Below are 144,179 nucleotides of genomic sequence, written 5' to 3' on the forward strand. Positions count from 1 at the left end.
AACTACTAAACGAGAGCCGGAAGATCGAAGCAATGGAGAGGAAACCTGGGGAACACCTTGGAGTGTAACACACCATCTCTCTACACCCCATACCCAATTTGTAGGCCTAATGCAGCGTAGTTTCCAACAACTACTAAACGAGAGCCGGAAGATCGAAGCAATGGAGAGGAAACCTGGGGAACACCTTGGAGTGTAACACACCATCTCTCTACACCCCATACCCAATTTGTAGGCCTAATGCAGCGTAGTTTCCAACAACTACTAAACGAGAGCCGGAAGATCGAAGCTCAGGAAAGGCAACCTGGGGAACACCTTGGAGTGTAACAAACCCTCTCTCTACACCACGGAAGGGCTGATTCTTAGGAAGGAAGGCTGTCGGAAAGAAGCAGGGCGCGTCCGAGGGTGATTATATTCTTATTAGGTATATACTTGGGTACAGCCGGGACCAGCTGCTTGGAAAGAATCACCAAACCAGGGATTCAAGCTTGAGGAGGCTAATTTGCATATTCCAGGTGCCTTCTGGGAAAAGCGAAGAGTCTCCCTAAGCTAGAAGATCGTTGGGTACAGCCGGGACCAGCTGCTTGGAAAGAATCACCAAAATTTTTGCCTGTAGGACATTAATGCAAGAAAGCTTGGCTGAGTAGATTACACAAGAAGGAAAACACACAGCAAGTCAGCAGGATCTAGGAGCAACATGGCAGATGTGACAACCTACATGGTGAGCTGCAGCATGTGCTACATGTTCACAGATCGACCAGAAGAAGAATCAAATTTCACCTGTCAGAAGTGTAGACTAGTGGCCCTTTTAGAAGAAAAGGTGCGGGGTCTGGAAGAAAGAATAGCAACTTTGAAACTCATCAAAGAGAATGAAGACTTTCTAGACAGAACAGAAGCATCTCTACTGGTCACAGAAGGTGAAAAAAGTGTCAGAGAACCTCCAAAAGCAGATGAGTGGAAGCATGTGACCAAAAGAAGCAAGAAGACCACGGAGAAATCACGAACCACACAACTGAAGAACCGATATCAAATCTTTGTAGAGGATGAAGATGGCACACCTAAGGATGAAGCAATACCAGCAAGCAAAAAAGAAAAGGGCACACAGCAACAAGTGACAGCAAAAAGTACAGCCAAGAAGCAACGAAGAGTGGTGGTGGTGGGAGACTCACTACTGAGAGGCACAGAAGCAGCCATCTGCAGACCGGACATAACTGCAAGAGAAGTATGCTGCCTTCCAGGTGCGATGATCAAGGATGTGACCGATAGGATACCAAAGCTCTTCAACTCCAAGGACGTCCACCCATTTCTTCTGATACATGTTGGCACCAATGACACGGCAAGGAAGGACCTACCGACAATCTGCAAAGACTTTGAAGAGTTGGGGAAGAAAGTAAAGGAACTGGATGCACAGGTAGTTTTTTCTTCTATCCTTCCAGTAGACGGGCATGGCACCAGGAGATGGAACAGGATCCTTGATGCAAACAACTGGCTAAGACGATGGTGCAGACAACAAGGATTCGGATTCCTGGACCACGGTGTGAATTACTTGTACGATGGACTCCTCGCCAGAGACGGACTACACCTCAACAAACCTGGGAAACACACATTCGCCAGAAGACTCGCTACACTCATCAGGAGGGCGTTAAACTAGAAGAAGAGGGGACGGGAAGAAAAACATTAGACTTGAACAAAGAAGATCCAGGAAAACATACTCAGAAGGGAGGTAAGAACATTTCTAAAACAATCCACAGCGAGGAGATTGGAACAAAACAAAATCCTCTAAACTGCATGCTCGCAAACGCCAGAATCCTGACAAACAAGATGGAAGAACTAGAAGCAGAAATATCTACAGGTAACTTTGACATAGTGGGAATAACCGAGACATGGTTAGATGAAAGCTATGACTGGGCAGTTAACTTACAGGGTTACAGTCTGTTTAGAAAGGATCGTAAAAATCGGAGAGGAGGAGGGGTTTGTCTCTATGTAAAGTCTTGTCTAAAGTCCACTTTAAGGGAGGATATTAGCGAAGGAAATGAGGATGTCGAGTCCATATGGGTCGAAATTCATGGAGGGAAAAATGGTAACAAAATTCTCATTGGGGTCTGTTACAAACCCCCAAATATAACAGAAACCATGGAAAGTCTACTTCTAAAGCAGATAGATGAAGCTGCAACCCATAATGAGGTCCTGGTTATGGGGGACTTTAACTACCCGGATATTAACTGGGAAACAGAAACCTGTGAAACCCATAAAGGCAACAGGTTTCTGCTAATAACCAAGAAAAATTATCTTTCACAATTGGTGCAGAATCCAACCAGAGGAGCAGCACTTTTAGACCTAATACTATCTAATAGACCTGACAGAATAACAAATCTGCAGGTGGTCGGGCATCTAGGAAATAGCGACCACAATATTGTACAGACCTGTCTTTCACTAGGGGGACTTGTCAGGGAGTCACAAAAACACTGAACTTTAGGAAGGCAAAGTTTGACCAGCTTAGAGATGCCCTTAATCTGGTAGACTGGGACAATATCCTCAGAAATAAGAATACAGATAATAAATGGGAAATGTTTAAGAACATCCTAAATAGGCAGTGTAAGCGGTTTATACCTTGTGGGAATAAAAGGACTAGAAATAGGAAAAACCCAATGTGGCTAAACAAAGAAGTAAGACAGGCAATTAACAGTAAAAAGAAAGCATTTGCACTACTAAGGCAGGATGGCACAATTGAAGCTCTAAAAAACTATAGGGAGAAAAATACTTTATCTAAAAAACTAATTAAAGCTGCCAAAAAGGAAACAGAGAAGCACATTGCTAAGGAGAGTAAAACTAATCCCAAACTGTTCTTCAACTATATCAATAGTAAAAGAATAAAAACTGAAAATGTAGGCCCCTTAAAAAATAGTGAGGAAAGAATGGTTGTAGATGACGAGGAAAAAGCTTACATATTAAACACCTTCTTCTCCACGGTATTCACGGTAGAAAATGAAATGCTAGGTGAAATCCCAAGAAACAATGAAAACCCTATATTAAGGGTCACCAATCTAACCCAAAAAGAGGTGCGAAACCGGCTAAATAAGATTAAAATAGATAAATCTCCGGGTCCGGATGGCATACACCCACGAGTACTAAGAGAACTAAGTAATGTAATAGATAAACCATTATTTCTTATTTTTAGGGACTCTATAGCGACAGGGTCTGTTCCGCAGGATTGGCGCATAGCAAATGTGGTGCCAATATTCAAAAAGGGCTCTAAAAGTGAACATGGAAATTATAGGCCAGTAAGTCTAACCTCTATTGTTGGTAAAATATTTGAAGGGTTTCTGAGGGATGTTATTCTGGATTATCTCAATGAGAATAACTGTGTAACTCCATATCAGCATGGGTTTATGAGAAATCGCTCCTGTCAAACCAATCTAATCAGTTTTTATGAAGAGGTAAGCTATAGGCTGGACCACGGTGAGTCATTGGACGTGGTATATCTCGATTTTTCCAAAGCGTTTGATACCGTGCCGCACAAGAGGTTGGTACACAAAATGAGAATGCTTGGTCTGGGGGAAAATGTGTGTAAATGGGTTAGTAACTGGCTTAGTGATAGAAAGCAGAGGGTGGTTATAAATGGTATAGTCTCTAACTGGGTCGCTGTGACCAGTGGGGTACCGCAGGGGTCAGTATTGGGACCTGTTCTCTTCAACATATTCATTAATGATCTGGTAGAAGGTTTACACAGTAAAATATCGATATTTGCAGATGATACAAAACTATGTAAAGCAGTTAATACAAGAGAAGATAGTATTCTGCTACAGATGGATCTGGATAAGTTGGAAACTTGGGCTGAAAGGTGGCAGATGAGGTTTAACAATGATAAATGTAAGGTTATACACATGGGAAGAAGGAATCAATGTCACCATTACACACTGAATGGGAAACCACTGGGTAAATCTGACAGGGAGAAGGACTTGGGGATCCTAGTTAATGATAAACTTACCTGGAGCAGCCAGTGCCAGGCAGCAGCTGCCAAGGCAAACAAGATCATGGGGTGCATTAAAAGAGGTCTGGATACACATGATGAGAGCATTATACTGCCTCTGTACAAATCCCTAGTTAGACCACACATGGAGTACTGTGTCCAGTTTTGGGCACCGGTGCTCAGGAAGGATATAATGGAACTAGAGAGAGTACAAAGGAGGGCAACAAAATTAATAAAGGGGATGGGAGAACTACAATACCCAGATAGATTAGTGAAATTAGGATTATTTAGTCTAGAAAAAAGACGACTGAGGGGCGATCTAATAACCATGTATAAGTATATAAGGGGACAATACAAATATCTCGCTGAGGATCTGTTTATACCAAGGAAGGTGACGGGCACAAGGGGGCATTCTTTGCGTCTGGAGGAGAGAAGGTTTTTCCACCAACATTGAAGAAGATTCTTTACTGTTAGGGCAGTGAGAATCTGGAATTGCTTGCCTGAGGAGGTGGTGATGACGAACTCAGTCGAGGGGTTCAAGAGAGGCCTGGATGTCTTCCTGGAGCAGAACAATATTGTATCATACAATTATTAGGTTCTGTAGAAGGACGTAGATCTGGGGATTTATTATGATGAAATATAGGCTGAACTGGATGGACAAATGTCTTTTTTCGGCCTTACTAACTATGTTACTATGTTACTATGTTACTCACCCTCGGACACGCCCTGCTTCTTTATTTGTAATGAATGTTTATTTGCAATGTGGTTTTGACTTACTCTATTTTTTTGGTAAATAATGATTTTATTATTTTCATTGTTTTGCATCTTCTTGGCAATAATATAAAGAAGACGCGACAGGACAACACTCGGTGGATGCCATATCTGTGTTTAAAATTGAAAAAACCTTTCAGTTAACTACTTGCAGGAGAAAGTTATTGTAGCTGGTGGCCATTTTTAGTACTGTACCAGATTTTTGTTGTATGTGTTTGTTTTTAATGTTAAAATGTCTGCATTTGATATCTCTCCAGTATTTTCTTTTTTATAAGCAAAATACTTATTTTTATATTTTCTGATGTTGGTTCAAGGGGTACACGGGCAGCAGTGGTGTGGTCAGTGGAGGCCTAGTGGAAGGAGTGACCGCAGACAGGCATCGAAGGCCTAAAATAATAACACATGGCTGTAGGCAATTTTAAATTGGTTCCAGGGGTACACGGGCAGCAGTGGTGTGGTCAGTGGAGGCCTAGTGGAAGGAGTCACCGCAGACAGGCATCGAAGGCCTAAAATAATAACACATGGCTGTAGGCAATTTTAAATTGGTTACAGGGGTACACGGGCAGCAGTGGTGTGGTCAGTGGAGGCCTAGTGGAAGGAGTGACCGCAGACAGGCATCGAAGGCCTAAAATAATAACACATGGCTGTAGGCAATTTTAAATTGGTTCCAGGGGTACACGGGCAGCAGTGGTGTGGTCAGTGGAGGCCTAGTGGAAGGAGTGACTGCAGACAGGCATCGAAGGCCTAAAATAATAACACATGGCTGTAGGCAATTTTAAATTGGTTCCAGGGGTACACGGGCAGCAGTGGTGTGGTCAGTGGAGGCCTAGTGGAAGGAGTGACCGCAGACAGGCATCGAAGGCCTAAAATAATAACACATGGCTGTAGGCAATTTTAAATTGGTTCCAGGGGTACACGGGCAGCAGTGGTGTGGTCAGTGGAGGCCTAGTGGAAGGAGTGACCGCAGACAGGCATCGAAGGCCTAAAATAATAACACATGGCTGTAGGCAATTTTAAATTGGTTCCAGAGGTACACGGGCAGCAGTGGTGTGGTCAGTGGAGGCCTAGTGGAAGGAGTCACCGCAGACAGGCATCGAAGGCCTAAAATAATAACACATGGCTGTAGGCAATTTTAAATTGGTTACAGGGGTACACGGGCAGCAGTGGTGTGGTCAGTGGAGGTCTAGTGGAAGGAGTGACCGCAGACAGGCATCGAAGGCCTAAAATAATAACACATGGCTGTAGGCAATTTTAAATTGGTTCCAGGGGTACACGGGCAGCAGTGGTGTGGTCAGTGGAGGCCTAGTGGAAGGAGTGACCGCAGACAGGCATCGAAGGCCTAAAATAATAACACATGGCTGTAGGCAATTTTAAATTGGTTCCAGGGGTACACGGGCAGCAGTGGTGTGGTCAGTGGAGGCCTAGTGGAAGGAGTGACCGCAGACAGGCATCGAAGGCCTAAAATAATAACACATGGCTGTAGGCAATTTTAAATTGGTTACAGGGGTACACGGGCAGCAGTGGTGTGGTTAGTGGAGGCCTAGTGGAAGGAGTGACCGCAGACAGGCATCGAAGGCCTAAAATAATAACACATGGCTGTAGGCAATTTTAAATTGGTTCCAGGGGTACACGGGCAGCAGTGGTGTGGTCAGTGGAGGCCTAGTGGAAGGAGTCACCGCAGACAGGCATCGAAGGCCTAAAATAATAACACATGGCTGTAGGCAATTTTAAATTGGTTCCAGGGGTACACAGGCAGCAGTGGTGTGGTCAGTGGAGGCCTAGTGGAAGGAGTCACCGCAGACAGGCATCGAAGGCCTAAAATAATAACACATGGCTGTAGGCAATTTTAAATTGGTTCCAGGGGTACACGGGCAGCAGTGGTGTGGTCAGTGGAGGCCTAGTGGAAGGAGTGACCGCAGACAGGCATCGAAGGCCTAAAATAATAACACATGGCTGTAGGCAATTTTAAATTGGTTACAGGGGTACACGGGCAGCAGTGGTGTGGTCAGTGGAGGCCTAGTGGAAGGAGTGACCGCAGACAGGCATCGAAGGCCTAAAATAATAACACATGGCTGTAGGCAATTTTAAATTGGTTCCAGGGGTACACGGGCAGCAGTGGTGTGGTCAGTGGAGGCCTAGTGGAAGGAGTGACCGCAGACAGGCATCGAAGGCCTAAAATAATAACACATGGCTGTAGGCAATTTTAAATTGGTTACAGGGGTACACGGGCAGCAGTGGTGTGGTCAGTGGAGGCCTAGTGGAAGGAGTGACCGCAGACAGGCATCGAAGGCCTAAAATAATAACACATGGCTGTAGGCAATTTTAAATTGGTTACAGGGGTACACGGGCAGCAGTGGTGTGGTCAGTGGAGGCCTAGTGGAAGGAGTGACCGCAGACAGGCATCGAAGGCCTAAAATAATAACACATGGCTGTAGGCAATTTTAAATTGGTTCCAGGGGTACACGGGCAGCAGTGGTGTGGTCAGTGGAGGCCTAGTGGAAGGAGTGACCGCAGACAGGCATCGAAGGCCTAAAATAATAACACATGGCTGTAGGCAATTTTAAATTGGTTACAGGGGTACACGGGCAGCAGTGGTGTGGTCAGTGGAGGCCTAGTGGAAGGAGTGACCGCAGACAGGCATCGAAGGCCTAAAATAATAACACATGGCTGTAGGCAATTTTAAATTGGTTCCAGGGGTACACGGGCAGCAGTGGTGTGGTCAGTGGAGGCCTAGTGGAAGGAGTGACCGCAGACAGGCATCGAAGGCCTAAAATAATAACACATGGCTGTAGGCAATTTTAAATTGGTTACAGGGGTACACGGGCAGCAGTGGTGTGGTCAGTGGAGGCCTAGTGGAAGGAGTGACCGCAGACAGGCATCGAAGGCCTAAAATAATAACACATGGCTGTAGGCAATTTTAAATTGGTTACAGGGGTACACGGGCAGCAGTGGTGTGGTCAGTGGAGGCCTAGTGGAAGGAGTGACCGCAGACAGGCATCGAAGGCCTAAAATAATAACACATGGCTGTAGGCAATTTTAAATTGGTTCCAGGGGTACACAGGCAGCAGTGGTGTGGTCAGTGGAGGCCTAGTGGAAGGAGTGACCGCAGACAGGCATCAAAGGCCTAAAATAATAACACATGGCTGTAGGCAATTTTAAATTGGTTACAGGGGTACACGGGCAGCAGTGGTGTGGTCAGTGGAGGCCTAGTGGAAGGAGTGACCACAGACAGGCATCGAAGGCCTAACATAACAAAAATGTCAATACAATGGTATTGTCAGTGGCAGGCATTGAAGGATGTCAGCGCATAGACTAAACATTGGTGGAGCTGTGAGATAATTTTGCAAGTGGTAGAGCACTGTTTGAGCTGGGGTGGGGGGAAACTGTCTTGTGGCCGGCGGTACAGGCCCAGGGCCCCTCATATTACAACGGTGTGTCTGACGTTGGGTGCGCACCACCACCGCCAGAGACACTTTATTGTACTAGGAGGGACCCAGTGGCAGTGCCGTCGACCAAAAGCGGGCTCACCCACCTCTTCAGACAAACTGCACTCTCACGGGTGCTGTCGCCAAGTGTCGATACCACGGCCCCGTGTGGGGAGTTTGGCCATTTAGTGAGGTGTAAACATGTCGTATGCTGGACAATCAGGTGCAGAAAATTACGAGATTGGAAAAGGCATTCAGAATAGTCCACAGGCAAGACCTTTTCATAGGAAAGCTAGGTGTCAGCCGGGCAAGGTGGGGCAAAAGATTTCGAAATCCAGTTGTGGTTCATTTTAATGAAGGTTAGATCATCTACATTTTGGGTAGCCAGACGAGTCCTTTTTTCTGTTAGTATTGAACCTGCAGCACTGAATACTTTTTCTGATAGGACACTAGCTGCCGGGCAAGCAAGCTCCTGCAATGCATATTCTGCCAATTCTGGCCAGGTGTCTAATTTTGATGCCCAGTAATCAAATGGGAATGACGGTTGAGGGAGAACATCGATAAGGGATGAAAAATAGTTTGTAACCATACTGGACAAATGTTGTCTCCTGTCACTTTGAATTGATGCTGCAGTACCTGTCCTGTCTGCGGTCATAGCAAAATCACTCCACAACCTGGTCAGAAAACCCCTCTGGCCAACGCCACTTCTGATTTCTGCCCCTCTAACTCCTCTGGTCTGCTGGCCCCTGCAGCTCGTGTGAGAACGATCACGGGCGCTGTGTGCAGGGAATGCCAGAAGCAAACGGTCAACAAGAGTTGATTGTTTGGTTGCTAATATTAGTTCCAAGTTCTCATGTGGCATTATATTTTGCAATTTGCCTTTATAGCGAGGATCAAGGAGGCAGGCCAACCAGTAATCGTCATCATTCATCATTTTAGTTATGCGTGTGTCCCTTTTGAGGATACGTAAGGCATAATCCGCCATGTGGGCCAAAGTTCCAGTTCTCAAATCTGCGGTTGTGCTTGGTTGAGGGGCAGTTTCAGGCAAATCCACGTCACTTGTGTCCCTCAAAAAACCAGAACCCGGCCTTGCCGCGCCACCAATTTCCAGTGGCCCCGGAAAAGCTTCCTCATTAAAAATATAATCATCCCCATCATCGTCCTCGTCCTCCTCCTCCTCTTCGCCCGCTACCTCGTCCTGTACACTGCCCTGGCCAGACAATGGCTGACTGTCATCAAGGCTTTCCTCTTCCTCAGCTGCAGACGCCTGATCCTTTATGTGCGTCAAACTTTGCATCAGCAGACGCATTAGGGGGATGCTCATGCTTATTATGGCGTTGTCTGCACTAACCAGCCGTGTGCATTCCTCAAAACACTGAAGGACTTGGCACATGTCTTGAATCTTCGACCACTGCACACCTGACAACTCCATGTCTGCCATCCTACTGCCTGCCCGTGTATGTGTATCCTCCCACAAAAACATAACAGCCCGCCTCTGTTCACACAGTCTCTGAAGCATGTGCAGTGTTGAGTTCCACCTTGTTGCAACGTCTATGATTAGGCGATGCTGGGGTAGGTTCAAAGAACGCTGATAGGTCTGCATACGGCTGGAGTGTACGGGCGAACGGCGGATATGTGAGCAAAGTCCACGCACTTTGAGGAGCAGGTCGGATAACCCCGGATAACTTTTCAGGAAGCACTGCACCACCAGGTTTAAGGTGTGAGCCAGGCAAGGAATGTGTTTCAGTTGGGAAAGGGAGATGGCAGCCATGAAATTCCTTCCGTTATCACTCACTACCTTGCCTGCCTCAAGATCTACAGTGCCCAGCCACGACTGCGTTTCTTTCTGCAAGAACTCGGACAGAACTTCCGCGGTGTGTCTGTTGTCGCCCAAACACTTCATAGCCAATACAGCCTGCTGACGTTTGCCAGTAGCTGCCCCATAATGGGAGACCTGGTGTGCAACAGTGGCAGCTGCGGATGGAGTGGTTGTGCGACTGCGGTCTGTGGACGAGCTCTCGCTTCTGCAGGAGGACGAAGAGGAGGAGGAGGGGGTGCGAACGGCTACAGCCAATTGTTTCCTAGACCGTGGGCTAGGCAGAACTGTCCCAAACTTGCTGTCCCCTGTGGACCCTGCATCCACCACATTTACCCAGTGTGCCGTGATGGACACGTAACGTCCCTGGCCATGCCTACTGGTCCATGCATCTGTTGTCAGGTGCACCTTTGTGCTCACAGATTGCCTGAGTGCATGGACGATGCGCTCTTTAACATGCTGGTGGAGGGCTGGGATGGCTTTTCTGGAAAAAAAGTGTCGACTGGGTAGCTCGTAGCGTGGTACAGCGTAGTCCATCAGGGCTTTGAAAGCTTCGCTTTCAACTAACCGGTAGGGCATCATCTCTAACGAGATTAGTCTAGCTATGTGTGCGTTCAAACCTGTGTACGCGGATGCAAGGCTAAGTACTTCCTTTTTCTAACCATAGTCTCATGTAGGGTGAGCTGGACTGGAGAGCTGGAGATCGTGGAACTAGCGGGGGTGCCGGTGGACATGGCAGACTGAGAGACGGTGGGAGATGGTATTGTTGCCACCGTTGCCCTAGATGCAGTGTTTCCTACTACGAAACTGGTGATTCCCTGACCCTGACTGCTTTGGCCTGGCAAAGAAACCTGCACAGATACTGCAGGTGGTGCGGAAAATGGTGGCCCTACACTGCCGGAAGGGATGTTGCGTTGCTGACTAGCTTCATTGGCCGAGGGTGCTACAACCTTAAGGGACGTTTGGTAGTTAGTCCAGGCTTGCAAATGCATGGTGGTTAAATGTCTATGCATGCAACTTGTATTGAGACTTTTCAGATTCTGTCCTCTGCTTAGGGTAGTTGAACATTTTTGACAGATGACTTTGCGCTGATCAATTGGATGTTGTTTAAAAAAATGCCAGACTGCACTCTTTCTAGCATCGGATACCTTTTTAGGCATTGCAGACTGAGCTTTAACCGGATGGCCACGCTGTCCTCCAACAGGTTTTGGCTTTGCCACGCGTTTTGGGCAAGATACGGGCCCGGCAGATGGAACCTGTTGCGATGTTGATGCCTGCTGCGGCCCCTCCTCCTCCGCTTCAGAACTGCTGCCGGCTGCACCCTGTTCCCCCAATGGCTGCCAATCGGGGTCAAGAACTGGGTCATCTATTACCTCTTCTTGTAGCTCGTGTGCAACTTCGTCTGTGTCACCGTGTCGGTCGGTGGTATAGCGTTCGTGATGGGGCAACATAGTCTCATCAGGGTCTGATTCTTGATCAGCACCCTGTGAGGGCAATGTTGTGGTCTGAGTCAAAGGACCAGCATAGTAGTCTGGCTGTGGCTGTGCATCAGTGCACTCCATGTCAGATTCAACTTGTAATGGGCATGGACTGTTAACTGTTTCACTTTCTAAGCCAGGGACGGTATGTGTAAAGAGCTCCATGGAGTAACCCGTTGTGTCGCCTGCTGCATTCTTCTCTGTTGTTGTTTTTGCTGAAGAGGACAAGGAAGCAACTTGTCCCTGACCGTGAACATCCACTAACGACGCGCTGCTTTGACATTTACCAGTTTCACGAGAGGAGGCAAAAGAGCTAGAGGCTGAGTCAGCAAGATAAGCCAAAACTTGCTCTTGCTGCTCCGGCTTTAAAAGCGGTTTTCCTACTCCCAGAAAAGGGAGCGTTCGAGGCCTTGTGTAGCCAGACGACGAACCTGGCTCCACAGCTCCAGACTTAGGTGCAATATTTTTTTTCCCACGACCAGCTGATGCTCCACCACTACCACTACCCTCATTACCAGCTGACAATGAACGCCCCCGGCCACGACCTCTTCCACCATACTTCCTCATTGTTTTAAAAACGTAAACAAACTAACGGTATTTGTTGCTGTCACACAAATTACACGGTGAGCTATAACTTCAGTATGATTTAGCTACCCCTTTACAGGTGAGTGAGACCACAACGAAAATCAGGCACAATGTTACACACTCTGTTGTTGGTGGCAACAAATGAGAGAGATGCCACACACGCAGGACTGTCACTGAAGCACAAATGTAAATATTAATCTCCCACTGATTTGATTTTTTTTTTTTTTAAGGGAGACTTTAGGAAAAAAAAATAATAGAATAAAATGATTTTTTCAGGAAGAATTTAGAAACCAAATAAAATAAAATGATTTTTTCAGGGAGAATTTAGAAAACAAATAAAACAAAAAAAGGCTTTCTATGGCCCACTGAGTGAGAGATGACGCACACAGGAGTCAGGAGTGGCACACAAGCCCAGAGGCCAATATTTATCTCCCACTGATTGATGTAGTGATTTTTTCAGGTAGATTTTGGAACCCAAATCAAGCTAAAAAAAATAATAGGCTTTCTATGGCCCACAATTGGAGAGAGAGAGAGATGGCACACCCAGGAGTCAAGACTGGCACACAAGCAGAAAGGGCAATATTAATCTCCCACTGATTTGTTTTTTTTTTTTTTTTTCAGGGAGACTTTAGGAAAAAAAAAAAAAGAATAAAATGATTTTTTGAGGAAGAATTTAGAAACCAAATAAAATAAAATGATTTTTTCAGGGAGAATTTAGAAAACAAATAAAACAAAAAAAGGCTTTCTATGGCCCACTGAGTGAGAGATGACGCACACAGGAGTCAGGAGTGGCACACAAGCCCAGAGGCCAATATTTATCTCCCACTGATTGATGTAGTGATTTTTTCAGGTAGATTTTGGAACCCAAATCAAGCTAAAAAAAATAATAGGCTTTCTATGGCCCACAATTGGAGAGAGAGAGAGAGATGGCACACCCAGGAGTCAAGACTGGCACACAAGCAGAAAGGGCAATATTAATCTCCCACTGATTTGTTTTTGTTTGTTTTTTTCAGGGAGACTTTAGGAAAAAAAAAAAAGAATAAAATGATTTTTTGAGGAAGAATTTAGAAACCAAATAAAATAAAATGATTTTTCCAGGGAGAATTTAGAAAACAAATAAAACAAAAGGCTTTCTATGGCCCACTGAGTGAGAGATGACGCACACAGGAGTCAGGAGTGGCACACAAGCCCAGAGGCCAATATTTATCTCCCACTTTTTTTTTTTGTTCCAGGGAAAATTTATAAACCCAATAAAAAAAATAATAAATAGGCTTTCTATGGCCCACTATCTGAGAGACAGAGAGAGATGGCACGCTTAGGACTGGCACACAAGCCCAAAGGCCAATATTAATCTCCCTTTTTTTTTTAAGGGAGAATTTATAAAACCAAAAAACAATAAATAAATAGGCTTTCTATGGCCCACTATTTGTGAGAGAGATGGCACGCTCAGGACTGGCACACAAGCCCAGAGGCCAATATTAATCTCCCACTTTTTTTTTTTTTTCCAGGGAAAATTTATAAACCCATTAAAAAAATAAAAAAATAAATAGGCTTTCTATGGCCCACTATCTGAGAGAGAGAGATGGCACGCTTAGGACTGGCACACAAGCCCAAAGGCCAATATTAATCTCCCTTTTTTTTTAAGGGAGAATTTATAAAACCAAAAAAAAAAAAATAAATAGGCTTTCTATGGCCCACTATTTGTGAGAGAGATGGCACGCTCAGGACTGGCACACAAGCCCAGAGGCCAATATTAATCTCCCACTTTTTTTATTTTTTCCAGGGAAAATTTATAAACCCATTAAAAAAAAAAATAAATAAATAGGCTTTCTATGGCCCACTATCTGAGAGAGAGAGATGGCACGCTTAGGACTGGCACACAAGCCCAAAGGCCAATATTAATCTCCCACTGATTGATTTATTGATTTTTTCAGGTAGAATTTAGAACCTAAATAAAGCAAAAAAAAAAAAAAAATGGGCTTTCTATGGCCCACTGAGTGAGTGATGATGCACACAGGAGTCAGGAGTGGCACACAAGCCCTGAGGCCAATATTTTTCTCCCACTGATTGATGTAGTGATTTTTTCAGGTAGATTTTAGAACCAAAATCAAGCAAAAAAATAAATAGGCTTTCTATGGCCCACTGAGTGAGTGATGATGCACACAGGAGTCAAGAGTGGCACACAAGCCCTGAGGCCAATATTTTTCTCCCACTGATCAGGTATGGCAGGCAGCAATAAGGAGTGGACTGATGCACAAATTAAATAAAAAGTGTGTACAAACCAAAAAGATAGCTGTGCAGAAAGGAAGGAACAAGAGGAGTTGTGCTTTGAAAAAAGCAGTTGGTTTGCACAGCGGCGTACACACAGCAATGCAGCTATCAGGGAGCCTTCTAGGGCAGCCCAATGAGCTACAGCGCTGAGGGAAAAAAAAAAAATGTAGCTTCCACTGTCCCTGCACACCGAAGGTGGTGTTGGGCAGTGGAAATCGCTACAGCACAAGCGGTTTGGTGGTTAATGGACCCTGCCTAACGCTATCCCTGCTTCTGACGAAGCGGCAGCAACCTCTCCCTAAGCTCAGATCAGCAGCAGTAACATGGCGGTCGGCGGGAACACCCCTTTATAGCCCCTGTGACGCCGCAGACAGCAAGCCAATCACTGCAATGCCCTTCTCTAAGATGGTGGGGACCAGGACCTATGTCATCACGCTGCCCACACTCTGCGTTTACCTTCATTGGCTGAGAAATGGCGCTTTTCGCGTCATTGAAACGCGACTTTGGCGCGAAAGTCGCGTACCGCATGGCCGACCCCGCACAGGGGTCGGATCGGGTTTCATGAAACCCGACTTTGCCAAAAGTCGGCGACTTTTGAAAATGAACGACCCGTTTCGCTCAACCCTAGTTGCCACCAACAACAGAGTGTGTAACATTGTGCCTGATTTTCGTTGTGGTCTCACTCACCTGTAAAGGGGTAGCTAAATCATACTGAAGTTATAGCTCACCGTGTAAGTTGTGTGACAGCAACAAATACCGTTAGTTTGGTTACGTTTTTAAAACAATGAGGAAGTCTGGTGGAAGAGGTCGTGGCCGGGGGCGTTCATTGTCAGCTGGTAATGAGGGTAGTGGTAGTGGTGGAGCATCAGCTGGTCGTGGGAAAAAAAATATTGCACCTAAGTCTGGAGCTGTGGAGCCAGGTTCGTCGTCTGGCTACACAAGGCCTCGAACGCTCCCTTTTCTGGGAGTAGGAAAACCGCTTTTAAAGCCGGAGCAGCAAGAGCAAGTTTTGGCTTATCTTGCTGACTCAGCCTCTAGCTCTTTTGCCTCCTCTCGTGAAACTGGTAAATGTCAAAGCAGCGCGTCGTTAGTGGATGTTCACGGTCAGGGACAAGTCGCTTCCTTGTCCTCTTCAGCAAAAACAACAACAGAGAAGAATGCAGCAGGCGACACAACGGGTTACTCCATGGAGCTCTTTACACATACCGTCCCTGGCTTAGAAAGTGAAGCAGTTAACAGTCCATGCCCATTACAAGTTGAATCTGACATGGAGTGCACTGATGCACAGCCACAGCCAGACTACTATGCTGGTCCTTTGACTCAGACCACAACATTGCCCTTGCAGGGTAATGATCAAGAATCAGACCCTGATGAGACTATGTTGCCCCATCACGAACGCTATACCACCGACCGACACGGTGACACAGACGAAGTTGCACACAAGCTACAAGAAGAGGTAATAGATGACCCAGTTCTTGACCCTGATTGGCAGCCATTGGGGGAACAGGGTGCAGGCGGCAGCAGTTCTGAAGCGGAGGAGGAGGGGCCGCAGCAGGCATCAACATCGCAACAGGTTCCATCTGCCGGGCCCGTATCTTGCCCAAAACGCGTGGCAAAGCCAAAACCTGTTGGAGGACAGCGTGGCCATCCGGTTAAAGCTCACTCTGCAATGCCTGAAAAGGTATCCGATGCTAGAAAGAGTGCAGTCTGGCATTTTTTTAAACAACATCCAATTGATCAGCGCAAAGTCATCTGTCAAAAATGTTCAACTACCTTAAGCAGAGGACAGAATCTGAAAAGTCTCAATACAAGTTGCATGCATAGACATTTAACCACCATGCATTTGCAAGCCTGGACTAACTACCAAACGTCCCTTAAGGTTGTAGCACCCTCGGCCAATGAAGCTAGTCAGCAACGCAACATCCCTTCCGGCAGTGTAGGGCCACCATTTTCCGCACCACCTGCAGTATCTGTGCAGGTTTCTTTGCCATGCCAAAGCAGTCAGGGTCAGGGAATCACCAGTTTCGTAGTAGGAAACACTGCATCTAGGGCACTGGCGGCAACAATACCATCTCCCACCGTCTCTCAGTCTGCCATGTCCACCGGCACCCCCGCTAGTTCCACGATCTCCAGCTCTCCAGTCCAGCTCACCCTACATGAGACTATGGTTAGAAAAAGGAAGTACTTAGCCTCGCATCCGCGTACACAGGGTTTGAACGCCCACATAGCTAGACTAATCTCGTTAGAGATGATGCCCTACCGGTTAGTTGAAAGCGAAGCTTTCAAAGCCCTGATGGACTACGCTGTACCACGCTACGAGCTACCCAGTCGACACTTTTTTTCCAGAAAAGCCATCCCAGCCCTCCACGAGCATGTTAAAGAGCGCATCGTCCATGCACTCAGGCAATCTGTGAGCACAAAGGTGCACCTGACAACAGATGCATGGACCAGTAGGCATGGCCAGGGACGTTACGTGTCCATCACGGCACACTGGGTGAATGTTGTGGATGCAGGGTCCACAGGGGACAGCAAGTTTGGGACAGTTCTGCCTAGCCCACGGTCTAGGAAACAGTTGGCTGTAGCCGTTCGCACCCCCTCCTCCTCCTCTTCGTCCTCCTGCAGAAGCGAGAGCTCGTCCACAGACCGCAGTCACACAACCACTCCATCCGCAGCTGCCACTGTTGCACACCAGGTCTCCCATTATGGGGCAGCTACTGGCAAACGTCAGCAGGCTGTATTGGCTATGAAGTGTTTGGGCGACAACAGACACACCGCGGAAGTTCTGTCCGAGTTCTTGCAGAAAGAAACGCAGTCGTGGCTGGGCACTGTAGATCTTGAGGCAGGCAAGGTAGTGAGTGATAACGGAAGGAATTTCATGGCTGCCATCTCCCTTTCCCAACTGAAACACATCCCTTGCCTGGCTCACACCTTAAACCTGGTGGTGCAGTGCTTCCTGAAAAGTTATCTGGGGTTATCCGACCTGCTCCTCAAAGTGCGTGGACTTTGCTCACATATCCGCCGTTCGCCCGTACACTCCAGCCGTATGCAGACCTATCAGCGTTCTTTGAACCTTCCCCAGCATCGCCTAATCATAGACGTTGCAACAAGGTGGAAATCAACACTGCACATGCTTCAGAGACTGTGCGAACAGTGGCGGGCTGTTATGTTTTTGTGGGAGGATACACATACACGGGCAGGCAGTAGGATGGCAGACATGGAGTTGTCAGGTGTGCAGTGGTCGAAGATTCAAGACATGTGTCAAGTCCTTCAGTGTTTTGAGGAATGCACACGGCTGGTTAGTGCAGACAACGCCATAATAAGCATGAGCATCCCCCTAATGCGTCTGCTGATGCAAAGTTTGACGCACATAAAGGATCAGGCGTCTGCAGCTGAGGAAGAGGAAAGCCTTGATGACAGTCAGCCATTGTCTGGCCAGGGCAGTGTACAGGACGAGTTAGCGGGCGAAGAGGAGGACGAGGACGAGGAGGATGATGGGGATGATTATATTTTTAATGAGGAAGCTTTTCCGGGGCCACTGGAAATTGGTGGCGCGGCAAGGCTGGGTTCTGGTTTTTGGAGGGACACAAGTGACGTGGATTTGCCTGAAACTGCCCCTCAACCAAGCACAACCGCAGATTTGAGAACTGGAACTTTGGCCCACATGGCGGATTATGCCTTACGTATCCTCAAAAGGGACACACGCATAACTAAAATGATGAACGATGACGATTACTGGTTGGCCTGCCTCCTTGATCCTCGCTATAAAGGCAAATTGCAAAATATAATGCCACATGAGAACTTGGAACTAATATTAGCAACCAAACAATCAACTCTTGTTGACCGTTTGCTTCTGGCATTCCCTGCACACAGCGCCCGTGATCGTTCTCACACAAGCTGCAGGGGCCAGCAGACCAGAGGAGTTAGAGGGGCAGAAATCAGAAGTGGCGTTGGCCAGAGGGGTTTTCTGACCAGGTTGTGGAGTGATTTTGCTATGACCGCAGACAGGACAGGTACTGCAGTATCAATTCAAAGTGACAGGAGACAACATTTGTCCAGTATGGTTACAAACTATTTTTCATCCCTTATCGATGTTCTCCCTCAACCGTCATTCCCATTTGATTACTGGGCATCAAAATTAGACACCTGGCCAGAATTGGCAGAATATGCATTGCAGGAGCTTGCTTGCCCGGCAGCTAGTGTACTATCAGAAAGAGTATTCAGTGCTGCAGGTTCAATACTAACAGAAAAAAGGACTCGTCTGGCTACCCAAAATGTAGATGATCTAACCTTCATTAAAATGAACCACAACTGGATTTCGAAATCTTTTGCCCCACCTTGCCCGGCTGACACCTAGCTTTCCTATGAAAAGGTCTTGCCTGTGGACTATTCTGAATGCCTTTTCCAATCTCGTAATTTTCTGCACCTGATTGTCCAGCATACGACATGTTTACACCTCACTAAATGGCCAAACTCCCCACACGGGGCCGTGGTATCGACACTTGGCGACAGCACCCGTGAGAGTGCTGTTTGTCTGAAGAGGTGGGTGTGCCCGCTTTTGGTCGACGGCACTGCCACTGGGTCCCTCCTAGTACAATAAAGTGTCTCTGGCGGTGGTGGTGCGCACCCAACGTCAGACACACCGTTGTAATATGAGGGGCCCTGGGCCTGTACCGCCGGCCACAAAACAGTTCCCCCCCCCCAGCTCAAACAGTGCTCTACCACTTGCAAAATTATCTCACAGCTCCACCAATGTTTAGTCTATGCGCTGACATCCTTCAATGCCTGCCACTGACAATACCATTGTATTGACATATTTGTTATGTTAGGCCTTCGAAGCCTGTCTGTGGTCACTCCTTCCACTATGCCTCCACTGACCACACCACTGCTGCCCGTGTACCCCTGGAACCAATTTAAAATTGCCTACAGCCAGCCCAATTTTTTTATTTTAGGCCTTCGATGCCTGTCTGCGGTCACTACTTCCACTAGGCCTCCACTGACCACACCACTGCTGCCCGTGTACCCCTGGAACCAATTTAAAATTGCCTACAGCCATGTGTTATTATTTTAGGCCTTCGATGCCTGTCTGCGGTCACTCCTTACAATATGCCTCCACTGACCACACCACTGCTGCCCGTGTACCCCTGGAACCAATTTAAAATTGCCTACAGCCATGTGTTATTATTTTAGGCCTTCGATGCCTGTCTGCGGTCACTCCTTCCACTATGCCTCCACTGACCACACCACTGCTGCCCGTGTACCCCTAGAACCTATTTATAATTGCATAGAGCATCCTTTTTTTAATAGCAGGCGTACAAAGTCTGTCTGCGGTTCACTATTGAACTTGTCCTCCACTGCCCAGAGCACTGCAGCTTGTGTACCCCTGTAACTTTTTTCTGCTGCAGTGAGCCACATTTTTGGTTTGAGTCCTACTACCTGTGTCTGTCTGCGCCACTCAATTCAGCTGTGTTCCTTTGAAAAAAGCTGAGCGTCAATAGTCTTGTTTTCAGCCTCTAGGAATTTTAAAACTGCATTGGGTGTACAACTTTGGTAGGGCCTACTAACGGTGTCTGCCTCCCCAAGGTGTTCCCCAGGTTTCCTCTCCATTGCTTCAATCTTCATGCTCTCGTTTAGTAGTTGTTGGAAACTACGCTGCATTAGGCCTACAAATTGGGTATGGGGTGTAGAGAGATGGTGTGTTCCACTCCAAGGTGTTCTCCAGGTTGCCTTTCCTGAGCTTCGATCTTCTGGCTCTCGTTTAGTAGTTGTTGGAAACTACACTGCATTAGGCCTACAAATTGGGTATGGGGTGTAGAGAGATCGTGTGTTCCACTCCAAGGTGTTCTCCAGGTTGCCTTTCCTGAGCTTCGATCTTCTGGCTCTCGTTTAGTAGTTGTTGGAAACTACACTGCATTAGGCCTACAAATTGGGTATGGGGTGTAGAGAGATCGTGTGTTCCACTCCAAGGTGTTCTCCAGGTTGCCTTTCCTGAGCTTCGATCTTCTGGCTCTCGTTTAGTAGTTGTTGGAAACTACACTGCATTAGGCCTAAAAATTGGGTATGGGGTGTAGAGAGATGGTGTGTTCCACTCCAAGGTGTTCCCCAGGTTTCCTCTCCATTGCTTCGATCTTCATGCTCTCGTTTAGTAGTTGTTGGAAACTACGCTGCATTGGGCCTACAAATTGGGTATGGGGTGTAGAGAGATGGTGTGTTACACTCCAAGGTGTTCTCCAGGTTGCCTTTCCTGAGCTTCTATCTTCAGGCTCTCATTAAATTGTGGTTAAATGGAACAACTGCATTTGGCGTACTAGTTGGTTTGTGGCCTACTATCGGTGTCTGCCACTCCTTGCTGTTCTCCTCCACTGAACAAAGCTGTGCCGCCTGTTTACTACTGTTGCCAATTTTGAACTGCATTTCGACTACTTACTGATTTGGGCCTACTCTCTGTGTCAGCCTCTCATTCCAGTTGTCCTCCACTGCAATGCCCCCTGGTTAGTCCTGTGTTACCAATTTTGAACTGCATTTAGCCAACTTTATTCTTTGGGCCTATATCTGTGTTTCCTCCTCATCCTGCCCATTGCCCAGCCAGTGATAGATGAGTCTGCTGGTACATTGACCCATAACGCAAAATTCCCCGTGCACGCTACACAGCAAGATTGTGACCCTGCTGAAAGTCAGGTTCCTCTTCCCGCATACCATACCACCTTACACGGGGACAAAGAGGAAGGTGCAGATGAAAGTGCAGGTTCCTTCATCAGGTGGGGGGAGGAATACTAGTTGGCGACGTCACTGGCACAGGGCCTCTCATAGTACGCAAAAGTGTTGCTGCCGGTGGGAGGCGCCCCCGCCGTGCAAACACACCGCTGTACTTTGAGGGGCCCTGTGCCAGTGCCAATGCCAACGAGTGGGCCCCCCCTGCTTGCTCAGGATCACAGCACTTGCAAAGTTTAATTACTTACCTCTCCCTGCTCCACTGCCGTGACGTGGTCCAGATTTACTGGGCCCACTAATTACTTGAACCAGCCCTACCCCCCACAACTTTAGCCAAATGACCCCCAATTTCAAATGCCTTCCAATTATTATAAGGTAAATTACGATTGAGAAGCTTCTTTAACAAGAATGGATGTTTTTGCCATTAAAATGGGCAGTGTAGGTGTTTTCCTGGCCTCCACTCACTGCCGACTATGCTCCCCCATTGACTTGCATTGGGTTTCGTGTTTCGGGCGAGACCCGACTTTTCGCGATAATCGGCCGATTCCACTCGACTCGACTTCTAAGATAGTCGGGTTTCGCGAAACACGGCTCGACTCTAAAAAGGTCAAGGTCGCTCAACCCTACTTGAAACGTTTAGGAGCTGATGTATATTGCCTTCAAGAGTGTGGTATTCTTGATGCTCCTAACGATAATGACTGGCCTTATGGACGGCACGTCTGGTCGGGGTCTAGCATTAATAAAAATGATGGGGTGGGAATATTTGTGGGTAATAAAGAAATTGTAATAGATATTTATACGGTGGTGGAGGTGGGACGATGTTTAATTGTGTTTTTGAGTTACAGGGGGTGGCGGGTAAGAATTATTAATTTATATTGCCCTACAGGAAAGGAGGAGCGGCTTGCTCTACTTGAAAAATTATGTTTTTTTCTTCCAGGAGAATTTCCCTCTATTTTTGTTGATGATGTTAATTGTGTCACAGAAGGTAATTGTGATATAACGGGAAATAAACTGTCCCATTTAATTTCTGACTTTTCTTTTTTAGACGCAGCAATTGTTAAGTTTGGCATTCCACCACCGCCAACGTATCATGCTGACCGTGGTGAGATCGAATCAAGAATTGATTTGATGTTATTTTCTAAAAATATGGTGTGTTCAGATTTTTCTCAACATAAGGTTCCTTTTTCGGATCACGAATGTTTAAGGGGTGTGTTTAGTGCAAATGGTGACCTAGCATATGGGGGTGGGTTATGGAAGTTGAATGTAAGATTGCTAGAGGATGTGGAAGTAATGAGTGAATTTAAAATAAAGTATAGGAGGTGGTGTATGCGTAAGAAGGACTTTGAATGTGTGGTTGATTGGTGGAATTGGGTGAAAGTACGTTTTAAAATTTTTTTTTCAAAAAATGGGGCTATAGAAAAGCTGCCAGATATCGAAAAAGGTTTAATGACCTTAACAGGCAAATTGATTGGCTGAGAAAGTGTGTTGCAAGTGGTGTGGACTTATCTGATCAGCTTACGGATGCTAAGAATGAGTTAAAGTGTGTGATTGATGAGAAAGGAAAAGAAATTATTTTCCATACCAAAATTGAGCATTTTGAGGAAAATGAAAAGTGTACAAGGTTTTTTTTAAAAAAGATGAGTGGTAGGAAGACTGATATGTCTGTGATTGTGGATGAGAGTGGAACTACTTGTACAGGAGAGGATGTGCTGAAAGAAGTGAAAAAGTTTTATAGTAAGTTGTATGATGAGAAATGGATTGACTTCGGGCTTGTGTTTGAAGTGCTAAGAAATGTGGAGAAGAAACTCGATTCTGAGGAGCGTGACATTTTGTGTGAAGAAGTGATTATGGATGAGGTAAAGAATGTGGTATGTAGTGCAAAAAAGAACAAAACTCCTGGGAAGGATGGAATACCAGTAGAATTATATGTGAAAGCATGGGAAATTTTGGGTGCAGATTTGACTGAAGTATGTAAGTATATGTGGGAGCATGGTAGATTATGTAAATCAATGAAGGAAGGTGTGGTTGTTCTTGTGTATAAAAAAGGTGAAAAGAAGCGTTTAGAGAATTGGAGGCCCATAACTTTGCTTAACTCAGATTATAAAGTCTACAGTAAGTTACTGGCAAACCGTATGCGTGTTGTGGTTGGAAGTGTAGTGGATGATGATCAAGTATGTGCTGTGCCTGGGAGAAGTATGAGTGATAACTTGTTATTGTTGAGGGATATGATTGGGGATTGTATGGGTAGAAAGGAGAAATGTATGGTTTTAGCCATTTATTTTGAGAATGCTTTTGATAAAGTTTCACACGTGTTTTTGTTTAAAGTTCTAGATAAGATGGGATTTCCTAGGGAATTTGTGAATAGCGTAAGGTCGTTGTATGATTGTGTGTCTAGTGAGTTTCTAGTTAATGGTTGGTTGTGTGAGAAAGTAAAGATCATGTCAGGTGTTAGGCAGGGATGCCCAATGTCCCCTATATTGTTTATATGTGTAATTGAACCGTTGTTATGTTTGATAAGACATGAAAAAGTGATGAGAGGATTGTTAGTGCCTGGGAGTGGGGGTAAGCAAGTGAAAGTGTTAGGGCATATGGATGACGTCGTGGTTGTGAGTGAGAGTACTGCTTCTTAAAGTAGAGTTAAGTTGCTTTTGGATTTTTTCTGTGGTGCGTCTGGTTTTAGGGTAAATTGGAATAAATGCAGCTTTAAATGCTTTGGGGATAATAGTATTTGTATGGATGGTGTAAAATGTGAAGAGGGAGCGATTAAGATTTTGGGTGTTTTATTTAATGATGACTTAAAAGGGAAGGAGAGTTGGGAGGAGTGTGGTATGCAGGTCGAGCGAAAATTGAATTTCTGGCGTATGAGAGATTTGACTCTGCGTGGTAAAGTATTAATTATAAAGGCTGTGATTCTCCCCATTCTGCTTTATGTGGCGATGGTTTTTCCTTCTTCTTACAGGAAAATTAAAAGAGTGGAGAAGTTGGTTTTTACTTTTCTGTGGAGTAGCAAGATGGAGAAGTTGAAAAGGGGAGCCTTTATAAGGCTTGTCAGCATGGTGGTTTGGCCTTCCCAAATATTGAGATTTTTTTAGGTCTCAATTATATTAAAGCGGTTGTTGTTTTGTTGGGTAAAGGGAATAAAGGGGCATATATGGCAAAATATTCTGCTGGTTGGATGCTGTATGGTTTATGTTGGAGGAAGAGAGACGCGAGTGTCCCAGTGGCTTTTAAGTGCCCGATTTGGTATGAGGTGATTGAGAAGTTTGTGAGGAAGCATGATTTGTTGAGTGTGCCGATGAATGAGTTTAGGGAAACTAGGAAGGTGGCAAAAAGAATCAACGTAAATGAGGTTGAGTGTGATATAGTTGGGCTGAGAGGGAATGAGGTGTCTGATGCTTGGAAAAAGTTAGATACGTACAGGATGTCAAACAAGCAGAAGGATGTGGTATGGTTGTGTTTGCATAATATTTTACCTGTGAGAGATGTGCAGAAGAGAAGAGAGTTGATTAGAACTGATGTGTGTCCAAGAGTGGGATGCGGTGGTTGTGAGACTGTGAGGCATGTTATGTGGAATTGCGACTTTGCTTACAGAGTATGGAAGTGTGTGGGTGGATTGTGTAAAAGTTTGGCTTGTGTGAATTTCATTGATTGGCATGTGGCGATGTTTGGTATCGGTGCTTGTAGCCGGGCAAAGGATAGGGTGTTGTGGTTAATTATGGTGTGCGTGATGGAGAGCTTGTGGGATGTAAGGAATCTTGGTTTGTTTAGGAGGAAATCTTTATCTGTGAATGAGTGTGTCAGATTAATTCTTTCTAGGTTGTACCTAATATACAAGTTGGACAGCAGAGGCGGTGGTTGTACAGATGCCGAGGGTATTTGGAAGTTTAAGAAGTGGCATTACCTTATCAAATATCAGTAAGGGCTTGTTGTGTAACTAATTTTCTGAATTTATGCAGAATGTTAACTGTGTATATTTTTGTTACATTTTTGCTGAATAAATTGAACCATGATGATGATGTTTTACTTAGCAAACTTTTGAGTGGTATCATACTGTTTGCTATAAAACTAACCTGAATGGTTTAAAAAACAAAAAAAAACTGTTCTTATCAGTTTAATATCTGATATGTCCCCTATTTGGGGACCATATATTAAATGGATTTTTAGAACAGGGAGCTGGAAATGGAGCTTGCTCTGTCCACTCCACGCATTGACCCGTTATTGCAGTATCTCCGGGAACAGTGCACTCCTTCTCTGATCCAGTTTCCAAAAACAGATTGAATTGAATTGAAATCAGCCCAGCAAGTTGTCATTTAACCCTTTACGAGACTTCTTTTCAGGGTCAAAGGAGCACATTTCAGATGGCAAATGTAGCATTTTGCTCAATTTCACTGGACCTTTTGCAACATTTCCTGTGCCTTGCCTGCCTTGCTTTCACCTATGCATGTCCAGCATTGGATTGCATCCAATATGCAATCGATCAATCAATCAATCAATTAATCAATCAATCAGTCTTTGCTGGTTGCAACTGGTGTGTTAAGATGTAGGCCCGAATGAGGCCTTTGTAACAGTGTTGCTAATATATTGTGCCATCTACAAAATTAGGCCCCTGCTGTCAGTATTAAGTGTTTAAATTGAAGTATCCTATGAGTAGTTCGGCCATACATACTACATTTGTGACCGCATGCACGAATTCCTTTGTAAAACATTGGCTCCCTCTTGTGGACCACTGACTTTTAATTATGTGGTGTATGATATGTATTTAAATAAAAAAGGAAAAATGGGATCTGTGCTGATCTTGAATATGCCAGTCTTGTCTATCTTGTCTTGTACTGTGTGAGTAGTATTCTAATGCTTTTGACCAATCAGGTGCGCTGCCTGCAGTAGATAGAATCTGTGCACGGAACCTTCACCTGCTGTCACAATGGGGCCTTTAGACATTGACTCCGGAACTCTCATGTGTCACAATGGGCTCTGGGCCTATCTATCTAAGGCAGTGTAAAATGGCGCCGTCTTCAGTCTGCTGCTGGAGCAGCAGCAGACCACATGGTAGGGGGGGTCTGTGCCCAGCTTCAGGAGAGCTGGGAAGACAACTGCTCGCCTGTTTGGTTTTTGAATTACACTCTCGCTCTGCCTGTTTCTTGAATAAGCCTCCTTACCTTGACAAGCCAGCTGGTATGTCACTCTCCATCAGGAGAAACTTTACCCCTTAGACCCCAGTCCAGAGCCTCTCACCTAGCCAAATCAGTTCTCTTGCTTCGCACTGATGAGGGCCAAGAGCCCCAAACACCGTGTTGCGAATTGAGATACTGATTTGGCTTTAATCCTAAGTCATATTGCACGACTCGATAATGAGTTGATTGTGACTGGTAGGATCGCTACTTACAACAGGTGCCGCAATAGAGTTGAAGTCCTCTTTTTCTCACAAGAGGCAATTTGCATATTTGCACTAATAGTTGCACTCTTTAGCGCAAAAGGGATGGAGGGTGTGTTCAAATAGGCGTAGTTATGCAGATTAGGTGGAGTTATGCAGATTTTTAAAAAAACACGTTGGGCCCAGCTTGAACACACCCCTACACCCCCCCCCACACACACACACCCACACACACCAGAACTGCCATTTGAGAAGGCATCCAGAGTTTGGAAAAAATGTCTTCCCCTGGGCAATCTTTTGCGCTCTCTCCACAATGGGTGTTGGTTGTAGGCCTTTGTGCGTCCGGAGTGGCAAACCCTTTCAGGCTATCACTTCTCAGCCTTTTGGCTGAGATCAAGTGTAGTGACCATATAGTTGCTGCCTTGGTCTTGACTGGAAGGTGCCTGGGGTACCCGGCTCCTTGGTCTGGGGGGATTGTCTCACTTATGGTAGGACTTCACCACCCTGCTGCTATTAGGGAGTTGGATTAGTCCCCAGGCAATGAGTTGCGATCCCCTGGCGAAAGGCCGAGCCCGTGTGGACGGTAAGCCTTAGCCTAAACTGCTGCGATGCCATGCGAGTGGCAATTTTCATATGGCGCTGTCCAGATAAGGAACTCGATTAAGGTCGAGGTTCCAGAAATCCTTGTCGGGTACGACAACCCTCGGGAGTTTTATGTGCAGATTCTGAGGAATCTACTGGGTGTTAAGGAGAGTGACGTCTACTGCCTGCAGGAGAAGGGGCACAACTCGTATGTCCTAACGCTGGCAACCAAGATTGCCTGCCAAAACTTCTATGAATGAGTCAAGGGCGAGCGTTTAAGCAAGCTGTTGGATGGAGTGGTCTTCACGGCTCTGTATGGCGAACTTGACGTACCCCTCATAGTGCATATGTTCAACCCTCATGTGTCCCGAGAGGATATTGAGCTGTACCTGAACAGATACTGTACGTCTGTAAGGTACACGGGGAACGTCAAAGGGAGAAGCGGATTCTGGAACGGGAAACGGCGCTTTATGGTACACTTTAGAGCTGACCTTGGGGGTGTAGAAGGCCTTATGCACCCCCCTCCACAGTGGTGCTGGGGAGAGACCACGGCTATCTGTTTTACAACGGACAGCCGCTCAGATGCCGAAAGTGTGGCGACCTTGGTCACTTGCAAAGTGACTGTAAAAATGAGCGGATGAGTTAGTGCCACAACTGTGGTAAATGGGGTCATGCCTCAAAGGACTGCAAAAACGAAAAGACCTGCAGTAGTTGCGGACGGGCTGATCACCTGTTCAGCAATTGTCCAATGAGGACAAGGTCTCATGGTGGCTACGGGGCGTCTGCGGCTAGTTCCGCAGGGGTCCCTGCTGATGGAAGCAGGGCAAGCTCAGTGGTCACCGGTGTGAGCTTTGCGGACATCACTGCGGGTCAAATGCGGTCTGACTCAGTTGAAGCTCGGACAGTGCCCAAGTCTAATGGCTCGGCTCCCACAGCCGTAGTGGTACCCGTGCCTACTCCTGCAGGTGTCCAGGTTCCGCCTGGCGGGGAGGGGGCACTTCCTCAGAGGAGATCTGAGAAAGATCAAAAAAAAGAGGCGTGTATCCAGAGCGGTTGGTGCCATTTCTGATGTCCATCCAGAGGTCCCTGCTGATGACCATGCTGACGGTGGATCGGATGTCTGCCCTGAAACCTGTCCAGAGGCCCAACCAGATGCCAATCCAGAGGGATGTCCTGATGTTTGTCCAGAGGATGGAGGCCATGAGTCAACTGGTGATCCTGGTGCCGGACCTGCTCGTCACCCTGTTCTTGGGGATACATCTGTCGGAGGCTCTGATGGGGTTATGGACATTCCACTAGCTGCAGTGCCTGGAAAGGACCCTGCGGACCAGATGGATCTCAGTGTCTGTGGTAAGTGGAGCCGTGAGGAGACTCGGGAGGAGGAGGGCCCACCTGAGACATCCCGTAGATTTTTTTCTGGCTGTTGCTCCACCTCTCCTCAGCCCAGAAGGGACGAACGTAATAGAGGAATACACGGACTCCGAGGATACTGCCAGTTTACTGACTGTGTCTTCTTTATCACCTGCCGTATCACAGATTATTGAGTCTGATGCAGAGTGCCAAGAATTATTAAAAAAGACTTAACATGGCAGACATCCACATTGCCTCACTGAATGTGAGAAGCTTAAAGAGCCCCACTAGGAGGGCTGCTTTGTTTACATGGCTAATGACTGAGTTTTGAGGTCTTTTTCCTGCAGGAGTGTGGTATTGATCATGGACTTTCATATCCCAACCTAATTAAAGACTGGTCAGCAGGACCCTCTGTCTGGTCAGGGTCAAATGAAAATAAAGCTGCTGGGGTTGGGATTTTATTCAAAGGTCAAAATGTAAATATTTTATCTGTCACTGAAATCATTCCAGGCCGTGCCTTATTAGCCCACGTTGTTTTAAATGGTTTTACCTGTCGTTTAATGAATATTTATGCATCCCCCGAGAAAAATGAACGTGCCTCCCTTTTTAATGACATATCTTTGTTTTTAACAGGTCAATCTCCAATAATAGTGGGAGGGGATTTTAATTGTGTCATGTTGGGAGAGGGGCGGAGTGGTGGTGATGGTGCTGGAAGAACAGACAAAACATCTAGTCTGTTAAAACACCTAGTGACAGATCTTAAATTATTAGATGCATGGAGGAAGTCCCACCCTTCTGACCCAGGATATACGTGGAAGGGTAGAGGGCTGTCTTCTCGCATTGATTTTATTTTTTGTTCTAATTATGTTTTTAAATCCAGTTACGCAGGGCTGATGGAAAACATCTTTTCTGATCATGTATTGCTACATACCAACCTGCAGGTTCCTGGGGATGCAAATGTAGGTAAAGGTATGTGGAAACTTAATACTCTCCTTTTAGAAGACGAGTTGGTAAGGGCAGACTTTATAGCCAAATATAAATCCTGGAGGGGGCGGAAACAACCAAAACAGAGTATGCTGGGGTGGTGGGAGTGTGTTAAAACCCGCATTAAAGAGTTTTTTTTATCAAAGTTGGCAAAAGAAAGGCACGGGAAACAAGAAAATGTTTTAGAGATTTTGGCACCAGCTCTGCATCCATTAATAGAGTAATTTTAATCACGGGAATTTTTAGTGCGGGTTCTGGTTTTAAGCTAAATATTAATAAATGTGACTTTTTATAATGGGCCAATGGGAATCAGACCTCCCCCGGGTCCCAACATAATCAGTTGGAATTAAGATTCTGGGCATCTTGTTCAATCAGGCAAATGATGGTAAGGAAAACTGGGACCTGGTACTCAATAAATTGCACCAAAAAATTTCCCTGTGGCAAATCCGCAAATTATCAATGGAGGGTAAGATCCTGGTGATCAAGATGGTATTGCTTCCCATCATTTTGTATGCCACCATGGTCTTCCCTCCAAACTCCTTTTACCTAAAAAAGCTTATGAAACCCATGTTTTACTTTCTTTGGGGGTCCAATATGGAGAAATTAAGGAGGGAGGTGGTTTGTAAAAGTAAAAAGAATGGTGGTAAGGCGTTTCCCAACCTAAAACTGTTCATTTTTATAAAGTTTTTTGTATTTTGCTATAAAAATTTGTACAATGTTGGGGCTTTCTCGTGTTTCCTGAGGTATGCAACAGGATTCACTTTCAGGAACTCTCCTTTTCTTCTATCACCTCCCGAACAATACAGGGTCCTGGAAAGCACCATTTCTGAGTATGATTTAGCTCATGTTGACCGTCAGTTTCTTCTTGACCAGCGTAAACTGACAATTATTTGTAAGGGTCATGAAGTGATGCAGGATGTGTCCAACTTTTCCATTTCCAAAAGTAGGCTAGTATGGAATAATGTTGCCTGTCCAGCTCTTAGTAAATCCCAAAAGGATCTGGCTTGGCAGGTAGTTCATCAATGCCTCCCAACAAGGGCCTTCCAGCACCATAGGGGTTTGGTTGCCAGTGCCAGATGCCCTAGAGACAGGTGTGCGCCAGACGAGTCAGTCTTCCACTTATTTTGGGAGTGTTCCTATGCTCAGGAGCTCTGGCAAATAGTGGGTACCCTATTAAAGTGGATATGTGGGATACAATCCCTAACCTGTGACACAATTATTTATGGTATCATTAACTGCCCTACCATGAAACAAGCACGAGTGGCATGGCTAATGATCAATTGTTTTAAAGAATCCCTATGGAAAGTGCAAAATATATTTCTGTTTAAGCGTGATTTTATTTCTGTAAATAACTGCATTGGGTTGGCACTATGTGAGATGTATATATACTACCTGCGAGATTGTAAAAAAATGGGAGTTAAAGAAGCAAAACAGTTATGGTGTTTACATATGTAAATTATATGCATATTAGTTGTTTTTATTTGTGTTCTTAATTGTACTTTTAATCAGATTTTGTTTTAAGCCATGGTTTATTCAAGTGTGAATTTTTATTGTACTTGGATTATTTTAACAATGGTTTTAAAATCTGAAAGTATTGTAAATGGGTCTTAGCAAGAAAAGAGAACACAGTTTTATATGCATATGTATTGTACTGTTTTTATGTGTGTTTTTTTTTACCCTGTTTTAAAATCAGATTTGTATTTGTTTTTATGTCATATTTTACTCAAGTCTTTGATTTGTTTGAAATTTATGATGTATGTCTGATTTTAATAAAGCTAATTTGAAAAGTGATCTGTTCTTATCAGTTTAATATCTGATACGTCCCCTATTTGGGGACCATATATTAAATGGATTTTTAGAACAGGGAGCTGGAAATGGAGCTTGAGATACTGATTTGGCTTTAATCCTAAATCATATTGCACGACTCGTTAATGAGTTGATTGTGACTGGTAGGATCGCTACTTACAACAAGTGCCGCAATAGAGTTGAAGTCCTCTTTTTCCTCACAAGAGGCAATTTGCATATTTGCACTAATAGTTGCACTCTTTAGCGCAAAGGGGATGGAGGGTGTGTTCAAATGGGCGGAGTTATGCAGATTAGGCGGAGTTATGCAGATTTAAAAAAAACGCGTTGGGGCCAGCTTGAACACACCCCCACACCCCCACACACACCAGAACTGCCATTTGAGAAGGCATCCAGAGTTTGGAAAAAAATGTCTTCCCCTGGGCAATCTTTTGGGCTCTCTCCACAGTGGGTCTTGGTTGTAGGCCATGGTGCGTCCGGAGTGGCAAACCATTTCAGGCCATCGCTTCTCGGCCTTTTGGCTGCGATCTTGTGTCGCGGTCAGGGGGTGCGAGTGATTCCTGGCAGCGTGCTGCTGATTTGCTACTGCGGTCTTTGTACCGGCAGAGAAGATTGAAGAGAGAAGATGTTCATCAAGAATACCATTCGTGTGGTCGTGGAAAGAAGTGCCAGAAATAATGTGGTTTTCGTGGTTCGTGACCTGCTGGAGGAAAAGGCTGGAGCTCACCGGACTGACATTTTCAGCGTTAACGAGTTCCGGAATCAAGGTATATATGATGTTACCTTTGTGAGTGAGCCGTGTTGCTTAACTATCTTTGAGTGGCTCAGAAGTCATGATGGTGATCCATGCCTGGAGGGAGTGCGGGTGGAGCCTTTGTTTGGGCTAATGGAGAAAGTGGTGACTGTTACGGTGTATAACCCTTACACTGAAGTAAGTCTGCTGGAGCAGTTCCTGGCTCGTTATTGCGAGTATGTGAAGGGTGGAGAGAAGCAAAAAAATTGCTTGGGGATCTTTAACTGTAAATACGTGTTTCGTGTGAAACTGAGGAGGGACCCAAGTTGTTTGGGAGGCTTCGCCCATCCCCCGGCGAACTTTTCAGTAGCAGGGCAAAGGGGCTTCCTGACATATGCAGGGCAGCCTCTATACTGTAGGAAGTGTTTTCAGTTTGGGCACCTACAGAGTACCTGTGAGAAAAGTATGGTTTGCCGCAATTGTAAACAGGAGGGCCATATGGCGGCTCAGTGTCTAATGCCACGTGAGTGTGACCAGTGTGGAGACATAGGGCACCTGTATAGGGACTGTCCATATGCTGGGCCGAGGAGGCCAACCAGAGAGGAGGAGAGGCGGGAGGAGGAAGGAAAAAAGCGTGAGGAGCGGAGGCAGGAGGAGGAGAAAAAGAGAGAGGAGGAGGTGAAGAAACGGGAAGAGGAGAGGAGGCGGGAGGAAAGCAAGTCTTCTGCGCAGGAGAGCGCTGAGATAATTCCGCCCTCTATGGTTGAGATACGGCGGGATAGAAGGCAGGAGGACAAGGAGGCTGAAAGGAGGAAGGAGGAGCTGGAGGACAAATTATTTTGGAGAGCCGCAAAGCAGGAAGAGCGTGCTATGACTAATAAAAGTAAGAAAAAAAAGGATGTTCCAGTTACTAATACAGAGGAGTTGGGTGCGCTGATGGATTTTGATATTTCTGGGGCGGAGGAGATGGTTGATCCTGTGATTCCGGAATCTGACCCAAGAAATATAGGTGCTTTTTCCTCACAAGAGGAGCCTGGAGGTCGAAAGTGTCCCAGGGAGGGTGGTGGGGAAAATTTTGACTTTGAGGTTCCAGAAGCAGGAGTGCCCCAGAGAAAGGTTGGGCGGAAGAAGTCACGTGTGGAGGAGTGTATGGAGGTCAGCGGCTCTGAAAGCTGCTCGGCGCAGATGGTGGAGGAGGACAGTGGCGACACTGCTTAGCTATGTGCTTTTTTTTTCAGTAGCTAAGCGTTTTTGTACATAGCTTTTGCCGTTAAAATGTGTTTTGTACATTGCAGTTGCTTTAAAATGTGTTTTTGTTTTTTTGTTTTTTTTTCTCATATAAGTTGTTTAATGTCCTTTTTGTAGGTTGTTTGCTTTAGTGTTTTTGTTTCTGTGTATATTATGGGGTTTATAATTATATCACAAAATGTGAGGGTCTTTAAAAATAGGTTGCGGCGGGCGGCTATTTTGGATTTTTTTGCAACACAAAATGCAGGAATTTTTTGTTTGCAGGAGTGTGGGATTGTGGATGATGTGAAGGGGAGTGAATGGCCTCATGGTGCGTCTGTGTGGTCAGGGAGTGCTTGTAATAAAAATGATGGTGTGGGTTTTTTAGTGAAGGGAAATGATGTGAGTTTGTGTGACTATATGGTGATTGAGGTTGGAAGGTGTGTGTTGGCTAATTTTGAGTTTAGAAATGTTCGTTTTTGTGTTATCAATGTATATGCGCCTGTGGAAAAACAGGAGCGTAAGGGTTTGTTTGAAAAAATTAAATTTTTTGTTCCTGGGAGAGTGCCTGTAGTGATAGTGGGTGATATGAACTGTGATGTGGGAAGTGTGAATGTGGATGTGGCAGGGAAAGTGTTAATGGATATGGTGAGTGATTTTGGTTTAAGGGATATGCAGTGTGCATGCAAGATAGCACCGTTGTTAAATACGTTTTTTTCTGATAGTGGGAGGGTGGCGTCTAGGTTAGATTATTGTTTTGTGTCTAAAAATATGATTCTTGTTAGTTATGCACAGGAGAGTGTGGTTTTTTCGGATCATGTGTGTATGAAGTGTGAATTGGATTTGCATGTTAATGAGGTGGCTGGGAAAGGTGTGTGGAAGCTGAATGTGAGTTTGCTGGAAGGAGGGGGTGTGAGAGAGGAGTATAAAAGAATTTATGCAGATTGGTGTGGATGCAGGAGTGATATCAGAAGCGTGTGTGAATGGTGGGATTGGGTTAAATGGAAAACCAAGAGTTTTTTTAAAAAGCTCAGGTACAAGTGTGCGGCTGCAAAGAGGAAAAGGTTTGTTTTTTTTAAATGCAAGATTGAGCGTGTTGTATAAGTTGAGGGCCGGAGGGATGGATGTGAGTGAAGATTTAGTGAAAGTGAAAAAAGAAGTGGATGATTTTTTGTTAGAAAGAGGGAGGAGTATTGTGTATAGGGCCAAGATAGAGAATTTGGAGAAGAATGAGAAGTGTTCGCGTTTTTTCTTTAAAAAAGTTTTTGGGAAAAGACAGAGTATGAGTGTTTTGAATGGGATGGATGGAAATGAAGTGAGTGGTGTGGACTTGTGTGAGGAAGTGGCAAAGTTTTATGATGACTTGTATGCTGTGAAATGGAGGGATGAAGGTTTGGAGAGTGAGGTGCTGAGTGGTTTGGAAAATAGTTTGAATAAGATAGAAAGGGAAAGTTTGATGGGCGATGTGACAGATGAAGAAGTATGGAAGGTGGTGTGTAGTATGGCGTTGAATAAAACGCCGGGGGAGGATGGTTTACCGGTGGAATTTTATCGTGTGATGTGGGATGTGATTGGGAAGGATTTTGTGGATGTATGTAAGTATATGTGGGCGAATGCAGAGGTGGCAAATGGTATGCGTGCAGGGGTGGTTGTGTTATTGCCAAAAAAGGGTGATTTGAAAAATCTTAAAAACTGGAGGCCGATCACATTGTTGAATTGTGATTATAAGATTTATGCGAAGCTTTTGGCCAACAGGATGCGTGGCGTGGTTGGGAGTGTGGTGGGTGAGGAGCAATGTTGTGCGGTGCCTGGAAGACGAATACATGGAAGTTTGTGTATGTTGAGAGATTGTTTATGGGACTGCATGAGTCGTAAGAAGGGGGTGTATGTGTTGAGTTTGGATTTTGAGAAGGCGTATGATAGGTTGGCACATGGTTTTTTGTTTAGTGTGTTGGTGAGGATGGGATTTCCTTCTGAGTTTGTTGAGAGAGTGAGAAGTTTGTATAAGAATATTTATAGTTGTGTGTTGTTGAATGGAAATGTGGGGAGGAGAGTAAATGTGTTTTCGGGTGTTCGGCAGGGGTGCCCTTTGTCCCCTATCGTATTTATTTGTGCAATTGAGCCATTGTTATGTCTGTTGAGAAAAGATAAGGTGATTCAGGGTGTGCAAGTACCGGGGGGTGGGGGGAGAGAGTGGAAGATGAGTGGTTATATGGATGATGTGTGTGTGTTGTGTGATTCAGAGTGTTCGGTACGGCGTGTGAAGTTGTCGGTTTCTATTTTTTGTGGAGCTTCTGCTTTTAAAGTGAATTGGGAGAAGAGTGAGTGTAAGAATTTTGGGGGGAGGAGTCTGAGCGATGATGTTGGAGTGAATGTGGTGAGTGGACCGATAAAGGTTTTTGGCGTGAAATTTTCGGAGAAACTGGATGGAGAGGAAAGCTGGGTGGATGTGAGAGAGAGAGTGGAGCGTAAGTTAAATTTTTGGAATTTGAGGGATCTTACGTTTTTTGGTAAAATTTTAGTTATTAAGAGTGTTGTGTTACCTATTTTTTTGTATGTTGCGATGGTTTTTCCACCAAGCTACATGTGTGTTAGAAGATTAAATAGGGTTTTGTTTGTCTTTTTTTGGGGTTCATGTATGGAGCGTGCTAGGAGAGAAATTGTTATGAAGAGTTTGGATAAGGGGGGACTGGGTTTCCCAAATTTGAATGTATTTTTTGGCGTGAATATTATGGTGTTTGTATTAGGTGTGATTAGGATGGATGGGAAGTATGCATGTATGTGCAGGTTTTTGTTTGGAAATTTCTTGTTTCATTTGAAATGGCGTGAAAGAGATCTTAGGAGCCCAGTGGCTTTTGAGGTTCCTGTGTGGTATGTGTGGGTTTACAAATTTTTAGTGAAGTATGAACTTTGTGATGTGGATGTGAGATTGTTAGAAAAGAAGAAAGCTGTATATAAGATGATTGAGTGTAGAGAGATGGAATGTGACATTGGACGAGTTTACAGGCTGTCCTTACCAGATCTTAAAGTGGTAAGAGGGGATGATGTGCAGAAAGTATGGAAGAAGGTACGTATGAATGGTATGACAAACAGGCAGAGTGAGATTGTATGGCAGTCATTGCATGGGGTGTTACCGGTGAGGGAGTTTCAGAAAAATCGGGGTTTAGTGAGGAGTGAGAAGTGTCCGAGGAGTGGATGTGGTGGAAGTGAGAGCGTGGTGCATTTGTTTTGGAATTGTCAGTATGCTAGAAGTGTGATTGCAGGGTTGGGTCGTTTGTGTAAGGAGCTGTGTGAGGTGAATCTGTTGTCTTTTGAGCTTTTTATGTTTGGATTGGGTATGTGTGGGGAAAAGGAGAGAGTATTGTGGTTAATGATGGCATGTATAAAAGAGGTTTTGTGGGATGTGAGGAATATATATGTGTTTAAAAGGAAGGAGATTGAAGTTAAAAATTGTATAAGGATTATTTTGGGAAAATTGTATTTTTGTTTTGTGTGTGATCAGAGGAGGAGAGGGGAGGTGGATGCAGAGGGAATTTGGAAAACCAAAAAATGGAAACATTTTGTTAATGTATCTTGAGTTTTTTTGTGTTGTTAATAAATATATTTTGTTGTGTTTTCCAGTGATGATGGGAATGGCGGTTACATTGTGTATGTGGCTTGCTGTTTTGGGAGATGAGTTCCATAAAGTTGTGGAGTCTTGACTGTGGAACTTCCCATCTGAGGGAAAAAAAAAAAAAAAAAAAAAAAACCAGGAGGTTCTTTGAGTGCTGTCCCTCGGCCTTCTGGCATCGCCACTCCGGTGGCTTAAGCCAGATGCTGCTATAGGGGGATAGTGAGGAAAAAACGAGAAGGCGATCCTTGAGGCGTGACTATGGGAGTCAAGCTGAAATTCGCTGGGACCGGGAACCCCCGGGTCAAGAATGGATTCCGAATTGAGGTCGCTGAAGAAAAGAAGGGACACTACTCCCTGTCCTACCTGGTGAATGCCATCTTCTATGATGCCCTGAAGGTAAAAAAGACGGATATAGTTTGCCTGCAAGAATTTAGAAAAGATGGAAGGTACGTGCTGGTTCTTTCTACTATGGCTGCTTGCCAAAACCTCTTCAGAACCTTGACTGGCTTTAAAGAGAGCACCCTTTTAGATGGACTTATTTTCACCATTCTTTATTCTAAGGGGGATGTCCCAGTGGTTGTGTTCATGCACAATCCTTTTTGCTCCCACGATAGTATTACAGCTTTCCTGAGGAGGCATTGTATCTTTGTGCAGTTTTCTCACAGGATCAATAACGAGGAGGGCTTGTGGATGGGAAAATACAAGTACTTTGTCATGTTTGCGGTGGACCCCCAGGGACCAGGGGGTATTCACTATCCGCCTATGAACTTTTCAATTGGAAGAGATACTGGCTTTTTGTATTTTCCTGATGCTCCTTTCTTCTGTAGAAGGTGTAGTACTTATGGCCACATCCAAGAGTCCTGCAGTAATCAGCCAACCTGCAGGAGGTGTAATGAGACCGGTCACATGGCGAGAGACTGCAAGAACCAGGTAAAGTGTGATGCTTGTGGTGAGGATGGACATGTCCTTCGGGAGTGTCGGGCCAGAATCACACCTAGGTCCTTTGCACAAGTGACCGCGGTCAGGCCTGCTACTCCAACTGTTGTTGCTGAAACTCCAGTGAGCCCCCTAGCAGATATCGGGGAGGCAGTCGCTTACAGTGAGGAAGAAGACGACTCGGAGGTTGAGGACATACTTGAGGACGCCCAGGTCCAGCCTCGTGGGTCAGCGGGTTTTGGCATGGAAATTTCGGAAGTGGAGTCACCTCTCCCTCTCCTGTCTGGTGTCCGTGGAGAGGGGGAAATAGATTTGTCTAAGTCCCCAGCCTTAAATTGGACTGAAACTGCCTCGGAGGAACCTGAAGGTGGTGGCCAAGGAGACTTGTCTGCTGCCAGGTCCTCTGATGAGGATGAACCTTGTGTTTCCAGGAAGAAGCCTAGGACTGAGTGTCCCTCTGTTGCTCCTGTGTGTGATAGCCCGGTGGGTTCTCGGGTTTACCCGACAGATGTCTTTTCTCCTGAAGAGGTGACTTTTGGCATCCCGCCAAGTGCCAATAACTTTGACGTGCTTGATATGGGCTGAACATTGTTTTTTTTCTTTTCGTAGGTTTTGAGGGATTCCACTTTTATGCCGCATCATTTTGGTTGGGACATTGTGTCCCTTAATGTTAGGCAAATTAGATCTGTCACCCGTAGAACCACTGTTCTGGACTATCTTAAGAGTCTGAGTGCAGATGTCTACTGCCTACAAGAATGCGGGATTTTTGAATCTCCAGGGGATAAAGACTGGCCATATGGCCAGCATGTCTGGTCGGGATCAAGTTCTAATAAAAATGATGGGGTGGGAATTTTAGTTGGTAACAAAAATATTACCATTGATAGTTATACGGTTGTGGAGGTGGGTCGGTGTATTATTGTTTTTTTAAGTTACAGGGGGTGGAAGGTTAGAATTATTAATTTATACTGTTCTACAAAGAAAGAAGAGCGACTTGCTCTTCTTGAGAAATTGAGTTTTTTTTCTTCCAGGGAAAATACCTACTGTTTTCATTGGTGATTTCAATTGTGCCACAGAAGGAAATGTGGACATTACAGGGAAAAAGTTATCCCAACTAATCTTTGATTTTTCTTTCTCAGATGCTGCAATTTTTGGGTATGGCACTCCACCACCGCCAACATATTATGCTGACCGAGGTAATATTACATCTAGAATAGATAGGATGTTGTTTTCTAAAAATATGTTTTGTTCAGGTTTTGCTCAACATAGGGTTCCTTTTTCTGATCATGAATGCCTGCGTGGAGTGTTAAGTGCGAATGGGGACATAGTGTATGGGGGAGGGGTGTGGAAGTTGAATTTGAGGTTGTTGGAGGATGAAGAGGTGATGAATGAGTTGGAGAGAAGGTATGCAAGTTGGAGGTGGCGTAAGCGTGATTTTGATAGTGTGCTTGAGTGGTGGGATTGGGTGAAGTTGCAGATGAAAAATTTCTTTAAAAAATGGGGCTACAGGAAAGCTGCCAGATATCGTAATAGATTTAATGATTTAAGCAGAAAGATTGACTGGTTGTGTGGGTGTGTTGCAAGTGGGATGGATATGTCTGATCAGCTTGTGGTTGCAAGGAATGAGTTAAAATGTCTTATAGACGAAAAAGGTAAAGAAATTATTTACCTTACCAAAATAGAGCATTTAGAAAAAAACGAAAAGTGCACGAGGTTTTTTTTCAAAAAAATGAATGGAAGGAAGTTGGATTTCAGTGAAATAGTTGGCGAAGACGGATCTTGTGTAACTGGGAAGAATGTTTTAAAAGGTGTGAATGAGTTTTATAGTAAGTTGTATGATGAGAAATGGATTGATTCTGGGCTTGTGTCACATGTATTGAATGGTGTGGATAAGAGACTTGGCTCAGATGAGTGTGATATTTTATGTGATGATGTTATCCTGGATGAGGTGAAGAAAGTGGTTAGGAGTGCTAAAAAGAATAAGACGCCTGGGAATGATGGGCTGCCTGTGGAACTGTATGTGAAAGCTTGGGAGTTTTTGGGTGGTGATTTGACTGAGGTTTGTAGGTATATGTGGATGAATGGTGTTTTGTGTAAGTCTATGAAAGAAGGTGTAGTGGTACTTGTTTTTAAGAAGGGTGAGAGAAAGCATCTGGAAAATTGGAGACCCATAATGTTGCTTAATGCTGATTATAAGGTCTATAGCAAGTTGTTAGCAAATCGTATGCGTGAGGTGATTGGGTGTGTGGTGGAGGATGACCAAGTGTGTGCTGTGCCTGGTAGGAGTATGAGTGATAATATACTGTTGTTAAGGGATATGCTTGGTGACTGTAAAGTAAGAAAGCAGAAGTGCATGGTTCTAGCGATTGATTTTGAAAAGGCATTCGATAGAGTTTCTCATGTGTTCTTGTTTAAAGTTTTGGAGAATTTTGGGTTTCCTAGGGTTTTTCTGAATGCTGTTAGGTCTTTGTATGATTGTGTGTCAAGTGAGTTCTTAGTGAATGGCTGGCTAAGTGAGAAGGTGTTGATTAAGTCAGGTGTTAGACACGGGTGTCCTATGTCCCCTGTCTTATTTGTATGTGATTGAGCCTTTGTTGTGTTTAGTGAGACGTGAGAAAATGATGAGAGGACTGTTAGTGCCTGGGAGTGGTGGTAAGCAAAAGAAGGTGTTAGGCTATATGGATGATGTGGTGATTGTGAGTGAAAGTATGGCATCAATGAGTAGGGTGAGGCTGCTTCTGGATTTTTTCTGTGGTGCGTCTGGGTTTAGGGTCAATTGGAATAAGTGTAGTTTCAAGTGTTTTGGGGATGATAGTATTCGCATGGATGGAGTTAAGTATGAAGAGGGTGCAATTAAGATTTTAGGGGTATTCTTCAATGATGACCTGAAAGGGAATGAGAGTTGGGAGGAGTGTGGCATGCGTGTTGAGTGAAAGCTGAATTTTTGGAGGATGAGAGAGCTTTCTTTGCGTGGCAAAGTTTTAATTATCAAAGCTGTGGTTTTGCCTATTCTGCTTTTTGTGGCTACAATTTTTCCATCTCCTTATAGGAAAGTTAAGAGAGTAGAGAAACTTATTTTTACTTTTTTCTGGTGTAGTAAGATGAAGAAGCTGAAGAGGGATAGCCTTTATAAGGCTTGCCAGCATGGTGGGTTGGCTTTTCCTAATATTGAGATTTTTTTAGGACTCCATTATATTAAGACAGTTGTGGTTCTGTTAAGTAAAGGTAATAAGTGTGCGTGTATGGCAAGTTATTCTGCTGGTTGGATGTTGTATGGTTTATTTTGGAGGAAGAGGGATGCAAGAGTGCCTGTTTCTTTTAAGTGTCCAGTGTGGTATGAAGTGATTGAGAAGTTTGTTAGGAAGCATGATTTGTTGAGTGTGCCGATGAATGAGTTTAGAATGGTTAGGAGTGTGTACAGGAAAATCTATGCAACTGAGGTCGAGTGTGATATAGTTGGCTTAAGAGGGAATGAGGTTGCAGATGCATGGAGGATGGTGGACACGTTTGGGATGTCAAACAAGCAGAAGGATGTAGTATGGATGGCGTTTCATAATATCCTTCCAGTGAGAGATGTACAAAAGAGGAGAGATTTGATCAGATCAGATGTGTGTCCAAGAGATGGATTTGGTGGATGTGAGACGGTTATGCATGTGATGTGGAACTGTGGGTTTGCGTATAATGTGTGGAAGTGTGTGGGAGGATTGTGTAAGAGTTTGGCTGGAGTGACTTTTGTGGATTGGTGTGTGGCTATGTTTGGGATTGGTGCTTGTGGACGGGAGAAACAGAGAGTGTTATGGTTAATTATGGCTTGTGTCTTAGAGAGTTTGTGGGATGTGAGGAATCTTTATGTGTTTAAAAGGAAAGTAATTACTGTAAATGAATGTGTTAAGATTATTCTTTCTAGGTTGTTCTTAGTATATAAGTTAGATTGTAGAGGCGGTGGTGGAACAGATGCCGAGGGAATATGGAAGTTAAAAAAGTGGCGTTATATTGTGAAATATCAGTGATTTTTTTGGAGTCTTGTATCTTATGAGTGTAATAAGATTATATTTCTTCTGCTAAATAAGGTTCCTTTATGATTAAAAAATATGGGCCATGATGATGAGAAGTTTTTAGCAAGTAAGTATTGGAAATTCTTACAGATTGCTTTATAACTAAACTGAATGGTTTAAAAAAAAAAATCTGTTCTTATCAGTTTAATATCTGATACGTTCCCTATTTGGGGACCATATATTAAATGGATTTTTAGAACAGGGAGCTGGAAATGGAGCTTGCTCTGTCCACTCCACGCATTGACCCGTTATTGCAGTATCTCCGGGAACAGTGCACTCCTTCTCTGATCCGGTTTCCAAAAACAGATTGAATTTAATTAAAATCAGCACAGCAAGCTGTCATTTAACCCTTTATGAGACTTCTTTTCAGGGTCAAAGAAGCACGTTTCAGATGGCAAATGTAGCAATTTGCTCAATTTCACTGGACCATTTGCAACATTTCCTGTGCCTTGCCTGCCTTGCTTTCACCTATGCATGTTCAGCATTGGATTGCATCCAATATGCAATCAATCAATCAATCTTTGCTGGTTGCAACAGGTGTGTTAAGATGTAGGCCCGAATGAGGCCTTTGTAACAGTGTTGCTAATATATTGTGCCATCTACAAAATTAGGCCCCTGCTGTCTGTCAGTATTAAGTGTTTAAATTGAAGTATCCTATGAGTAGTTTGGCCATACATACTACATTTGTGACCACATGCACAAATTCCTTTGGAAAATATTGGCTCCCTCTTGTGGAGCACTGACTTTTAATTATGTGGTGTATGATATGTATTTAAATAAAAAAGGAAAAATGGGGTCTGTGATGATATTGAATATGCTAGTCTTGTCTATCTTGTCTTGTACTGTGCGAGTAGTATTCTAATGCTTTTGACCAATCAGGTGCGCTGCCTGCAGTAGATAGAATCTGTGCACGGAATTTTCACCTTCTGTCACAATGGGGTCTTTAGCCACTGACTCCGGAACTCTCATATGTCACAATGGGCTCTGGACCTATCTAAGGCAGTGTAAAATGGCGCCGTCTTCAGTCTGCTGCTGTAGCAGCAGCAGACCACATGGTAGGGGGGGTCTGTGCCCAGCTTCAGGGGAGCTGGGAAGACAACTGCTAGCCTGTCTGGTTTTTGAATTACACTCTCGCTCTGCCTGTTTCTTGAATAGGCCTCCTTACCTTGACAAGTCAGCTGGTATGTCACTCTCCATCAGGAGAAACGTTACCCCTTAGACCCCAGTCCAGTGCCTCTCACCTAGCCAAATCAGTTCTCTTGCTTCGCACTGACGAGGGCCAAGAGCCCCAAACACCGTGTCTGCGAATTGAGATACTGATTTGGCTTTAATCCTAAGTCATATTGCACGACTCGTTAATGAGTTGATTGTGACTTGTAGGATTGCTACTTACAACAGGTGCTTGCTGCTATAGAGTTGAAGTCCTCTTTTTCTCACAAGAGGCAATTTGCATTAATAGTTGCACTCTTTAGCGCAAAAGGGATGGAGGGTGTGTTCAAATAGGCGGAGTTATGCAGATTAGGCGGAGTTATGCAGAATAAAAAACGCATTGGGCCCAGCTTGAACACACCCCCACACACCCCCCACACACCCCCACACACATCAGAACTGCCATTTGATAAGGCATCCAGAGTTTAGAAAAAAAATGTCTTCCCCTGGGCAATCTTTTGGGCTCTCTCCACAGTGGGTCTTGGTTGTAGGCCATGGTGCGTCCGGAGTGGCAAACCATTTCAGGCCATCGCTTCTCGGCCTTTTGGCACGATCTGTAGTGGGTCTGTCGGATGGCTGTCTGAGCGTTGACTCTTGGCCTTGTGGCATCGCCGTTTTACGGCTTAAGCCACATGCTGCTTTAGGGAGTTGACCAGAGGACACGACCAGCGATCATGGGATGTTTACGTTACGCAGGGCCCGGTGAGGCTCGTGTGAAATTTGGAATCCAAATCGATGTGGAGGAAGGAAAAGAAGAAATCGTCAATCTCAGCTTTGTGGTGTGGAAGGTCCTGTTTGAAGTTCTCAACGTGAGGAAGGAGGAGATTCTGTGCCTGCAGCAGTTCAAGCGCAAGTATAATCTTGTTTTGACTTCAATGGCGGCATGTAATAATTTGTATGAATCCCTGAAAAGGAATCTGGAGCATTCATATCTGGATGGGCTGACTTTTGTCATTTTGTATGCTGCTAAGGAGATACCTCTGACAGTTTTCATGTACAATCCCCATGTACAGCTGGAATTGATTTACGCCTTTTTAAGAAGGCATTGTTACATCTGTAAAGCTGGCGTTAAAGTTATGAATGAGGAGGATATATGGTCGGGAAAATACCGGCTAATGATCACGTTTCGTGAGAGCCCTGATGAGCCAGGGGGTATCCACTATCCTCCTTTAAATTTTTCAATTGGTCGGGAGAGAGGTTATCTTTTCTTCCCTAATGCACCAATATTTTGCCGGCATTGCAGGAGGTACGGGCATACACAAGAAGCCTGTAAAATAGATGTTATCTGCAGGAAATGCAATGAGGAGGGTCATCTCTCCTCTGATTGTAAAAACACCATTGTCTGCAACCTCTGTGAAGAGAAGCACTCTTTCAGAGACTGTAAGTCATGCCCAGGTTCCTATGAAGCTGCAGCAGGGAGGAGGAGAGCACAGTCTCCGGCTCGAGCAGGTACATCAGCGTCTGCGCCACTGTCCACTGTGGCCTTCCTGGATGAAGAGGAGGCACAGGTTTGTTTTCCTGAACAGGTTCGTGTAAACGAACGAGGAAATATGGAGTTGGCTCAGACGACAGCAATACTGAGACTGTAACTGGGGAAGAAGGTATGGAGGTATCCCTGGTGGGGGATTTTGATCCTGAAATGCGTTGCAGGGGGAAGAGGAGATTGATTTGTCAAAAACACCAGGTGTGGATTGGGGTGCGGAGGTGTCAGACTCTGAGATGGAGGGAGGTCAGGGGGACTTTGACTTTCAGCGGAAAGACAGTAGCTCTGATGAGGAGGGAGGTTCTTCTAAGAAGAAAAAAAAAGTGGAGCCATCCTTTTCTCCATTGAGTGACTCCAGTATGAGTCCAGCTCGGGTGTACCCTACTGCATCTGTTCCCCAAGGTGACTCTTTTTTAGGGGAAGGTGCGATTCTCGACTTCTGCACATCAAGCGCCCTGCCTCCAGAAGGGTTAGGATAATGCATAAGTGGTTATGTTGTCGCACTTTGGGTCCCCAAATTGACAAATGGTGTCTCTACATTCTCTCCGCATATTGTCACTGAATGTAAGGCAGATTAAGTCTGTGCCTAGGAGAGTGGCAATATTGGACTACCTGAGCAATCTGAATGTGGATGTGTATTGCATTCAGGAATGTGGGATTCCTGATCCCTTAAGTGACAACGTTTGGCCTTTGGGTCAGAGTGTGTGGTCTGGGTCGGTAGCTAATAAAAATTCTGGGGTGGGGGTTTTGGTGAATGATAGAGGGGTTAAGGTGGAGAGTTACACCGTGGTGGAAGCAGGAAGGTGTGTAATATGTGAGCTCAATTGTAAGGGTTGGAGGGTGAGGGTGGTTAACATGTATGCACCGGTAGATAAGGGGGAGAGGCTGGAGATTTTTGAGAAATTGTTATTTTTTATCTGGGAAAATGCCAGTAATTTTTGTTGGAGATTTTAAATTGTGTGACGGAGGGGGATAAGATGGATATTACAGGTAAAAGACTCAAGAGTCTTGTATCAGATTTTTCTTTTCAGGATGCTGCGGAGGTTATCCTTGGTAAGCCTCCTCCTGCGACCTATAAGGCTGACAGGGGAGGTATAGAGTCTAGAATAGACCGTATTTTTTTCTCTCCAAATATTGTTTATAGGGATTTCCAGCAGGAAGATGTCCCTTTTTCTGATCATGTGTATTTGAGAGCACGGTTGGAAGGTAAGTGTGATTTTGTGTATGGTGGAGGTGTGTGGAAGCTTAATGTGCGTTTGTTAGAGGATAAAAGAATTATGCGTGACTTTAAAAGGATGTATGTAAGGTGGAGGAATAAAAAAAGTGATTTCGTGAATGTGCTTGAGTGGTGGGATTGGTTGAAGTGTAAGATTGGTATTTTCTTTAAAAAGTGGGGTAGGCGGAATGCTGCTATGAATAGGGCAAAATTTAATGAGCTAAGTGTCAGATTGGAGTGGTTACGAAAGTTGAGGATAATTGGAGTGGATGTTGATGATTTGATGTGTCAGGTGAAAGATGAAATTAAGAAATTTATTGAAGTAAAAGGTAAAGAAATAATTTTTCATTCTAAAATTGAACATTTGGAAAAAAATGAGAAATGTACAAGGTTTTTTTTCAAAAAAGTGCTTGGTAAGAAAATGGATATGCATGAGGTGGTGAATGGTGAAGGTGTGTGTGTAAGTGGTAAAGATGTGATGGATGAGGTTGTGCTGTTCTATAAGGAGTTGTATGGGGAAAAATGGTTTGATGATCAGATGCTGAAGGATGTGTTGGGGTGTTTAAATGGCCGATTGGGAGAGGATGAGTGTGGAATATTGGATGATGAAATTGTTTTGGATGAAGTTAAAAAAGTGGTTATGTCTGCTAGTAAGAATAAAACTCCGGGAAAAGATGGTTTGCCTGTGGAATTGTATGTGAAAGAATGGGATACGATTGGGGTTGACTTAGTGGAAGTGTGTCAGTATATGTTTAGGGAGAATGTGTTGAGTGATTCAATGAGAGAAGGAGTGGTGGTTCTGGTCTATAAGAAAGGTGATAGGAAGGATCTGGGCAATTGGAGGCCTATCACGCTTTTAAACGCTGATTACAAGGTTTTTAGTAAGTTGTTGGCTAATCGAATGAGGGAAGTGATTGGTGGTGTGGTGGATGAAGATCAAGTGTGTTCGGTGCCAGGGAGAAGTATGACTGAGAATTTGGTTTTGCTGCGTGATGTGATTGGACATTGTATGAGTCGTAAACAGAAATGTCTGGTTTTGTCAGTTGATTTTGAGAAAGCCTTTGACCGTGTGTCACATAGTTTTATGTTTCATGTTTTGGCTAAGATGGGTTATTCGAGGAATTTTGTGAGCTGTGTTAGGAGTTTGTATAGTAATGTGACGAGTGAATTTTTGGTGAATGGGTGTTTGAGTGATAAAGTGAGGATTAAGTCTGGAGTACGTCAGAGGTGCCCTATGTCCCCTATTTTGTTTATTCGCGTGATTGAGGTGTTGATGTGTATGGTTAGGAAGGATAAGGTTATGAGAGGTGTGTTGATTCCTGGGAGTGGTGGGAAGGATGTTAGGATTTTGGGTTATATGGATGATGTGGTGATAGTGAATGAGAGTATGGCTGCAATGAGTAGGGCAAGGTTGATATTAAGTCTGTTTTGTAGTGTGTCAGCTTTTAAGGTTAATTGGGCTAAGAGTTCTTTTAAATGTTTTGGTGATAGGAATGTTAGGATGGATGGTGTGAAATGTGAGGATGGTCCAATGAAGGTGCTTGGGATTAAGTTCAATGATGACTTGAAGGGAAATGAAAGTTGGGATGAGTGTGGGGAGAGAGTGGTGCGTAAATTGAATTTTTGGAGGTTAATTAAGAGAATTGACTTTAACTGGGAAGGTCTTGATTATTAAGGCGGTTATTTTACCTATTTTGTTATTTGTTGGGAATGTGTATCCTACTGTGTTTGTGAAAATGAGGAAAACTGAGAAATTGATTTTTAATTTTCTTTGGGGAAGTCGCATGGAGAAATTGAAGCGGGAGTCTGTGTATAAGTTATGTGTGAATGGTGGCCTGAATTTTTTGAGTGTTGAGTTCTTTTTGGGGATTAGTTATGTGAAAATGTTTGTAGTATGTTTGGGGAAAGGTAATACCTACTACTGTATCCTCACCCATCCCTTGTAGATTGTGAGCCCTCGCGGGCAGGGTCCTCTCTCCTCCTGTACCAGTTGTGACTTGTATTTTTCAAGATTATTGTACTTGTTTTATTATGTATACCCCTCCTCACATGTAAAGCGCCATGGAATAAATGGCGCTATAATAATAAATAATAATAATAATAATAATAATAATAATAATAAGTGCGCTTATATGATGAAGTATTCAGCCGGATGGATGTTGTATGGTTTGAAGTGGGTGAAAAGGGACGCAAGTGTGCCAGTTGCTTTTAAGTGTCCGATGTGGTATGCCTGTGTGGAGAAATTTGTTAGAAAGTATGATTTGTTGTCTGTTAGTATGAATGATTTTAGACAAAAAGGAAAAGTTGTTAGGATGGTGCGTGAGATTGCATGTGATATTAATGGATTGAGAGGTTTAGAGTAGTGTTGAGCATTCCGATACCGCAAGTATCGGGTATCGGCCGATGCTTGCGGTATCGGAATTCCGATACCGAGTTCCGATACTTTTGTTGTATCGGGAATCGGTATCGGATCCGTATTAATGGGTAAAATAAAGAATTAAAATAAAAAATATTGATATGCTCACCTCTCTGGAGGCCCCTGGACATCACTGCTGGTAACCGGCAGCCTTCTTTGTTTAAAATGAGCGCGTTTAGGGACTTCCATGACGTCACAGCTTCTGATTGGTCGCGTGCCGCTCATGTGACCGCCACGCGACCAATCAGAAGCCGCGATGTCATTCTCAGGTCCTAAACGCGCTCATTTTAAGCAAAGAAGGCTGCCGGTTACCAGCGGTGATGTCCAGGGGCCCCGGGGAGGTGAGCATATCAATATTTTTTATTTTAATTCTTTATTTTACACATTAATATAGATCCCAGGGCCTGAAGGAGAGTTTCCTCTCCTTCAGACCCTGGGAACCATCAGGATACCTTCCGATACTTAGTGTCCCATTGACTTGTATTGGTATCGGGTATCGGTATCGGCGATATTCGATACTTTTCGGGTATCGGCCGATACTATCCGATACTTTCAAGTATCAGACGGTATCGCTCAACACTAGTGAAGAGGTGCCTGAGATGTGGAAGAAATTAAGTATACAAGGTGTGACGAATAGACAGAGAGATATTGTTTGGATGATGTGGCATGATATTTTGCCTGTTAGGGATGTGCAAAAGAGGAGGGATTTAATTAAATCCGAGGTATGTCCGAGGGATGGATGTGGTGCGAGAGAGCATGTTAGACATCTGGTTTGGGACTGTGATTTTGCGTATGCTGTATGGAAAGGTATAGGTGGTCTTTGTAAGGAATTGGCTGGTGTATCGTATCTTAATTGGAAGCTTGCTATGTTTGGAATGGGTGCATGTAGTAGGGTGAAGGATACGATTTTATGGCTGTTGGTTGTATGTGTAATTGAAAGTATATGGGATGCGAGGAATTTGTTAGTTTTCAAGAGGAAGAAGATGTCTGTTAATGAATGTTTGAGTTTGATTCTGTCACGTATGTATGTGATTTACCTGTGGGACCAGAAACGAGGAAGTGTTATTGATGCTGAAGGAGTCTGGAAATTCAAGAAGTGGAGATTTCTTGTGAAGTTTAATTAGTGCCTTTTTGGTGTATTTGTGTTTTTATTTTGAATATATACCATTATATGATGAAGGCTGAGTATCATTTGAAGCTTCTTTTTAAGCTGATTTGATTGAGCATTGTGCTCTGCCTATCTGATTTGGTATAAAAAAAAAAAAATCTGTTCTTATCAGTTTAATATCTGATACGTCCCCTATTTGGGGACCATTTATTAAATGGATTTTTAGAACAGGGAGCTGGAAATGGAGCTTGCTCTGTCCACTCCACGCATTGACCCGTTATTGCAGTATCTCCGGGAACAGTGCACTCCTTCTCTGATCCGGATTCCAAAAACAGATTGAATTGAATCAATCAATCTTTGCTGGCTGCAACAGTTGTGTTAAGATGTAGGCCCGAATGATTCCTTTGTAACAGTGTTGCTAATATATTGTGCCATCTACAAAATTAGGCCCCTGCTGTCAGTATGAAGTGTTTAAATTGAAGTATCCTACGAGTAGTTTGGCCATACATACTACATTTGTGACCACATGCACAAATTCCTTTGTAAAACATTGGCTCCCTCTTGTGGACCACTGACTTTTAATTATGTGGTGTATGATATGTATTTAAATAAAAAAGGAAAAATGGGGTCTGTGATGATCTTGAATATGCTAGTCTTGTCTATCTTGTCTTGTACTGTGTGAGTAGTATTCTAATGCTTTTGACCAATCAGGTGCGCTGCCTGCAGTAGACAGAATCTGTGCACGGAACCTTCACCTGCTGTCACAATGGGGCCTTTAGCCATTGACTCCGGAACTCTCACGTGTTACAATGGGCTCTGGGCCTATCTAAGGCAGAGTAAAATGGCGCCGTCTTCAGTCTGCTGCTGTGGCAGCAGCAGACCACATGGTAGGGGGGGGGGGTCTGTGCCCAGCTTCAGGAGAGCTGGGAAGACAACTGCTCGCCTGTCTGGTTTTTGAATTACACTCTCGCTCTGCCTGTTTCTTGAATAAGCCTCCTTACCTTGACAAGTCAGCTGGTATGTCACTCTCCATCAGGAGAAACGTTACCCCTTAGACCACAGTCCAGTGCCTCTCACCTAGCCAAATCAGTTCTCTTGCTTCGCACTGATGAGGGCCAAGAGCCCCAAACACCGTGTCTGCGAATTGAGATACTGATTTGGCTTTAATCCTAAGTCATATTGCACGACTCGTTAATGAGTTGATTGTGGCTTGTAGGATCGCTACTAACAACAGGTGCTGCTATAGAGTTGAAGTCCTCTTTTTTCACAAGAGGCAATTTGCATATTTGCACTAATAGTTGCACTCTTTAGCGCAAAAGGGATGGAGGGTGTGTTCAAATAGGCGGAGTTATGCAGATTAGGCGGAGTTATGCAGATTTTAAAAAACGCGTTGGGCCCAGCTTGAACACACCCCTACACACCCCCCACACACACCAGAACTGCCATTTGAGAAGGCATCCAGAGTTTAGAAAAAAATGTCTTCCCCTGGGCAATCTTTTCGGCTCTCTCCACAGTGGGTCTTGGTTGTAGGCCATGGTGCGTCCGGAGTGGCAAACCATTTCAGGCCATCGCTTCTCGGCCTTTTGGCTATGATCAAGTGCTTTTTGCAGGAGATTGTGGTTAAAAGGCACTCTGGTACCCCTCTCCTTGGCCTGGCAGGATCGTCCACTTAGGTGGACTTAACCTGCTTGTTGCTATTAGGGAGAGGGCTTAGTCCCAGGGTAACGAGTTGCAATCCCCCAGCTTCCAGGTGTTTTCTGTGCAGAACACTGGGAGCGCAGATTGCAAGCGACTGCAATTTGCAACCTTGTTGCGTTTTTCCATGGAGGTTGACCCTAACCTAGTGCCTCTTTATGCGAGGCTAAAAAACTCTATCCGGGTTCACTTCACTGCGCGTGGCTCGGATATGAGGAAATTAGGATACGTAGTCCAGGACGTGCTCAGGAACCTTCTTGGCGTGCAGAGGAACGAAATTTTGTCCATCCAGGACTTTCCCAGAAGAGGTGACTATGACATCACTTTCACCGGAGAAGGTATTTTCAGAGATGTTGTGGAAAAGATTAAAAAAGTTGAAAATAGCCCTGTTTTGAAAGGGATACAAATCGCTGAGCACGTCCTGGATGAGGTAAGATTAGTTATTGTTAAAAGTATTTTCACCTTTTGTTTCGGCTCCAGAAATCATGTCATTTCTAGCAATTTATTTTAAAAGTGTGAAATGTATTGGGAAAGTACTTAAAGGGACACTGTCACCTGAATTTGGAGGGAACAATCTTCAGCCATGGAGGCGGGGTTTTAGGGTTTTTGATTCACCCTTTCCTTACCCGCTGGCTGCATGCTGGCTGCAATATTGGATTGAAGTTCATTCTCTGTCCTCCGTAGTACATGCCTGCACAAGGAAATCTTGCCTTGCGCAGGCATGTACTATGGAGGACAGAGAATGAACTTCAATCCAATATTGCAGCCAGCATGCAGCCAGCGGGTAAGGTAAGGGTGAATCAAAAACCCAAAAACCCCGCCTCCATGGCTGAAGATTGTTCCCTCAAAATCCAGGTGAGTGACCCTTTAACGAATTTAACATATGGACATCTAAGTGGAAATTTCTTGTGAAGTGTATAAGAGATCCAAACACACCAGGTGGTATACGGCTTCCCCTTGCCCGTTTTAAAATTGGACAAAGAAATGGGGATTTTTTCTTCTCTGGGATGCCGGCATTTTGTAGGAATTGTGGGCGATATGGTCATTCAAAAGAAAACTGTAATGCATAATGTAGAAATTGTGCCAGTGAAGGGCATGAGACAAGAGAATGCCCTAAGGAAAAGAAATGTAGTTTTTGCCAGACTCCAGGTCATTTTTGTTTTTCTTGCCCTCACAGATTCCGGGAAGATGAGCAAAAGGGAAAGTCCAAGACGTCCGAACAAGGAACAAAAGATCAGACCACCCCTCAGGAGGAGGAACAACATCCTGGAGCCTCTGGAGACAATAAGGGCGTACCAAATAGTGAGATGTCTCCAGAGTCAATGACAGGTGACACGCCACTTCCCAAAACCTGGTTGCAGGACCAGAGGGAGTCTAAAAGGAGGGCCAAGATGGAGCAGAAGGGCATTTCTGGTAAAACCAAAAGGGACCGGCAGGGAGTCGGTGCCGGGGCCCATGCCCAGTCTGAGTCTCCTAGGCTGAGGGCGCTGAGTGGATAAAGGTGGGTTCTAAGAAAAAGAAAAAGGGTGGTTCGGAGGAGGCAGCGGAAGAACAGATTTCTTCTGAAAAGGAGGTGGACACTGGACCCTCAGGGGTTTCGGTCTCTGCTGTGACAGGTGGGGACCAGAATCTTGCTACCTCTGAAGAGTCGGAGGTTCTGCCTTGTGCGCAACCTCCTCCTTTAGAACAACCTTCTACAGGTCAAACGGGGGCGGCGGAACCCCTCGGGGACCCACCTGATGAGGATTTAAATGGACAGCCAATGGAGACCCAGCGGGTTCTGCCTGGCAACCCTCTTCCGAGCTATGCCAATGTAGCGTCGGGTTTATATAAAAGTGGTAATCTTTCCTCCTCCACGGACTCTCTCATAACGGTGCCATCGGAAGAGGAGGGGGGCGCAAGCCCAGTGGTCTGATCAGGTTCATCGGACAGGTAAACCCGTTGCTCTTAGTAACCTAAGTAAAACTCCTTTTTTTTTTCCTAATGATGGCTGAGCTTAAAGGTATTTCCCTCAATGTGAGAGGCATAAAATCAAATGTGAGGAGAACTGCTCTTTTTAATTTTCTCACCTGTTTTACGGCATCTGTGTTTTTTTGCAAGAATGTAATCTCTCACATGAAATATCATATCAAAAATATAAAGATGAATGGAGGTGTGGGCCATCTGTCTGGTCCAGATCTAATGCTGCAGGATCAGCGGGTGTCGCCATACTTTTTAAAGGGAACGTTTTAATTGATTTTATTCAGGAAATTATACCAGGTCGTATTTTATTAGTGAAAGCTTTTATTGATGGTATTAGATGGCAGTTTTTGAAATTTTTATGGGTCCCCAGAGAAAAATGAAAGAGCCGAAATGCTTGATCTTTTACCACTATTTATTAATAACTCTGAACCTTTTATTTTACCAGGGGATTTTAATTGTGTTTTAAAGGGTGAAAACAGGCAGACCAGCTCTGTAAGCAGAAATTATGATAAAACCTCAGGTATGCTACATGATATAGTCCAAGACGCTAAATTGATAGATATATATAAAAAATGTAATAGAAGCGGCCCAGAGGACGCCGGTTTCACTTGGAGTAATGCTAATTGTAGCTCTAGGATTGATTTTATTTTTGGTTCAGATAAAATAATACCTGTCAAATGTGAAGTTTTAACTAATATATTTTCAGACCATAAGCTTTTATCTTTTACCATAAAAGTAAATGATAACAAAAAATGTGGTAAGAAAAGCTGGAAAATGAATGTATCCCTTTTAACTGATCCGCAGATTTTATCAGATTTCATTGAGTTTTATAGGAAATGTAGTAAAAGGAAGAATCCAAATGTGACTATAAGTGTATGGTGGGATAAAATGAAAGTAAAAATAAAAGATTTTTTTATTAAAAAGAGTATATGTAAAGCCAAAGAAAAATATGAGGATTATAGGATTTTAAACACTCGCCTACAAACGTTATTTAAACTCAGAGACAATGGGATAGATGTACAACTCGATATTGTAAACCTAAAAAAAGAGATTTCAAAATGGCTAGAACAAAAAGGAAAAGAGATAATTTTTCGTTCCAGAGTACAACATATAGAAGAAAATGAAAAGTGTTCTAGATATTTCTTCAGGAAACATAAAAAAGAAAAAGTGATAATTGACCACATAGATGGGGAGAATAATATAAAAAATATGCTGGGTAAAGTTGAAAGTTTTTTCTCTAATCTTTTTAACGAAAAAAATATAGATAATAAATTAATGGAAGATTCACTACGAGAAATAACAGTTGGTTTAGATCCCGCATCCCAAGAGTTTTTATCCCAAGTTTTAACAGAACAAGAAACTTTAAAAACTATTAAAAGTTTTAAAAATGGAAAGGTTCCTGGCCCTGATGGTATCCCAATAGAATTTTATGTATGTTTTTATGATGTTTTAAAAGATGATTTGTTTTATTTGTTTACCAAGGTTTTTAATAATAAGGTTTTATTGAATTCTTGGAAACAAAGTGAAGTCTCCCTTCTATATAAAAAAAAGGTGATAAATCAAAATTAGAAAACTGGAGACCAATCACACTTTTAAATTGTGACTATAAAATAATGGATAAATTATGTGCAAATCGTCTAAAAGAAGTCATCAGCAAAGTTGTCCATTCTAATCAAGTGTGTGGGGTGCCGGGCGCAGTATATGGGACAATCTGAATTTAATAAAAGACTGTATTGAGGATGTGAAAGATAGAAAGGGGAAAATAGCGATCTTATCTATTGATTTTGAAAAAGCTTTTGACCGTGTATCACATTCTTATCTCTTTAAAGTACTAGAGAAAATAGGCATACCAGAAGGGTTTTTACTATCTCTTAAAGCTTTTTATAAGGATTGTACAAGTAAGATTTTAGTTAACAGTTTTAAGACACAAGACGTATTCTTACGGTCAGGGGTGAAACAGGGATGTCCTCTGTCCCCCCTGCTTTTTATCTGTGCGCTGGAACCAATAAGAAAATAGAAGAATTAAAAAATAGTAAGAAATTAATTAAAGAAATACGTAAAAGTGAGGAAATATGTTATGTTGACAGATATGATGATGATGTTTCTAAATCTACCTGGAAAAAGATTAATGATTCTTACCTTTCTAATGAACAGAGAGATCTGGCTTGGAGCTGCACGCACTGCTGTCTTCCTTGCCGGGCATTCTAATACAGGAGAGGATTTGTGAGGTCAGCCATCTGCCCAAGAGCTGGATGCCAGGAAGAGGAAACAGTAGAACATCTTTTTTGGACATGTAATTTTGCAAAGGATCTTTGGAGAAGATTGTTCCCCCTACTGAGAAGAGTGGCAGACCTCACGGACTTAACATATAAAACGGTGTTGTACGGACTTATGGAATGCCCCACAATGGATCAGTGCACAATGGCTTGGAGGACAGTGAACTGCGCCAAGTCATCTCTCTGGAAAGCGCAAAATATTGCTATTTTTAAACAAGATGTTTTATCATTGAATGATGTTTTAGACTTATGTTTATGTGAAATGTACACTTATTATTTAATCGACAAAAAAAAGAATGTACATATTTCCAAAAAATGGTTTGTCGACCAACGGAACTTAATTATTTAAGGAAATCTTGGTAAAAATTTCTTTAGTTTATATGGTTTGATATTTGTTGTTTTTTGCTTGTAATTTGTTAAAAGTTTTTAATAAACGGTTTTATCCCCTTGTAAGGGATAGCCAAATAAAAAAAAAAATGCCTTGGTCTGGTCGCTTCTCGGCCTTTTGTCTAAGATCAAGTGTAGTATCTTTGGAAAAGGTGGCCTGCTCCCACCACCCTAGTACATTGATACATTAATACACACTGGGTTGTGCACTTGATAGTACGCCAGGTGGCTCATATAGCCATCTGGTGGAAACCATGCCCCCCCAGGATCGAAGTCATTGGGCTCAGTAAGCGTGCGGGCTTATGGTGCAATGTGCCCCAGGAGTGGTCACCCTGGTGGGAGTCTGAGCTTGCCTGGAGTGAGATCCCAGGTAAGTCTTAGACTCCGTGGCACGCCGTACCTAGCCTTTCATACTTTCTTTAGCAACCCCTCCTATTCCTGGCCTTCTGGCCAGAATGGGAAATTTTTATAAACCCGGTCGAAGGTCCGGTCAGCTTTGGGCTGAGAAACCAACATGAAACAGGCTCCTAGGTACACCAGAGTGGCAGTCTGGTTGGATGCTGGGAGCACGACACTGGCTCTCCCCCGGCTTCGGCTAGGGAGAGCATCGAAGATCCCTGACCCTCGCTGTGGCCTTCTGGCTCGGAGGGACGGGGATGGTTTATTAGGGACCCTCTCCTCCGGGAAGGGTCCACATGAATCCTCGCCTTGTGCTGTTTTTGTGTGACTTCGGTCACAGTTTTCAGAGCCTTGGAAAGATGCTTCAAATAAAAAAATGGCTTGGTCTGGTCATATGGCTGTGCTGTAAGGAGTGGAGGAAGGAGAAGGCGATCTTAAAGAAGATGGGAGTGGTAGTCCACTTCGCAGGGACCGGTGACGCCCGAATCCATAATGGATTTCACACTGATGTCGCGCAGGAGAAGAGGATGCATTTCTCGCTGGGATATCTGGTAAATATGATCCTTTATGACACGCTGAAGGTGAAGAAGGAAGACATTGTCTGCCTGCAGGAGTTCAGGAAGGATGGACGGCATGTACTGATTTTCTCATCAGCTGGAGCCTGCCAGAATTTATACAGAGCACTGAGAGACCATGCTGAGAATGCTCTACTCACAGGACTGACATTTACTGTCCTTTATTCTAGAGGGGACATACCCCTAGTAGTATTCATGCACAATCCCTTTGTGTACCTGGAGGAAATAGTGAAATTCCTAAAAAGACATTGCTCCTATGTCCAGTACGCCCACAGAGTCATCAGCATGGAGTCTGGGCTCTGGACTGGGAAGCATAAGTTCTTTGTCCGTTTTGGTGTGGACCCTCAGGGCCCTGGGGGGATCCATTATCCCCCTCTTCTCTATTGGGAGGGATAGTGGGTACTTGTTTTTCCCTGAAGCCCCCTTCTACTGCAGGAGATGCAATGAGTATGGACACATTGTGGATAACTGCCCCACTGCAATGCTCTGCAGAAAGTGTAACCTACCTGGACATTATGCTAAAGACTGCCCCAACCCCATAGTGTGTAATGGCTGTGGGGAGGCAGGACATATGTACAGGGATTGTGGGGCAAACAGTGCTGCTGGAGCCAGGCTGTATGCCCAGGTAGCGTCTGCCAGCCCTACATTCTCTGGTGGCAATGCTCTGCAGGAACGCCGACCTCATGGCATTATTACTGAGAGGAAAATCTCCCCCGCAGCTGCAGGTAATCAGCTTCCCTCAGGTAATCAGCAGCCAGCTGTGTGTGACTCACCCAGAGCTCCAGACACTGAGGGGAGAGCGGGGGGCGTGGCTACAGAGGCTGAGGAATCTGTGACTGCACAGAAGGTGTCAAAGGGGGCGGAGCTAGAAACGGAGCTCAGCTCCCAGCTCCCAGGACATCTCTCTGCCTGTGGGGAGGGAGACATGGAGGTGTCACTGAATAAAACACCTCACTGGGACACAATGCAGACAGAGGAGGAGGAGGAGGATGGCAGTGACAGTGAGTGTGAAGTGAAGGAGCAGGGGGACTTCACAGCAGCAGTGAGGCCAGCACATGAAGCCAGTGGCCAAGCTGTGAAGAAGCCCCGCCTGGCATACCATTATGCAGATGAGAACAGTGCAAGTCCCATCAGTGACAGGGAGTACCCTGACATCAGCTTCTCCCCTGACATGGCTTTTTTAGAGGGGGTTCCTTCTCCCAGCTGTTACCAATCCGCCTGCCTGCCTCCAGAAGGACAAGGCTGACACAGAAGTGGTGGGTATGTAAAAACTTACATAAAAAAGTGCTGATATGGCTGCCAAAGCTGCACTTAATGTCGTATCCCTGAATGTGAGGCAGATAAAATCTAAAGGACGCAGGTCTACTGTGCTGAAATATCTGAAAAATCTGGGAGCCGACATTTACTGCCTGCAGGAGTGCGGATTATCGGAAGTTCCGAATGATCAGGACTGGCCTCATGGACAGCACATATGGTCTGGGTCACATGTAAATAAAAATGATGGTGTGGGGATCCTGCTGGGGAACAAGCAGTACTGTATGGACAGTTATACAGTGGTGGAGGTGGGGCGGTGTATTATAGCTGTAATTAGGTATAGGGGGCTGCGGGTCAGAGTGGTGAATGTATATAGTCCTACTGCAAAGGAAGAGCGTCTTGTTCTGTTAGAGAAATTAGCTTTATTTTTGCCAGGAAAGATTCCTACAATTTTTGTTGGTGACTTTAATTGTGTCACAGATGATAGCGGTGATGTAACCGGGAAAAAATTATCTCATTTAATTTCTGATTTTTCTTTTTTAGATGCCGCAATGGTAAGTTCAGACAATCCACCACCTACGTATAAGGCAGACAGAGGGGGATTGAGTCAAGAATTGACAGGATGTTTTTTTCCAAAAATCTGGAATGTGTTAAGTTTGAACAAGGTTCGGTCCCCTTTTTCAGACCACGAGTACTTGAGGGGTCTGTTCCAAGAGAAGGGGAGGTTTGTGCATGGCAGGGGAGTATGGAAGCTGAATGTGAGGCTGCTGGAGGATGAAAGAGTGATGAGTGATTTTAAGAAGAAGTATGAAAGATGGGGGTACTGTAAAAATAGGTTTGCATGCGTGTTGGAATGGCGGGATTGGGTAAAGCAGGAAATTAAAAAATTCTTCAGAAAATGGGGCTATAAAAAAGCTGCCATGTATAGAAATAAGTTCAAAGATTTAAATATGCGGATTAAATGGCTGAGAAAATGCAGTATGTCTGGAATTGATGTGAATGACCTATTAGTGGAAGCAAAAAATGAGCTAAAATGTCTGATTGAGAGAAAGGGCAAAGAAATTATGTACAGGACAAAAATAGAACATCTGGAAAAAAATGAAAAATGTACCAGATATTTCTTCAAAAAAATGAATGGGAAAAAAACGGACATGGATGAGTTATTGGATGAGAATGATGAGAGTGTAACTGGGGAGGGTGTGATGAAGAAGGTAAAGGGTTTCTATGGCAGATTATATGACGAAAAATGGATTGACTCTGGATTGATGCCTGAACTGTTAGACGGTATGGAGAAAAAGTTAGATAAGGATGAATGTGAGGACCTGTGTGATGATGTGATTCTGGATGAGGTAATTAAGGTGGTGTTTAGTGCTCAGAAAAATAAAACACCAGGGAAAGATGGATTACCAATAGAATTGTATGTGAAAGCGTGGGAGTGCATGGGTGCGGATCTGACAGAAGTATGTAAGTATATGTGGGAGAATGGAGAACTGTGTGAATCAATGAAGGAAGGGGTGGTTGTGCTCATCTATAAAAAAGGGGTAAGGAAAAAATTGGGGAATTGGAGGCCAATTACACTACTATATTCGGACTATAAATTGTATAGTAAAATAATAGCGAATCGTATGCGTGAAGTAATTGGTAAAGTTGTGGAAGATGACCAAGTATGTGCTGTGCCTGGGAGATGTATAAATGACAACTTGATGTTGTTGAGAGATATACTGGGTGACTGCAAAGATAGGAAGCAGAAGTGTATGGTGTTGGCCTTGGATTTTGAGAAAGCTTTCGAGAGAGTGTCGCATGTGTTTATGTTTGAAGTGTTGGAAAAAATGGGTTTCCCCAAAAAAATTCTTAGATGGTGTGAGATGTCTGTATGAGGAGGTGTCGAGTGAAATTTTAGTGAATGGATGGTTGAGTGATAAATTCCTGATCAGGTCACGAGTCAGACAGGGGTGCCCTATGTCCCCTGTATTGTTTATCAGCATAATTGAACCATTGTTATGTATGATTAGAAGAGAAAAACTCATAAGAGGAATGTTAATACCTGGAAGTAAAGGAATGAATGCCAAGGTACTGGGATATATGGATGATGTGGTGATTGTGAGTGAGAGTATTGAGTCAATGAGTAGAGTGAAATTATTATTGGATTATTTCTGTGGTGCGTCTGCTTTTAGGGTAAATTGGGATAAATGTTGTTTTAAATGTTTTGGCGATAGTAGAATTAGGATGGACGGTGTGACATGTATGGAAGGACCAATAAAGGTGCTGGGTTGTATGGTTTAATGAGGATCTAAGGGGTACAGAAAGCTGGGATGAGTGTGGCTTAAGAATAGAGAAAAAGTTGAATTTTTGTCGTATGCGTGACCTGACATTGAATGGGAAGGTACTCATAATTAAGGCAGTAATACTGCCCATTTTACTGTATGTGGCTGGAGTTTTTCCATCTCCATACAAAAAATAAAAAGAGTACAAAAATTAATATTTACATTCTTTTGGGGTAGTAAAATAGAAAAATTAAAAAGAGAACACCTATATAAAACATGTGAGAATGGTGGTATGGATTTTCCAGAATTTGTTTTGAACCTCAATTATATTAAAACAGTGGTAGTCTTAATGGAAAAAAGAAACAAAGGGGCGTATATGGTACGATATATGGCTAGATGGATGTTGTATGGGTTATGTTGGGTGAAAAGAGATGGAAGCGTGCCTGTCGCCTTTAACCCCTTTCTGACATCGGACGTACTATCCCGTCCATGTGGGGTGGGCCCCTATGACCATGGACGGGATAGTACGTCCAGCGAGATCGGCGGCGCTCACGGGGGGAGCGTCGCCGATCGCGGCCGGGTGTCAGCTGCCTATCGCAGCTGACATCCGGCACTATGTGCCAGGAGCGGTCACGGACCGCCCCCGGCACATTAACCCCTGGCACACCGCGATCAAAGATGATCGCGATGTGCCGGCGGTGCAGGGAAGCACCGCGCAGGGAGGGGGCTCCCTGCGGGCTTCCCTGAGCCCCCCGCAGCAACGCGATGTGATCGCGTTGCTGCGAGGTTCTTACCTCCCTCCCTCCCTGCTCGAGCCCCGGATCCAAGATGGCCGCGGATCCGGGTCCTGCAGGGAGGGAGGTGGCTTCACAGAGCCTGCTCAGAGCAGGCACTGTGAAGGCTGCAGCGCTGCATGTCAGATCAGTGATCTGACAGAGTGCTGTGCAAACTGTCAGATCACTGATCTGTGATGTCCCCCCCTGGGACAATGTAAAAAAGTAAAAAAAAAAATTTTCAAATGTGTAAAAAAAAATAAAAAAAAATATTCCAAAATAATGAAAAAAAATATATATATTATTCCCATAAATACATTTCTTTATCTAAATAAAAAAAACAAAACAATAAAAGTACACATATTTAGTATCGCCGCGTCCGTAACAGCCTGACCTATAAAACTGGCCCACTAGTTAACCCCTTCAGTAAACACCGTAAGAAAAAAAAAAAAAAACGAGGCAAAAAACAACGCTTTATTACCATACCGCCGAATAAAAAGTGGAATAACACGCGATCAAAAAGACAGATATAAATAACCATGGTACCGCTGAAAACGTCATCTTGTCCCGCAAAAAATGAGCCGCCATACAGCATTATCAGCAAAAAAATTAAAAAGTTATAGTCCTGAGAATAAAGCGATGCAAAAATAATTATTTTTTCTATAAAATAGTTTTTATCGTATAAAAGCGCCAAAACATAAAAAAATGATATAAATGAGGTGTCGCTGTAATCGTACTGACCCGAAGAATAAAACTGCTTTATCAATTTTACCAAACGCGGAACGGTATAAACGCCTCCCCCAAAAGAAATTCATGAATAGCTGGTTTTTGGTAATTCTGCCTCACAAAAATCGGAATAAAAAGCGATCAAAAAATGTCACATGCCCGAAAATGTTACCAATAAAAACGTCAACTCGTCCCGCAAAAAACGAGACCTCACATGACTCTGTGGACCAAAATATAGAAAAATTATAGCTCTCAAAATATGGTAACGCAAAAAATATTTTTTGCAATAAAAAGCGTCTTTCAGTGTGTGACGGCTGCCAATCATAAAAATCCGCTAAAAAACCCGCTATAAAAGAAAATCAAACCCCCCTTCATCACCCCCTTAGTTAGGGAAAAATTTAAAAAATGTATTTATTTCCATTTTCCCATTAGGGCTAGGGTTAGAGTTAGGGCTAGGGTTAGGGCTAGGGTTAGGGCTAGGGTTAGGGCTAGGGTTAGGGTTAGGGTTAGGGCTAGGGTTAGGGCTAGGGTTAGGGTTAGGGCTAGCGTTAGGGTTAGGGTTAGGGCTAGGGTTAGGGTTAGGGTTGGGGCTACAGTTTGGGTTGGGGCTAAAGTTACAGTTGGGGTTTAGATTACATTTACGGTTGGGAATAGGGTTGGGATTAGGGTTAGGGGTGTGTCTGGGTTAGAGGTGTGGTTAGGGTTACTGTTGGGATTAGGGTTAGGGATGTGTTTGGATTAAGGTTTCAGTTATAATTGTGGGGTTTCCACTGTTTAGGCACATCAGGGGCTCTCCAAACGCGACATGGCGTCCGATCTCAATTCCAGCCAATTCTGCGTTAAAAAAGTAAAACAGTGCTTCTTCCCTTCCGAGCTCTCCCGTGTGCCCAAACAGGGGTTTACCCCAACATATGGGGTATCAGCGTACTCAGGACAAATAGGACAACAACTTTTGGGGTCCAATTTCTCCTGTTACCCTTGGGAAAATACAAAACTCGGGGCTAAAACATATTTTATGTGCGAAAAAAAAGGATTTTTTATTTTCACGGCTCTGCGTTATAAACTGTAGTGAAACACTTGGAGGTTCAAAGTTCTCACAACACATCTAGATTAGTTCCCTGGGGGGTCTAGTTTCCAATATGGGGTCACTTGTGGGGGGTTTCTACTGTTTAGGTACATTAGGGGTTCTGCAAACGCAATGTGACGTCTGCAGACCATTCCATCTAAGTCTGCATTCCAAATGGGGCTCCTTCCCTTCCGAGCCCTCCCATGCGCTCAAACGGTGGTTTCCCCCAACATACGGGGTATCAGCGTACTCAGGACAAATTGGACAACAACTTTTGGGGTCGAATTTCTCCTCTTACCCTCGGGAAAATACAAAACTGGGGGCTAAAAAATAATTTTGGGGGGAAAGATTTTTTTTTTTAATTTTCACGGCTCTGCGTTACAAACTGTAGTGAAACACTTGGGGGTTCAAAGCTATCACAACACATCTAGATGAGTTCCTTAGGGGGTCTAGTTTCCAAAATGGTGTCACTTGTGGGAGGTTTCTACTGTTTAGGTACATTAGGGGCTCTGCAAATGCAATGTGACACCTGCAGACCATTCCATCTAAGTCCTCATTCCAAATGGAGCTCCTTCCCTTCCGAGCCCTCCCATGCGCCCAAACAGTGGTTCCCCCCCACATATGGGGTATCAGCGCACTCAGGACAAATTGGACAACAAATTGTGGGGTCGAATTTCTCCTGTTACCCTCGGGAAAATACAAAACTGGGGGCTAAAAAATAATTTTTGTGGGAAAAAATTTTTGTTTTATTTTTACGGCTCTCCATTATAAACTTCTGTGAAGCCCTTGGTGAGTCAAAGCGCTCAGCACACATCTAGATAAGTTCCTAAGGGGGTCTACTTTCCAAAATGGTGTCACTGGTGGGGGGTTTCTACTGTTTAGGTACATTAGGGGCTCTGCAAACGCAATGTGACACCTGCAGACCATTCCATCTAAGTCTGCATTCAAATGGCACTCCTTCCCTTCTGAGCCCTCCCATGTGCCCAAACAGTGGTTCCCCCCACATATGGTGTATCATCGCACTCAGGACAAATTGGGCAACAAATTTTGGGGTCCAATTTCTCCTGTTACCCTCAGGAAAATACAAAACTGGGGGCTAAAAAAATAATTTTTGTGGGAAAAAAATTTTGTTTTATTTTTACGGCTCTGCATTATAAACTTCTGTGAAGCACTTGGTGGGTCAAAGTGCTCACCACACCTCTAGATAAGTTCCTTAGGGGGTCTACTTTCCAAAATGGTGTCATTTGTGGGGGGTTTCAATGTTTAGGCACATCAGTGGCTCTTCAAACGCAACATGGCGTTCTATCTCAATTCCTGTCAATTTTGCTTTGAAAAGTCAAACGGCGCTCCTTCCCTTCCGAGCTCTCCCATCCGCCCAAACAGTGGTTTACCCCCACATATGGGGTATCAGCGTATTCAGGACAAATTGTACAACAACTTTTGGGGTCCAATTTCTTCTCTTACCCTTGGGAAAATAAAAAATTGGGGGCGAAAAGATAATTTTTGTGAAAAAATATGATTTTTTATTTTTACGGTTCTACATTATAAACTTCTGTGAAGCACTTGGTGGGTCAAAGTGCTCACCACACCTCTAGATAAGTTCCTTAGGGGGTCTACTTTCCAAAATGGTATCACTTGTGGGGGGTTTCAATGTTTAGGCACATCAGTGGCTCTTCAAACGCAACATGGCGTCCCATCTCAATTCCTGTCAATTTTGCATTGAAAAGTCAAACGGCGCTCCTTCCCTTCCGAGCTCTCCCATCCGCCCAAACAGTGGTTTACCCCCACATATGGGCTATCAGCGTACTCAGGACAAATTGTACAACAACTTTTGGGGTCCAATTTCTTCTCTTACCCTTGGGAAAATAAAAAATTGGGGGCGAAAAGATAATTTTTGTGAAAAAATATGATTTTTTATTTTTACGGTTCTACATTATAAACTTCTGTGAAGCACTTGGTGGGTCAAAGTGCTCACCACACCTCTAGATAAGTTCCTTAGGGGGTCTACTTTCAAAAATAGTGTCAATTGTGGGGGGTTTCAATGTTTAGCCACATCAGGGGCTCTCCAAACGAAATATGGCGTCCCATCTCAATTCCAGTCAATTTTGCATTGAAAAGTCAAATGGCACTCCTTCGCTTCCGAGCTCTGCCATGCGCCCAAACAGTAGTTTACCCCCACATGTGGGGTATTGGCATACTCAGGACAAATTGTACAACAATGTTTGGGGTCCATTTTCTCCTGTTACCCTTGGTAAAATAAAACAAATTGGAGCTGAATTAAATTTTTTGTGAAAAAAAGTTAAATGTTCATTTTTATTTAAACATTCAAAAAATTCCTGTGAAGCACCAGAAGGGTTAATAAACTTCTTGAATATGGTTTTGAGCACCTTGAGGGGTGTAGTTTTTAGAATGGTGTCACACTTGGGTATTTTCTATCATATAGACCCCTCAAAATGACTTCAAATGAGATGTGGTCCCTAAAATAAAATGGTGTTGTAGAAATGAGAAATTGCTGGTCAACTTTTAACCCTTATAACTCCCTAACAAAAAAAATGTTGGTTCCAAAATTGTGCTGATGTAAAGTAGACATGTGGGAAATGTTACCTATTAAGTATTTTGTGTGACATATCTCTGTGATTTAATTGCATAAAAATTCAAAGTTGGAAAATTGCGAAATTTTCATAATTTTCGCCAAATTTCCGTTTTTTTCACAAATAAACGCAGGTACTATCAAAGAATTTTTACCATTGTCATGAAGTACAATATGTCACGAGAAAACAATGTCAGAATCACCAGGATCCATTAAAGCGTTCCAGAGTTATAACCTCATAAAGGGACAGTGGTCAGAATTGTAAAAATTGGCCCGGTCATTAACGTGCAAACCACCCTTGGGGGTAAAGGGGTTAAGTGTCCTGTGTGGTATGACGTGATTGAGAGGTTTATTAGGAAGAATGATTTATTGGCTGTGTCTATGAATGATCTTAAAAAACCAAAAGAAGTAAGGAAAAAAATTAGAGCAAATGAGATTGAATGTAACATCAAGGATTTGAGGTTTAATGAGGTAACGGATACATGGAAAAAGTTGGGCACATGTGGAATGTCAAATAAACAGAAGGATGTAGTATGGATGGCCATGCATGATATACTGCCTGTAAGAGAGGTGCAAAAAAGAAGGGATTTGATTAGAACGAATGTATGTCCGAGAGATGGGTGCGGTGCGAGTGAAACTGTGAGACATGTGATGTGGGACTGTGATTATGCGTATAGTGTGTGGAAAGGTGTGGGTGGTCTTTGTAAAGAACTAGCAGGTGTGAGTTACATTAATTGGAGGGTAGCAATGTTTGGAATGGGGGCATGTGGTAAGATGAATGATAGAATTTTATGGCTGATAATGGTATGTGTAATGGAAAGCTTATGGGATGTGAGAAATTTGGGATTATTCAAAAGAAAAATGATTCCTGTAAATGATTGCATAAGGATAATACTATCTAGATTATATGTGATATACAAATGGGACATGATAAACTACCATAGAAAAAACACGATCAAAAATACCCAACAAAGTTTGTAATGAAATTTTTTTTTACAAATACTTTATTAAATATGAATAAAACAGGATATTTACCAAGGCCAGGGAGGGAAGCAAAGAACACTCAGGCCACAATGTGCACCAGGAAACGGCAGGGGTACAGGCATGTGGAACATAGAAGTAGTAGCAATCAATGTCATAGTTCCAAAAGAGGACTCAGATGAAATCTATTCAAAAACTCTATCACGTCACTCCTCTAATTGTAGTAGGGTGCTCAGAGAAGGGATGCCACCCCTATATCCAGACAATGAAAAAAATCCGGCACTCCAAAATTATTATATTTTATTTATTTTTAATCCAGTTTCAACGTAACATTTCGGCCAATCGTGACCTTCATCAGACGCAGTATGCAGAAACTGTCATGACCACCATAAGTGTAATGAATATGACTCCGTCAGGAGTTCGCAAATGTGTCCGGTGATCCGCAACGGTGATCCGCAGCTTGCGGTGAAAGAAATGTCTGCACCTGCATAAACCGAGCAGAAGAGAGGTGGATGGTTGCTAAATAAAATAAATAAAAGAGTTAAAAACAAAGGATCCGTGGCCGTAGCCTGAGTCAGAAATTGGCATGTTGTGAGACAAGGTGGATCTGGGCCTTGGATACGGTCCAGCCCAAAGGGTTAAATGAAACAATTAGCTTTGTTCCTTTTCTATGAGGTAGTCCTCTCTCTCCGGGCCTATATTGTATTGTGTTTTATATGGCTTCCACTGTATATGTGTACACGTAGGCGTTTTCTTTGTTTTTAACTCATTTATTTATTTTATTTAGCAACCATCCACCTCTCTTCTGCTCGGTTTATGCACTGCTGTAAATCCCTTTGGACATTTTTTGCACTACTGTATGGATTGGTCATCGTCCTTACTTTTCATATGTGGCTCTTAGAATATCTGGATTTGTCTTCAAATATCATGTTTATGTATTGTTGCCATCTGTTTATTCTGATGTGATATTGTACATGATTGTTGTATATCTATAATTATGATGGATCTATATGCATAGAATTTATGGTGCTAGGTAATATGACATTTTATTACACATATGTGCTGCTTTGATGTTTTCATCTGTATTATCTTAGATCGGACGTAATACATTTTGTGCCAATTTCATTATACCACATACTTCTTGCATACTTTGCCGCCGTAACACATTCCTCTTATTATGCCCATCACCAAGACACGTGCGCGCCGCGGTGCTCGGTCCGCTGTCAGGCTTCTGGCGTCTTTCTTCGCTGTGGAGTGAGGGATTTTCCCTCCCTCCTGGCGTCAGACGTCGGCGCCGCCCAGCGTCCTGTGTTACCTTGGTGATGTACGCGTCATCATTGGTGGATGGGACTTAGACGTGGCGGCCATGCGAGGGTATGTTCTAAAGGCGGTTGATGCCCTATTATGATAAGATGTCAGCGCGGCTTAGCGTTAGACATTGCCATGGCAACATGGGTAATGTGCGCACTTGTGACATCACCTTTTCAGCACATACTGATCGCTATCTTACTATTCAGCTGGTGCACTGTGCAGTGATTGGCGGTTGTTTGCTATTTTATGTCTGTCACTTCCCCTTACCTGTTACCCCTTGAGAAAGGCTCATCACGCCGAAACGCGCGTCAGGGTGGGTACACGCTGTGGACCGTGGTTTTTCCGTGCCTGCGCAGGTAATTATGTTTAATTAAAATAGCAGCCACTGTTGTTGTATTTTTTAGATACATTCCTTATGAGGGTATTTCCTTCCTGCTATGGCCGGCTATTGGTTTATATGTACCCTTCTTGGTGCAACGGATTAGATTTCATCTGAGTCCTCTTTTGGAACTATGACATTGATTGTTACTACTTCTATGGTCCACATGCCTGTACCCCTGCCATTTCCTGGTGCACATTGTGGCCTGAGTGTTCTTTGCTTCCCTCCCTGGCCTTGCTAAATATCCTGTTTTATTCATATTTAATAAAGTATTTGTAAAAAAATTTTTCATTACAAACTTTGTTGGGTGTTTTTGATCGTGTTTTTTCTATGGTAGTTTATCTTTAGGTAGCGATTATCCCATAGATATATCCGTTATGGCCCTTTAATTAAATTGGACTATATGTTACTTGCTCTTAACTGTTATATGGGCATGCTTCTCATGAAGCTGTGGCTTTCATAAATGGGACAAGAGTAGAGGTGGTGAAGGATTGGACGCTGAAGGCATCTGGAAGGTCTTAAAATGGCATTATCTGGTGAAGTACCAGTAGCTACAGGACCCTAATATGTGCATTATTGTAATTATATACTTGATTTCTGTTCCTGGTTTTGAAAACTTTTTGAAGTAATAAATAAAGAATAACCATGATGATGAGTTATATTTAAGCAACAACAATGATGGTTTTTAGAAGACTTACATACTGTTGTTTATAAAACAACCTGAATGGTTTTTTTTATACAAAAATCTGTTCTTATCAGTTTAATATCTGATACGTTCCCTATTTGGGGACCATATATTAAATGGATTTTTAGAATAGGGAGCTGGAAATGGAGCTTGCTCTGTCCACTACATGCATTGACACGTTATTGCAGTATCTCCGGGAACAGTGCACTCCTCTGATCCGGTTTCCAAAAACAGATTGAATTGAAATCAAGCGCAAGTTGTCATTTAACCCTTTATGAGAATTCTTTTCAGGGTCAAAGAAGCACGTTTCAGATGCCAAATGTAGCATTTTGCTCAATTTCACTGGACCATTTACAACATTTTCTTTGCCTTGCCTGCCTTGCTTTCACCTATGTATGTCAAGCATTGTATTGCATCCAATATGCAATCAATCAATCAGTCTTTGCTGGTTGCAACAGGTGTGTTAAGCTGTAGGCCAGAATTAGGCCTTTGTAACAGTGTTGCAAATATATTGTGCTATCTACAAAATTAGGCCCCTGCTGTCAGTATTAAGTGTTTAAATTGAAGTATCCTATGAGTAGTTCGGCCATACATACTACATTTGTGACCGCATGCATGAATTCTTTTGTAAAACATTGGCTCCCTCTAGTGGACCACTGACTTTTTTTTATGTGGTGTATGACATGTAATTAAATAAAAAAGGAAAAATGTGGTCTGTGCTGATCTTGAATATGCTTGTCTTGTCCATCTACACGTGTGAGTAGTATTCTAATGCTTTTGACCAATCAGGTGCGCTGCCTGCAGTAGATAGAATCTGAGCACGGAACCTTCACGTGCTGTCACAATGAGCCTACGGAACCCTCCCGTTTCACAATGGGCCCTTGGCCTATAACAGGCAGTGTAAAATGGCTGCTGTCTTAAGTCTGCTGCCTGAGCGCAGCAGACCACATGGTAGGAGGGGGTCTACGCCCAGCTTCAGTAGAGCTGGGAAGACAACTGCTCGCCTGTCTGTGAGGGTGTGTTAAAATAGGAGGCAGAGTTATGCAGATTAAGCAAAACACGTTGTTCACAGACTGAACACATGCAGAGTTTCTGGAAATGTCTTCCCTGCGGCAATCTTTTGCTATGTCTCCACAATGGGTGTCAGTTGTAGGCCTTGGTGCGGCCAAAGTGGCAAACCATTTCAGGCCATCGCTTCTCGGCCTTTTGGCTAAGATCAAGTGTAAGATTTTCTTGCATTTGGTTGAAGTTCTTTAGGTGCCTGGGGTACCCCGCCTCTCGGTCTTGGGTGCGGGTCCCACTCTTGTAGTGGGATCCAATCCCTTGTCGCTATTTGGAGGTGGGCTTAGTCCCTAGGCAACGGGTTGCGATTGCCTTAGCCAGGTAGTCCTTGGATTACTTGGTGCCTTTCCTTGTTGCGGAACACCCCCGTTTGTTGTTGCGGAACACCCCCGTTTGTTTACCTGTAGCCATGGATTCTGATCCTGGTGATGTTCCAGCCTATGCCCTTCTAAATCATACAGATCGGATCTATTTTGAAAAAGGTGGAGGAGATGGCCGTGGACTTAAGTTTGTGGTTGGCAATGTGCTTGAGCAGGCTCTTTCAGTCCGGAAGCACGAAATCCTGGCCATCCAGGACTATCCGAGGCATGGTATCTACGATGTGACTTTCAGCAGAGAAGGTATCCATCAGCATGTTTGCAACCAGGTCATCTCCCCTGATAAGATTATCTGGAAAAACCCTGACCTTAATGGGGTAAAATTTGCCATCCATGAATTGGAAGAGACCAGGCTCTTAATTGTTAAAATTATTCACCTCATTTGCAAGAGAGCGAAATCGGAAGATACCTGTTGGGTTTCTTCAAAAAAGTAAATTGTTTAGGAAAGGTTTTGAATGAATGCAGCATTTGGACCTCCAAATGGAGATACGTGGTGACCTGTGTGAAAAATGCCTCAAAACCTGGAGGAGTAGATTTACCACCAGCTCGTTTTAAAATTGGCGACCTCTATTTTAATGGCATGCCGTCCTTCTGTAGGAAATGTAAGCTATATGGGCATTCAAATTGTGACCCTACCTATGCAAAATGTGGGAGCCAGGAACATAAAACTGAGCAATGCCAGACAGAGAGTATGTGTACAAATTGTCTTGCAAAAGATCATTCTTTTTCCTTTTGTCCTAACAGAAACAACACAAAAGGAGCGCAACCTGAGAAGGAAAAAGCCTCCGGCCCCCTGCCAACCCTCGGCTGGTTCTGCTGTCCCCGAGACAAAGGAGGGTGAGGAGGAGTCGATGGATGAGTCAAATGAGGTACCTGGTACAGGTGAGGATGGCTATACCGAAGTGAGGAACGAGAAAGAGAGACACAGGAGGGAACGGCAGAAGGAGAGCAGGCAGCAGAAAGGGGACCCTGCAGAGGGTACAGCTGCTTCTGCCAAAAGCCAACCTTGTCTCTGCGATCTTCTGGGACGGCTCATGGGCGCGAAAAATTGGACTCAAAAGGGCGGAAAGTCCAGGAGAAGACAGGTGGTGCATCAAGGGAAGTACCCCCACAGGAACCCCCTGATGGAGGTGGGAAACCCGAGGAGATGCCCATAGAGGAGCAGGATACCCCACCCTCTTCAGAGATAGAGAGGAGGACTGGGGTGGCTGCCTCAGTTGTTCCTGTAACTCTGGTCAGAGGACAGCCGGCACCTGAGCTCAATCTGACCCCTCCGATTGGTCACCCGGAGGGGGGCCAGTGGGAGATCAGGAGCAGGGATGGGAGTCGGCCTACCTGACAAGTAAGGTGTTATTTATGGAGAATGAGCTCGTCCCGGATAGTATATTGCCATCCGAAGCCCTGTCTGATGGAGAGTCCTCTGTGGTCTCTTCCCTCGTGACCATCGGAGACAAGACCGAACCCTCCGATATGGACATATAAACCAGCTTAGGTAAGAGTTTTTGAATTCCGTACCTTTTATTTTCTCTTATGGCGGTGATTTCCAGAATTTCCCTCAATGCTAGAGGGATTAAAATAAAACCCAGGAGGTTGGCGCTCTTGGAGTTTTTGTACACCTTGTCTGCATCAGTTATTTTCTTACAGGAATGCAATATTCCACATTCTTTAAATTATAACAAGTATAAAACAGATTGGACACATGGACCCTCAGTGTGGTCAGGATCAAATGAATCCAGGTCAGCAGGGGTCACCATTCTTTTTAAAGGTAATGTTTTTATTGACTCGGTTCAGGAGGTTTTACCAGTCAGGATTTTATTGGTTAAAGCTTTTATTGATGGTTTTAAATGGCAGTTTTTAAATTTTTATGGATCTACTGAGAGCAATGAAAGAGCAAAAATGTTAGAAATGTTACCCCTTTTTATTAATGACTCTCTGATCCTCTTATTTTAGCAGGCGATTTTAATTGTATTATGGGTGGGGAGAAAAGATTCTCCAATGCGGTAAGCAGGAACTATGATAAAACCTCTTTTATGCTCAGAAATGTTGTGCAGGATTTTAAACTCACTGATTTTTTAAGGAATGCAATATGAATCTCCCTGCTGAAGAGTGGGTAACCTGGAGCAATGTGAACTGTAGCTCCAGAATTGATTTTATTTTTTGTTCTAATTCCATACTGCCTTTTAAATGTGAGCTTTTAACCAATGTTTTTTCAGACCATAAACTTTTACTTTTTAATGTTAAATATGATGATTTTAAGAAAAAAGGTAAAAGTGCCTGGAAGCTGAATGTCTCTCACTTAGATGATCCAGAAATTTTAACCAGTTTTACGGAATTTTATACAAACTACAAACAAATTAGAGATCCCCATACCCCTATTAGTAGGTGGTGGGAAAAAATGAAGAAAAATATTAAAGATTTCTTTATTAAAGCTGGAGTACAAAAAGCTAAAGAAAAGAGAGAGATTTACAACCTCCTAAATACCCGACTGCAAACCCTCTATAAACTACGAGATCACGACATTGATGTGGATAAAGATATTTGCAATCTTAAAACTGAAATATCAAGATGCTTGGAACAAAGGGGGAAGCAATCTTTTACTCTAAAGTCAAGCATATAGAAGAAAATGAAACCTGTTCCCGTTATTTCTTTAAAAATATGGTAGGAAAAGGGGTATTTATTAATTCTTTGGAGGGAGAAAATGAAATAGAGGGAATTTTAAATAAAGTCCACCAATTTTATGCTGACCTTTTTAATACAAAAGTTATAGACAATAGTTTTATGGAAAGCTCTATTGAGGAAATCACAACCATTTTACACCCAGTGTCACAAACCTTCTTTTTGCAGGACCTGAGCAAGGAAGAGGTGGCTGAAACAGTGAAAAGTTTTAAAACAGGAAAAGTCCCCGGGCCAGACGGTATTCCTATAGAATTTTATTCCACATTTTATGAGCTTTTACAAGAAGATCTTTTAAATATTTTAAGTGAGGTTTTTAATACAAAAACTCTCCTCACCTCTTGGAAAAAGGGTGAGGTCTCCCTTATATATAAGAAAGGGGACAAATCGGACATAAAAAATTGGAGACCAATAACCCTTTTAAATTGTGATTATAAAATAATGGCCAAAATTTGTGCAAATAGACTCAAAAAAGTGGTGGGAAATATAATACATCCTAACCAGGTCTGTGGTATACCAGAGAGAAGCATATGGGAAAACCTAAATCTAATTAAAGACATAATTGATGACACTAAATCAAGGGGAGGTATTTGTGCTCTTGAGCCCCTGCTCTGTACGCTGAGGAGGGATAAACAAATCCATCGAATCCCACTGCCTGGTGGAGGGGGTCTGGAGGCTAAAGTCACAGGATATATGGATGATGTAGCCATAATATGCAGGGATTCTCCTTCTATACAAAAAGCATTAAGGCAGGTGGAGTCTTTTTGCTGTGGGTCTGGTTTTAAGTTAAATTTTAACAAAAGTTCTATTTTTAAGGTTGGCAATGTGGTTTTAACAGATATCCAAGTTCCTGAGAGGGACTCTGTTCAAGTTTTAGGTGTAATTTTTAATGAAGAAAATAAAGGCACAGAAAGCTGGAATATGGTGGCTCAGAAGGTAAACCATAAGTTGTGTATGTGGAATCTGAGAAAAATGACTATGGAGGGGAAAATTTTAATTATTAAAATGGTCATATTGCTGCTTTTATTGTATTTAAGCCTGGTCTTCCCTCCTACAAACTGCATTTTTAACAAAATAATCAAACCTTGTGTTACCTTTTATTGGAGTTCCAAGATGGAAAAACTAAAAAGAGAGCTGGTGGTAAAATCCAAAAGTAAAGGTGGTAAAGATTTCCCGGATTTTAGAGCTTTTGTTTTAATCCGTTTCTTTGTCCTGTGTTTTAATTCCCTTTTTAAAAATAGTTACTGGTCATATTTTATCCGTTTTAACATTGGGTTTTTTATGAGACGCCTTGGGTGGTTTGAAACAGTTTTAAATTCCCCATATGCTTTTAACATACCCGAAAGCTATAAAATCTTAGGTACCATTGTTAATACATATGACCTAAAGGGTAAAACAGAGAGGCCCTAGGGGACAGCTCTTAAAGGGCCTCAAAGGGAAAGAACAAGTGACATAGATCGGAAATTTTAATGAACCCAAGTGTTTAGAGATATGGGAAAATGTTAATGCCTCGTATCTTTTTAATTCTCAGAAGGACCTGGCCTGGAGCTGTGTGCATGATTGTCTTCCATGCCGAGCATTCCAGCACCGAAGAAGACTCGTGAGATCCGCCAAATGCCAAAGAGAGGAGTGCCAAGGAGAAGAAACAGTGCTGCGCATTCTTTGGACTTGTCAATTCACAAGACAGATATGGACAAGATTTTTTCCTTTGCTCCAGAAAGTGACTGATTTAAGAGACTTAAGTTTTGAGACTGTTTTATTTGGTTACATAGAATGCCCCAACACAAGTAAGAGGACCATTGCATGGAAGACAATCAGCACCATTAAGGAAGCTCCATGGAAGGCCAGGAACATCCTTCTTTTTAACCCCTTTCTGCCACTGGACGTACTATTCCGTCCATGTGGGGTGGGCCCTACTTCCCAAGGATGGAATAGTACGTCCAGCGCGATTGGCTGCGCTCTCGCAGCTGACATTCGGTGCTATGTGCCAGGAGTGGTCATGGACCGCCCCCGGCACATTAACTCCCGGCACACCGTGATCAAACATGATCGCGGTGTGCCGGCGGTACAGGGAAGCATCGCGCAGGGAGGGGGCTTCTCTGAGACCCCCGCAGCAACGCGATGTGATCGCGTTGCTGCGAGGGTCTCCTTACCTCCCTCCCTGCTCCAGGCCCGGATCCAAGATGGCCGTGGCATCCGGGTCCTGCCGGGAGGGAGGTGGCTTACCAAGTGCCTGCTCAGAGAAGGGCTTGGTAAGCCTGCACAGCTCTCAGCATCCGGGTCCTGCCGGGAGGGAGGTGGCTTACCAAGTGCCTGCACAGCTCTCAGCTTTTCAGCTTTGCTGTTCAAACTGTCAGATCACCGATCTGTGATGTCCCCCCGGGGACAAAGTAAAAAAGTTTTTAAAAAAATTTCCACACATGTAAAAAAAAAAAAAAAATTCCTAAATATTGAAAAAAAAATATTATTCCCATAAATACATTTATCTAAAATAAAAAAATGAAACAAAAGTACACATATTTAGTATCGCCGCGTCCGTAACGACCCAACCTATAAAACTGGCCCACTAGTTAACCCCTTCAGTAAACCCAATAAGAAAAACAAAACGAGGCAAAAAACAACACTTTATTATCATACCAACGAACAAAAAGTGGAATAACACGCAATCAAAAAGACAGATATAAATAACCATGGTACTGCTGAAAGCGTTATCTTGTGCCGCAAAAAATGAGCCGCCATACAGCATCATCAGCAAAAAAATAAAAAATTTATAGTCCTCAGAATAAAGCGATGCAAAAATAATTATTTTTTTCTATAAAATAGTTTTTATCGTATGAAAGTGCCAAACATAAAAAAAGATCTAAATGAGGTATCGCTGTAAACGTACTGACCCGAAGAATAAAATTGCCTTATCAATTTTACCAAACGTGGAACGGTATAAACGCCTCCCCCAAAAGAAATTCATGAATAGCTGGTTTTTGGTTATTCTGCCTCTCAAAAATCGGAATAAATAGCGATCAAAAAATGTCACATGCCCGAAAATGTTACCAATAAAAACGTCAACTCGTCCCGCAAAAGACAAGACCTCACATTACTCTGTGGACCAAAATATGGAAAAATTATAGCTCTAAAAATGTGGTAACGCCAAAAATATTTTTTGCAATAAAAAGCGTCTTTTAGTGTGTGACGGCTGCCAATCATAAAAATCCGCTAAAAACCCCACTATAAAAGTAAATCAAACCCCCCTTCATCACCCCCTTAGTTAGGGAAAAATTAAAAAATTAAAAAAATGTATTTATTTCCATTTTCCAATTAGGGTTAGGACTAGGGTTAGGGCTAGGGTTAGGGTTGGGGCTAGGGTTAAGGCTACAGTTAGGGTTGGGGCTAAAGTTAGCATTGGGGCTAAAGTTAGGGTTAGGGTTTGGATTACATTTACGGTTGGGATTAGGGTTAGGGGTGTGTATGGGTTAGAGGTGTGGTTAGGCTTACCGTTGGAATTAGGGTTAGGGGTGTGTTTGGATTAGGGTTTCAGTTATAATTGGGGGCTTTCCACTGTTTAGGCACATCAGGGGCTCTCCAAACGCGACATGGTGTCCGATGTCAATTCCAGCCAATTCTGCGTTGAAAAAGTAAAACAGTGCTCTTTCCCTTTCGAGCTCTCCCGTGTGCCCAATAGGGGTTTACCCCAACATATGGGGTATCAACGTACTCAGGACAAATTGGACAACTGTTGGGGTCCAATTTCTCCTATTACCCTTGGGAAAATACAAAACTGGGGGCTAAAAAATAATTTTTGTGGGAAAAAATTGTTTTATTTTTACGGCTCTGCATTATTAACTGTAGTGAAGCCCATGGTGGGTCAAAGTGCTCACCACACCTCTAGATAAGTTCCCTAGGGGGTCTACTTTCCAAAATGGTGTCACTTGTGGGGGGTTTCAATGTTTAGGCTCATCAGTGGCTCTCCAAACGCAACATGGTGTCCCATCTCATTTGCAGTCAATTTTGCATTGAAAAGTCAAATGGCGCTCCTTCGCTTCCGAGCTTTGTCATGCGCCCAAACAGTAGTTTACCCCCACATGTGGCATATCGGCATACTCAGGACAAATTGTACAACAACATTTGGGGTCTATTTTCTCCTGTTACCCTTGGTAAAATAAAACAAATTGGAGCTGAAGTAAATTTTTTGAAATTTTGAAAAAAAGTTAAATGTTCATTTTTATTTAAACATTCCTAAAATTCCTGTGAAACACCTGAAGGGTTAATAAACATCTTGAATGTGGTTTTGAGCACCTTGAGGGGTGCAGTTTTTAGAATGGTTTCACACTTGGGTATTTTCTATCATATAGACCCCTCAAAATGACTTCAAATGAGATGTGGTCCCTAAAAAAATGGTGTTGTAAAAATGAGAAATTGCTGGTCAACTTTTAACCCTTATAACTCCCTAACAAAAAAAAAATGTTGGTTCCAAAATTGTGCTGATGTAAAGTAGACATGTGGGAAATGTTATGTATTAAGTATTTTGTGTGACATATCTCTGTGATTTAATTGCATAAAAATTCAAATTTGGAAAATTGCGAAATTTTCAACATTTTTGCCAAATTTCCGTTTTTTTCACAAATAAACGCAGATAATATTAAAGAAATTTTACCTCTATCATGAAGTACCATATGTCACGAGAAAACAGTGTCAGAATCCCTGGGATCCATTGAAGCGTTCCAGAGTTATAACCTCATAAAGGGACAGTGGTCAGAATTGTAAAAATTGGCCCGGTCCATAACGTGCAAACCACCTTTGGGGGTAAAGGGGTAAAACATGATGTTTTATCTGTGAAAGACGTTTTATCATTGGCTTTTAGTGAGATGTATATTTATTATTTATTGGACAAGAAAAATAATTTTTTATTGTCAAAGCAATGGATGGTAGAAGAGTGGAATACCATAATTTGAATGCCACCATTAATGCGAATTATTGGCCGATGACGGTATATTACTTGTCTTTTACTGCATGTAACATTGGAAAAAAAATGCTTTAAATATGTAATACACTGTATACATACATCTTTTATCTGTAATTGCCTTTAAAACTTTAATAAACGGGTGTACCTAAATGTGGGTACTTCCAAGTTAAAAAAAAAATCTGTTCTTATTTTAATATCTGATACGTCCCCTATTTGGGGACCATATATTAAATGGATTTTTAGAACAGGGAGCTGGAAATGGAGCTTGCTCTGTCCACTCCACGCATTGACCCGTTATTGCAGTATCTCCGGGAACAGTGCACCCCCTCTCTGATCCGGTTTCCAAAAACAGATTGAATTGAATTGAAATCAGCACAGCAAGTTGTCATTTAACCCTTTATGAGAATTCTTTTCAGGGTCAAAGGAGCACGTTTCAGATGGCAAATGTAGCAATTTGCTCAATTTCACTGGACCATTTGCAACATTTCCTGTGCCTTGCTTTCACCTATGCATGTTCAGCATTGGATTGCATCCAATATGCAATCAATCAATCAATCAATCTTTGCTGGTTGCAACAGGTGTGTTAAGATGTAGGCCCGAATGAGGCCTTTGTAACAGTGTTGCTAATATATTGTGCCATCTATAAAATTTGGCCCCTGCTGTCTGTCAGTATTAAGTGTTTAAATTGAAGTATCCTACGAGTAGTTCGGCCATACATACATACTACATTTGTGACCGCATGCACGAATTCCTTTGTAAAACATTGGCTCCCTCTTGTGGGCCACTGACTTTTAATTATGTGGTGTATGATATGTATTTAAATAAAAAAGGAAAAATGGGGTCTGTGCTGATCTTGAATATGCTTGTCTTGTCCATCTACACCTGTGTGAGTAGTATTCTAATGCTTTTGACCAATCAGGTGCACTGCCTGCAGTAGATAGAATCTGTGCACGGAACCTTTACCTGCTGTCACAATGGGGCCTTTAGCCATTGACTCCGGAACTCTCACGTATCACAATGGGCTCTGGGCCTATCTAAGGCAGAGTAAAATGGCACCGTCTTCAGTCTGCTGCTGTGACAGCAGCAGACCACATGGTAGGGGGATTCTGTGCCAGCTTCAGGAGAGCTGGGAAAACAACTGCTAGCCTGTCTGGTTTTTGAATTACACTCTCGCTCTGCCTGTTTCTTGAATAGGCCTCCTTACCTTGACAAGTCAGCTGGTATGTCACTCTCCATCAGGAGAAACGTTACCCCTTAGACCCCAGTCCAGTGCCTCTCACCTAGCCAAATCAGTTCTCTTGCTTCGCACTGACGAGGGCCAAGAGCCCCAAACACCGTGTCTGCGAATTGAGATACTGATTTGGCTCCTAAGTCATATTGCACGACTCGTTAATGAGTTGATTGTGACTTGTAGGATCGCTACTTACAACAGGTGCTGCTATAGAGTTGAAGTCCTCTTTTTCTCACAAGAGGCAATTTGCATATTTGCACTAGTAGTTGCACTCTTTAGCGCAAAAGGGATGGAGGGTGTGTTCAAATAGGCGGAGTTATGCAGATTAGGTGGAGTTATGCAGATGTAAAAAACGCGTTGGGCCCAGCTTGAACACACCCCCACACACACCCCACACACACCTCCACACACACCAGAACTGCCATTTGAGAAGGCATCCAGAGTTTAGAAAAAAAATGTTTTCCCCTGGGCAATCTTTTGGGCTGTCTCCACAGTGGGTCCTGGTTGTAGGCCATGGTGCGTCTGGAGTGGCAAACCATTTCAGGCCATCGCTTCTCGGCCTTTTGGCTGCGATCGATCAGTTTAACTGTGAGATTGTAGTCAGGTCGGGTGCTTTCGGTACCCTCTCTCGGCCTGGGGGGATCGCTCCTCTTCAGAGGGGCTTCACCCCCCTGCTGCTATAGGGAGAGAGGATTAGTCCGGAGAAACGAGTTGCGATCGCCTTAAAAGGGCGCTAGCCTTTTTTTGTGTTTACAGCTGGAGTTCTTTTTCGGAAGGATGCCGGCTGAACTTACCTTTGCATCGGGTGAACCCCGGATGAGGAACATGGTCCGTATCGAGGTCTTGGAGAGATTCAGGAAGGAGAAAGAAATACGCTACGTCTGCAACACCGTCCTTCTTGGGATCCTGGAGTTCGGCAGAGAAGACATCTTTTGTTTTCAGGACAATGAGCAGAAAGGTACTTATACTATTACCTTTAGGAGCCATGGTTGTTGTCAGCAGTTGGTCCAAAAGGTGAATGCCAACATCTTTGCTGATGAACTGGAGGGCCTGGTCTTCTCCCTGCTTTTCGTCCAAGAGGAGGTACAAATGATTGTTTTCTTTCCAAATCCTTTTGTGGAAGTATTGGACATTTTAACCTGTTTGCGTCACTATTGCGCTGAAGTAACCTTTCAAGGGAATGTTGAAAATGCCGTTGGTTTCTGGTGTGGCAAGCGGAAATTCCTGGTGCGGCTGAAGAAAAATCCTGAGGGCTTTGGAGGAACAGAACATCCCCCCTCTACCATCACCATTGGGAAGAGCCGTGGCTACTTATTCTACACAGGTATGCCTATGTATTGCAGGAACTGTGGCAAGATGGGGCATACCCAAGGGAATTGTGTGGAAAGAAGGGCATTCCGCTGCAGTAATTGTGGCCAATTCGGACACTTAATGAAGGATTGCCCTCAAAAGAAGGCTTGTAACCTATGCGGGGAGGATGGACATATGTTCCGAGGATGCCCACATAGGACCAAAGTCCGTACGTATGCAGAGGCGGCTGAGAGACCCGTGCCAAGGCAGGAACAAGCTATTGTCTCGGTCCATGCTGAGCTGAGTATCCCGGAGACCGGAGTAAGGCCTGAGCCAAGTCCCACTGTTCCTACAGCAGGGAAGGCGGCTGAGAAGGCCAAGGGCGCAGAGGAGTAGGTGGGGACGGAGCAGGAGTGTGGTGGCCCTCAGGGAGGCCCTCCTGTGTCGAAGTCCCGGAAAAAGGGCGGAGGGCGGACCACCCAGAGACTGGAGCAGGGGGACTCTCCCGTTGGGGGGTAACCCTTGTGTCGAAGGTCTCGAATGAGGCTGGTGTGTTGGAGCAGAGCACCCCCACTACGTTGGCGGTGGGGGGCACTGTGGCGAAGACCCCAGTCATTCCCAGGGACTCGAGCCAGCAGACCGCAGTTTTTTTTCCTACAGGTGATGGTGTGGATGAGGCCATTGTGTCAGATCTGGAGGTCCCCCAGGAAGTAAGAGGCCATGTAGCTATCACAGAGGACGACTGTACGAGTGAGCTGCCTGAGCCTTCTGGAAAGAAGATGCGAGGGGATACTCTTCTGGAGGCCAATCCAGAGTCTCCGGATGTGTGTCTTCCCAGCGGAGACATGTGGCTGAATACGGACTCTTCTGGGTATCCATTACCTGGTTCCTCGGATCCCCAGAACATTGACTCTTTTCCCTCACTGCCAGAGGTGATTGATGAGCTCATGGGAGACATTGTGGATATCTCTCCTTCTCCATGACATAAATGCCATCCATGAGGTGTCTCTCACTTAATGTGAGATCTCTAAAGAGCCCTGTCCGCAGGGCTGCTCGTTTTGATTTTTTTGAAACATTAGACTTTGACATATGTTTTTTTACAGGAGTGTGGTCTGCAGCATGGAATCCGGTATAACGAGTTAAAAAAGGACTGGAAACTAGGGCCCTCTGTATGGTCGGGCTCGAACGAGAACAAGTCTGCTGGTGTGGGTCTGCTCTGCCGAGGTAATAACATCATCATCTCCTCTGTTACTGAGATTGTACCCGGCAGAGCTATCCTAGTGCATTTGTGTTTTAATAATTTTAATTTCCGTGTCATTAATGTGTACGCTCCACCAGATAAACAGGAGCGTATACGTTTGTTTGAAATTTTACCGGTTTTCTGTGTAGGGTCATCTCCTCTCTTGATAGCTGGGGAATTTAATTGCCTGAATGTGAATGAGCGCCGAGGAGGGGGTGACCCAATCCGTAAGATAGATAAGTCTTGTTTTTTACTTGATAGTTTGCAGACTGATTTTAAGTTATGCGATGCCTGGAGGTCGCTTTCGCCGACGGACCCAGGATTTACATGGTCCGGTCGGGGAGTGGCTTCCAGGATCGATTTTATGTTTTTATCTGAGGATTTTAGCCCTGTACAATTTGTTTTAATGCCTAATTTATTCTCTGATCATAAAATTTTAAGCCTAAAGATAGAGTATCAAGGGAAGCTGAGGATAAATAGAGGTCTGTGGCGTCTGGGAGTCCATTTGCTGGAAGACCCTCAGGTGAGGTCAGATTTCTGTAGTGCCTACCAGGAATGGAGACAGCTAAGGCCTCCATATATTAAAATCCTATCCTGGTGGGAAGTGATTAAAGATAAAATAAGGTTTTTTTTTATCAGGGCTGGAAAGAGGAAGGCACGGCTGAAAAAGCAGATTTATGTAAATTTAAATATGAGACTGCAAACTCTCCATAAGTTTAAAGAGATAAGATTAGAGGTGGAAGATGATATTGCAAAAAAAAGTGTAAATAATGTTTTTTTACAAGATGCTCTTAATATCCTGGATTTTAAGTTAAGTTCTGTAGACCAGGGGTTTTTAATAGAAGATGTTAGCATGGAAGAACTTTTTAGTGTTTTTCAAAGTTTTTCAAAAGGGAAAGCCCCAGGAGCAGATGGTCTACCTGTTGAATTTTATTTGACTTTTTGGGATGTTTTAAAGGAGGATCTTTTAGCACTTTTTAAAGAGGTTTTTATGTGTTCAGAGCTGCCTAAGTCATGGAGGAGGGGGATAGTGTCCTTAATTTATAAGAAAAAGGGCGCTCGTGATGACCTCAGAAATTGGAGGCCTATCACCCTCCTCAACATGGACTATAAAGTTTTAGCTAAAATTATTGCTTGTCGTTTTAAAACTGTGATTAATAAATTGATACAACCCGAACAAGTATGTGGAGTACCAGGGAGGAATATTGCTGAGATTTTAAATGTTATTAGAGATGCAATATGGTACTCTAGGGATAGAAGTCAGAGCCTGGCCCTGTTGGCGCTGGACTCGACATGTTTTTATCTCGTATTATGATTTTATATAATAATGTGTTTTCTCAAATTTCTGTCAATGGTTTTTTAACAGATTTTATCCCGTTGGAATCTGGAGTGAAGCAGGGGTGTCCATTATCCCCAATTTTTTTTATTTGTGCTATGGAACCCCTGCTGTGCATGATCCGGAAAGATAAAGTGGTCCGAGGGGTTCCCATTCCGGGTGGAGGAGGGGCCCAAGTCAAAGTATTTGGCTACATGGATGATGTTACTGCCATCTGTACAGATCCTGCTTCACTCCGGAGAGTGGTAATGTGCACCAATTTTTTTAGTCAGGCTTCAGGTTTTAAAATGAATTTTAATAAAACTGAATGTTTGATTTTGGGTTCCTGGGATACAAATGACCTACCAGCAGTAAAATTGAAGCACGACAATGTAAAAATCTTGGGAATTGTATTTGATGCTAAAAACGATGGGCACGTGAGCTGGGAGGAGGTACAGCATAAAATAGTGAAAAAACTCTCCTTCTGGAATCTGAGATGCTTGTCGATTGAAAGGAAAATTTTAATTATTAAATCTGTTTTGTTGCCTATGATGCTTTATGTTGCCATGGTATATCCTCCTTCGGAGTTGATACTAAAAAAACTAACTCGATGAATTTTTATGTTCATTTGGGGATCAAAAATGGAAAAGCTGAGGCGAACGGAAATGTACAAAAAACAACAAAATGGAGGAAAAGATGTCCCTGATTTGCATTTGTATTTGTATGTAAATTTCTTTTGTTTTTGTTTTAAAGTTTTTAACACTAATTCTACTTTTAGTCTGTTTTTAAAATATACTTGTGGTTTTATCTTTAAAAAATGGTTCAGGCCATGTTTATCAGCACCCATTTTATTATGCCCGCCCAAGCATTTTATTGTTTTAGAGAAGATGATAAGGACTCATAAATTAAAGGACTTGGATGCGGATCTCCTTCTGGACCGAAAAAAAATGATGGTTCATCTGAGAAGAGAAGAAGGAGTGTCCCCTGTGAGCAACTTCTCATGGAGTAGATCCAAGCGTGTGTGGAGGAACGTTTTTGGAAAATTCTTGGCCAACATTCATAAAGACCTCGCATGGATGGCTGCCCACCAGTGCCTCCCAACCAGAGACTTCCAGCACAGGAGAGGCCTGGTGGCACGGGCAAAGTGCCCAAGAGACTCTTGCCGAGAGGATGAGACTGTTTTGCACCTTTTCTGGAACTGCTGTTTTCTGGAACTTTGGGGGAGATTGGGGATACTTTTAAAATGGGTTTGTGGTCTTAAGGATTTTAGCTACGAGTATGTTTTATATGGACTTTTTAATTGCCCCACTACACACCAGTTCAAAATATGTTGGTGTATAATAAACTGTGTCAAAAGTGCAATCTGGAAAGTGAGAAACATTTTGCTTTTTAACCGTGACTATTTCTGTAATTGATTGTATTAACCCCTTAGTGACAGAGCCAAATTTTTGAAATCTGTCCAGTGTCACTTTATGTGGTAATAACTCTGCAATGCTTCAACAAATCCCAGTGATTTTGAGATTGTTTTTTTCGTGACACATTATACTTTATGATAATGGTAAATTTAGGTCAATATGTTTTGTGTTTATTTATAAAAAAATATAAAATATTTGAGAAAAATGTAAAAAATTAGCAATTTTCAAACTTTGAAAGATTATCCCTTTAATCCAGATGGCCATACCACAGCAAACCATTAATAAATAACATTTCCCACATGTCAGCTTTGCATCAGCACCATTTGTAAAATGTTATTTTATTTTGTTTGCATTTTAGGAGGATTAAAAATGTAGCAGCAATTTTTCATTTTTTTCAAGGAAATTTACAAAATTTATTTTTTTAGGGACTTATCCATGTTTGAAGTGACTTTAAGGGTCTCATATTTTGGGAAACCCCCAAACGTGATACCATTTTAAAAACAGCACCCCCAGACATATTGAAAACTGCAGTCAGGTAGTTTATTAACTCTTCAAGTGCTTTACAGGAATTAATGCAAAGTGGCATGATAGGAATGAAAATGTGCATTTTTACCACCTAAATGTCTGTAACTTCTGAACAGATTACTACAGCAATCAGACTCTAAGGCCGCTATTTGGTCATGAATTGCCATGGCAAACATCAGGACCACAAAATTAAGATCTGAGGCCACCAATTTGATTAAATAGGAAGCCCCCACACTCTGTTAACCATTTATAATGATGTAGTCACTATTGACAGCAGCATATAAGGGGTTAAACAGAGTTGGACAGTGCAAACACTGATCGTGGCTGATGCAGCAAGTTGTCAGTTATAGTGGACAGCCGACAGCAGCTGGATTGTCACCTGTATGGGGAGGCTATTCTCTTATATCTCAGGTCAGTTAAAAGACGTATTGGCGGTCATTAAGGGGTTAAATTGGCTTTTAGTGAAATGTTTATTTACTTTTTAAAGGATGTTAAAGATGTGGGGAAGAGAGAAGCGAATCGTAGATGGTGTTTTTATATGTGGAATACTGTTTTATATTAAGTTGTTCATGTTGTTGTATTTTGTTATTGTAATTGTTTATGTTTCTTTTGCACAAAAGGTTTCATTTTTTCTTGTTCTTTTTCTTGTTCTATGTCTTATGACCAAATAAAATTTGTTGAAACCTTATCTGTTCTTATCAGTTTAATATCTGATACGTCATATTAACCATATATTAAATGTATTTTTAGAACAGGGAGCTGGAAATGGAGCTTGCTCTGTCCACTCCACGCATTGACCCGGGAACAGTGCACTCCTTCTCTGATCCGGTCTCCAAAAACAGATTGAATTGAAATCAAGCGCAAGTTGTCATTTAACCCTTTATGAGAATTCTTTTCAGGGTAAAAGAAGCACATTTCAGATGTCAAATGTAGCATTTTGCTCAATTTCACTGGACCATTTGCAATATTTTCTGTGCCTTGCCTGCCTCGCTTTCACCTATGTATGTCAAGCACTGTATTGCATCCAATATGCAATCAATCAATCAGTCTTTGCTGGTTGCAGCAGGTGTGTTAAGATGTAGGCCCGAATTAGGCCTTTGTAACAGTGTTGCAAATATATTGTGCCATCTACAAAATTAGGCCCCTGCTGTCAGTACTAAGTGTTTAACCCCTATCTGACCTCAGACGGGATAGTATGTCCGAGGTGAGATCCCCTGCTTTGATGCAGGGCTCCGCGGTGAGCCCGCATCAAAGCCGGGACATGTCAGCTGTTTTGAACAGATGACATGTGCTCGTAATAGGCGCGGGCAGAATCGCGATCTGCCCACACCTATTAACTAGTTAAATGCCGCTGTCAATCGCAGACAGCGGCATTTAACTACCGCATGCGGCCGGGCGGCCGGAAATGACGTAATCGCCGACCCCCGTCACATGATCGGGGGTCGGTGATGCGTCTCCATTGTAACCATAGAGGTCCTTGAGACCATATTCTTTACCTTCAGTTTTTTATTATTATTTTTTTAGTCCGTCCATAGTATATACTCCATCTATGTACATATATATGTTCTTTTATATGTTTTTTTATAAACTCCAGATACAGGCACATTGTTAGTGCCACCGCCAAAATATTGCAATAAAGGCTTTTAAAATACATTTTTGTCCTCAATATATATATCTTTATTATATTTTATTTAGGTTCATATCACTCTGGGTTCCTTTTTGTAGTGTTTTATTCATTACACCGAGTGGTCGGCCACTCTACTCTCTGTGTCTTGGCCATATTCCAGTAGTCTATAGTAATATATACATTTATATTTAACTGGTTATTATCTTTTGCTATCTTGGATTGGCTTGGTACATTTTTTCAACTGATCTTGAATATGCATGTCTTGTCCATCTACACCTGTGTGAGTAGTATTCTAATGCTTTTGACCAATCAGATGCGCTGCCTGCAGTAGATAGAATCTGTGCACGGAACCTTCACCTGCTGTCACAATGAGCCTACGGAACCCTCCCGTGTCACAATGGGCCCTTGGCCTATAACAGGCAGTGTAAAATGGCTGCTGTCTTCAGTCTGCTGCCTGAGCGCAGTAGACCACACGGTGGGAGGGGGTCTACGCCCAGCTTCATTAGAGCTGGGAAGACAACTGCTCGCATGTCTGTGAGGGTGTGTTAAAATAGGAGGCGGAGTTATGCAGATTAAGCAAAACGTGTTGTGCACAGATTGAACACACGCGGAGATTCTGGAAATGTCTTCCCTGCGGCAATCTTTTGCTATGTCTCCACAATGGGTGTCAGTTGTAGGCCTTGGTGCGGCCGAAGTGGCAAACCATTTCAGGCCATCGCTTCTCGGCCTTTTGGCTAAGATCTGTAGTGGATCCTGTCAATTGGCCAAGGTGATCCGGGGGAATCTCATACACTCGGCCTTTTGGACTTTTGGTCTAATTGTTGCTATTGGGTGCAGAATAAACCTAGGATTGCCTTTTCTTCCTGGAAATCGTGTCCGTGGTCCGTGGAGAGGTGGACGGTGGAGAGCAGAATTCGGGAGGAACTGCGATCGGTGTTCTTTTTTTCCTTTGGCATCTAAAAAAGGAGAAAAAAATCATGGAGGAAAGAAGGAATCCTGGAGTAAGGAGGGAAAACCAGGAGAGCAGCCCGAATGACTATTTTTTGGAGCATTATCCGTTGAAAGATACCATCAGGTTTGTGGTAAGCCCTGGTTATTGGCAGGTGAAAGACTCACAATTTATTTTTGAGGTTGTGTGTAAGCTCTTGAAGATAGAGAAAGAGCAGCTATTTTGTTTTCAAACTTTTTGATGTATGATGTTAAACTATGCAGTACCTCGCAATGTGAAAATACCTTCACTCTCTATGGAGCTAATAGAGGGAAGGAGGAACTGGAGGGAGGGAAGGTGATCCCCTCTTTCCAGTTAACAATGAAATTGTTGACTATTCATATATTTAATCCATTTGTTCCAGACTTTGAGATAGAAAGCTTCCTTAGTAGATACTGTGATAAGATTATTCCAGGGAAGCATGTGGAAACAAGTTTTTGGAGTATGGAATGGAAAGCGAGTGTTTTTGTTGCAATTTAAGAGAGACTCGGACGAGGAAGGTGGCGTGTGCAGATCCCCAACAAGTCTACATTAATCAATTAATCATAGTCGCGGTTACTTGTATTTTCAAGGGATGCTGGATTATTGTCGCAGGTGCAAGAAATATGGACATAGGGATGAACAATGTAAACAATGCCATAGTTGCACCGGGGCTCCTCATCAAGCAAGTGAGTGCCCAAAAAATAAAAGGGACGAAGAAAGAATGGATACATCGTCAGAAGAAAAGCAGCAATAGGCTAATTTTGATGTGGAAGTAGGAATAGCTACAGATGAGAGAAAAGATGAAAATACAGAAAAGGAGGAGACAGAAAGGTAGAAATAAAAGAGGAGAAGAAAAGAGAGGAAGAAAAGGTGATGGAAGCAAAGAAGAAGAAAGGAAAGATCTAGAAAGTCACAAGAAGAAGAGGAGAGGAAGATGGAAGAAAGGAAAAAGAAGAGAAAGCAAGAGGAACTAAAGAAGATTGAGGAACTGAAGAAAGAAGATTTGAAGAAATAAGAACTGATGAAAGAAGAACTGAAAAAAGAAGGAAAGAAAACTGAAGGAAAGAAATAAACCATAATAAGAGGGTTGGGGCAAGTGATGCAAAAATTCCCCCCGCCTAGTAAAGGAAGTAATGTAGGGGGTGTAGGTGGAAAGGAGGAGGGAGAAAAAAGTGATATTCCCACAGTGGTAGAACCCACCCCTTCTAGTTCCCTATCTTCCATGCGCGCAGGAGCAAATGGACTGCTTGGGAAGATCCTTAACCCTTGTCAGGCTGCATAATTTTACAACCTTAACAGGCTGCATAGGTACAATTGTACCTTCACATATACCTCCACTGTGGGAAGACTTTACTTGGTTTCAGAAACTAAAGTTCATTCAGCTACAAATGTTATGCTGATATCTATTGTTCAGTGTTGTTACTGGTCACTTATGTTGCTGTCAATTAAGTTAATTCAAACTGGGAGTGGCTTCTACTTGTCTTCCTGCCTCCCTCCTCTCATTAGCCATTTTGCTGTTCATCTCATTGCTGTGAGCACACATTTCTAGGCTTGTGAAGTCTTCAATTTCTTGGAAACGAAGGTAGGAAAGTCTCACAGCATCTAACAGCCAGTTATACCTTTATTCTCATTATGTGGGGACAGAACAGTCAAATTGTCTTTCAGCCTGGACTTGGCTTACATATATTTTGTATGAAACTTATCACTATAGGTATAATTTTTATACGAAAAATTGATAATAATTAGTATCTACATATTGTTTTACGATGTTTTATTTATATTCAGCACAAAATACGAAGCCAAAATTCATCTAGCAAGTCATCATGAGTGTTAGGACTGGCGGAACGCACCAAGACAGATGATAAAGGTGCGTTCGCAGTCCGGGGTCCACCGTGCAGGTGGAGACCTGCTGCTAGTAATTGGCAGACAATATGGCGGTACACTAAAGTATACACGCGTGGGTTAAACCTCACCCAGCGTGAAGAAAGCGATCCTGTTAACTCACAGGACCGCAGTACCGCACTAGAGCGCGAGCAAGTGGTCAGCGGACTTAACCCCAGAAGGGATTGAAGCCCGATTAGACCCTTTCTGGCGTAACACCGCAACTGGGTGTGTAGAGAACCTTAGGACAAATATGTGCACAAGAGTGCGAGCGATGCCGCACTAACGGACGCCACTAACCACCCAGACTCGGGTATGGAAAGCGCAAGGCAAGCGCACGGCGCCGTACTGGCAGGCACAGCTATAGGACGCTGAGATGTGTGTATCGTGTAGATGGCAAGTCGGGCGCTAGATAGCTACCATCATCCGCGAACAGTCAACAACACTAGGGAGGGATATTTAGGAGCTTTCATCCTTCGACATACATCCATCTACACACACACATAATAACAAGACAATACTAGCGCATGGCCGTGCGGTCATGCGCAGTTTATATAGGAGCAGCACAGGAAGTGGCCACAGCACTTTTGCCCTTCTAGGACCTGCCAAGAGGACCAATGGAATGTGCTGCAGAGCCTGAGCACATGACCCTCGATCTCCAACGGGAGACCTTACGCTGGGCATGCTCAGTACATGCAGACAAGGACTTAGTCCCAGAGAAGTCCGCTCGCTGCTGACCAGTACTGACTTTAATGGCAGAGACTGGAGAAGCAGCACTAACTCTCTGAACAGAGTGAGAATGAGCAAGACGCTGGGACCGACGTCCTTGCTGAGCAGGCTCCACTGCGGCTGGACAAGAATGGGAGACCGCAGCGGAAGTGGCTCGAGATTCCCCCAGTGCAGAAGCGGGAACTCGACCCCTAACATTACCCCCCCTCCTAGGGCCCCCCCCTCCTTGGGCCTCGCTACGTTCAAAGGCAGCAATGAGCTGCGGAGCCCGAATGTGCTCCACAGGCTCCCAGGTTCTATCCTCTGGACCATGACCCTTCCAATCCACCAAATAAAATTTTTTGCCACGTACCACCTTGCTTCCCACAATAGCATTCACTTCAAATTCATCCGTGGATGAACCCGATGTCCCAGCAGATGACTCAGAAAACCGAGACAAGCGAACGGGCTTTAAGAGGGAAACGTGAAAGGTATCGGTGATACCAAGGCGTGGAGGAATGGCCAAACGGTAAACCACAGGGTTGACCTGTTCCAGAACTTTAAACGGGCCAATGTAGCGAGGAGCAAACTTAGTGGACTCAACTCGCAGCCTGATGTTACGGGCGGAGAGCCACACTAAGTCGCCGGGAGCAAAGACCGGAGCGGGGCGCCGGTGTGTATCAGCCGAAACCCTCATTCTCTCCTTGGAGGCCCGGATAGCATCCTGTGTGCGGTCCCAGATGTCACGTGCCTCCACCGCCCAGTCTGCCACCCTAGAATCGGTGGAGGACACGGGCATGGGCACAGGGACACGCGGATGCTGGCCGTAATTAAGGAGAAAAGGAGTTTGACCAGTGGAATCGGCTACGGCGTTGTTCAGGGCAAATTCCGCCCAAGGTAGCAAAGATGCCCAATCATCCTGCCTAGCAGAGACGAAATGTCGCAAATATGTCACCAGAGTCTGGTTGGTTCTCTCCACCAACCCATTCGTCTCGGGATGGTAAGCAGAGGAGAGGTTTAACTCTATGCTGAGTAAACGGCAGAGCTCTCTCCAAAACCGAGATGCGAACTGGGGACCCCGATCGCTGACAATTTTATCAGGCATACCATGCAAACGGAAAACGTGTTTAACGAACAACACCGCCAAGGCCCGTGCTGAGGGTAACCGAGGAAGCGGCACCAAATGCACCATCTTAGAGAAATGGTCAGTGACAACCCAAATAATGGAGCAGCCACGCGACTTGGGTAGACCCACCACAAAGTCCATTCCGACCATCTCCCAGGGCCTGTCTGCCACCGGTAGAGGGTAAAGCAACCCAGCAGGCCGTTGCCGAGGAGACCGATTCTGAGCGCAAGACACGCACGCCTGAATGTAGTCCCTGACATCTCGGGCCATATGCGGCCACCAGTATGTTCTCGCCAAAAGCTCTGATGTCCTCTTGGTCCCAAAATGCCCCCCCACTCTGGAGGAGTGAGCCCAAGAGAGAACCTCCGGTCGCAAGTTAGCTGGCACGAAAGTCTTGCCCGGGGGCACAGACTCTAGCGAAACCGGAGCTACAGTTCTCAGGCTCTCAGAAGGGACAATAAGCCGAGGCTCCTCCTCCTCCTCCTCAGATGACACTACGGAGCGGGAGAGAGCGTCGGCACGAACGTTCTTCTCCCCGGAGAGAAAATGGAGAGTAAAATGGAACCGGGAGAAGAACAGGGACCATCTAGCCTGGCGAGAATTCAGCCGCTGGGCCGTCTGTATATACACCAAGTTCTTGTGGTCAGTGAAGACTTGGAAGGGAAAGCGAGCTCCCTCCAAGAGGTGTCTCCACTCTGAAAAAGCCAACTTCATGGCTAGCAACTCCCTGTCCCCGATGGAATAATTCCTCTCCGCTGGTGTGAAGGTCTTGGAGAAGAAGAAGCAAGGATGCTTCCGACCTTGAGCATCCTTTTGGAAAAGGACTGCTCCAGCACCAACGGATGAGGCATCCACCTCCAAGATGAATGGTTTATCTACATCGGGGCGATGTAGGATGGGAGCGCTAGCGAAGTGTGACTTAATCGAGAGAAAGGCCTTGGAGACCTCCTCTGACCACAACTTGGGATTTGCTCCCTTCTTGGTGAGGGCGACCAAGGGAGCCACCAAAGTTGAGAAGTGTGGAATGAACTGGCGATAATAATTAATGAACCCCATAAAGCGCTGCACCGCTTTAAGAGAATGGGGTTCCTGCCAGTCCATTACAGCCTGTAGCTTGGCAGGATCCATAGCCAAACCCTGGGCAGAAATGATATATCCAAGGAAAGGCAAGGACTCCTGCTCAAACACACACTTCTCCAACTTAGCGTAGAGGGAGTTTGCCCGTAAGAGGTCGAAGACTTTGCGAACATCTCTCCGATGGGAGTCTATATCTGGAGAGTAGATGAGAATGTCATCCAGATAGACTACGACCGAGGTGGTGAGCATATCCCGAAAGATGTCGTTCACAAAGTCTTGGAAAACGGCTGGGGCATTACAGAGCCCAAAGGGCATCACTAGATATTCATAGTGCCCATCCCTGGTGTTAAAAGCCGTCTTCCATTCATCCCCCTCACGGATGCGAATCAGATTGTAAGCACCCCGCAGATCTAACTTTGTAAATACCTTTGCTCCCCGTAGCCTATCAAAGAGCTCAGATATCAGGGGTAATGGGTACTTGTTCTTAACGGTAATGGCGTTAAGACCCCTGTAGTCGATGCATGGACGTAAGTCTCCAGTCTTCTTCTGTACGAAGAAGAACCCAGCCCCTGCCGGTGACACTGACTTCCTAATGAATCCTCTTGCCAGATTCTCCTGAATATACTGGGACATTGCCTCCGTCTCCGGGAGAGATAACGGGTAGACTCGACCCCGGGGAGGCTCAGCACCAGGCAAGAGGTCAATAGGACAGTCATAGGGGCGGTGAGGCGGAAGAGTCTCCGCAGCTCTTTTGGAGAACACGTCTGCATGGGACCAATAGTGCTTGGGGAGAGAGGAAAGATCTGCGGGTACCTGTGTAGTAGCAACCTGAACGCACTCCCTCTGACATCTACCCTCACAGGATTTACTCCATCCCAAAATTCTCCCAGAGGACCACTCAATATGAGGAGAATGGTAGCGAAGCCATGGCATCCCCAACAGGACCTCATCAATTCCCTCAGGAATGACTAATAGGGAGATTATCTCCTGATGTGATGGAGACACAGATAGGGTGAAAGGAATGGTTTGGTGGGTAATCTGTGAAGGTAGTGTTGACCCATTTACCACTCGAACGGTCACTGGCTGGGCGAGCATCACCAAGGGTATTGCGTGACGCTGGGCAAAGGCGGAGGACATAAAGTTACCCTCTGCCCCAGAGTCCAAGCATAGCTCGACCGTGAGAGTGGATGGGCCTATTGTAATTGTCCCCTTGAAGGACAACTTTGAGGCAAACGTCGCCGTGTCTAGTGTACCTCCTCCAACTGCCACTAGACTCTGACGTTTCCCCGACCGCTGAGGACTCTTGGAGGCAAGACGTCCTGACTGCTGGCAAACATGACGAACCTTATGTGCACGAGCGGACTGAGACTTGGATCCCGCTCGTGTCACCTCCAAGGTCTCATGTGACTCAGATGCCTGGACTGGAGATTTCAAAGGTTTGGCGAAGGTAGGAGCCAGCCGAAACCTCTGCCTACACTGGGCTCGTTCCAACCTCCGCTCGTTAAAACGGAGGTCTATACGAGTAGAAATAGATATTAACTCCTCCAGTGTGGCAGGAATCTCCCTAGTGGCCAGAGCGTCCTTAACATGGTCAGCCAGGCCCCTCCAGAATATGGGGATAAGGGCTTTATCCGACCACTCCAGCTCGGAAGCTAAAGTACGGAATCGGACGGAAAAATGGCTGACCAAGGACTCACCCTGAGTTAATGCCAGTAGTTGGAGCGCTGTATCATGGGTGAGTTGAGGTCCTAGAAAGACCTTTTTCAGCGTGCCCAGAAACAACGGAGCACTCTGCACCACATGATCATCACGCTCCCACAGCGGCGTAGCCCACTCCAACGCCCTGCCCGACAACAGCGAGACAATAAATCCCACCTTAGCCCGCTCTGTAGGAAAACGTGCAGCCAGGAGCTCGAGATGGATAGAGCACTGGCTCACGAATCCACGACAATGTTTGCTCTCTCCAGCAAACTTGTCAGGTAGTGGGAGACGGGATAAAGTCGGAGCAGGGGTGGCAGTGGACAAACTGGCTGCGGCTACACTTGCAGCCTGCACAGCTACAGCAGTGACATCCACAGCTGAGGTTGTACGCTCAAGAGCCGCCAACCTTCCCTCCAGCTGCTGGATGTACCGCTGTAAACGCTGGTCGTCCGCCATTTTACTAGCCAGACCCTGGCGCTAGTATTCTGTTAGGACTGGCGGAACGCACCAAGACAGATGATAAAGGTGCGTTCGCAGTCCGGGGTCCACCGTGCAGGTGGAGACCTGCTGCTAGTAATTGGCAGACAATATGGCGGTACACTAAAGTATACACGCGTGGGTTAAACCTCACCCAGCGTGAAGAAAGCGATCCTGTTAACTCACAGGACCGCAGTACCGCACTAGAGCGCGAGCAAGTGGTCAGCGGACTTAACCCCAGAAGGGATTGAAGCCCGATTAGACCCTTTCTGGCGTAACACCGCAACTGGGTGTGTAGAGAACCTTAGGACAAATATGTGCACAAGAGTGCGAGCGATGCCGCACTAACGGACGCCACTAACCACCCAGACTCGGGTATGGAAAGCGCAAGGCAAGCGCACGGCGCCGTACTGGCAGGCACAGCTATAGGACGCTGAGATGTGTGTATCGTGTAGATGGCAAGTCGGGCGCTAGATAGCTACCATCATCCGCGAACAGTCAACAACACTAGGGAGGGATATTTAGGAGCTTTCATCCTTCGACATACATCCATCTACACACACACATAATAACAAGACAATACTAGCGCATGGCCGTGCGGTCATGCGCAGTTTATATAGGAGCAGCACAGGAAGTGGCCACAGCACTTTTGCCCTTCTAGGACCTGCCAAGAGGACCAATGGAATGTGCTGCAGAGCCTGAGCACATGACCCTCGATCTCCAACGGGAGACCTTACGCTGGGCATGCTCAGTACATGCAGACAAGGACTTAGTCCCAGAGAAGTCCGCTCGCTGCTGACCAGTACTGACTTTAATGGCAGAGACTGGAGAAGCAGCACTAACTCTCTGAACAGAGTGAGAATGAGCAAGACGCTGGGACCGACGTCCTTGCTGAGCAGGCTCCACTGCGGCTGGACAAGAATGGGAGACCGCAGCGGAAGTGGCTCGAGATTCCCCCAGTGCAGAAGCGGGAACTCGACCCCTAACAATGAGTGATAGTAATGCTGGATCTAGTTTCCGCCATAATCCAAGAAAACGTGTTTGCAGGTTAGTATAATTTTGTGAAAAGCCAATAATGTAGTATTTCGGAAAATTATTTATTTTACATTTTTTCATATTTACAGATTTACGTCTGACGAAATAATGTGAATGCTAGAAGAATCTGATTCTGAGCATGAGGATGAACCATATGTTCCATCTGATGATGAAAACTATGTACCACAAGTGGATGTTACTGAAGAAGATTCAGACATTGAACAAGAAATGGTCATAGAGCATGAAAATGAATACGAATCAGACGAAAGTGTTGAGGATGATTCTGTGCCTCAAAGTGCAGGCGACATTTGGACTGCTAAGGATGAAACTCAATGGTGCAGTAATCCACTGCCAAATGCACAAACAAAATCTCGTAATGTCCTACGACAAAGAGGTGGCCCTGCAGCAATCAGCAACCTATATACAGCAAAAGAGCTATTCAAGTCCATCATGACTCCCGAGATGTGTGACATCATATTACGGGAAACGAATCGAAAGGCCAAGAGAGTTTGTGATGCTTACAACAACGAACTGGTACAACGTTTTCCTGATTCTTCCAAACGGCCACCACAAAAAACATTCAAGCAATTTACTGAAACTGAACTTCATGCATTTTTGGGCATACTGATTGCTGCTGGTGTGCACAGAGCCAACAAAGAGAATCTGGAGGAAATGTGGAATGTTGCTGCTCTGCCTCTTATACGTGCAGCCATGTCTCGTGACCGCTTCAAGATGATACTCAGATTTATCAGGTTTGACAACGAAAATACACGTGCAGAACGTGTGCAAACAGATAAAGCTGCACCAATACGGGACATCTGGACAATGCTGAACAGTAATCTGGAGAGAGCCTACAAGCCATATCATTGTATCACCGTCGACGAGCAATTATTTCCATTTAGAGGTCATACTAAATTTACCCAGTATATACCTTCAAAACCAGCTAAATATGGCATAAAGATTTTCTGGGCTTGTGACTCATCAAATGCCTACCCTTTACAAGGTCAGCTCTACACTGGGAAACCAACTGATGGTCCTCGACAAGTAAACATTGGAGAACGAACAGTATTTGACCTAGTGAGCTCGTATAAAGGCTCTGGAAGAAATGTCACCACCAATAACTTCTTTACAACCATGGAACTAGCTAAGGTATTGAACTCCTGGAACATGACACTAGTTGGTACAGTGAGAAAAAACAAAAGGTTCCTACCTAACAACATGCAGCCTGCCAAAGAAAGGCCTGTATACTCGACAAATTTTGCCTACAATCATGATGCAACAGTCTGTTCATATGTACCAAAGAAGAACAAATCAGTCGTGCTTCTATCATCTATGCACATGACGGGAGAAGTTGAAGAGACACTAGCAGCCAAGCCAGAGATAATAAAATACTACAACATAACAAAAGGTGGCGTTGATGTTATGGATAAAATGTTGGGAGAGTACACTGTGAAACGACGAACATCACGTTGGACTTTGGCATTTTTCTACAATATGATTGATGTCAGTGGGTTAGCATCCTACATCAACTACAGAGAACACAATCCAAGCTTCAGGGCAAAGGATCAACGAAGAAAGTTCCTGAAAGATCTCGCAAATCAGCTGTGTATGATTGCAATTGAAGATCGTAGTACAAACAAAATGATAATGAGAAACCATTTTCTTCGAGGTGCAGTAGAAATGGTGCTTGGACGATGCATTGTGGTAGCATCGCAGCCAGCAGCTGGCCCCAAAATACCTCATGGTAGTCGTGGACCCTCCCCTGTTGTTGGTAGTTGCTATGTCTGCAGAGACCTGAGGCGAAAACAACGCAAGACTAGAAAGTCTTGTGTGGTTTGTGTGAAACCCATTTGCGATGAACACTCTGTAGCAAAGCCAACATGCATTACTTGCAAAGAAAATCAATAAAAAAAAGTTTCTTACATTTTCTTTTATAATGTAAATGAACAGTTTTTTACTTGTTTATAATAGTTAAATAGCATTATCATTAAAAAAAAATTTATGCTTTTTCCCTTGCATTATCTTCATTCAAAATATATGAGGTACATTTGTACCTATGCAGCTTGTTATGGATGCAAAAAGATCTCGACCCCTTATCTCGGAAGCGGGTGGAGATATTTTATTGAAATTTGGCCAATATATTCTGGACCAAAAATGTAGAGATGTCACGAAATTTCAGCCCTCTACGTCTTTTCAAAAAAAAGTTATTGCAATTTTAAAACGGAATAGTTACAATTGTACCTATTCAGCCGGATAAGGGTTAAAAAGAAGAGTGGAAAAAAGCAATGGAAGTGAAGTAGTTCCATGTGGTGGAAAAGTGATAGCAGTAGATGTATCGGACGTGTTAGGGGATATTTCAACCTCAGACACGTAGGATTTGGAGATTGAGTTATCTTCTCCAGAGGTCGAAAATGAGGGCGGGGGGATTTGCCCTAAAATAAATGAGGATAAATGATTCGCTTATTTTCCCTGAATGTTCAGGGGTTTAATGACTTATATAAGAGAACTGCTTTTTATGATTCTTTAAAAAATGAAAATGTTGATTTTATTTTTCTACAGGAATGTAATTTAGTGAAAAAATTAAGTTATCAGTATCTACAGGGAATATGGAAGGGTAATTTATGTTTTTCTGGTGGGAATGAGTCAAAAAGTGATGGGGTTGGCTTTTTGTGTTCAAAAGAGTGGGAAATTGTAAGTCATGAAGAAATATATCCTGGGCGGATTTTAAGAGTGGATGTGGAGAAAGATGGAAAGAGAGTGAGGTGTTTTAATGTGTATGCAAATGCAGAGAAAGCCCTGAGACTACATCTGTTTGAATTATTGCTGTTGTTTTTACCTGGAGTAGATCCAACAATTTTAGGTGGGGATTTTAATTGCCACTTGAAAAATGTAAAAGATGGTTCAGCTTCATGTCTTAGAAATATTTTAACAGCTTTTAATCTTAAAGATGCATGGGTTTTAGATGGACAAAAAAAGGAACATGAAATCACGTGAGTAGGGAGAGGTTTTTCTTCCAGAATAGATTATTTTTTTATATCACAGTCTCTAACATGTTCAGCTTTAAAACGCACATGACACCTGTTGTGAATTCTGTTGTCGAACTCCCTCCTGTGGTCGTGAATGGTACCTCGGCGAGTTCTGTCTATGGGCTCCCTCTGGTGGCTATGAGTGAAGCTGCTGCTTCTGAGGTTCCTTACACAGATGACGTGGTTTGTCCTTTGGTTGGCTGCTCTATTTAACTCCTCCCAGATCGTTACTCCATGCCAGCTGTCAATGTTTTTGCATTCGTTCAGTTCGCTCCTGGATCTCTCTGGTGACCTGCCTTCTCCTGCAGAAGCTAAGTTCCTTATTGTCTTATTTTGTTCTCTGTTTTCTTGTCCAGCGGGTTTTCATGATTTTGTCTTGCTAGCTGGAAGCTCTGGGATGCAGAGTGGCCCCTCCGCACCATGAGTCGGTGCGGAGGTCTTTTTTGCACACTCTGCGTGGTCTTTTGTAGGTTTTTGTGCTGATCGCAAAGTTACCTTTCCTATCCTCTGTCTATTTAGTAAGTCTGGCCTCCCTTTGCTGAAACCTGTTTCATTTCTGCGTTTGTGACTTTCATCTTTACTCACAGTCAATATATGTGGGGGGCTTCCTTTACCTTTGGGGAATTTCTCTGAGGCAATGTAGGCTTTATCTTCTATCTCTAGGGCTAGATAGTTTTTAGGCTGTGACGAGGCGCCTAGGTCTGGTCAGGAGCACTCCACGGCTATTTCTAGTGTGTGTGATAGGATTAGGGCTTGCGGTCAGCAGAGCTCCCACATCCCAGAGCTCGTCCTGTATGAGGTTTAATTATCAGGTCATTCCGGTTGCTCCTAACCACCAGGTCATAACAGACACCTTTCTCTGACCACAAAATAATAGAATGCACAGTTGTAATGGAGTTAGATGAGGAAAAAAGACCTTCGCACTGGAAATTAAATGTATCACTTTTACAAGATGAGGCGATTATGGAAGGTTTTAAAAAAGTATATGCAAAACTTAAGTGTAGAAAACATAGTTTTAAGTCTATTATTAAATGGTGGGACTTTGCGAAGGAGAAGATACAATTTTTTTTTATAAAAGAAGGGAAGAAGAAAGCTGCTGTAAAACGTCGTTTTTATAGTGATCTTAATGCTAATCTCCAATGTCTTTTTCATCTCAGGAATAATGGATGTAATGTGGAGGAGGAAATTAGGGTAACGATGGAGAAAATCCAAAAAGGCTTAAAAGAAAAAGGTAAGGAAATAATTTTTAATTCACGTGTTAAAGTTTTAGAGGAGGATGAGAAATGTCCAAAATTATTTTTTTTAAAAATTTGTGACAAAAAGGATTATGAAAGTTTTGGAAGGGAAAAGAAATTTGGAGGGAAAGAAGAGAAAAGCGAAAGAGTTTTATGATAATTTATTCTCGGTTAAGAACACGGATGTATCACTGAAAGAACATTTTTTGGAAGGTTTGGAGAGGTTTTTTGATATAGATGATAAGTCATGGTTGATAGAGAATTTTACTAAAGAAGAAGTTTTTAATACGATTAATTCATTACAAAATGTCAAAACACCAGGGGCAGATGGATTACCTATTGAATTTTATAAGCTTTTATGGGAGATTATGGGTGATGATTTTTATGAAGTAATTTTGGAAGCAAAGGCATCTTTTAGTGTCCCAGAGTCTTGGTGGGAGGGTCTGATTGTTTTACTTTTTAAGAAAGGAAATAAGGAAGAAATAAAGAACTGGAGACCAATTACCCTTTTAAATGCTGATTATAAAATATATGCAAAATAACTGGCAAATAGGCTGAAGAAGGTGATCAGTTCAGTAATAGATGTGGATCAGACATGTGCGGCACCGAATCTGAGAATTAGTGACTCATTGATTTTAATCAGGGATATTTTATGGGATGTTTCGGATAGAAAACAGAAACTTGCTTTGATAACATTGCACTTTGAAAAAGCGTATGATAGAGTTGCTCATGATTTTTTATTTGCAGTTTTAGATAACATGGGATGCCCCGATGTTTTTAGTAAATGTATTAAATCCCTATACAGATCATGTTTTAGTAAAATATCTATTAATGTTTTTTTATCTGAGGAAGTGAAAATAAATTGTGGTGTGAAACAGGGGTGCCCCTTATCCCTATTTTATTTATTTTTGCAATAGAGCCACTTTTAGCAGCTTTTAGGAGGTATAAAGTGATTAATGTTTGTTTTTTTTATTCCTGGGAGTTGCAATGAACAAGTAAAAGTGGTGGCATATATGGACGATGTGATGGTGTTGGTGAAGGATACCAGAAGTATGAACAGAGCCATAAGAACGGTGGAGTGGTTTGGAGGAGCATCAGGTTTTAAAATTAATATGTAAAAATCCGGTATTTTAACTGTTGGTGATTTTAACCTAGATTCTGAGTGTAAATTAGCAAAAGTTAATGATGTCAAAATTTTAGGTATTTATTTCTCGGGATCTGGAGGTAATGTAAAAAATTGGGAGTCTTTGTTGGAAAGAGTTAGGAAAAAGATCTGTTTTTGGAAGTTGAGAGACCTAACCATGGAAGGGAAGATTTTAATTATAAAGCAGGTTTTACTCCCAATGTTTTTATATGTGGCAACAATTTGTATTTCTCCAAATAACATGATAAAGAAGATTATTAAAGTATATTTTAATTTTTTGTGGAAGTCTAAGATGGAGAGAGTAAAGAGGGAGGAGATGTATAAGCCGGAGAAAAAATGGGGGAAAGGGTTTCCAGATATTAGATCTTTTTTATACGCAAAATATATGGCTAACTGTGTAGGCACTTTATTAGGGCCAGATTCAAAGTTGAAACAATTTTCTATATACAACTTAGGCTTTTATATTAGAAATTATAAATGGTTGGAGATGTTTTTAAATAGGCCCTACAGGTTTTTACCCCCGGAAAATTACATTGTTTTAGAAAAAAATTTAAGAAATTTTAAATTAAAATCAGTTGATTTAAATGTTCTTAAGTGCCATAAGAAAATCCTGAAAATACTTGAAGACAGAATACGTACTAGTCCCGTGGAGCGGTTCTCGTGGAAAATTGTGGATGAGATCTGGATGAATGTAAATTATAGCTTTTTATCTAATGAGCACAAGGATCTACTGTGGTGTATTGTTAAAGATTGTCTGCCAACCCGTGAGTTCCAACATAGGAGGAGATTGGTAAGATTTGAAGTGTGTCCAAGGTCCAGGTGTGGTGACAGTGAAACACACATGCACGTGTCCTGGAATTGCAAATTTGCACAGGCAGTATGGCAGAATGTGTGTAATCTGGTGAAGGCTGTAAGTACTGTAAATTTTCTAGATTTTAATAGAATATTTTATGGGATGCGTATAAAAGAAGAGGATTTTAAAAAAGTATGGGTAATTATAACGTGTGTGAAAATAGCATTGTGGAAAGCAAGAAACATTCTGACATTTAAACATAATGAGATAACAGTTAGCCAGTGTATTAAATTATGTCTAAGTTATTTGTATCTGTATTTTTGGAGAGATAGAATGTCGCTTGGTATGGAGAAAGCAAGCGAAATATGGAAACAGTCTGAATGGAATGTACTTACTGTGTAACCATTGTTTGTTTTGATATAATTTTTTGTAGGCAAAGTTTATATGAGATGAAAAGAATATAACAAAACAGAAAATATAAAAATGGAAAAAATAATTATAATGTAAAGATAAAAAAGTTAAAAAGAAAATGGTGATATTGGAAATAGAAAATATAACCACAAAAAATGGTGGAATGCACGATGATGGATTTTAGTCTTTTATTTTTTTAATGGGAGTCTAAGACTTTGTAATCTGAGTGTTAAAAAAAAAAATCTGCTCTTATCAGTTTAATATCTGATACGTCCCCTATTTGGGGACCACATATTAAATGGATTTTTAGAACAGGGAGATGGAAAAAGAGCTTGCTCTGTCCACTCCACGCATTGACCCGTTATTGCAGTATCTCCAGGAACAGTGCACTCTGTTAGGGCTAGCAGAACGCACCAAATAATAAGACAGATAGAGTATGGTGCGTTCGCAGCCCGGGGTCCACCGTGCAGAGATGGAACCTGCTGCCAAGTAATGACGGACTATATGGCGGTACTCATAAGTATACACACGTGGGTTAAACTTCACCCAGCGTGAAGGAAGCGATCCTGTTGCGTCACAGGACCGCGGTACCGCACATAGAGCGCGAGCAAGTAGTCAGCGAACTCAACCCCAACTAGGATTGAAGTCCGATTAGACCCTTGCTGGCACAACACCGCAACTGGGTATGTAAGGAAACTCAATAACAATTTTAAGGCACAAGAGTGCATGCGGTGCCGCACTGACGAACGCCACTAACCACCCAGGCTTGGGTAAGGAAAGCACAGAGGAAGTGCACGGCGCTGTACTGGCGGTCACAGCAACTGGACGCTGTAATGTGTGATTAGTAGGCTAAGTCGGGCGCTAGATAGCAACCATACACCTTCCGCGAACAGACATTCAATAGGGTAGGGGTATCCAAGGACGACTTGCACTCACAACATACACACATTAACAATTGTACACTAGCGCATGGCCGTGCGGTCATGCGCAGTTTATATAATTGCAGCACAGGAAGTGGCCACGGAAACTTTGCCCTTCCAAGACCTGCCAAGAGGACCAATAGAATGTGCTGCAGAGCCTGAGCACATGACCCTCGATCTCCAACGGGAGATCTTACCCTGGGCATGCTCAGTGTGTGCAGACAAGGACTTAGTCCCAGAGAAGTCTGCTCGCTGCTGACCAGCACTGGCTTTAATGGCAGAAGCTGAAGAAGCAGCAGTAACTCTCAGTACAGAGTGAGACTGAGCAAGACGTTGGGACCGACGTCCTTGCTGAGCAGACTCCACTGCGGCTGGATGAGAATGGGAGACCGCAGCGGAGATGGCTCGATATTCCCCCTGTGCAGAAGCGGGAACTCGAGACCTAACACACTCCTTCTCTGATCCGGTTTCTAAAAACAGATTGAATTGAAATTAGCGCAAGTTGTCTTTTAACCCTTTATGTGAATTTAATTTAGGGTCAAAGAAGCACATTTCCCAGGCCAAATGTAGCATTTTGCTCAATTTTGCTTGACCATTTGCAACATTTTGTGTGCCTTGCCTTCACCTACATACAGTGGGGCAAAAAAGTATTTAGTCAGTCAGCAATAGTGCAAGTTCCACCACTTAAAAAGATGAGAGGCGTCTGTAATTTACATCATAGGTAGACCTCAACTATGGGAGACAAACTGAAAAAAAAAATCCAGAAAATCACATTGTCTGTTTTTTTAACATTTTATTTGCATATTACGGTGGAAAATAAGTATTTGGTCAGAAACAAAATTTCATCTCAATACTTTGTAATATATCCTTTGTTGGCAATGACAGAGGTCAAACATTTTCTGTAAGTCTTCACAAGGTTGCCACACACTGTTGTTGGTATGTTGGCCCATTCCTCCATGCAGATCTCCTCTAGAGCAGTGATGTTTTTGGCTTTTCGCTTGGCAACACGGACTTTCAACTCCCTCCAAAGGTTTTCTATAGGGTTGAGATCTGGAGACTGGCTAGGCCACTCCAGGACCTTGAAATGCTTCTTACGAAGCCACTCCTTCGTTGCCCTGGCGGTGTGCTTTGGATCATTGTCATGTTGAAAGACCCAGCCACGTTTCATCTTCAATGCCCTTGCTGATGGAAGGAGGTTTGCACTCAAAATCTTACGATACATGGCCCAATTCATTCTTTCATGTACCCGGATCAGTCGTCCTGGCCCCTTTGCAGAGAAACAGCCCCACAGCATGATGTTTCCACCACCATGCTTTACAGTAGGTATGGTGTTTGATGGATGCAACTCAGTATTCTTTTTCCTCCAAACACGACAAGTTGTGTTTCTACCAAACAGTTCCAGTTTGGTTTCATCAGACCATAGGACATTCTCCCAAAACTCCTCTGGATCATCCAAATGCTCTCTAGCAAACTTCAGACGGGCCCAGACATGTACTGGCTTAAGCAGTGGGACACGTCTGGCACTGCAGGATCTGAGTCCATGGTGGCGTAGTGTGTTACTTATGGTAGGCCTTGTTACATTGGTCCCAGCTCTCTGCAGTTCATTCACTAGGTCCCCCCGCGTGATTCTGGGATTTTTGCTCACCGTTCTTGTGATCATTCTGACCCCACGGGGTGGGATTTTGCGTGTAGCCCCAGATCGAGGGAGATTATCAGTGGTCTTGTATGTCTTCCATTTTCTAATTATTGCTCCCACTGTTGATTTCTTCACTCCAAGCTGGTTGGCTATTGCAGATTCAGTCTTCCCAGCCTGGTGCAAGGCTACAATTTTGTTTCTGGTGTCCTTTGACAGCTCTTTGGTCTTCACCATAGTGGAGTTTGGAGTCAGACTGTTTGAGGGTGTGCACAGGTGTCTTTTTATACTGATAACAAGTTTAAACAGGTGCCATTACTACAGGTAATGAGTGGAGGAAACGGGAGACTCTTAAAGAAGAAGTTACAGGTCTGTGAGAGCCAGAAATCTTGATTGTTTGTTTCTGACCAAATACTTATTTTCCACCATAATATGCAAAAAAAATGATAAAAAAAACAGACAATGTGATTTTCTGGATTTTTTTTTCTCAGTTGGTCTCCCATAGTTGAGGTCTACCTATGATGTAAATTACAGACGCCTCTCATCTTTTTAAGTGGTGGAACTTGCACTATTGCTGACTGACTAAATACTTTTTTGCCCCACTGTATGTCAAGCATTGTATTGCATCCAATATGCAATCAATTAATCAATCAATCAATCAGTCTTTACTGGTTGCAACAGGTGTGTTAAGATATCTTACAAAAAAACACCCTAACCATAGTGGGTGAAAAAGAGGCATAGGCGAATACAATTAAAACATAATATTTTATTAATAAACAAAAAAACATAAAACAACAAGACAAGAAAATTCAAAAAAAGCACCTAATGGAACAAACACAAGAAAAGGGTCACCGAAGGGCACACAAGGAAAGACATACATAGATGTGAGTTGAAATAGGATGTTAACTGCTATTGTTTACCATTAAACCTGCTCGATACTTTGCACCAGACACTTTTTCCGCTTGTCTTTAGCAGTCCAGGCACATGGACACTCTTGTCTCATTAGCATTGCAAGTGTTATAAACAGGATTCTCTGCTGCTACTATGTGTCACGATACCCTTGTGATACTTTCACTAAGCACTTTGAGCTTTATTTAAGCGGAGTGGGTATATGAATTCCTGCAATTTGAAAGTTTTACAAATATATCTTTCTGCTAATATATTTTCTATGATTTTTTGCACTCAGCACTTTCATCCCCTTATGTGTAGGCGATGTTAAAATGCCGATATTTTGCTGAGTTTTTGATAAACTGCAATAGCTTCATTTCTGAGGCGATCTAGTTATTCTATTGAAAAAATAAAAATATATGATTGCAAAGGTGTATTTATAAAAGGAATAATATATTACTACTATTGAATAGGGCTGGTTCCCATTAATATATGATTTGAAAGTGTTATAGCGTTATGCAGTTGTGTCCATTCTCTCTCCTTTTCTTGTGTTTGTTCCATTAGGTGCTTTTTTTGAATTTTCTTGTCTTGTTGTTTTATGTTTTTTTGTTTATTAATAAAATATTATGTTTTAATTGTATTCGCCTATGCCTCTTTTTCACCCACTATGGTTAGGGTGTTTTTTTGTAAGATATTGTATTTGGAGGTGGTGAGTCCACTTTTTTTCTGGATTTTGTTGATATAGGTGTGTTAAGATGTAGGCCTGTATTAAGGCTTTGTTACGTTGTTGCAAATATACTGTGCTATCTACAAAATTAGGCCCTGTGCTGTCAGGACTTGGTATTTAAATGGAAGTATTAAAATGAGTTGTTCTGCCATACATACCACATTTGGGGCCGCATGACTTCTTTTGTAAAACATTGTCTCTCTCTTGTGGACCACTGACTTTAAAATGCGGTGTATTATATGCATTTAATAACCCCAAAAAAAGGAAACATGGTGCCTGTGCTGATCTTGCATGTGCTTGTCTTGTCCTTCGACACCTGTGTGAGTAGTATTCTAATGCTATTTACCAACCAGGTGCGCTGCTTGCAGTTAATAGAATCTGTGCACGGAACCCTCATGTGTAGCCACAATGGGGCCTTTATCCATTGTCTCCGGAACTCTCACGTGTCACAATGGGCTCCGGAACTCTCACATGTCACAATGGGCTCCGGAACTCTCACGTGTCACAATGAGCTCCGGAACTCTCACGTGTCACAATGGGCTCCGGAACTCTCACATGTCACAATGGGCTTTTGGCCTATAACAGGCAGTGTAAAATGGCTGCCATCTTCAGGAGAGCTGGAAAGACAACTGCTCACCTGTCTGTTTTTTTTTTATTTTCCCTCTCTTTCTTGCACTTCCTTGCACACTTTAGAACAAAAGGGGGATGTTGGGAGTGTTAAAATAGGTGGAGTTATGCAGATTCAAAACGCGTTGTGCACAGCTTGCACACACACAAAGCAGAACTGTCATTGAGAATGCATCCAGAGTTTCTAGAAATGTCTTCCCTTGGCAATTTTTTGCTCTGTCTCCACAATGGGTGTCGTTTTTTGGCCTTGGTGCGGCAGAAGTGGCAAACCATTTCTGGTTATCGCTTCTCGGCCGAATGGCTAAGATCAAGTGTAGTGATCTAGCGGTTGCTGCCTTGGGTCTTGGCCTGAGGTGTCTCGTGTACCCGGCTTGTTGGCCTTGGGGGATTGCTCTCTCTTAGCGGAGGGAGCTTCACCCCCTTGCTGCTATCGGCAGGTCGGCTTAGTCCCCAGACAAGGAGAGGCGATCACCTACCGGGGCACCTTGATAAAGGTGTCTGAAGGTTGTTTTCTTGGAGAATGCATGGTGGTTTTTTGAAGATGGAAGAGATTCCTGGCTATATGAGTACAAAGAATGCAGTAGATTAGAACGTAAGAGATGTTAAGAACTTGGATTTTGTGATCAAGGAGCTTCTTTTAAGTTTGTTTCAATTGGAGAGATCATGGATCTTATCGATTATGGATTATCCGAAACGTGGACATTTTGATGTTACTTTTTGCCAGGAAAATTATTTTTTGCAGTTTTTGGAATGATGGTGTGAGAGGAAGGTGGATCCAAGAATGGTTGGAGTGAGGGTAATCCCTAATTTCAAAGTAAACCAGAAAATGTTTATTATAAAAATGTATTCTCCGTATGTGAAGGAAAATGACATTGAATTTTTTTTGAGGAAGTACTGTGACTGTGACATTAACGAGAGAAAAGGAAAAGTGATGAATTTGCATGGTTTTTGGACTGGCAAATGAAAGTTTTTTTGCAAATTGAGGAAAGAGGGGAGTGGTAAGTGGCTATTGCTACCAGCAAGATTTACGGTGGGGAGTGCAACAGGGGACCTTTTTTTTGCAGGTACGGGTGTGATCTATAAGAATTGTAAGCAGTATGGTCACGAGGCAGAAGTATGTACAAAAGTTGTGTGCTCCAGATGTCTACAAGAAGGTCATATGTTTGCGGACTGTCAAGAGTGGAAAGATAAAATAATACGAAAGATAGAATAAGGTGCGTTCGCAGCCCGGGGTCCACCGTGCAGAGATGGAACCTGCTGCCAAGTAATGACGGACTATATGGTGGTACAATGTGAATATACACACGGGTTAACTTCACCCTGTGTGAAGGAAGCGAACCCTGTTGCATCACAGGGCCGCGGTACCGCACACAAGAGCGCAAGCAAGGTGTCAGCGTAACCAAAATAATAATTAAAGATGCACGAGAGTGCATGCGGTGCCGCACTGGCGGACGCCACTAACCACACAGACTTGGGTCAGGAAAGCGCTGTGAAAGCGCATGGCGCCGCACTGGCGGTCACAGCAATTAGACGCTGTATGGTGTGTTACGTGGTGATGGCTAAGTCGGGCGCTAGATAGAAATCATCCACCTTCCGCGAGCAGACATCCAATAGGGAGAGGATTTTAAAAAACGACTTTCACTCACAACACACACACGTTTACAAATGTACACTAGTGCATGGCCGTGCAGTCATGCGAACCTTATATAGCTGCAGCATGTACATGACCTTCCCAGAAGGACCAGTGGGAGGCTGCCACAGAAGTTGAGCACCTTCAGGACCTTCCTGGAGGACCAATGACCCTCGATCTCCAATGGGAGATCTTGCCCTGGGCATGCTCAGAAGGGGAAAAGCAGGACTTAGTCCCAAAAGCATCTGCTTGCCGCTGCCCAGCACTGGCTTCAATGGCAGAAGCTGGAAAAGCAGCAGTAACCCTATGCACAGAGTGAGACTGAGCAAGACGCTGGGACCAACGTCTCCGCTGAGCAGACTCTACTGCGGCTGGAGAAGAATGGGAGACCGCAGCAGAGATGGTTCGAGATTCCCCCTGTGCAGAGGCAGGAACTCGACACCTAACAAGGTATGAGTGGTATTGAAGAAAAGAAGGAAGAGAAAAATGAGGAAGAAGAAAAGAAGGAAGAGAAAAATGAGGAATGTAAAGTATAGTGGGGTGATACAGAATGTCAAGAGGATGATTCAGAGTCTGAGGACATGGTAGAGGATAGTTCGACACCAGTGATGACGAGGTCTGTGAATGACAGCGCAAGTAGGTTGTCAACTGGAAGTAAAGAGGGGAAGAGTGTGTGGGAAAGGGCAAGGGAACTTCCTGTGGCTTCTACAGTGAATGAAGAGGTGGTAAATATGAGAGAAATTGGGGTTGATCTTAAGGTGTTACACCCAAAGGTAATTAATAGTATGTACAGTGATTCAGAAAGATTTTTTTCAACTTATAAAGTGGTAAAAAAGTTAAAGCATATGGTGGAGTTAGAAATGGCATCTCCTGATGGGATGTCGTTACAGACATTGGATTTTTTGGCAGTTTTTGGAATTAGAGGGGGGATGACACCGTAAGAAGTTTAAAAATTGGAAGAGGTAAAAGCAATAATCCTTGTAGATACTTCTTGATTGTTTTTTTCTGATTTTGTACCATGTTTTTAAAGGAAACAAAATGATGAATTTTCCAATGATGATGGGAACAGTTTTTGTGCTTTGGATTTGACGCAGCTGTTTGGGATGTTTCTTTGGTCTTGGATTTCTGGACCGTAGATTTTCCCATCTGAGAGAAAAAAATAAAAATCTGTTCTTATCAGTTTAATATCTGATACATCCCCTATTTGGGGACCATATATCAAATGGATTTTTAGAACAGGGAGAGGGAAAATGAGCTTGCTCTGTCCACTCCACACATTGACCCGTTATTGCAGTATCTCCGGGAACAGTGCACAATGTTAGGGCTAGCGGAACGCACCAAATAATAAGACAGATAGAGTATGGTGCGTTCGCAGCCCGGGGTCCACCGTGCAGAGATGGAACCTGCTGCCAAGTAATGACAGACTATATTGCGGTACTTATAAGTATACACACGTGGGTTAAACTTCACCCAGCGTGAAGGAAGCGATCCTGTTGCGTCACAGGACCGCGGTACCGCACATAGAGCGCGAGCAAGTAGTCAGCGAACTCAACCGCAACTAGGATTGAAGTCCGATTAGACCCTTGCTGGCACAACACCGCACCTGGGTGTGTAAAGAAATTAAATAACAATTTTAAGGCACAAGAATGCATGCGGTGCCGCACTGACGAACGCCACTAACCACCCAGGCTTGGGTAAGGAAAGCACAGAGGAAGTGCACGGCGCCGTACTGGCGGTCACAGCAACTGGACGCTGTAATGTGTGATTAGTGCTGTAGGCTAAGTCGGGCGCTAGATAGCAAACCATACTCCTTCCGCGAACAGGCATTCAATAGGGTAGGGGTATCCAAGGACGACTTGCACTCACAACATACACACATTAACAATTGTACACTAGCGCATGGCCGTGCGGTCATGCGCAGTTTATATAGTTGCAGCACAGGAAGTGGCCACAGAAACTTTGCCCTTCCAAGACCTGCCAAGAGGACCAATAGAATGTGCTGCAGAGCCTGAGCACCAGCACTGGCTTTAATGGCAGAAGCTGAAGAAGCAGCAGTAACTCTCTGTACAGAGTGAGACTGAGCAAGACGCTGGGACCGACGTCCTTGCTGAGCAGACTCCACTGCGGCTGGATGAGAATGGGAGACCGCAGCGGAGATGGCTCGAGATTCCCCCTGTGCAGAAGCGGGAACTCAAGACCTAACATTACCCCCCCTCCTAGAGCCCCCCCCCCCAACTTGGGCCTCGCTACGCTCGAAGGCAGCAATGAGCTGTGGGGCCCGAATGTTTTCAGCAGGCTCCCATGACCTGTCCTCCGGGCCGTAACCCTTCCAATCCACCAGATAGAACTTTTTGCCGCGTACCACCTTGCACCCCAAAATAGCGTTCAAATCGTAATCGTCCGTAGACGAACCCGATGTCCCGGCAGATGACTCGGAAAACCGGGACATGTATACGGGTTTCAAGAGGGACACATGAAAGGTGTCGGTGATACCCAAGCGTGGAGGAAGAGCCAAACGGTAGACCACAGGATTAACCCGTTCGAGAACCTTGAAGGGACCCAAGTAGCGAGGAGCAAACTTAGTGGACTCAACTCGCAGCCTGATGTTACGGGCGGAGAGCCACACCAAGTCGCCAGGAGCAAAGGTCGGAGCGGGGCGCCGATGAACATCGGCGGAGGACCTCATTCTCTCCTTGGAGGCCCGAATGGCATCCTGCGTGCGGTCCCAAATGTCCCGTGCCTCCACAGCCCAGTCTGCCACCCTGGAGTCAGCAGAAGACACAGGCATGGGCACAGGAACACGCGGATGCTGGCCGTAATTTAGGAGGAATGGAGTCTGACCGGTGGAGTCGGCTACAGCATTGTTAAGTGCAAACTCTGCCCACGGTAGCAAGGATGCCCAGTCATCCTGCCTGGCAGAAACAAAATGTCGTAAATATGTGACCAAGGTCTGGTTGGCCCTCTCTACCAACCCATTCGTCTCGGGATGATATGCCGAAGAGAGATTTAACTCAATACTGAGTAGACGACAAAGCTCTCTCCAGAATCGAGACGCAAACTGGGGACCCCGGTCACTAACAATTTTGTCTGGCATACCGTGTAGGCGAAAGATATGCTTGATGAACAAAACAGCCAACGCCCGTGCAGAAGGTAGCCGTGGAAGAGGCACCAAGTGCACCATTTTGGAAAAATGGTCGGTGATCACCCAGATAATGGTGCAGTTACGAGACTTGGGTAAGCCCACCACAAAGTCCATCCCGACCATCTCCCAGGGCCTGTCCGCCACCGGCAGAGGATAAAGCAAACCAGCTGGCCGTTGCCGAGGAGTCTTGTTCTTGGCGCAAGAGACACATGCCCGAACATACTCTGTGGCATCACGAGCCATATGCGGCCACCAGTATGTCCTTGCCAGTAACTCAGATGTCCTTTTGGTACCAAAATGTCCACCCACCCTGGACGAGTGTGCCCAAGAGAGAACCTCCGGTCGCAAAGTGGATGGAACAAAAGTCTTGCCCCGGGGCACAGACTCTAGCGAAACCGGGGCTACAGTTCTCAAGCTCTCGGTGGGGACAATAAGCCGAGGCTCCTCCTCCTCCTCCGCAGATGACACAACGGAGCGAGAGAGAGCGTCGGCCCGAATGTTCTTCTCCCCAGAAAGAAAATGGAGGGTGAAATGAAACCGGGAGAAGAATAAGGACCATCTGGCCTGGCGAGAATTCAACCGCTGGGCTGTCTGCAGGTACACCAAATTTTTATGGTCTGTGAAGACTTGGAAGGGAAAACGTGCTCCCTCCAAGAGATGTCTTCACTCCGAGAAAGCCAACTTCATGGCTAGCAACTCACTGTCCCCGATGGAATAATTCCTCTCTGCTGGTGAGAATTTCTTGGAGAAAAAGAAGCAAGGATGCTTCCGACCTTGAGCATCCTTTTGAAAGAGGACTGCTCCAGCACCAACAGAAGAGGCATCCACCTCCATGATAAATGGCTTATCAACATCGGGGCGGCGTAGGATGGGAGCGCTAGCGAAGTGTGACTTTATAGAGTTAAAGGCCTTGGAGACCTCCTCAGACCAAAATTTGGGATTCGCCCCCTTCTTGGTGAAAGCAACCACGGGAGCTACCAAAGTTGAGAAGTGCGGAATGAACTGGCGATAATAATTAATGAACCCCATAAAGCGCTGCACCGCTTTAAGAGAATGGGGTTCCTGCCAGTCCATCACAGCCTGTAGTTTAGCAGGATCCATAGCCAATCCCTGGGCAGAGATGATGTAGCCTAGGAAAGGTAAGCACTCCTGCTCAAACATACACTTCTCCAACTTGGCATAGAGGGAGTTTGCCCGTAGGAGGTCGAAGACTTTGCAAACATCTCTCCGGTGGGAGTCAATATCTGGAGAGTAGATGAGAATATCATCCAGATAGACTATGACCGAGGTGGAAAGCATATCCCGGAAGATATCGTTCACAAAGTCTTGGAAAACGGCTGGGGCATTACAGAGCCCGAAGGGCATCACCAGATATTCATAGTGCCCATCCCTGGTGTTAAAAGCCATCTTCCATTCGTCCCCCTCACGGATGCGAATCAGGTTGTAAGCACCCCGCAGATCTAGTTTAGTAAATACCCTTGCTCCCCGAAGCCTATCGAAGAGCTCAGATATCAAGGGCAAAGGATACTTATTTTTAACGGTGATGGCGTTAAGACCCCTGTAGTCTATGCATGGACGTAGTTCCCCATTCTTCTGCACGAAGAAGAACCCTGCCCCAGCAGGTGACACTGACTTCCTAATGAATCCTCTTGCCAGATTTTCCTGGATGTACTGTGACATTGCCTCCGTCTCCGGGAGAGATAGCGGATAGACTCGACCCCGGGGAGGCTCAGCACCAGGCAAGAGATCAATAGGACAGTCATAGGGGCGATGGGGCGGAAGGATCTCCGCTGCCTTTTTGGAGAACACGTCTGCATAAGACCAATACTGCTTGGGGAGAGAGGAAAGATCTGCGGGTACCTCAGTAGTAGCAACCTGAACGCACTCCCTCTGACACCTACCCCCACAAGATTCGCCCCATCCCAGGATTCTGCCAGAGGACCACTCGATATGAGGAGAGTGGTACCGTAGCCAAGGTATTCCCAACAGGATCTCATCAATTCCCTCAGGAATGACGAGCAGAGATATAATCTCCTGATGAAATGGCGACATGGACAGAGTAAAAGGGATGGTCTGGTGTGTTATCTGTGAGGGCAGTGTCGACCCATTCACCACTCGTACCGTTACTGGTTGAGCTAGCATAACCAGGGGTATTGCGTGATGTTGGGCGAAGGCAGAAGACATAAAATTGCCCTCCGCCCCAGAATCCACGCAGAGCTCTACCGAGTGGGAGAATGAGCCTATAGTAATTGTCCCCTTAAAGGACAATTTAGAGGCAAACGTCGCCGTGTCTAGTGCACCTCCACCTGCTACCACTAGACGCTGACGTTTCCTCGACCGCTGAGAACATCTGGTGGCTAGATGTCCCGACTGCTGGCATACATGACAGACCTTGAGTGCACCTGCGGTCCGGGACTTAGATCCCGCTTGTGACACTCCCCTGGCCTCATGTGACTCAGGAACCAGAACCGGAGATTCCAGAGGTTTGGCGAAGGTAGGAGCCAGCCGAAACCTCTGCCTACACTGGGCTCGCTCTAACCTCCGCTCGTTAAAACGGAGGTCAATTCGAGTGGAGACAGTTATTAACTCCTCCAGTGTGGCAGGAATCTCCCTAGTGGCCAGAGCGTCCTTAACGTGGTAAGCCAGGCCCCTCCAAAATATGGGGATAAGATCTTTATCCGACCAATCCAGCTCAGAAGCTAAAGTGCGGAATTGGACGGCAAAATGACTGACCAAGGACTCAAACTGAGTTAATGCCAGCAGTTGGAGCGCAGTATCATGGGTGACTTGAGGTCCTAAAAAGACCTGTTTCAGAGTGCTCAGAAACAGCGGAGCACTCTGCACCACATGATCGCCACGCTCCCACAGCGGCGTAGCCCATTCCAACACCCTGTCCGACAAGAGAGATACTATAAATCCCACCTTAGCCCGCTCTGTAGGAAAACGTGCAGCCAGGAGCTCGAGGTGAATAGAGCACTGACTCACAAATCCCCTACAAAATTTGCTATCACCAGAAAATTTTTCTGGCAGCGGGAGGCGAGAAAATGTCGGAACAGGGGTGGCAATGGGCAGGGTTGCTGCAGCCACGCTAGCAGCCTGTACAGCAACTGCGTTAACACCCACAGCTGAGGTTGCGCTCTCAAGAGCCGCCAACCTACCCTCCAGCTGCTGGATATACCGCAAGGATTGCTGTTTGTCCGTCATTACTAGCCAGACCCTGGCGCTAGTGTAATGTTAGGGCTAGCGGAACGCACCAAATAATAAGACAGATAGAGTATGGTGCGTTCGCAGCCCGGGGTCCACCGTGCAGAGATGGAACCTGCTGCCAAGTAATGACGGACTATATGGCGGTACTCATAAGTATACACACGTGGGTTAAACTTCACCCAGCGTGAAGGAAGCGATCCTGTTGCGTCACAGGACCGCGGTACCACACATAGAGCGCGAGCAATTAGTCAGCGAACTCAAGCCCAACTAGGATTGAAGTCCGATTAGATCCTTGCTGGCACAACACCGCACCTGGGTGTGTAAAGAAACTAAATAACAATTTTAAGGCACAAGAGTGCATGTGGTGCCGCACTGACGAACGCCACTAACCACCCAGGCTTGGGTAAGGAAAGCACAGAGGAAGTGCACGGCGCCGTACTGGCGGTCACAGCAACTGGACGCTGTAATGTGTGATTAGTGCTGTAGGCTAAGTCGGGCGCTAGATAGCAACCATACTCCTTCCGCGAACAGGCATTCAATAGGGTAGGGGTATCCAAGGACGACTTGCACTCACAACATACACACATTAACAATTGTACACTAGCGCATGGCCGTGCGGTTATTCACAGTTTATATAGTTGCAGCACAGGAAGTGGCCACAGAAACTTTGCCCTTCCAAGACCTGCCAAGAGGACCAATGGAATGTGCTGCAGAGCCTGAGCACATGACCCTCGATCTCCAACGGGAGATCTTGCCCTGGGCATGCTCAGTGTGTGCAGACAAGGATTTAGTCCCAGAGAAGTCCGCTCGCTGCTGACCAGCACTGGCTTTAATGGCAGAAGCTGAAGAAGCAGCAGTAACTCTCTGTACAGAGTGAGACTGAGCAAGATGCTGGGACCAACGTCCTTGCTGAGCAGACTCCACTGCGGCTGGATGAGAATGGGAGACCGCAGCGGAGGTGGCTCGAGATTCCCCTTATTCAGAAGCGGGAACTCGAGACCTAACACACTCCTTCTCTGATCCGGTTTCTAAAAACAGATTGAATTGAAATCAGCGCAAGTTGTCTTTTAACCCTTTATGTGAATTTATTTCAGGGTCAAAGAAGCACATTTCCCAGACCAAATGTAGCATATTGCTCGACTTTGCTTGACAATTTGCAACATTTTGTGTGCCTTGCCTTGCTTTCACCTACGTATGTCAAGCAATGTATTGCATCCAATATGCAATCAATTAATCAATCTGTCTTTACTGGTTGCATCAGGTGTGTTAAGATGTAGGCCTGTATTAGGCCTTTGTTACGTTGTTGAAAATATACTGTGCCATCTACAAAATTAGGCCCCTTGCTGTCAGGACTTGGTGATTAAATGGAAGTATTAAAATGAGTTGTTCTGCCACACATGCCACATTTGGGACCGCATGACATCTTTTGTAAAACATTGTCTCTCTCTTGTGGACCGCTGACTTTAAAATGCGGTGTAGTATATGCATTTAATAACCCATAAAAAGGAAACATGGTGCCTGTGCTGATCTTGCATGTGCTTGCCCTGTCCTTCGACACCTGTGTGAGTAGTATTCTAATGCTATTTACCAACCAGGTGTGCTGCCTGCAGTTAATAGAATCTGTGTACGGAACCCTCACGTGCAGCCACAATGGGGCCTTTATCCATTGTCTCCGGAACTCTCACGTGTCATAATGGGCTCTGGAGTTCTCACGTGTCACGATGGGCTCCGGAACTCTCACGTGTCAAAATGGACTCCGGAACTCTCACGTGTCACAATGGGCTCTTGGCCTATAACAGGCAGTGTAAAATGGCTGCTATCTTCAGTCTGCTGCTGGAGCAGCAGCAGACCATGGGGGGTGCTGCATACAGCTTCAGGAGAGCTGGGAAGACAACTGCTCGTCTGTCTGTTTTTTGATTTTCCCTCTCTTTCTTGCACTCCCTTGCACACTTTAGAACAAAAGGGGGATGTTGGGTGTGTTAAAATAGGTGGAGTTATGCAGATTCAAAACGCGTTGTGCACAGCTTGAACACACACACACACAATGCAGAACTGTCATTGAGAATGCATCCAGAGTTTCTAGAAATGTCTTCCCTTGGCAATCTTTTGCTCTGTCTTCACAATGGGTGTCGGTTTTTGGCCATGGTGCAGCAGAAGTGGCAAACCATTTCTGGTTATCGCTTCTCGGTCTTTTGGCTAAGATCAAGTGCAGTGGCTTGATGGTTGCTCTGCTTGGTCTGGTCTTAGGTGTCTGGGGTACCCGGTTCGTCGGCCTTGGGGGATTGTCCTTACTTAGCTGTGGGGACTTCACCCCCTTGCTGCTATAGGCGTCCGGCTTAGTACCCAGACGAGAGGCGATCACATACCTGACACCATTAGGTGTTGAAGGTTTTCCGGAAATCATTGGAGTCAATTTCCTTTGAAGATGGAGGGGATCCCGCAGTTTATGCGTATCCGGAATGCAGTACGTTTTATCGTGGAGGAAAACAGAAGAGGTGAAAAAGAATTGGACTTCCTTGGAAGAGATTTGCTGCTTGGACTTTTTCAGTTAAGTAAAGATGACATTTTAACTTGTATGGATTATCCTCGTAGGGTTTACTACGATGTGACTTTAAACAGTGAAGCTGCATATTTAAAATTTTTGGATACCTATAAGAATGTAAAGACGGATCCAAGGCTGTCTGGTATCTTGATGGTGCCACAGTTTGCTTTGGAGAAGAAACTTGGGACTGTGAAAATGTATTCGCCATATGTGGCTGAAAAAGATATTAAAACTTTTTTGTTTAATTTTTGTTCTCAAATAATTTGTAAGGGAAAGGTCCTAGACCAATATAGGTTTTGGACAGGTAAATGGAGGTTTCTGTGTGAATTTAAACAGAAACCAGGTTCCTCGGATTTGTGGCGTTTTCTGCCAGCTCGTTTTAAGTTAGGAGAAGCCACACTGTCTGACTGCCGATGCCGATCGCGTCCTCCATGTAAATCATACACGCGTCAGCCATGTATTACGTGTCCCCATCCGCCAGTCCAATAAGGCAACGGCAGAGAGCACATGCGGCGCTGTCATGGTGACCAAGTGCATGCCCATAGGGGCATCACATGTGATGTAGGTCAACGCCCACCACTACCATGCTACCTTAGTGCTTCAGCATAGACACCCACTATACATGTCAGCGGCTGCAGTCAGGATCAAATTACAAGTATCTATGGCCTCTATCCTCAGTGCCACAATAATTGCAGCATATATGAGAGGACAAAGATCACAAACTCTGTGTTCACAAATCTGCTATCACGGCCCCATTAATCACATTAGGGGATATCTATAACCTATACCAAATGCCATATCCATGGCTAACTACTGTAATTGTACTCTACAAGCTATATAAGGCTAGATCGATTCCACATACAGAAAAAAGGATCTAAATATTTCAACATCCAATCATATACTTGGCACAACACCAAGATCATTCATAGGTTGCATTATGTGTAAAAAATTCCACTATATACATGAAAAAAAAGCAAAAAAAAATACCAAACCCCTATAAAAACAATTCTACATGAAGAGTTCATCATGGACATGTAGTGCGATCTATCAACGCGCACATACCTGTAAATTGTAAACATTTAAACCCCCAGGGTAACAAGAGCCCATCTTCGAGATCTAAGTTCCTTCTGTTTCAGTAATTTGACTCTGTCACCACCCCTGCGTAGCGAGGGTACATTATCGATAACCCTAAACCTTAGTTGACTAATTGCATGACAACTCTCAATAAAGTGCTTCGGTATTGGTAAATCCATCATTTTGGTCCTAATAGTACTTTTTGGCTTGCTGATGCGTGCTTTAATTTGCATCATGGTCTCACCCACGTATGTTAATCCACATGGACATGTAATCAGGTATATTACAAAACTCGAGGAACATGTGTACCTTCCTTTAATAAAGATTTTTTTACCTGTGTGAGGATGATTGAAAAATTCCCCTTTAATCAAATTGCCACAGCACGCACACCCCAGACAGGGAAAATTCCCGAATTTGGGGGGACATAAAGTACTCTGAATGCTCACACTTGTGGGACCCACATCAGATATAACCAACTTGTCCTTCAAGTTACATCCTCTTTTGTAGGACAAAAGCGGGGGATGGGTAAACTCATCAATCCCGGGCAATCCTTGTTGTAAAATATGCCAATGTTTTAGTATTATATTTCTCATAAATCCACTGGACGTATTGTAAGTGGACACAAAAGGGATACTTTTTTCTCTTACCTTAACTTTCTTTTTCCTCACATCAGATCTCAATGTCGCCCTTGCCCTATTCTTCTGTTCCTCAACACTAGCATATGGATAGCCTCTATCAAGGAATTTATTGCACATCTCTTCCAGGCTAATATCTAAAAGTGAATCATCTGTGATGATTTTACGGACCCTGAGCATCTGGCTCCAGGGCAATGATTGAACCATCTTTTTTGGATGGTGACTATTAAATTGAAGCAGGCTATTCCTATCTGTGCTTTTTACAAAAAGATCAGTTTTTAAAGTAGACCCATCCTTGTAAACCATCGTGTCTAAAAATTGGACATGCTCACGAGAGTATACCACTGTAAAGTCTAGTTCTGGGTAAATACTATTCAATTCATGATGGAACTCCAAAAGCTCACCAATTTTTCCCTCCCACACTACAAATATATCGTCAATGTAGCGCCACCAGGCCCGGACGAGGGGCCAAAACCGGGAAGCATACACGTACTGGTCCTCAAGTACCGCCATGTAGATGTTAGCATAAGGGGGGGCCACATTGAACCCCATGGCGGTACCTCTCAGCTGCAGGTAGTAGTCATCCCCAAAAAGGAAATAATTCCTTCTGAGGATGAACTCCAACAGCTGGAGGACCAGATGTGCACGCCCCGGCCCCACATCCAAGATGGATAGCACCACATCAACAGCCGCTAGTCCCTTCTCGTGTTCTATAGAAGTATACAGGGAGACTACGTCGAAGGACACCAGAACAGTATCAGCCGTTACATTTAAATTCTCAATTTTATCCAGAAAATCATCGGTATCACGGACATATGACATGGCCCTAGAAGCAAACTGGGACAACACTTTGTCCAAAAAAAAAAAATTGCTGCCTGGCTAAAGATAGAACCCCTACCCGAAACAATAGGGCGACCGGGGGGATTTAAATAATCCTTATGTATCTTGGGCAAGATATATATCAATGGCTTAACAGGGCAATCAGTCACCAAATAATCTGAAAGCTTAGAGTCTATCAGGCCCTCTATCATGGCCTCATTGACTATGAGCTGTAATTCCTTCTGGAAACGCATAGTAGGATCTCCAGTCAATTTGCAATAAACATCATTGTCCGCCAACTGGTGTAAAATCTCGGCTTTATATATTACTGTGTCCATCACTACCACCGCTCCGCCTTTATCGGCGGCTTTTATAGTAATTGATTTATTCTCGGACAAATTGATCAAAGCTCTTTTCTCGTCAATAGTGAGGTTATGTTGACTACGATTCTTATATATCTTTCTAAGCATATCAAATTCTCCTTCTACCAACTGAATATAAGCTTCAACAATATGATTTTTAATAGGGGGCTGGAAGTCACTCTTAGCATACAGTCCAACACCCTGTAGGGAAAACACCTCATCATCAACATTCCCAATCTGTCCCATAGTTCCTTGTCTCTTATCTGAAAAGAAAGAGGTTAGATGACATCTCCTAAAGAAAGAGAATACAGTAGATCGGTCTCGAGTTCAAACCAATTAGGTAAATTTGTCGGACAAAAGGACAAGCCTCTCTCCAAGACATTAAGTTTAACTGCAGACAATACGACCGAAGAGATGTTAACTACCAAGGTCCTCTCACTAAGTGGTTGGCCCTCCGGCTCTCCTCTCAATTCTTCAGTTTCGTTACAGTGTTGCGTGTTATCCTCTGTCCTTGTGTTGTTTTTGCTCCTCTTATGTTTCCTGCCGCCCCTCCGATATTTCCTCCTGAAGCAATATCCACCGTTGTTTCTTTCTCTAAAAAATGCGTAGAGGTTGAGGCTCCCATGTTGGAATGATCCGTAGAATCAGAGTCACCAGTGGTAAATCCACACTGTTGTTTACCATCTGGGGCTCTTTTTTGTCTAGGTGTTTGAAAAGTCTTGTTACCTCTATTGAAGGAGGATTGTTTCCCCATATGCCATGGGAAGACACGACCGTTCTTATAACCCTCATTGTCACGAAACCATTTGGTTCTCTTTGTGTTCTCATTATCAACACGAAATTTCTAAAGGTTTACATTCAACCGAGTCATGTATGTACTGATGTCAGGTGCTGTCATTTGTGCAGTAAGCTGCTGTTCACATTCAACAATGTTCTTTTTGAGAGTCTCAATTTCTTTACTCAAAAATTCAATGTTCAGCAGCATCAGGTCAAAACAATATTTGTTCGTTATAGATTCAAACTTCGCACAATATTGACATGACTCGGTTGAATGTGAACCTTTTGAAATTTCATGTTGATAATGAGAACACAAAGAGAACCAAATGGTTCCGTGACAATGAGGATTATAAGAATGGTCATGTCTTCCCATGGCCTATGGGGAAACAATCCTCCTTCAATAGAGGTAACAAGACTTTTACAACACGTAGACGAGGGGTTACTGCTGTCTTTCCAGGCTCTGCTGTTGTAGCCTGCACTGGTCAGTGGCAAGCAGGCTTTTCTGGGACTAAGTCCAGCTTTGCACACACTGAGCATGCCCAATGTAAGACCTCTCATTGGAGGTCTGGGGTCACATGTTCAGATACTGCAGCTAAATCTATTGGTCCTTCTAGGAATGTCCTGTAGGTGCTCAGGCTCTGTAGCAGCCTCTCATTGGTCCTTCTAGGAAGGTCCTGTACGTGCTGCAGCTATATAAGGTTTGCATGGCCGCACGGCCATGCGCTAGTATCACCTCATGTCATGAGCTTGCTAATTGTGGTTGCGCCTGTATGTGTGTGTTCAGGGACCCGGCTGAAATAAGCCCAAAGAATACCAGCACCTCCGGTGAGGAGTATTGCATGTTTGTCTTCAGGGACCCGGCTGAAATAAGCCCCTAGAATACTGGCTCTTCTGGTGAGGAGTGTTTGTATGCTTTTCTGGGTGCGTGACCACTGACTACCTCCAGCTCAGCAGTTAGCTGTGTTCCCCTGTGACGCTAACAGGGCACAGCATCTTATTTCTAGCGACTGTTTTGTTAACAGAGATTGCTTATACCGCCATATAGCTCCGCCCTTTGCCAGCAGCAGGTCCCTCTCCTGCGTTCCGGAAACCCTAACACAGCCAATACCTTCCAAGGTTTATTTTAAATGTCTTTCACATCATGCTGTTCACATTTTGACATAATAAGATCAAGAGAACACTTAATTGATGAACAGTACCTCGCCATTGTGAGACTTCAAGCACTATGTTCTAAGACGGAAGCGTCCACTGGGCTTTGAGTGTCAAATAGTCTCTTCACTCAAATGCAACAGAGATACAGAGAGGCTGGAAGAATCACAGAAAGGCAGAGAAGTAGACGTCCATTGGCCACATCCCAAACTAATGATGCTTCATTGTGAGCAATGCCCTTCGGACACGGATAATGAATGCCACACAACTCCAGGCACATTTAAGGGAGGTGAGAGGCACCCAAATGTCAAGTCAGACCATTCAAAACTGTTAACATCAGTGTGGTCTGTGTGCTATATGACCTACAAGAGTACCTGACCAAACTACCAGGCACAGGAGTCATTGTCTTGCATGGGCCAGGGATCATCTATGCTGCACGAAGGACTAGTGGGCCTCAGTGCTGTTGTTAGGACTGGCGGAATGCACCAAATAATAATAATAGAGAATAAGAGGTGCATTCGCAGTCCGGGTTCCACCATGTTGAGATGACTCCTGCTGCTGATTAAGGGCGGATGGACGCTTGCTCACACGTGGGTTAGACCTCACCCAGTGTGAATGGAACTGACCTCTATTGCTTCACAGAGTCGCCAGAAATATGCTGCTCCCTGTTAGCAGTCATAGGGTGCAGCTGAAAGACACTAGTGGGATCCCTATGAATCAAATAATATTTGAACCTTGACTTTTTTAAATTTGCATGTGAATGTTTCATATGGTTGTGCTCTGTTGGGAAAAATAAATTAAAAAAATGTTGGTGAAAATTCAAAATGCAAAATGGCATAATTGATGAATATTTATATTGATGCACAAGGGAAAAAATTGGTTTTGTCCATATTGTGCTGTAAATCTGGAAGAATGTTCCTTATCTCTTAGTAATGGATTTATTTGTGCTACAGGATTTTCTTGAACAGAAGAACAAGACGACCATTATGAGATAAGAACTGGGAAAAATTATGTGCATTTCCACTGTACTGTTTGTTAGGATCGAGAAGAGGGGTCTTATATTAACTTGTGGTCAAATGAGACATAACGATGGGGCTTGTAAGCTGCCTACAAGTGACATTTGCTGCTGTGGCGAGTATTTGGTTGAGAAGAAGTTTCTCCTTTGGTATGTTGGACAAATCCTATGCAGAGATATACCGATATCATGTATGTGTTCCACCAGGGAATTTCTTACTTATGTTGTGTCTGTGCCATGCAGTCCGGTTTTTGTGTGCCATCACTTTTTGGACCGTCCATCCTTTAAGTCTATTTTTATGAATACCAGGCATAGTGTATGTACAATGTAGTTCACCTGTTCCAAAGTTACCATGTTGAGCTTCATTTGTATTATTCTCCATCATCATCTGCTGGATGTCATGGTAGCCCAAGACCTATTACTCTATTAGCTAAAGTAAATACATTTGACTGTGAGGTATGAATTGAAAATAGGTCATGATCTAATTATTAAGAATTACAAAAAAATAATAAATATATAAGGATAAATATATTATAAAACTATAAGATACTCATAAAAGCCAAATAACAATACTCTTCAATGACCAACTCCACCTTGCAAAAGCTGGGTGATTATCCCTCTAATAAAACATCACAACAATCTTTTGAAAAATACTGTTCATCCCAATGGCCAGAACCTGTTAGAACCTGCTCATGACTCTGCAAAGCTTACTCCACTGACCTTCTGACCTAGTAAATGTGACTAGAAAAACATGTTAAAGACAGCACACTGAATTTTTATAACAAAATATTCATGACTAAAATTGGCATTTCTGATAAATATTTTAAGGTCTGTGCGACCATGTACCCCCATCATATGTATATGGGGGACCCTCATTCCCTTAGGACCAACTTTCTTTAGTCCCACTGCTTGTACTGACACACCAACCTTTAAAATTAAAATGTGCAACACTGATCACAGTACCATATATATTATATGGGAACAAGGCATCATTATCGTTCCCTCTTTGTGGGACTATCATTCACTTCTATGTTGGTTCAATGTATTAGAAGTGTTAGGTGACCAGGACCTATGTTGGCCCAACACTTGTAAGTTACTGCCCTACAAATGTGGTGTGCTGCCGAGGGTATAGTGAACTTTTAGACAATAGTTATGAGGAAACTTATCAGGACATTTATTGGGAATTCTCCAGTTTGATGTTTTTTATCAGGACATATCAGTTCACCTTCAGTATGAGGTTTTGATTCTCAAGTACATATTCTTGCTGCACCGAGCCTCTTTCTATGTGATGTGCCATTAGTTTAAATTTCAAGTTATGACCATTTGGTGACACCGTTGGCCCAATTCCTGACTCACCTATTACATAGATTACCCGTACCTCAACAATATTGTCTCTGGATTATTACAGGGCTCAATGTTTAGAAACACTTTTTAAGCATCCTTGACACATATCTAATATATAAAGCTGAATGTGTGTGTGTGTGTGTGTATGTATGTATGTATGTATGTATGTCCGGGATTGGCATCTGCACCGTCGCAGCTACAGCCACAAAATTTTGCATAGTCACACGTCTGGACCCCGAGAGCGTCATAGGCTATGTTGTGAGGCGAAATTTTAACCCCGCGCGTTCCAATTCACCAAACAATTTTGCCCCTATCTACATAATGGGGAAAAAAGTGAAAGGAAAAGTGTTGGAGGCGTCGTAGCTACAGCCACAAAATTTTGCACAGTCACACGTCTGGACCCTGAGAGCATCATAGGCTATGTTGTGAGGTGAAATTTTAACCCCACGCTTTCCAATTCACCAAATAATTTTGCCCCTATCTACATAATGGGGAAAAAAGTGAAATGAAAAGTGTTGGAGGCGTCGCAGCCACAGCCACAAAATTTTGCACAGTCACACGTCTGGTCCCTGAGAGCATCATAGGCTATGTTGTGAGGCGAAATTTTAACCCCGCGCTTTCCAATTCACCAAACAATTTTGCCCCTATCTACATAATGGGGAAAAAGTGAAAGGAAAAGTGTTGGAGGCAAATTGACAGCTGCCAGATATGAACAAGGGGGACTTAAAGAATGAGAGCGATGGCGCCAAAGAGTATATACCGTACAGTTGCTAAGGTGGGGCACCGACATGGGATACTCACCACACACGGGGATATGGACACACACAAAATGCGCCACACACTACCACGTGCTTGAACACATATACCACCCTCAGCACACATTTCACCACACATACACCAACCTCGCCACATAAAAGTCAAAACACAAAAGTCGCCGCTCAAAACTCGCCACGCGCAAAACTCGCCACATGCAAAAACTAGGCTCTTGCAAAACTCGCCACAAGTGCAAAACTCACCTCATGGAAAACTCGCCACACGCAAAACTTGCACATGCGGAAAAATTGCCACATGTACAAAAGTTGCAGCAGATGCAAAAGTTGCCTCACACACAACTTGCACATACTCAAAAGGCACCACACATAAAACTCGCCATGCGCAAAACTCGCCATGCGCAAAACTTGCTGCACACAACTTGCTACACTAACCTGTCACATGCAACTCGACACACAAAAAGTTGCTACATGCATGTTGCCACACAAAACTCATCTCACAAAAGTCGCTACATGCATGTCGCCACACGCAACTCAACACACACAACTTGACAAACGAAACTCGCCCTAAAACACACACAAGTCTGGTATTATCCTTCAAAAATAAAAATTAGATTAATAAGCAGACAAACTAAAAGAGCAACAAATGTACCATATAGGAATTACGGCAGCTGTCAGTCACATGACCTGTCTATTATGTGTATGTGTGAGCTAATATATACTGCCAGGGGGAGGGCTTCCTGTTGGCTGGGGATTTATCAGGCTGCCAATTTAGCTTACAAATACTGAGGTAAAAATACTGAGCAAATAATGTGTGAACGAGGTCTAATACAGGAGGAGATGACACACAGGTATATACTATATACAGGGGCGATGACAGACAGATATATACTATATACAGGAGAGATGACACACAGGTATATACTATATAGAGGAGATGACATACAGGTACATACTATATACAGGAGGAGATGACACACAGGTATATACTATATACAGGAGCAGATGACCTACAGGTATATACTATATACAGGAGGAGATGACATACAGGTATATGCTATATATAGAAGATGACATACAGGTATATACTATATACAGGAGGAGATGACACACAGATATATACTATATACAGGGGAGATGACACACAGGTATATACTATATACAGGAGGAGATGACATACAGGTATATACTATATATAGAAGGAGATGACATACAGGTATATACTATATATAGGAGGATATGACATACAGGTATATACTATATACAGGGGAGATGACACACAGCAGGTATATTATATATACAGGGGAGATGACATACAGGTATATACTATATACGGGAGATGACATACAGGTGTATACTATATATAAGGGAGATGACAAACATGTATATACTGAGGTGAAAATGAAAAGGTGTGAGTGCAACATGAGAGGAGTGAGGGAAAATAGTGGAGTGATCGGAAAATGACAGATGTGAGGTCGAAATGACAAGTGTTAGGGGGGAATGAGAGGAGTGAGGGAGAAAATGAGAGGTGTAAGGGAGAAAATGAGAGATATGAGGGGAAAAATGAAAGATGTGATTGGGAAAATGAGAGGCGTGATGGGAAAATAAGAGAAGTGAGGTGCTATAACTAACCACAGATATTTACTATGCCCAGGCAACGCCGGGCTTTTCAGCTAGTCTAATATATAAAGCTCAATGTGTGTGTGTGTGTGTGTATGTATGTATGTCCGGGATTGGCATCTGCACCGTCGCAGCTACAGCCACAAAATTTTGCACAGTCATACATCTGGACCCCGAGAGCGTCATAGGCTATGTTGTGAGGCAAAATTTTAACCCTGCGCGTTTCAATTCACCAAACAATTTTGCCCCTATCTACATAATGGGGAAAAAAGTGAAAGGAAAAGTGTTGGAGGCGTCGCAGCGACAGCCACAAAATTTTGCACAGTCACACGTCTGGACCCCGAGAGCGTCATAGGCTATGTTGTGAGGTGAAATTTTAACCCCGCGCTTTCCAATTCACCAAACAATTTTGCCCCTATCTACATAATGGGAAAAAATGAAAGGAAAAGTGTAGGAGGCAAATTGACAGCTGCCAGATGTGAACAAGGGGGACTTAAAGAATGAGAGCGATGGCGCCAAAGAGTATATACCGTACAGTTGCTAAGGTGGGGCCCCAACATGGGATACTCACCACACACGGGGATATGAACACACACACAAAATGCGCCACTCACTACGACGTGCTTGAACACATATTTCCCTCACCACACATTTCACCACAAATACACCAACCTCGCCACATAAAAGTCGAAACACAAAAGTCGCCACTCAAAACTCGCCATGCGCAGAACTCGCCACATGCAAAAACTAGGCTCTTGCAAAACTCGCCACAAGTGCAAAACTCACCTCATGGAAAACTCGCCACACGCAAAACTTGCACACGCGGAAAAATTGCCACATGCACAAAAGTTGCAACACATGCAAAAGTTGCCTCACACAAAACTTGCACATACTCAAAAGGCACCACACATAAAACTCTCCATGTGCAAAACTCGCCATGCACAAAACTTGCTGCACACAACTTGCTACACTAACCTGTCACATGCAACTCGACACACAAAAAGTTGCTACATGCATGTTGCCACACAAAACTCATCTCACAAAAGTCGCTACATGCATGTCGCCACACGCAACTCAACATACACAACTTGACAAACGAAACTCGCCCTAAAACACACACAAGTCTGGTATTATCCTTCAAAAATAAAAATCTGATTAATAAGCAGACAAACTACAACAAATGTACCATATAGGAAATACGGCAGCTGTCAGTCACATGACCTGTCTATTATGTGTATGTGTGAGCTAATATATACTGCCAGGGGGAGGGCTTCCTGTTGGCTGGGGATTTATCAGGCTGCCAATTTAGCTTACAAATACTGAGGTAAAAATACTGAGCAAATAACGTGTGAACGAGGTCTAATACAGGAGGAGATGACACACAGATATATACTATATACAGGAGAGATGACACACAGGTATATACTATATAGAGGAGGAGATGACATACAGGTACATATATATACAGGAGGAGATGACATACAGGTATATACTATATACAGGAGGAGATGACACACAGGTATATACTATATACAGGAGCAGATGACCTACAGGTATATACTATATACAGGAGGAGATGACATACAGGTATATGCTATATATAGAAGATGACATGCAGGTATATACTATATACAGGAGGAAATGACACAGATATATACTATATACAGGGGAGATGACACAGGTATAAACTATATACAGGAGGAGATGGCATACAGGTATATACTATATATAGAAGGAGATGACATTCAGGTATATACTATAAATAGGGGAGATGACACACAGCAGGTATATACTATATACAGGGGAGATGAAATACAGGTATATACTATAAACAGGAGATGATATACAGATGTATACTATATATAAGGGAGATGACAAACATGTATATACTGAGGTGATGAGGTGAAAATGAGAGGTGTGAGGTGAAAATGAAAAGGTGTGAGTGCAAAATGAGAGGAGTGAGGAAAAATAGTGGAGTGATCAGAAAATGACAGATGTGAGGTTGAAATGACAAGTGTTAGGGGGGAATGAGAGGAGTGAGGGAGAAAATGAGAGGTGTGAGGGAGAAAATGAGAGATGTGAGGGGGAAAATGAAAGATGTGATTGGGAAAATGAGAGGCGTGATGGGAAAATAAGAGAAGTGAGGTGCTATAACTAACCACAGATATTTACTATGCCCAGGCAACGCCGGGCTCTTCAGTTAGTTTTATATAAAACTATAACAAAAAAAACAACAAATTTCATGTGTTTTTTTCACAAGCTGTTTCTATTCATACATTTAACATTCTGTTTTCCATTTTTTTATATCATATAGAGAAAAGCCTATGAGAAAAAGTCAGACAATTCTAAATGCTTTACATGAAACCTCCCTTATACCATCATTAGTCTTGGTGTAATTTCATTCTTCTAAAAGTGCATGTAACCGATTAATAACTCATCTGATCCCTGGGCCAAGATACAATATAATATAGTATGTCTGACCGGCTAAACAGGACCAACGTCAGTCCATGTTCCCCTGTGGGGTAAATAATGCTTTTAGTAATTTAGCAACAATTACGCTGCAAAGTGAATGTGATTTCATCAAAACAGATACGACTGTATTTAACTCCTTCATGACCGGAGGTATTTTCATTTTTGTGTTTTCGCTCCCCTTCTTCCCAGAGCCATAAATTTTATTTTTCGGTCAAAATGGCCATGTGAGGGTTGTTTTTGCAGGACACGTTGTAGTTTTGAATGACACCATTGGGTTTAACATATCATGTACTGGAAAATGAGCAAAAAATTCCAAGTGCGGTGAAATTGCAAAAAAAGTGCAATTACACAGTTGTTTTTTGGGGTTGTTTTATACCATGTTCACTAAATGCTAAAACTGACCTGCCAGTATGATTCTCCAGGTCATTACGACTTTATAGACACCAATTATGTCTAGGTTCTTTTTTATCTTAGTGGGGGAAAAAAATCCAAACTTTGGTTAAAAATAAAAAATGGCGCCATTTTCTGAGATCTGTAGACCATTTTTTTGTGATTTGGGGCTGGGTAAGGGCTTATTTTTTGCGCACCGAGCTGATGTTTTTATTTATACCATTTTGGTGTAGATATGATATTTTGATCGCCCATTATTGCATTTAATTGCATTGTAGCGGCAACCAAAAAAACCGTAATTCTGGCGGTTTGAATTTTTTTCTCGTTTTACCGGTTAGGTCAATTCTTTTTTTATATTAATGGATTGGGCGATTCTGAATGCGATGATACCAAATATGTGTACAGTATGGTTGATTTTTTTATTGTTTTATTTTGAATGGGGCGAAAGGGGAGTGATTTGAACTTTAATATGTTTTTAACTTGTTAATATTTAAAAAAAATATTATTTTTTTTTTACTTTTTAATGCTTCAATAGTCTCCATGGGAGATTAGACGCTGCAGTTGTCTGATCGGCTCTGCTACATACAGGCGATAATCAGATCACCTGTATGTAGCAGAAATGCTCACTTGCTATAAGCGCCAACAATCGAGCGGCTCTCATAGCAATCTGCCTATGACAACTATAGAGCTCTGCTGGAGACCCCTGGTTGTCATGCCAACCCATCGGTGACCCGCGATTACATGACGGGGTCGCCGCTGGGCGGTATTTCCCGGGCACTTACTGGAAGCGCTAGTTAAATGCCACTGTAAAAGATTGACAGCAGCATTTAGCAGGTTAACAGTCGCGGATAGATCGCGATTCCATCCACGGCTGTTAGAGGCACATCAAAGGGAGGGAATCCGACGTGGGCGCACTATTACCCAACAGCAGAAGGGGGTTAAAGATTCTAATAAACTGAGTTTTTTGGGGTATTTTTTTTCTACAGGCTTCCATGATTAGCCTGAAAAGTGCATGAACTAAAATATAATTTTGTTTTTAAGTATGGAAACCCAGGGCTTCTGCATAAAAAAAAAATACTGCATCACATCTGCGTCAGAGACACAAAAAAGAGGAGGTAAATGTATAAAAAAAATAGCAAAAATGCCATAATCCGGGCAAATACCCATCACATATTTTGCTGCAGACATCTGTGGCAACTGTTGGAATAATGCTTATTATTGTATATATTGCCACAATTACTATTTACTACTGTTTAATAGTGCTTGAGTATCTGACGAGTATCTGACTCCAGCAATAGTGTTATGATGCCAGTAAAGCTGTTAATAATAATAAATTCCGCCAGGATGTTGCTCCTCACTGTGTGTAGCTGGAGCACATTTCACATTCACTTTGCAGGCGGACAGACAAGAAGCCAAGATCCTCGATAAGATATAGGAAACACCAGCTGTAATCTGCTATCTCTGCTCCTGAATAAATGTGTGTACACTGTCCTACGCCTGGACAGTACAGAGATTAATCCGCTGCCAACAGAAGCAATGCCCTAGATTTCCCACCTGTGGAAACAATGCTCTAGATCTGCCCCTGTGGGAACTTGGCTATAAAGCCGCTTAATATCTGTATCAGTCAGTGATTTACTGCAATATCAAAAGGCTGATGGGAAATCAGTGGTAATAATGGTCGGAGTTGATTATTATGAATCCTTTATGTGGGGGGAGGGGTGAGCTCTAATTACAGACTTTTACTCTCTAGAATTAGGAATCCCTAATTCACAGAGGAATATAAAGCCCCCACATACCGAGCACTCAGGTTCCTGGTGTTTTGTATAATGTTAGCCCCCCCGCGTGAACCCAGAAGAAATACAGCGGGGGTCTCATGGCCTCATAGACCCTATAGGTTTTAATATGACAATTTTTCTATGGGTCATTTAGAGATCAGGTCAGTCAGATGAGGTGAGGAGAAACTGGTTTTATCCAGTTCCTTCTGGTCTGCCTGGCGCCCAATTTTAACTGTTTTGATTGGTTATTGAAGTGCTGGGCGCCCAGATATTTGTGTATGTTCTGCCTGTCGCCCAATTTTAACTGTTTTGATTGGTTATTGAAGTGCTGGGCGCCCAATTATTTGTGTATAAAAACCCTGGATTCAGGGGATTTAGTCATTCTGCCGGTGAAGAAGAAAAGAAGAAGAAGCACCTGAGGATGGAGGATCTCCTGCAGCAACTCCTGACCAGAGCCGGCGCTGAGGGTGGAGCGGAATGGCTTCAGCGCTGCTTGGCTATAGAACCTTCCTCCGCGGCAGCTGAGGCGTTCCCTCCCCCTCCAGAAGTTTCCTTCCAGCCGGCGTGTTAAGCCCCTCCAGCGCCGCCGACATCTCCGGCTTCTGTGCGCCTCAGAAGACAGAGGATTCCTTATTCTCCTTTGGCGTCGCCTCCTGCTTCAGGCCGGTCAAGACAGGAAGTGAGGGGGAAGTCGCGACGCCGACCGTCACAGAAGTCTCGCAGCCCTGCGCGAGACCTCCGCAGCCAGCACCGGAACGGGGCCCTGTCCGCATCAGCTGTTCCAGACGGGAGGTCTGCACCTCACCGCGGCCGTAAAAGCGCTGCGGTGTCAGCGGCTCCCGCAGCAGCGTCAGTATCTACGTCGGTGATCCGCGACGCTATCCGGGACGCTCCAGCGTCGCAGTCAGAAGATGAAGAAGAGGAGTCGCCTTCTGCAGCAGCGGATCGCATGGGCTCGCCCAACATGGAGGGCTTGAGCTCCAGCTCCTGCAGAGATCCTAAGACTGGACAACATTCATCGAGGGGTGAGACTGTTATTTTACCTACGTCTGTCCCTCACTCACAGCTCACAAATATCATTAGGAAAGTGTTGGCGGATACATTGAAGGAAGTTATTCCTTCCACTGCACGCACGTCAGGTACATATAGTGCTGCAGTCTCTGACACGTTGCCCGCCAACATTATTCCTGTTAATACTTTTAAGGAAGCTTTGACCTGTGAATTATCTCCTTTGGGATTCCACTTGAGCTCTTCTGTTAAAGAGCTTATTTGGAGAAATCAATATGTAGATATTTTTTCTTTATTACCCAAGAAGGATCAGCTTTTTAAACCTGATAAAAAGGAGGATAAAGCTGATTCTGATGAAATTAAACGCACTAGCTATAAATCTTTTAACAATTGGGTTCAGGCTTTTACCATTTTTGCCGCAGTGTTGGGTGAAAAATCTCCCCATCTCTGTAGCAAATTATTTCAACACTTAGATATTATACTGGAAGCTTATCGGAATTTCGGCGGGTTCGCTTGGCTGAATTATGATGAAGCTTTCAGGCACAAATTGTTGGTTCACCCTTAGCTACATTGGGGAGTGAAGGATATTGGGTTGTGGATTAACCTTATGCTTCCACAAAGAAATAGCAATATGAAACAGCCCCCCGCTAGCACTTTGAAGCGGGGTGTTTGTTTCGCTTATAATGATTCCTTTTGCAAATGGAACAATAATTGTAGATTCCGTCACGAATGCTCTATCCGTGGAAACTCGCACCCAATGGTTAAATGCTTCAAGAAGCAAGCCGCTCAGCAGTCCTCTGTTAAAGAGCACATTACTAAAAGCGCAGACTCCAGTGAACCTGGCAAACATGTCCCCATGGCTAAGCAAATTTCCAGATCGAGTGATCAGTGAATTGTTGTTTTCTGGGTTTTTAGAAGGATTTTTCGTACCTCAATTTAAAGGGGAGGGTTGTTTATTCGTTCCTAATTTGCCGTCCTTAAAGGCCAATCAAGATGTTGCTAGGGATAAAATTATCAGTGAAATTCAACTTGGCAGAGTTTCTGGGCCTTTTGAATCACCTCCTTTTGTTAATTTTCATATATCTCCTTTGGGCTTAGTACCTAAAAAAGTTGAGGGCTCTTTTCGTTTGATTCATCACTTATCCCACCCACCAGGTTCTTCTTTGAATGATGAGGTGGATAAGTCCTTAGTTTCAGTAGCTTACTCTTCTTTTGATTCTGCATTAGAGATCCTTAAAAAATTCGGCTGCAACGCTTTGATGTCCAAATCGGACATTAAGTCTGCATTTAGACTCCTCCCTGTCCACCCGTCCGGTTTTAACTCTTTAGGTTTTTATTTTGATGATTGTTTATTTTTCGATAAGTGCCTACCCATGGGTTTTTCTTTGTCCTGTTTTTATTTTGAAAGTTTTTCCTCTTTTCTTCATTGGGTTCTAGAAGAGGGTTGCAAGGACGTGGGTATTCTCCACTATTTAGACGATTTTTTGTTTATTGGTCCTTTCGGCTCCCCTGCATGTGAAAATGCCCTTAACAAATTTGTTCAGATGTGCGATTTCTTCGGGGTTCCTATTGCTCACGAAAAGACAGTTGGTCCTTCCGGAAAAATTGAATTTTTGGGAATTACTTTGGATTCCCAAAAAATGGAGTTGCGTCTTCCTATTGAAAAAGTTTTGAAACTTCGTGTTGCTTTGTCTGAATTTTTGTCAAAAGAGAAGGTGACGCTTAAAGATCTTCAGTCATTGCTTGGATTATTGAATTTTGCAGTTCGAGTTATCCCCATTGGTCGGGTTTTTTGCAGAAGTTTATATGATGCCACCAAAGGCGTATCTTCACCTCATTGTCATATCAGAATTCGTTCTGATCTCAAAGAGGATGCTAGATTATGGCTCTCCTTTCTGTCGGAATTTAATGGCAGATCTTTGTGGCAGTCATCCTTTGTAGCAGCTGATTCTTTTCCGTTGGTTTTTTCTTTTGACAAACGGCTCGGCGGTAGCATTTTTTGTATTTCTCATTGGACCTCTTTCCAATGGCCTTCATGTTGGGTATCTGAGCGTTTGGTTTGCAATTCAGCTCTCCTTGAGATTTTTTCCATTTTTGCTGGAATTTACATTTGGGGGTCGCTAATGCAGAACTCTAGAATTTTATTTTTTTCCTCTAACCAAGTGGTAGTTTTTGCCATTAATACGTTGTCTTCAAAAAATACTGTTGTAGCTAAGATCTTGAGACAATTGGTGTTCGTATGTCTTAAATGTAATATATGGCTGAAGGCTACTCTAGGTCAGAGTAAATTTTTAGGCTTGACGGACTCTTTGCTTAATCGTCAGTGGTCACATTTTTTTCTGCAGGTTCCCAGGGCGGACCCAGAAGCAACCTTCTTATCTCCAGCAATATGGGACGTGATTACAATTTAATACCACATTTTATTAAAAATTCGTTATCTGTGAGATCATGGGCTGACTATTCAGCCGCATGGCATAAATGGAATAATTTTTGCAATTTGAATTGTTATGACCCATTGGTTCCTAACTCAACGGCAGCATTGAAATTTGCTGCTGACATGGCTCAAATGGGTCTGTCTTATTCAGCTATAGCTAAATGCCTTGCTGGGGTTTCTTTTTTCCTCAAACTTTCTGGTAACATTCCATTAACAAGTTTCTTTGCAGTGAAACAGTTTTTGAAGGGCCTCAAAAAGTCCAAATTCTACCTGATGCTAGAAGGCCTATATCTTTGGCTCTTCTCAAGGATTTATGCTCTAGCCTCACTTACGTTTGTGTAAATTCTAATGAGGCCCTTTTATTCAGCGCGATTTTTTCTCTGTCCTTTTTTGGTGCGCTTCGCATTGGTGAGGTAGTTTCTGCCAAAAAAACTGAACCCTCCGGGCTCATGTTATTAGATGTTCAAATTCACGAAGCTTTTTAAACTCTTTTTATTAGAAAATCTAAGACGGATCAGTTAGGTAGAGGTGCTAGGTTGAAAATTCACTCTGCCTCTGATCCGTCCATTTGCCCTGTCAATTTGATGTCTAATTGGATTAAAACTAGACCTTTAATTGAGGGCCCATTATTTATTCATAGAGATCTATCACCGGTTACAGTATTTCAATTTAATTCTGTTTTAAAAAAATGTCTGAATTTTTTGAATCTGAAGCATCTCAAAATTACTTCCCATTCTTTTAGAATTGGAGTGGCCACTGAGGCCGCTAGGGCCGGAATTTCTGAGTCTGGAATAAAGGAGATGGGTAGATGGAATTCCAAGAGGTTCAAACTGTATATTAGACATGATCTCTATGATTACTAATTTTGGTTTTCTTTTAGGTCCGTTAGTAATCTGGATAGTGGGACATTCTTTTGTCTTCTGGGCCCAGAAGAGGGCTAGTCAGCGAGTTTACACAGAGAACTTATCTTTTAATCCTTCCAATATTCAGGTTTGTGGTTTGGAGTTCGAGATTTGAAATGGTTTGCAGTGGTAGAGCAAGTTAAGAGATGGTTGATTAAGTATCCTTCTCCTGATTTGATCATTTTTCATGTGTCTGGGAATGATCTCGGTAAAATCAGGACTCTTGACTTGCTAGGATCCATGAGATCGGATTTTATTAGTATTAGGCAAATTTTGCCCCTTTGTTCTTTTGTTTTTTCCGAGATCATCCCCAGACTATTATGGCATAACAATCATCTTTCTTTTCTTGATAAAATTTGGAGAAGAGTCAACAAATCTATGGAGAAATTCTTTCCTTTAATTTCAGGTTTCTCTTTTAGGCATAGGGATTTGGAAGGTTTTTTACCAGGCCTTTATAGGCCTGATTTAGTTCATTTATCGGATATTGGGTTGGATATTTTTAACCTTGACTTACAGTCAATAATAGAAAAATGGCTGTGTGGTTTTGGGGGGACCTTGGCTCGCTGAGCCTTGGCCTGGTGGGAAAATCACCCATGTATGGGTGGATTGGTTTATTGGAGTAATATGGGAATTGAGTTTTAATTGAAGTATTTATTTATTGGTATTTATTTATTTAACTTATGTAACCCTGAATAAACTACACGGCCATTTTTATCCAAAAACTTAGTGTTTGTGTTTTCTTTGTATGAATGGGTTTTGTGAGGCCATGCAGCGTGGCACAAACTAAGCTGAGCCCCCACCGGTGACAGACCCCCGCAGCATCATTATCTGAGAGCACCAAGCACAATTTGGGCATCAATGCCGACCAAGGGTTTCCCATTGGCACAAATGGTTTGGAGGCAAAAAAGTGCAGCTCTTCTTATAGTTCTGAAAACTAAATAAAAACCTTTCTGCATTTATTCCCCCGAGCATTAGAGGAGCCGGCAGACAGGAGAACAGACATTTCTGGGGTCGGCCATAACTGCAGAAACCGATAGAGGTGAATGTACAGCGACTACAGGGCCGCACCGCTCCCCGACATTCACTAATGGGGCGACGGGGAAATCTGGGGCGAGAGCCGCGCTACAACACATTAGTGCACACTGATATCTGAGCCTGCAGACTATTGCACACTGATATCTGAGCTGCAAACTGTTGCACTTTGTATTCATGTGTCACCCATATATCCTGATATCAGTCTGCAGACTGTTGCACACTATCTTCATGTGCCACCTATGTATCCTGATATCAGTCTGCAGACTGTTGCACACTATCTTCATGTGTCACCCATGTGTCCTGATATCAGTCTGCAGACTATTGCACACTGTCTTCATGTGTCACCCATGTATCCTGATATCAGTCTGCAGACTATTGCACACTGTATTCATGTGTCACCTATCTATCCTGATATCAGTCTGCAGACTATTGCACACTGTATTTATGTGTCACCCATGTATCCTGATATCAGTCTGCAGACTATTGCACACTGTATTCATGTGTCACCCATGTATCCTGATATCAGTCTGCAGACTATTGCACACTGTATTCATGTGTCACCCATGTATCCTGATATCAGTCTGCAGACTATTGCACACTGTATTCATGTGTCACCCATATATCCTGATATCAATCTGCAGCCTATTGCACACTGTATTCATGTGTCACCCATGTATCCTGATATCAGTCTGCAGACTATTGCACACTGTATGCATGTGTCACCCATGTATCCTGATATCAATCTGCAGACTATTGCACACTGTATTCATGTATCACCCATGTATCCTGATATCAGTCTGCAGACTATTGCATACTGTATTCATGTGTCACCCATGTATCCTGATATCAGTCTGCAGACTATTGCACACTGTATTCATGTGTCACCTATGTATCCTGATATCTGCGCCTGCAGACTATTACACACTGTATTCATGTGTCACCCACGTATCCTGATATCAGTCTGCAGACTATTGCACACTGTATTCATGTGTCACCCATGTATCCTGATATCAGTCTGCAGACTATTGCACACTGTATTCATGTGTCACCCATGTATCCTGATATCAGTCTGCAGACTATTGCACACTGTATTCATGTGTCACCCATGTATCCTGATATCAGTCTGCAGACTATTGCACACTGTATTCATGTGTCACCCATGTATCCTGATATCAGTCTGCAGACTATTGCACACTGTATTCATGTGTCACCCATGTATCCTGATATCAGTCTGCAGACTATTGCACACTGTATTCATGTGTCACCCATGTATCCTGATATCAGTCTGCAGACTATTGCACACTGTATTCATGTGTCACCCACGTATCCTGATATCAGTCTGCAGACTATTGCACACTGTATTCATGTGTCACCTATGTATCCTGATATCTGCGCCTGCAGACTATTACACACTGTATTCATGTGTCACCCATGTATCCTGATATCAGTCTGCAGACTATTGCACACTGTATGCATGCATCACCCATGTATCCTGATATCAGTCTGCAGACTATTGCACACTGTATTCATGTGTCACCCATGTGTCCTGATATCAGTCTGCAGACTATTGCACACTGTATGCATGTGTCACCCATGTATCCTGATATCAGTCTGCAGACTATTGCACACTGTATTCATGTGTCACCCATGTATCCTGATATCAGTCTGCAGACTATTGCACACTGTATTCATGTGTCACCCATGTATCCTGATATCAGTCTGCAGACTATTGCACACTGTATTCATGTGTCACCCATGTATCCTGATATCAGTCTGCAGACTATTGCACACTGTATTCATGTGTCACCTATGTATCCTGATATCTGCGCCTGCAGACTATTACACACTGTATTCATGTGTCACCCATGTATCCTGATATCAGTCTGCAGACTATTGCACACTGTATGCATGCATCACCCATGTATCCTGATATCAGTCTGCAGACTATTGCACACTGTATTCATGTGTCACCCATGTGTCCTGATATCAGTCTGCAGACTATTGCACACTGTATGCATGTGTCACCCATGTATCCTGATATCAGTCTGCAGACTATTGCACACTGTATTCATGTGTCACCTATGTATCCTGATATCAGTCTGCAGACTATTGCACACTGTATGCATGTGTCACCCATGTATCCTGATATCAGTCTGCAGACTATTGCACACTGTATTCATGTGTCACCCATGTATCCTGGTATCAGTCTGCAGACTATTGCACACTGTATTCATGTGTCACCCATGTATCCTGATATCAGTCTGCAGACTATTGCACACTGTATTCATGTGTCACCCATGTATCCTGATATCAGTCTGCAGACTATTGCACACTGTATTCATGTGTCACCCATGTATCCTGATATCAGTCTGCAGACTATTGCACACTGTATTCATGTGTCACCCATGTATCCTGATATCAGTCTGCAGACTATTGCACACTGTATTCATGTGTCACCCATGTATCCTGATATCAGTCTGCAGACTATTGCACACTGTATTCATGTGTCACCCAATGAATCCTGATATCAGTCTGCAGACTATTGCACACTGTATTCATGTGTCACCTATGTATCCTGATATCAGTCTGCAGACTATTGCACACTGTATTTATGTGTCACCCATGTATCCTGATATCAGTCTGCAGACTATTGCACACTGTATGCATGTGTCACCCATGTATCCTGATATCAGTCTGCAGACTATTGCACACTGTATTCTTGTGCCACCTATGTATCCTGATATCAGTCTGCAGACTATTGCACACTGTATTCATGTGTCACCCATGTGTCCTGATATCAGTCTGCAGACTATTGCACTCTTTGTATTCATGTGTCACCCATGTATCCTGATATCAATCTGCAGCCTATTGCACACTGTATTCATGTGTCACCCATGTATCCTGATATCAGTCTGCAGACTATTGCACACTGTATGCATGTGTCACCCATGTATCCTGATATCAGTCTGCAGACTATTGCACACTGTATTCATGTGTCACCCATGTATCCTGATATCAGTCTGCAGACTATTGCACACTGTATTCATGTGTCACCCATGTATCCTGATATCAGTCTGCAGACTATTGCACACTGTATTCATGTGTCACCCATGTATCCTGATATCAGTCTGCAGACTATTGAACACTGTATTCATGTGTCACCCATGTATCCTGATATCAGTCTGCAGACTATTGCACACTGTATTCATGTGTCACCCATGTGTCCTGATATCAGTCTGCAGACTATTGCACACTGTATTCATGTGTCACCCATGTATCCTGATATCAGTCTGCAGACTATTGCACTCTGTATGCATGTGTCACCTATGTATCCTGATATCAGTCTGCAGACTATTGCACTCTGTATTCATGTGTCACTTATGTATCCTGATATCTGCGCCTGCAGACTATTACACACTGTATTCATGTGTCACCCATGTATCCTGATATCAGTCTGCAGACTATTGCACACTGTATTCATGTGTCACCCATGTGTCCTGATATCAGTCTGCAGACTATTGCACACTGTATTCATGTGTCACCCATGTGTCCTGATATTAGTCTGCAGACTATTGCACACTGTATGCATGCGTCACCTATGTATCCTGATATCAGTCTGCAGACTATTGCACACTGTATGCATGTGTCACCCATGTATCCTGATATCAGTCTGCAGACTATTGCACACTGTATTCATGTGTCACCCATGTATCCTGGTATCAGTCTGCAGACTATTGCACACTGTATTCATGTGTCACCCATGTATCCTGATATCAGTCTGCAGACTATTGCACACTGTATTCATGTGTCACCCATGTATCCTGATATCAGTCTGCAGACTATTGCACACTGTATTCATGTGTCACCCATGTATCCTGATATCAGTCTGCAGACTATTGCACACTGTATTCATGTGTCACCCATGTATCCTGATATCAGTCTGCAGACTATTGCACACTGTATGCATGTGTCACCTATGTATCCTGATATCAGTCTGCAGACTATTGCACACTGTATTCATGTGTCACCTATGTATTCTGATATCTGCGCCTGCAGACTATTGCACACTGTATTCATGTGTCACCCATGTATCCTGATATCAGTCTGCAGACTATTGCACACTGTATGCATGCATCACCCATGTATCCTGATATCAGTCTGCAGACTATTGCACACTGTATTCATGTGTCACCCATGTGTCCTGATATCAGTCTGCAGACTATTGCACACTGTATGCATGTGTCACCTATGTATCCTGATATCAGTCTGCAGACTATTGCACACTGTATTCATGTGTCACCCATGTGTCCTGATATCAGTCTGCAGACTATTGCACACTGTATGCATGCGTCACCTATGTATCCTGATATCAGTCTGCAGACTATTGCACACTGTATGCATGTGTCACCCATGTATCCTGATATCAGTCTGCAGACTATTGCACACTGTATTCATGTGTCACCCATGTATCCTGGTATCAGTCTGCAGACTATTGCACACTGTATTCATGTGTCACCCATGTATCCTGATATCAGTCTGCAGACTATTGCACACTGTATTCATGTGTCACCCATGTATCCTGATATCAGTCTGCAGACTATTGCACACTGTATTCATGTGTCACCCATGTATCCTGATATCAGTCTGCAGACTATTGCACACTGTATTCATGTGTCACCCATGTATCCTGATATCAGTCTGCAGACTATTGCACACTGTATGCATGTGTCACCTATGTATCCTGATATCAGTCTGCAGACTATTGCACACTGTATTCATGTGTCACCTATGTATCCTGATATCTGCGCCTGCAGACTATTGCACACTGTATTCATGTGTCACCCATGTATCCTGATATCAGTCTGCAGACTATTGCACACTGTATGCATGCATCACCCATGTATCCTGATATCAGTCTGCAGACTATTGCACACTGTATTCATGTGTCACCCATGTGTCCTGATATCAGTCTGCAGACTATTGCACACTGTATGCATGTGTCACCTATGTATCCTGATATCAGTCTGCAGACTATTGCACACTGTATGCATGTGTCACCCATGTATCCTGATATCAGTCTGCAGACTATTGCACACTGTATTCATGTGTCACCCATGTATCCTGGTATCAGTCTGCAGACTATTGCACACTGTATTCATGTGTCACCCATGTATCCTGATATCAGTCTGCAGACTATTGCACTCTGTATGCATGTGTCACCTATGTATCCTGATATCAGTCTGCAGACTATTGCACTCTGTATTCATGTGTCACTTATGTATCCTGATATCTGCGCCTGCAGACTATTACACACTGTATTCATGTGTCACCCATGTATCCTGATATCAGTCTGCAGACTATTGCACACTGTATTCATGTGTCACCCATGTGTCCTGATATCAGTCTGCAGACTATTGCACACTGTATTCATGTGTCACCCATGTGTCCTGATATCAGTCTGCAGACTATTGCACACTGTATGCATGCGTCACCTATGTATCCTGATATCAGTCTGCAGACTATTGCACACTGTATGCATGTGTCACCCATGTATCCTGATATCAGTCTGCAGACTATTGCACACTGTATTCATGTGTCACCCATGTATCCTGGTATCAGTCTGCAGACTATTGCACACTGTATTCATGTGTCACCCATGTATCCTGATATCAGTCTGCAGACTATTGCACACTGTATTCATGTGTCACCCATGTATCCTGATATCAGTCTGCAGACTATTGCACACTGTATTCATGTGTCACCCATGTATCCTGATATCAGTCTGCAGACTATTGCACACTGTATTCATGTGTCACCCATGTATCCTGATATCAGTCTGCAGACTATTGCACACTGTATGCATGTGTCACCTATGTATCCTGATATCAGTCTGCAGACTATTGCACACTGTATTCATGTGTCACCTATGTATCCTGATATCTGCGCCTGCAGACTATTGCACACTGTATTCATGTGTCACCCATGTATCCTGACATCAGTCTGCAGACTATTGCACACTGTATGCATGCATCACCCATGTATCCTGATATCAGTCTGCAGACTATTGCACACTGTATTCATGTGTCACCCATGTGTCCTGATATCAGTCTGCAGACTATTGCACACTGTATGCATGTGTCACCTATGTATCCTGATATCAGTCTGCAGACTATTGCACACTGTATTCATGTGTCACCTATGTATCCTGATATCTGCGCCTGCAGACTATTGCACACTGTATTCATGTGTCACCCATGTGTCCTGATATCAGTCTGCAGACTATTGCACACTGTATTCATGTGTCACCCATGTGTCCTGATATCAGTCTGCAGACTATTGCACTCTTTGTATTCATGTGTCACCCATGTGTCCTGATATCAGTCTGCAGACTATTGCACTCTTTGTATTCATGTGTCACCCATGTATCCTGATATCAGTCTGCAGCCTATTGCACACTGTATTCATGTGTCACCCATGTATCCTGATATCAGTCTGCAGAATATTGCACACTGTATTCATGTGTCACCCATGTATCCTGATATCAGTCTGCAGACTATTGCACACTGTATTCATGTGTCACCCATGTGTCCTGATATCAGTCTGCAGACTATTGCACACTGTATTCATGTGTCACCCATGTATCCTGATATCAGTCTGCAGACTATTGCATACTGTATTCATGTGTCACCCATGTATCCTGATATCAGTCTGCAGACTATTGCACACTGTATTCATGTGTCACCCATGTATCCTGATATCAGTCTGCAGACTATTGCAAACTGTATTCATGTGTCACCCATGTATCCAGATATCAGTCTGCAGAATATTGCACACTGTATGCATGTGTCACCCATGTATCCTGATATCAGTCTGCAGACTATTGCAAACTGTATTCATGTGTCACCCATGTATCCTGATATCAGTCTGCAGATTATTGCACACAGTTTTCATGTGTCACCCATGTATCCAGATATCAGTCTGCAGAATATTGCAGTTTTCATGTGTCACCTATGTATCCTGATATCAGTCTGCAGACTATTGCACACTGTATGCATGTGTCACCCATGTATCCTGATATCAGTCTGCAGACTATTGCAAACTGTATTCATGTGTCACCCATGTATCCTGATATCAGTCTGCAGATTATTGCACACAGTTTTCATGTGTCACCCATGTATCCAGATATCAGTCTGCAGAATATTGCAGTTTTCATGTGTCACCTATGTATCCTGATATTGGAGCCTGCAGACTATTGCATACTGAATTCATGTGTCACCTGTGTATACTGATATCTGAGTCTGCAGACTATTGCACACAATTTTCATGTGTCACCCATGTATCCTGATATCAATCTGCAGAATATTACACACTGTATGCATGTGTCACCCATGTATCCTGATATCTGAGCCTGCAGACTATTGCACTCCTTGTATTCATGTGCCACCTATGTATCCTGGTATCTGAGCCTGCAGACTATTGCACTCCTTGTTTTCATGTGTCACCCATATATCCTGACATCTGAGCCTGCAGACTATTGCACACTATCTTAATGTGCCACC

At 43.7% G+C, this 144,179-nt stretch overlaps 1 protein-coding gene, 1 non-coding gene and 8 pseudogenes across 3 annotated transcripts; all 10 read left to right on the forward strand.

Moving 5' to 3' along the window:
• The first annotated feature begins 25,068 nt into the window (after positions 1 to 25,068).
• LOC138668108 (U2 spliceosomal RNA) lies at positions 25,069 to 25,270 on the forward strand (annotated as a pseudogene).
• Positions 25,271 to 31,079: 5,809 nt separating this feature from the next.
• Positions 31,080 to 31,252, forward strand: LOC138668284 (U2 spliceosomal RNA; annotated as a pseudogene).
• Positions 31,253 to 36,920: 5,668 nt separating this feature from the next.
• On the forward strand, positions 36,921 to 55,467 carry LOC138664262 (uncharacterized). Of its 2 annotated transcripts, none has more exons than XM_069750801.1 (3): positions 36,921 to 38,813; positions 53,207 to 53,281; positions 54,916 to 55,467. In XM_069750801.1, exon 1 carries the CDS (start codon positions 36,943 to 36,945, stop codon positions 38,203 to 38,205), a length of 1,263 nt encoding a protein of 420 aa, XP_069606902.1. In that variant the 5' UTR covers positions 36,921 to 36,942; the 3' UTR covers positions 38,206 to 38,813; positions 53,207 to 53,281; positions 54,916 to 55,467. The 2 variants fall into 2 exon arrangements, 1 of the variants encoding a protein (XP_069606902.1); XR_011318317.1 differs by lacking the exon at positions 36,921 to 38,813 and adding an exon at positions 51,640 to 52,300.
• LOC138668060 (U2 spliceosomal RNA) lies at positions 41,763 to 41,954 on the forward strand. The gene has a single exon (XR_011319060.1). It is a non-coding gene; the product is annotated as a U2 spliceosomal RNA (small nuclear RNA).
• On the forward strand, positions 49,236 to 49,415 carry LOC138668086 (U2 spliceosomal RNA; annotated as a pseudogene).
• A 12,999-nt stretch (positions 55,468 to 68,466) lies between the features above and the next one.
• On the forward strand, positions 68,467 to 68,640 carry LOC138668167 (U2 spliceosomal RNA; annotated as a pseudogene).
• An 8,969-nt stretch (positions 68,641 to 77,609) lies between these two features.
• LOC138668191 (U2 spliceosomal RNA) lies at positions 77,610 to 77,824 on the forward strand (annotated as a pseudogene).
• A 7,355-nt stretch (positions 77,825 to 85,179) lies between these two features.
• LOC138668280 (U2 spliceosomal RNA) lies at positions 85,180 to 85,330 on the forward strand (annotated as a pseudogene).
• A 16,581-nt stretch (positions 85,331 to 101,911) lies between these two features.
• LOC138668165 (U2 spliceosomal RNA) lies at positions 101,912 to 102,118 on the forward strand (annotated as a pseudogene).
• Positions 102,119 to 109,287: 7,169 nt separating this feature from the next.
• Positions 109,288 to 109,467, forward strand: LOC138668158 (U2 spliceosomal RNA; annotated as a pseudogene).
• The last annotated feature ends 34,712 nt before the right edge of the window (positions 109,468 to 144,179 follow it).

Source organism: Ranitomeya imitator, chromosome 2 (genome assembly GCF_032444005.1).
Source record: "Ranitomeya imitator isolate aRanImi1 chromosome 2, aRanImi1.pri, whole genome shotgun sequence".
Taxonomy (NCBI): domain Eukaryota; kingdom Metazoa; phylum Chordata; class Amphibia; order Anura; family Dendrobatidae; genus Ranitomeya; species Ranitomeya imitator.

Bases quoted from the DNA above. Each gene is read 5' to 3' on its own strand.
- LOC138664262 (XM_069750801.1), top strand. From the start codon at position 36,943: ATGGGAGTCAAGCTGAAATTCGCTGGGACCGGGAACCCCCGGGTCAAG.